Source organism: Trachurus trachurus (assembly GCF_905171665.1).
Source record: "Trachurus trachurus genome assembly, chromosome: 23".
NCBI lineage: Eukaryota > Metazoa > Chordata > Actinopteri > Carangiformes > Carangidae > Trachurus > Trachurus trachurus.
The window spans coordinates 14,465,722-14,609,900 of NC_139912.1; the positions used below are offsets into that span (position 1 = coordinate 14,465,722).

Below are 144,179 nucleotides of genomic sequence, written 5' to 3' on the forward strand. Positions count from 1 at the left end.
GGTGAAAGGACAATAAGTCACTTCTTTGCCCTCTGTGTTCTTTGATTCAACACAAACCACACATGACTTCATCCTGCACATACACCTGTCCCTCCATTAACTGAAGGTTGGTTTCATTCTGCAGCTCCTGTGTGTCCTTTTCTTAGACGGAGCAGGTTTTCAGTCACAGCGTTACTTTCTCCATCTGCATCAGCACCAATACAAAAGCGACTCCTCGGCTGTGGATTAGCGGTTCGTGGCACTTTGACTCTTCACTGCCACAGGATTCAAAACACAGCTGCTTTTTTATGATTGGTCAGCACAACCTGTATGTGGCCACACTCAGTCTTCCTGCAGCCCCCCCTTACTCCCTCTCTCCTTTTCAAAGACACTGTTTCTTCTGCACTGTAGTCTCTTTCTCTCGTGGTATTTGCTTTTGAATGTAAATCCTTAATCCTCCCATCACGTCTCTTCTCTCTGTCCACCCATCCTTCCATCTTTCCTCCCTGTGAACCTCTCCATCCCCTTGTTATTGCCAGCCATCCAAATTTCTCTGCACCCAGTGTCACCTGCTTTGTAATCTGATTACTTCAAGGTGGAATTAGTATGTATATTTAATGCAGTTTTTTCTTCTTTTCTCCTCTCTGTCTTTTATTCTTTTTAAATCTTGATGAGTGATGCAGGGAGGAATGGAGATGGGGTGGGGTTGCTCTTCTTGCATGTCTGGCGGATATGCCAGGGCCATGCTAATAAATGACAGCTGATTTATGCGTCTGTATTCTTTTATTTATAAAAAAATAGCAAGCGGGCTGATTTCTGATATTAATAATACAAGTGGATCCACTTTGATTAGGCTTCTGTGGAGAGCTGTGCATATTCAGCATTACAATTAAAGCCTCTGATGTGAAATAGGAATGACACGCTAATGAAGCGAGCTAGCGAGCCTGAACCGCGACTGTCCAACAGCATTACGGCCCATCTCGGATGAAGAGTAATTATACAAGGAACACTGAAATGTCATTAAAAATCTTCAGTAAGTGATTTAACCCACCATTCCTCACTAATGCTAGATTCTTCTTTTTTTCTTTACCACCCCCAACCCCCACACGATCAACTCCCAAGGTTTCCCTTTTCTTTATTATAATAATTTTTTTTCCCACAAGCTTGAGACCAAACTTCTCCTTCAGAAGTTCCACAAACAGAAAAGGGCAGAAGACTCCTTAAACACAAACATATTGAGATTTCAGACAAAGACATACAATTGCATTGTCCTAATTTAATTGCAGAAGTCGGTGGTGCCGGTGGTGCTAGGTAATTGAAATCATTCCATTATAAATTCCATTATGAATTGGTGATTAAGGCCAGATGTGATTACCATGGATTAAAGATGATAGTTGGGTTTTTTTTTTCTTTGGTGTAACCTCTCCAGCCACCTGCACGCTATCCACCTCAAACAGCTTGATTTATCACAACTAACATGTAAGGGAAGAAAGTAATACAAGAGAGAGAGATACGATGTGTGGAGGAGAGGGGAAATGTGCGTGATAAAGGCAAAGAGTGTGTTTGAGGGGAGTGTTGTTTCTAAGAGGATTTAGTTAATCTGATTCCACCCCTTCATTCTTCTTTGATGTGCTCATTTTCACGGGCAAAAGATTTACCAGCAGCCTAGAAGGGTTGTTGTTGTTGTCAAGGCGTCGAGCAAACAAATAATGAGCTATATCATGTTGCCATATCATATTCATTAGGGCTATTGTCAACTCTCTGTGTGCTTGTATGTGTATGTGTGAGACGGGGGGAGAGAGAACCTGATAGGATGAGTGTGTGTGAGTGTGTATATATGTGTGTGTATGTGGCAGATACTGCCACAGGCAAGAATTCATGAATATCAGCAGTTTCTCACCATTTTGTTGGGTTAATCCCTTGTTTCAGTTGGAGAAATAGGCATTTCTCTTGCATACATTACACCGGTGCCTGCACATCACATCCACACAAAGTGAAAAGTACCTTTACGTCAGGACCCTCTGATGTAATGATGAGTGAAGTTTTATGTATCGGGGTCACAGAGTTTTTTTTTTCTTTTTCTTTTTGTCGATCTCAGCAGCTCCTCCAACAGAGTGGAAACTCAGACGTGTGGCAGTGCAGAAGGTGAGTTTAGAGTCAGGTTTCATTTAAAATACAGTGACCAGTGCAAAACACAAAGCATTAAAGGACTCGGATCTCATTGGGACTTTTGTTTTTCACCACAAATTTGCTGGTTGTGACAAAAACATGACACGCGGCTCCTCTGATGGCATCTGATATGGAGTACATCACCCTGTGGCACCCATATCAGCTCGGTTACCACTGCTGGGTGGGGTGGGGACGGGGACACAAGCGTCCCCTTCGCCCACCACCAAACCAAGCGTCATGCCTCGGAGCTATGCAATTATTTTTGTACTGCGTCCAATATCAACTTGAGAGCAATGCAAATTATTTAAGACGCGCTTTTCAGGGCTCGCAATTATAATAATGATGATCTCAATTAGCGTTGCCATTGCCTCGGACTATTTAGCAGGCAATTTTGCAGCCTGGGGGCGAGGGTCTTCTAGGGAGTCGACATGCATGGTCAGGTCAGAAGAGATGGAGAGAGAAAGAAAGAGACAGAGAGAGGGAGAGAGAGAGAGTCTGGACTCTTAATCAATAAACCGCGAGACTGGAGATATTTACCACTCAATCCCGCAAGGGGACGGTTCATAAATTGACCTAATTGGTCAGTGTTGGCGATTAAATGAATGATGCCAGGATACACTGTCTAATTCAGAGGGGCAGGATGTGAGACGTTTCGCCTCTGAACATTGGACTCAGACGAACAAAGACGTTCATAAAAAAGTTTGTCTTGAACATTCTGAGACACTTTGTTTTCAAAAGTTAGACAAGAAGATTGCTACCACTCTCATGACTGTATGTTAAATATTATACAACTTGCAACCAGCTATCTCAGTTTGAGATACATAGGGAATGAGTTAACACTTCATGTCCCTTAATAAAACCACAACTTGTTGGTTTAACTTTTGAACTTAAAAAAAAAAAGATATAACATGTTAATTCATGATATTTCAGTGCTGGTAGATTCTGCTACACTTGGATAGAGCTTCCTGCTTCCTATTTGACCCATTTGCCGTCGTTATGCTAAGTGAAGCTAACTAAGCTAATCCCCTGGCTGTAGCTTCATATTTACCGCACTCACACTCCAGTGACATCAATCTTCTCAACTAACTCTCAACAAGAAAGTGAACACGCATATTTTCCAAAACGTCAAACATTGCTTTACAGCTTCAAAAAACACATTTTCTTTCAGAAATTAACTCCTCTTTTCGATGCATTCTCCCTCTCCCAGCCTCTAGTACACAGCACTGCCACTGTATATTAGAGGGACTTCTTTTACCCCACCGTTCATGTGGAAAAGACTTGCACCACCAGCTACCCTTTCTTTTATTCATCGCACTGTAAATAACTCCACTTTATGAAAAGCAGCCAGTGTGACTCACGGATACCTCTCTAACCACAACCCATTATTATTTCATGGCCTTTGAAAGAAGGGTCTCTAGCAGGCGCTCTCACACTTTAATGTCGGAGCTCCCTCTGATGTTGTGTAGTACACAGCGGCCCTTGTTGCACTCCGTATGCGATCCCTCACTTGAATTCACAAACACTTCCAAGTGCATAAATAGCACAGAAAGACGAGTGCCTTGCGAGCTAGCTAATGCTCTGGAACGCCATTGCTGAGGAGATAACAGGAGCCTGCCATGGCTGATGCCTGGGACTGTCATTGGGGGGAAGAGAAAGAGGAGTGTGTCTGTGTGCCTTTATGAAAAATGCTGTTGTTTTCTGACCTCTCATGGGACATCATATGGTAAGGAAAAAGAACATGCATCAGCGTTACGATTAAATGACCAGCGGACATGATTCAAAGGGTCCCACGATGTCCCTGAGCACCCTTTGGAACGTGTAGAAGGCTCTCGGCATACAGACGAGCTAATGGGCAACCTATTGGTCATGGTAGATTCAGTTTGAATCTCAATGAGGGTGTCAGTGTGAGGCTGCTCCATGACCGACAAGGTGTGGTGGGCCTGCTGGAGTTGATTTAGCCACATGGCCTGTCATAGCGCTTTACCAGTCAACATCCATCAATCCAAAAGCTAAAAGGCCTGTATTTTTTTTCCTTTGAAGTGTCAAGAGGAAACTGCTGTCTTGAAGACGGATGGAAAATGATGAAATTTCACATCTTTGTTTTCTCTACATGATGCAGAACCCTGATGGTAATAAGGCAGATATTTTTTTTAACATGAGCATGACAACAGACTTAATAATGTGGTTTGTGCCAAAACCACTTTTGCAGCATGTAGCTCAGAAATGAAGCCTAGCTGGGTAAGTCACTTCTTACAAAAGCCTTTCAAAGGTACACAGCAGTACTTCCGTGTATACTGGGACATGCTTGTGTTACATGAAAGCAGTGGGCTTGAATCATACAAAGGCTAAACCCATTACAGGTCCAGAGGGGTGGGCAATACAGTGCCTTGTCCCGCTCTTCTAAACAAGACTCTAGGTGCTGGAAGCTGGAACAAAGCCTTGTAACATATACATTAAACTTTAATTGTTTTTTTCCAACCCCTTCCATCACATCTCTGAAGTAGCAGCTCCTGAAACGTTAAAAGTGTAATGCCAGCTAGATTTTCATGGCTGTGCCTTTGTAGAATAAAAGATATATGTGTAACAGTGGAAGGAGAAAAAAAATGACTCTCTGATGCTGGAGGTAGACAGTTGTTTTTCAAATTCCAAGTTTTGGTCCTTTATTTTATTCAGCAGTGAAATGCCATGAATACAGAAAATAATAACGTTTGTTACAATTCTCAACCATGACCTTCTAATGTCAGAGAACCTTTAACGTATGGACACAGTACACAGTAATGAAAAGTATCAAAAAAAGTAGTTGAATCTCGATCAAAAGGAAATGAAACAAACAAAAAAGTTTTCACCAATTACATAAACATATGTTTGCTACAGTCCCAATTTACTGTATACATAGGGGGATCATATTCCCAATTATTAGAGAAGGATAGCAGTAGAAAGGATACATGACTCAACTGCCAGACATAATGCTTCATAAAGTATGCACAGAGGTACAAGCAATAAATACACACATTAGGTTAAGCCTTACAGCTACGCAAAGCAGATGCAGAAAAAGCAGGTTTGCTATTCTTAGCGAGCAATGAGAGAGAAACAGTAAAAATTCAGGTAAGTCAGAAAAGAAACACTGAGATTTTTTTTTCCTCTTAGAAAAAAGTCTGGTAAATTTATGGGTCCACCAACATTTTTTTTACATAAGTATGCACAGTTATCAAAATACAGACAAAATCAACCCAGAAAATCCAGACAATCCTAAAATCTAGTGGAGGAGCAGATCGCAGTTCTGGAGGTCTTTCTGGTATTATGTGCAAGCAACTATTTTAGACATTTTTTTTTACTTAATTTATACAAAACCCATGCAAATCTACAGGTAATATGCATTCTGTGGCTGACAGGTTTTATCCTTCCCAAAACAGTATATCTGAGGTAATGTACGTACATTTAGGCCATCGTCCCGATGATTTTTATTATATTCTTTTTATTAGTTCTTGTTTCCAGTCCACCAAATGATTTTTAGACATGCATTTTTTAAACACAATATTCCCTTACAGGTAATCTATACATTATCATTCTACAAATGTTTGAGGACAACCTATTACAATGCAAATCTTCCATATCTTGACGCAGGGAATGTAAACGTTGGTTTGAGCCACGTCCTATGAGACAAGCGTAGTAAAGTGTAACAGCTCTTGTGGCATTCTAATAACTCGTGCAATCTGTCATAATTGTTCTGAATTTGTTGTGCAGAGGTAGAAGCTTTTAGAAAGCCTTTTTGGGTAAGTGGGAGAACCCTTTTTTTTCTCTTTTTTTTTTTGAAAGACGCAGCGTCCTCTTTATTTGGTGTGATAAGATTATTAAGAACGTAGTCTTCAAGTCGTTTTGCTGACTCCAGCTAAGTATTGAAGGGATAAGCTTTGTTCCTGGGCCCAGTACCCTCTTGACGTGGAACTGGTATGCGTGTGTGTGTGTGTGGGTGTGTGCGCACTTTACATGCTGTGTGTTTGTACAGTACTGCACGTGTCTGCGTGTTAAGCTCTCACAGCCAATTTCTTGGCTTGGCTCAACACTTGAAAACAACATATGCACAGTGTGTTTCCATTTTGGTCAAAGCAGGCAAATGCGTTGTTCATTACAGCACGATACAAAGCCACTCGTCGGTTCTTTGACAGCGTACATTTTCTGCAGCTGGAGATTTAACCGAAACAAGAGAGTTGGCAGACCAAAAGCTTCGGGGGTCTGTGTGTGTTCACGCGCATGTATATTAGTCTCTGACAGGTTGTGTGTGGTTGTTTTAGCGTTTCTTTATCCCATACAAGAGGAGGCAGAATTTTGTGTAACTTTGGTTTACTGAAAACAGAAATGACCATTAAAGCAACAACACTTTTCTAGATGACATTGGCTGTGAGGGAAATGATGGGACGCAGTCTCCACAATAACTACTTCTCTTTAGTCTCTATAAATACCAAGTGTGTTACAAAAAGCTGGCTACCTATACAGAGTACATCCGTGCTTACACCAGTTGTATCTATATAGTTTAGAAGCTAGGAACCACACAATGAGTATTTGATGTTTGATGGAGTTAAAGCAAATATCACCTAGAAAAGTTTACCTTTCACCTTAGATATCCTCTTCTACAATGGCTATTATTATTTGCTTTTACATGGTAACCAAGCCACATCATTTCATATCAACTTGAAATTATGACTTATTTGGCTTCACTAGATATTTTTAATGTTTGGTTAGCGATGTTTTCAGTTTCGGTTTCGACGCGGCTCAGAACAAAACCGCCACGGAAATAAGACGTGACATTATTTTTGACAGTCCCACTTAGAACATTACATATTCACCAGGTTAGAAAACCAGAAGAAAAGAAAAGAAAAAACTATGACTTTTGATGTGGAAATATTGAACTAAAAAGCAAAGGAAAAAATAAAATAAACTTCACAATAACACAATGTTTCTGCACTTCCATTGAATACACAAATGTTTTGTTTTGGTCATGATCCACTTTTACAGTTAGCTGCTCTCTACCAGTCTGATCAAATGCCTGCAGTTCAAACTCCACATCACCCTTTACCTACAGCACGTCTGGCAGAAAGTCTCCAAAGTGGACACTCTTATGAGTTCTCAAATTACACATCAAAATCTGTATTTATTTCCCATCTCTCTTTCTCGTGATCATCTTTGTATAGGGCAAAATGAAACAATCCCAGAGGTTATTCGAAGGTAGTTTGCGGAACAAAAGCTTCTCTTTGTACTAGGTTAAAGTCACAGAAGGCGGACCAAGAGGAGTTTGGTGGCTTCTGTCTATAAGCTATTGGCCATTGCTAGTGTTGGCTTTGGTTTCTAGCTGTTGCCTGTGACTGTTTGCAGGTAGACAAAGCTTTAGAACAAGGAGGTAAGGAGAACAGCAAGAAGAAAATTATGCAGAAATGCATTTGTTTTGTAAATGGTGCTTTACACAAACTATTATTTTTTTCCCCAACTTAATTTCCAGTTGTTGTTTTTTTTGTTTTTTTTATTTTTATTTTTTTTTATCTTTTAATCACAAACAGATATTAGACGGGAAGCCAACTTTTTTCTTTTTTTTTTTTCTTTTTTTTTGGACAGCTGCAACAACAGTCTTGGTACCGCAGTTCCGTTACTGGTGTATTTCCGGGAATGGCATTTACAGTTGGTGGTGTCTAAACTCATATTTCGAAATTAATGATGGTTTAAAAAATAAAATAAAAAAGCTGAAAATAATATACTGGTTTTTATAATAGTAGCAACATACAGGCAGTGACACAAATTTCTGAGACTACTCCTGTGCAAATGATAACAGAGCAACAACTTGAATTGAACCAGCAATTGTTTCTAGACATTAACAACTACTGTGGGTTGGATTATTCACAAACATAAAATGTCTTCCTTTTTGGCAGTATATGAGGCCGCTAGCTTTCAACGGAACATGATTTGCTCATTTGTTTCATGTTTTTTTCCCCATCCATGAGTCCATCATCCTTGTACTGTATGTGGCCACTCCATCTCTAATGAAATAGGTCTCAAAGAGTTAATTTTTTTTTAATCAGACATCTCATGTCTGTCATGTTTGGGGATCCCAAAGGGCTGCAACAAAGAGTTCCTTTGGATCAGGTCTCCATCCGGATGCATGCTCAATAAATAGTCCCAGTGGTGAGAGAGACAAGGAGAGAGTCAGCTGTGGTTGCTTGGATTGTGGAGTGGTTTCTTGTCTTGCAGGAGGTCTGTGTGAGAGAAACAGTGCGGCTGGGTGAAGGGATACGTCGACCAAAAGCTGTATCCTAGTCACTCAAGGTCTTCTGATAAGTTCCCTTCCTCCAGCTCCCGGTCCTCCTCCAGTTCTGGACTGTGATTGGCTGTCGTCACCAGTGACATCGGACAGTCGTCGTCATCCATATTGAGTGGCTCCTCCTTTACATGAACGGGTGGCCTACAACACAGTCACATATGTGATAAATTTTAGGGTTGTATACGTTTAAGGAGAAATTTCTGCAGCCAAAAGCACTTTTTTGATCAAAAACTCACCACTTAAGTTTGTCATGTGAAAAATTTAAAGTAACTGGAAAACACCTAGAGTATAAAGACAGAAAGTGTAGTAATGCAAATTATTACCACTATTAAGTGATATACAGGAAGACAGTTTTTGCTCATAAATTTCCTTTACTGCACATAGAATACACAATGAGGTGTTCAGCTCACTGATAAATATTTCGTTGTATCATAGAAAAAAAAAAACAAGCATATAACAGCCATTACATGCATTATCTAGTGAAGGTAACAACCATGTTGTTTGTGAGACGCTAATTTGACATGATGCCTCACGTCTACTGTAAGTAAGCGCATGAAAATTGCATGAAAAACATGGCCCCTGTAAGGCCGATAAGCTGTGATGTTCCAGACATGTTTGGCATTTAAAAGTTTACTGATGACACCAGGTTGAAATACATGAAAAAGGAAAAAGGGGAAAAAAAACAGGCCACATGATAAATAATGGAGAATTTCTCATCCCTGAGCCCCCTGGAGCAAAGGCAGAGGAGAGGCTTTTTTATCTAGTTAATAGAAAGCGCAGCCACTCGTTAATATGCAGGGGCTGTGCATGTCGCTCCTCAAGAGGAAAAACCGGCAGCTAGGTTCTGCCATTAATCAACTTCAGCCCAGGCAGTTCGCTCGGACACCATGATACATGTTTTTAACTCTAAATGGATGAATATCTTTAGCCACTGTCAATAAGCGCTGGGCAGGAAGCAGCCGCAGCAGCAGCAGCAGCAGCAGCGCTCTGAGCAGGACACCTCTCCCTTCACAACAACAGAGGAGCTCTACACAAAAAGTGTTGGGCGACTAACAAGAATAATAATGCTGTCACACACAAACAAGGCAGAACATGATCTGGGGCCCTAGTCGGGGAGAGGGTTTTGTGCCACGATGATAAATCTGACAAAACCTAATTATTCCTGACACATCGGATGCATCAGAAAATCCCTCTAGACTTTAAAGAGGAGGGTGGGGAGGGAGGGGGTGTTGGGCGGGGAGGGGGGGGACTTATCAAGTAGTAGTACGTTAGGACGCGTCTCATAGCCTCTCTCCTGGGCTGCCTTCATCAGTGGAAGGGGGGAGGGCGGGGGGCTTTGAATTTGAAAAGAATTTTAAAAGGTACAGATGACTTTAATATTCAGAGCCAAATACTGTAAATTAATATTCTGATGTGGTGGGATAAAGAGACGCGGCTGATCTGAGCAGGATGCAAGCGGAGCAATGAATATTTCTGTTTCTGCCCCTCAGATTTACAGAGGCAGAAGAAAAGCACCTCAGCAGCTCTGCTCCCTCTGACCTGCAATGAACGCTCTGCTGAATGCAAAGACTTTGTAAGACAGGATATAAATTAAATAATGTTGTTGTTTTATATCAACTAGTGCGAAAATCACAGACTTTCTGTCTTTTTAGTTCTTGTTCCTGAGAGTTGAGGTGCTGCAAGATTCACTTTCAGATTATTTTAGACAATGTGATTTTAAATCTAACATCAGCATCAGTAATGAAGCATGAACACCAAACATTGTGTTTCCAGCTTCTCTTATTACTGAAAATTTTAGATTTTTAATAAAATCAAGACCTGAATGACAACAAATGTTTTATGCACAAACTATTGAGTTACATCGTTAAGGACACTTTTAGATGATTGTAATTTAAATTAAATAGTAATAAAATAGTTGATGTATGATTAAATAAGACAGGAGGTGTTGTGGTTGTTGTTGACAACTTATATTAATAAAAACCAAGATATCACAGAGTGTTGTAAACTGCGTCTTGAATGTTTATATACAGCTGATAAATGTGAAACGAGTGTTACCAGGTACATATTATGTGATTCAGTGGCTGCCCATTCACACATCGTCATTAAATTTGAGGATCTCTCTGACAAATAAAATTAAAACAAACAAACAACACCCGAAACAAACTCTCACTTTGTCTCAATTAGGGAAATATTATTGGACATTGTCACGTTTGGGTTTTTCCATAAAAATCATCTTTTAGTCATCATGACTTACAATGATAACCAGTGAATCATCACATTGATCAATTGACAGACCTGAATGTGAGCTGTATCACAAACCAGAGGTCTCCTGTGTTCTCATGTGCTTTTAATATGCAGCTCATTAGGTGTTTGTGTGGCTTTGAAGAAAAATATGCAGGACCATATTCACAGGCCTGAGCTTTCTGACACTTTATTAAAATATGTGGATGAGCCATTTAGTGCTTAATGGCTAGCTGCCATTACTGAGTCACTCAGGAGTAAACGCTGGACTTTGTGGTGTAATAAATACGTGATGCTCTGCGTGTGTGTGTGCGCTCTCGAGATGCCTACTCTCACATCAATTGGAGATTAGCACTAGCAATCATGCGGAGGTATGTCAGGGATGCAAATAAGGTCATTAGTCCACAGGCCTAATGGTGGGTTTGGAGGATGGAGGAGAGGTGGTGTGGTGAGGACGGGAGATGGGGTTGAAGCAGGGGGGAGAGGCAAAGGCTGGGGTGAGGACTGGGGGGTGGGGCCAATCAAAGAAACTGTGATTCATTAGCTAACCCTAGAGAGGGGTGGTCACCAGACAATTACACGTGACAGCAGGAAATGCCACTGATAAAAAAAAGAAAAAGTGCCATTAAATAAACTGTATGTGCTTTTATTTTGAAGTTGGTCACTGGGATAAATAATCTGAAATAAAGCTGTAAGGCCTAATTTCACAGTTGCAGGCGTTACAGTACTACTTCCTTTAAGCATACCCCTTAGGGTGTACATGAGTGTATTGCGCATGCATACACACATGGGCAAACACATGCACACACACACACATACACTCAGCATGGCCCCGGGCGATGTGGTTTGCGGTTAAGCAGATAGCATTAACCTTTACACTTTGAGGGGAAAGAGAGGTTTGTCTAATTGTTGGTCTGACTGGGGTTGTGCTGAGGAGGTCCTCTCCTGAGAAAGGCCTTCAAGGTGATGTACATTTTAGTTTAGTGCTACAAGCCACTTCATTATTTAAGCTCATCCTGGAAAAGCCAGTCATGAAAAACACATTTCTTCCATTTTGAGGTTGTCATGGCTGTGTAACGGCAGGCGGGGATGGGATGGAGGGAGGAAGGGAGGGAGGGATGGAGGGATGGATGGATGCATCTCATCTCTGTAGTCACTCATGTCAGTGTCAAGGCGGTGTGGCCAGAGAGAAGAGAGAGCGGGCAGGGGAGAGGAAGTCGATGCTGTCCAGTTAAAAGTTAAAAGGCCTAAGGGAGTGGTAATAGTGGGATTCTGTCTGGAGCGGGGCAGATTTGCTCTACTTAACACCCCATTTCAGAGAGGGGTAAACACGTCCAAACAGATTAACATATAGACGTCTGGTAGGGCAAACCAAACAGCCCTCTGTTCTCTCAGATGCACTCAGAGAGAGGCTTGGAGCTGGAGTGCATCCTTTATCCATTACAGGAGTGCCGGGCTAATGTTGGCTGCAACATGAGCTTTGATGGACAGTGGATAAGTATCATTAATGTGTAATGTCTGTGTGTTTCCCTCAGAATACAGTATGTGTGCGTGTGTGTCTCCTTGCATGTGGCCTTCACCATGGTGAGGGCTCACGCTCAACCTGTGTGACAGGACTGGCGCAGGTTGTTTCAGACATTCCTGAAATTCACATGAGATCAATTTTTAAAAACACTCACTTTCTCTCTCAGCTCCATTAAAACAGAGATGGGGAAGGGAGAGATTTTTAAAGTAATTAATGCTACACTTGCTAAATATTAATGGGAACAGTCTTGCATAAAATATAGCAGCTAAACCCCTATAATGCAGACACTGGTGTAATTAAAGACGAATGTGTAATAGAGCCTATTTATAGAACTAGAATTAGCTGTTATCCAAAATGTCAGGTGTAAGCACGGAGCCATTGAAATTACCACAGCGGAGGCTGGAGAAGAAAAGTCTGCTTATGATATGATACATGCTGGAAATTGAACCTTGCTCCCAGGTCATGGCAGAGTGAGGAAAATAGTGGTGCTGTGGGTTAAATATCAGGCAATTAAACTAACAAAAGGGCAGGAGGACAGCAAGTGAATTGAGTGTAGGAGGAGAGGTGAGGGGGGCGGGGGTGTTGAGGGAGGGGGCTCAGATAAGTAGTCATCACACATAAAAATGTGTGATGTGTGATTCAGTGTGTGCCCATTGCATTTAACCTTTCGAGGCTTTAAAGAGGCTTCATATACTAAACTGCAATGAGCGAGCAGAACCGTTCAGGTGTAATTAAGGCAGTGTTGTTGTTGCTGTATTTTACTGATACCAAAACTTTATTTTTCCTGAAGGAGCAGATCACTTGAAATGATTTGAAACCAAATGTTAGTCCTATTGGGAGAGGACACTGACATTTGCAGGTGCACATTTTATCACCACAATCAATTAGTAGGTAATAAATATATAAAGTGTTTGCCTGCAGATGATTTTAAATCTCATCTTTACTTGTTTTTTTAGATAACTAAAATACTAAATAAGTAAACAACAATGACTTCCTTTTTGAAAATAACAGCTGCCTTAATTACCGTGTGTATGATGTACATGCATGCCTGTGTGTAGCTGTGATGTGTTGCAGCACACACACGCGCATGCAGTGGGATCCAGCTGCAGGGCTCTTTTCGCTGCCTGCAGGAAACTTACATGTGTACAGGTGGGGAGTATCCCGGGCTGCTGTGTCCGTTGGTGTCCAGGTGGTCGAGCGAGCCGTTGAGCTCCTCGTGGGCGGACTGCAACAGGGTGGGGGGGCTACCGCTCAGCGTACCTGGGGGGCTGCCGCCCAGCAGTCCCGGCGGGCTCCCGCCCAACAGCCCGGGTGGACTCCCGCCCGTCAGTATGGACGGGTCTCCACCCAGGAGGCCGTGGCAGTTGCCTCCCATCCCGTGGCCCGTGGAGCCGCTGTTCATGAGGCCGGGGGTCCCCAGCAAAGGCAGGGAGGTCTCAGCCAGGGCAGCCTGCAGGAGAGGGAGACAGAGGATGAACACTGGGAGTTAGAGGCTGAACAGGATGGTTACAGGTGAGAGGGGAAAAAAATAAAGAGCATGACTACATTAAAAGACAAGAAGGTTTGTGCATGTAGGGAGAAGGGCTGGTGAAAGAGATGAGAGAACGATAGTCAGAATGGTAGCGTAGTAATTACTAGAACACATTCTCTCAGTCGCAGGTTTTCTGTTCTGTTGCAGGCTATTTTTCCCCCGGTGACACCGTGCTGACAACTGCCTCCCCCCAGCTGCCATTCATATGCCCTTGTGTAGAGTGGCTATTAAAAAAAAGTCCCCAAAAACTTTACCTCAAAATAATAAAAACTCCTGACATTTTCGCCTGCTGCGCATTAAAGTTATATACAGTGATTAAATTTTTAAAGTTTTTGCCATGAGCACCTCGCCGGCGTACACTATGAAGCCAAATCATTTATGACAGCTTAGATAAATATTAATGCACATGCCCTTGCATTTGCACACGCCGCTATCAATCTAGGGTGGCTGCCACGGCTGAAAGAAGGGAAGAAGAACAGAAAGAAAGAGGGAGAGTTGCTTCCTGAATCGACCACAGGGTGGCCTTCTGAGTCTGACGGAGCACAGGAAGGAGAGAGGGAGAGAGAGAGAAGGTGTGAGAGGAGAGATGGAGAAACACTCGACACTAGAAACCTGACTTAGAAACAAACAAACTTGCTTGTTGTTGTGAGTGTGATGACTAATAGTCCAATTGTGCACTCAGTGAGACAGTCAGACAGCCGCCTGGCCTGTCAGTCAAACAAAGAGGCAGACAGACGATGACTCAGATGTTCTGAGGCGCTCAGTTCATACCTGTAAGCTTGCGTTTAGTGCAGTTCCATAGCCAAGACTGGAGGGCAAGTTCTTGACAAGTGAGGGACTTCTGAGTACGTTGTAAAGACAAAAACAAACAGGAGACAGACAAAGAATTCATAGTGTTAGTTGATGTGGACAGAAAATATAAAATATTAGCATGGGAGCAGCTAACTACTGTAAGTAGCAGGGAGAATATAATGCCTATATAAACAAAGCAGTGGACAGAGGGAGGTGTCATTGACCTCCAGCTCTGGATCTTAAGAGAGAGAGGTGACGGAGCTCGTACCCTGTGATCTTCTGCGACCTGCGTTTCTGGTACTCCACCTCATCTACCGTCCACACCGCCCCCTTCACGTTCTCCACGCGCACAAAGCACTTGTGCAGACTGAGGTTGTGGCGCACAGCGTTCTGCAGAGAGACGTGACACACACAGGTCAGGGTGGACGAGGTTAAAAAAAAAAAAAAACAAAGAAAAAAATCACATTCATTCATTATCCATCAAGAAAAAAAGGAGGCTAGGAAATTGATTTTTTTTCTTGCATTTTGAAGAAATTCTTAACATTCACACACCATTGATTTAATTAGTAAAAATTGAGTGAGAGCGAATGCTCTTACAAGTCCTGCACACAGTACATATCAATCAGAGTAAGTAGGCTAAAAGGAGGTAATCAGCATAGCGAATGGCTTATGGTGGTGACAGAAGTGGTAATGCCGGCCTTGATAATGGTGATGTCAGTAACCCTTTCTGCTCCAGAAAAGCATTGCTCTTAATGGACACATCGCTTTAAAGATGACAGTATTGCAAGAAAAAAGACAGTCATCAGGAGGCCCTTGTGTCAGTGGGAGTGCGTGTGTGTGTGTGTGCGTGCGTGCGTGCATGAGTAAGGAGGATTACGCTGAACTGTATCTGACATCTATATGTCCAAATATTCTCAGTGATATGTCGAAGTCGTGTTCACAGGACATGTTGCCATTTAAATTCATTATCAAAGCTGCATTAAAATGAAAACATCTTTTATACAATAAAACCAGTAAGGTGTTTTCATTAATTACAAAATAAGAATATAAAATCCTATAGAAAAAAATCCCTCTTATATTATATGACCATCTGACCATAATTAAAACATGCATCAGACTCCACAAATAATAACCTTGGCTTTAATATCCCTGCCTCTCATATTTATCATCTCTTGGTGTGTACTGCTCTTTCTTCAAGAAAAGGGGATTCAGAAAAAAAAGAAAAAACTCATAAGCAGATCTCGCATCTGACCTGAAAATCCCAGGATTTGATTGATCTTAATGCCCATGGCTCTGAATATGATAATTTTAATATTAATGAGCAAATGAGCAGTTTTATTATGCATGCTATATAGTTAGAACTAATAAGCTTCTGGGTGAGAGAAAAAGAAAGAGAGGGAAGTGGGGTGGTGGTGGTGGTGGTGGAGGGGGTAGATCCCTCTGTGGAGCTGATGAGACCAAGCTGAGATATTAAACTACCTTTCATTTATTTCTTTCTTCTTTTTTTTCTCCTTTCTTAAAAACAAATTTTCTGCGTTAATCAAATGACAAGCCCATCGCTGATCATCCCACTAATGCTTACAAAGGGGATGGTGGAGCTGTAGATGTAAATAGATCACCTTGGTTATTGTGCGGAGGGGGAGACACTGAGACAAGATATTTCTAATGTCATTGTGATAACATTGCTATTGTATCATAGGAACGGAGCAACTTTTTTCAAGGAACCAAGACAGGAAAAGAACATTTAAAAAAAAGATACATATACATGTGGTTGTGTAGTTTTGTGAGCAAATATAACAGCTGCTACAAAACCTCTGAGAACATATCATGTCATAACATTATTACACAGCAAAACATGGCGCGTACTGTACCTAACAAACTGGAAAAGGGCACCGATCTTTTTCGCATGCCCTCCAGAATTGGTGATCACACGCCCATGTGCTCATTTGCATCCCAAATCCAAATTAATTCACTTTGCTAAATCTAGTGCTGCGCCATGTCTTGCATGCTGATGAGCGGCTGGTTTGAGTTTTCCCTCCAGTCCTCTGTGCAGCCACAAAGGCTAAAGGCGGCTAACGAATGACGTGCGGGGGCCACGGGATAAAACGCCGGCGACACTGACGCGCGGCGAGGCTTTCTTTATCAGCAGGCAGACACACTTCTGGTTTAAAACATGTGCTGCGGGAGAGCCATTTTTTACCATCTTTGTGCAGGCAGACGGGACAATAAAGTTGTAGGGACAGATATACAAATGGGTCCTTTTGTGTGGGTAAATAAAGAGAGCTCCCTCCATGACAGGCCAATTCTCGCTTTCCTGCCTGCTTTAGTTCCACATGAACACACCCTTAACCTCTCTCTTAGACACAGCTCATGTGTGTGTGTGTGTGTGTGTGCGTGTGTGCGTGAGCTCTGGTGTGCATGCATCTTTGGCCGACCCCGTTCACATGACTGAGAGCTGGTTAACAGGCAAACAGCCATCTTTCTTCCTAATTAACCAATGATATGCGAGGGAGAGGTGGTTTTTCGGGAGTAGGAGGAGGGGTGTCTCTCTTAACAAAAGGTGCTGATGATGGAGTGGCTGCTGTATAATTAGTGCGTCAGAGCCCTCTCCTCTCCAACGCCAAGCCTCCGCTATTAATTGCACCAAATTAGAAAACGATATCTGAGGCAGAATAATTCTTTCAGCTGTCATTTCCAAACAGAAAAGGCGGAATGGCGGAAAAAATAAATAAGAGACAGAATGGGCTCTATGCAGAAGAGAAAGGTTAGGAAGAATGGAAGAGGAGCGCTAATCGCTGGCTGCTGAGTAAATACACGCTTTCTTGAGGTTTTTGTTTTTGACTTTGACTTCGGGGAGAGGAAGGAGTGGTCTTTACTGTGCTGGGAGAGAAAGGGCGTAGCAGGTGGAGGTTTGCGTAAAAGGGGAGGGTGGGGTGAGGGGGGGGTGCATCAAAGTTACCTTCCAAGTTGCAGCATTGCGTCTGAAGTAGGCAAATGTGCGTGTGAACCAGCTGTAGATTTCATTAAGCGTTAACTGCATGTCGGCAGAGTCCATGATAGCCTGAAATGAGATGACATCAAATAATGGTTTACTAACGAGACCACGTAACTGACACACACACACACACACACACACACACACACACACACACACACACACACACACACACACACACACACACACACACACACACACACACACACACACACACACACACACACACACACACACACACACACACACACACACACACACACACACACCAGTGGATTGAGAGAGGGGAGAGAGAGGTGCCATGATTCATGCAGCAATTAATTTTAATCTAATCAGGCAAAGTTAATTTATTTCCCACTCACCTGTCTTATGAGGGTTGCATAAGTAAATGGCGGTCTGACATCTGCGTTCTTATAAAACTCGTAGTTTGGGGCAATCTCTGGAAAAATAAATACTGTGTCACCACCTGAAATAATTGGTAAATTTTTATTCCTTTAGGTATTGCATTTACTCAAGGTTTCATCAAATTAAATGGGGTGGGGTGGGGAGGTGGGGGGGTGGAAAGGGGGAGAGAGAAGAGAGGGTGAGGGTGGGGTGGGGGTGGGGGGGTTAAAGGGGGCACATCAAATCAGCATTTTCCATGTCTAACAAAATGCATTTTTAATTAATCTCTCTCGTGAGAGATCTTAAACACTAATGCATCCATAAAATGAGATCCGTGTAGTTAGTTAGGCTGAAGTTGAATAATTTATGTGTCTTCACACTAAACACAGAGAGAGTAAATATAAACATCAAAGACATACCGTTTAAAATGCAAAGCTTAATACATGGAATGTCTTAATGTAATAAATATTGTATTTTTTCTCCATTATTTGAACTTAATTAACATTCATGTAATATTTATGCACAAAGGAAGTTCTTGTCTATTTACATATAGAGTGATTAAACACAGGCTTGCTTTTATAAACCCACCAGACATCTCACATGGCTAAGACCAACACGTCTCTGTGTGTGTGTTTATGTCAGAGTACAGATGTGTCTGTGTGTGTGCACTTTCACGTCTCTGTGTGTGTTAGAAAACCTACAACCATTATGGGTTGAGGACTATTAATAGTGCAGTGCTCAGGGTTGAGGTATCAAATGTAATTTGCAATTTCAACATTATTTTTTCATTGAGTTTAAATATAAATTTGGTTAAAATGAAGAAAAAAGTCAGAGGTTTATTTTAATCTTAGTCAAATCTGTGGCATAATTCAGAAGCAAAGGGTGAGCTAAATTAACATTTAATACACCAACCTCCGAATGTATGTACAGTGTGTGTGTGTGTGTGTGTGTGTGTGTGTGTGTGTGTGTGTGTGTGTGTGTGTGTGTGTGTGTGTGTGTGTGTATGTATGTGTGTAAGGTCAGGCTCAATTCACATTTAATTCAAGTAATTTAGCTTTCCTCACAATCCAAATATGACTTGTTGTCTTTTTCTACATTTTCCCCTGGTTCAGATTTGTTTAAAGTGAACTGTGTGCACTGACTGAACACGTTTGTGTATTTGTGTTATGTGCAGTGCTGAGTAGTTGGTCCTACCTGACGACAGAGGCATGGAGTATTTGTCCGAGTGGCGTCTGCGCATGGCTCCCATGCTGGGGACGTTTGCTCCTCCCAGAACTGACGGCACCTGGGGCATGGCGGCCATGGGCGTGATGGGTGCTGTGGGTGTGGTGGGTGTCTGAGGTAAGTTGGGGGGCGATACTGAGGGCAGGTTCTTGGACATGGTGACGCTGGACACCAGGTTGAGCTGGGGGTGGAGGAAGACAGAGCGTGGGTGAAGAGCGGGAGGGAGAGGGAAGGAGGGAGAGAGAGATAGAGAGAGGGGAAGGCATTATTTTGTGGTTCCTCTGACAGAGCCGAGTGTCTGCTCTCCTCTTCTCTAACACAGCTGTGTTTCCACTAACAAGGCTCGTGGAGAGGAGCCAGCCCATCTCCACTAATTACAACCACCAAATTGTATCATAAGAATTCTAATTAGAGCATGCTGTTCAAGATTATCCAACGATCAGCCTCCGTGTTATCCCGGCCCCATCTCTCTTTATCTCTCTATTTATCACTCCCTCCCTCCTTCTCTATCTCCCCCACTACAACCACATGTAATTCTTCCTACTGAAGCACTGAGCACTGTGTGCTGTTGATATGAACTGGTGGATGTGGATTACACCACCGCCGTGGTCCAGAACCACAACCCTTCTCTTTGAAAGGGTGAACCTAGGTTACTATAGTGACTATAAGGGTTACTATAGTGACCCTGTTGAAATGGATACTGGCAGCATCTTAATGGAGCTGCTACTGTATAGTGTAGGTTAACATAACTACACTTTAACACTAAAGTAAACCCCGTAGTTTCTATAGAAACCCAGTTCAGGAGGTTTCGTCCTAGCCGTGTTTCACAGACGTTCACTCATTCACACCAACAGTCAGATTTCTGGGTCACTACTTCAGTGTGAAGAGTGTTCAGAGAGAAGACAGCCAGCTACGCAAAGATGATTATCAGTGCAAACTATTTTGTTCACACTAAAAGCCTCACTTTGTTGGTGGAGTTTGTAGATGTGACTGTAGCCGAGTGTAATGACTGTGGATGACACATCAAATCAACAGCACATTATTGCCCCTAATCCAGTGAGACTCTCAGTGCGAGAGGAAGTGTAGAGGTTGAAAAGACACTTCCAGTTAAAAAAAGAGAAAGTCTGCACATTCATTTACAGTGACTCCACACACACTCACTCGCATACTGTACACACACACACACACACACACACACACTCACTCTGTCTTCATCTCCTCTGCTCCTTCAACATTAGGGACCACTGAGTGTTAGTTACCTCTGGCACGAATGCCAACTGTGCCCGCTAATCGTCCGGCTTTTCCACCACTTTTGCGCCTGCTTCCCAAATCTCATGTGAGAGGCTCTAACCGACTGGAAAATTCTTAACTGACCTTTTAGTCTCTGCGCTAATTTAGTTGGAATGGTAATGACATCGTTACATATTCAAACCAAATTGCCTTAATTGTGAGTCTACAAGTGGAATGCATCCGTTGCGAGAGTTTGAATTAGAACCGACTTGAAAGATGGAAGGGAATGTGGGGCCGAAGGCGGCGAGAGATGGAGGAGCGAGGGGCGAGGAGGAGGTATCGGCGGTCATTTGTGGCATGTGTTGATAAATAGGATAAAATGTCAAGTTTGAGAGACTCCGGTGGATGCAGTGGTTCTCAGATGATAATTATATGCCCACTTAGCTATAATGAGCTGCTGCAGTTATGGGCTGGGATGAGTGCTGGTTGCATAGACAGTACAGAGACAGAGGATGAGACTTAGGGGGTTATTAAAAGTACATAACCTGCATATACAATATTAATAGGTCTTATTAGCTATATACCACTACTACCCAGTCCAATCTATCCAAAACAATCATTTAAATAAACACAAAGTAACATTTACTAATATTTTTGAACTTTATTAAGAGAAACACTATGAAATTAGAAGTATAAGATTATTTTTTACACCACTTGTGCAGATACAGGCAAATCTCCATTAATGGATCCTGCTACAAGGACACAAACCACACACTTTAACTGTGCATGACCAACTGACTTCCTGTAAGGCAGAGGACACCTCAAAATATGCTAATTCAATTCAAAAATAAATGCCTTCTTGTGTGTATATTTATGATGTTAAAACATAATTTCCTGTCCTTTTTGCTGCCTCTTCACCTACAAGACGCGGCAACAAGCGTGACATGTTTGCGGGCATGCAATCCCGTTTTGGCAAAATAGAGTTGATTACAGTCAAAACCGGACAGAGGGGTGGGGGTGGGGGGGCACTGGGCCATCTCTCACTCATCTGAATATATACTCAAGGTTAGAGAGAGAGAGAGAGGGAGAGAGAGAAAGATCTTATTATTCAGAACTTGCAGCCTGCTAACTTTGATTCTCATCCATCCATGGCATGGCCAAAAGGTAGCATTTAATGAAGTGCGATTCAGAGAATAAATGATGTCATATTGGAGACAGTGCCTTGTGTTCACCTGGTATTGGCGTTACGAGGGTTTCACCAATGAAAAAATATGAGACTCATTTTCAGCCCTGATAGGCTAACAGAATATTCATGTTTGTCACATGGCTGGGCTGCTGTGTCTGTGTGATTCTCCTGACTGTAAATTTGAAATCCACTAGAAATGTCTCTTTGTTACGTCTATTCACTTTGGCACGTACAGTAGGATACACAACCGTGCCCATTCTGCCCCCTGCTCCAAAATCTTCGTCCTGCCTCCCCAGAAAAACTGGGGGAGCCTTAAAACTGAAGACTTAACTGTTCATTTAAGAATTCTGTCTGAATTGCCCCCACCATCAAATGCAATTAGCTGCTCTTTCATGTGTGCTTTATGTAATGCAATACTTCATTAGCATCATTCATTCATATTCAGGCATGGATTATAGGCTGCAAATTCTTTATTGGACGAGATGGAACCAAGCTGCTGGAGTTTTGAAGATTAAAAAAAAAAGCTACAGAGAGAGTGAGAGAGAGGGAAGAGAGGAGGAGTGAGAGAGAGATTGAATAATAAAAAGGGAGTTTGATTCCTGATGGAATTATGGGATAATTATGCTATCTTGTGATTATCTACATTCTATGATGAGAGGTGATGAGGAAAATTATTCTATTGAAAGCAGGCACTTACTAAGCAGCAGAAACACGCTAACAGTGTTTTGCTCTCAAACATTTCAAAACGTCTGAAATTGGGAGAAAAATGTATCATCTTAGCATTAAATTCAAACACTGGTTGGGAGAGATGCGTTTATAATCATTCAATCTTAAAGAAGAAGGCAAGAGAAATAAGATGGAGAATGACATCATTTTCCCTCCTCAATGACACCTTTCACAATTTTGGATTCTCTTTTTTTCTGCAACCAATTTCAGCAGCACTGCGGGTATTTATGTCAACATTGCACCATCTTCACCACTCAGCTGTAATTTTCAGGTGTTTGTTGTTAAAATGACACATCTTCTCTTCTTTCATTCCACTTTTGAGTGCTGCTGCGGCCACCGTGCCAAACAGTCATCAGCAGCCAACAGGTTGTTTTGGCTATTATATCTATCACAAAGAAATGACCCTGCGCTTTAGCCAAGGACTCCACCGCTCTGCCATCTAATACACTCCCAAACTCTATTGTCCTCTCACGGCGCACAATAGCTGATAAGAAGCAGATGTAACTTGGTATTACAAATCCCATTCTCCCCTTTCATCTTCTCTCACTCACTCAAACAACTGCCTGGTGGTTAAACTGTTCATTTTCTGTGTGGGGGCCCCCGCATTCATAGCAGAGCCTGTTTACGGAGGCCGGAGCAATATGCACTCACTGGTTTGGGAGATGACTTAGGTTCCGAGGGCCGCATGTGCAAGTGGGCCATCATCGCCTGAAGACGCTCACGTTCTTTAGAAAGCTGTTAAGAGACAAGGAGAAGAGACTATGTTAGAGTAGATTAGAGGAGAGGAGAGGAGAAAAGGAGGAGAGGAGAGGAGAGGAGAGGAGAGGAGAGGAGAGGAGAGGAGAGGAGAGGAGAGGAGAGGAGAGTGAAAAGAAAGCAAAGGTTTCATATAAACCAAGTGAAAACGAGACAACAGTTCTGCTTGTGATGTAAGGAGACTATGAGAGGCTGTGGGGGGAGAGGGGAGAGGGTGCAGACAGGTCAGGCAAAACAAATAGCATTTCATCTTTTTGTCAATAGCAGAATTTAGGTCAGCGAGGCTCTGACAGTAACAAGCTACTTGGGCCATAAATTAGGTGGTCCTGAGTGTCTGCTCAAAGTCCTGTGGACACTGTTAGGGGGATGGAGCGCAGCCAGCAGCTGCTGAGAGGTGAAGGGGTCTTCCAAACAGGGTGCCAGGCGGCCCCGCCTCCCCGGTCCAGTTAGTGGCCCCAGCCATCGCCTATCATCAATCTAATTCACAGGGAGTGACAGGGACTGGACCATGTGAAAGGCTCAACCCCCCCGCCCGTGCCCTTAATACACACACACATGGACAAAACATACAGAGAAACAGACAAGCAAGTAGGCGTGCACACACACACATACACTCAGAGGTGCACACATACACAGAGCTGGGCCTCATTACGAGTGACGGCTCTCATGGAAAAAAAAAAGAGGATGGTGGGAGTAAGAAATGCAAGAAAGGGAGAGAAGAGAAGAGACAGGACCGACAACACAAGTGCACCACTGTAATTGGTCACACTGTAAAGAGCAAGCTCCAACAGTGTTGGGTTGCAGTAAAAAACAAAACACAAAAAATGAGATCAAATTGAATGAATTACTTGCATCCTTTTTTCTAATATGTTTTCTTTCCACATGTCTTCTGCTTTTATTTACTTTGAGACTTGTAAGAACTCCCCAGATGCTTAACAATTAAATTTAAACTGTTTATAGGACCAGAAAATAACTGTACGGAGGCACAAAGCCTGGCTTCATGCAGGTTTTTAGGACTGTGGTCATATGCCTTGTCAGGAGATGGTGAGAACACAGGTTACAGCTGAATCTCTTTATACTATGTACCACACTCCTGCCTCAGTATTAAACCCAATTTAATAATAATAACTTCCTACACTGAGAGGAGCCGGTCACCCCCGACCCAAAGTATGTTACTGGTGCAAAGCCTGAAGAAGCGGGGCTCCGGTTTGAGTTGGTGGACTGAATATTTCCAGCTGTCACTTTGTTTGAGCCTAATTTAAAACATACATATCTATTTGTTTCTAAAGGAAGAGGAGCGGTTGTCGGCAGTGCTGAGTAATAATGAGAGCGCTCAATCAGCGCTCTCATTATCTAGCCAGCATGACTCCTTAATAAGGTCACGCTCCACCTACTGAAAATAGTTCCCTCCTTTTGAGCTTTCTTCAGGTGCAAAGTGCAGTTAATTAACACAGCAGACCGGGAGAGATGCGCTCGCTATTAATTGGAAAGGAAAAAAAGAAAGCAGAGAAAATAAAGCATACGCTTAATTCAATTAAAACAGCCGTAATGGCTTTCGTTGTAAGGCCTGAGGATTCCTTTGTTTAGTGGCTTTGTTGAATTCAGCAGGTCCTGCTTGTCTAGAAATATTAAGCGGACCACAGTGTGGCCTTTCTCTCACTCACGCAACTTTCAAAAAATAAAGTTTTGACTAGATGATTGGTGACTTAAATGAGGAGGGAGTTCATTCAAGTAAAAACAGACAATGACAAAAAAAAAATGGAACAATTCGCAAAAAGCTTTGTTCCAACTATGTACTGAGGTGTTCTTTTTCTTTTTTTTGTTTAAAAAGAAAACGTACCTGTATTTCCAGCTGCTGTACGACTTGCATCTGGACTCTACACTGAGCTGTGCTCCGATCATCAAGGGCATGTTCACTGTTTAGATGCCTGCAGGGAAAGACAGAGAGAGAGAGGTTAGACCCTCCAGAAATCAATCAAATGTGTCACATCTAGCAGAGAACTAGTATTATTTTAACTACAATCAATATTGTGGGGGATAATAATTACAGTATCAACTTCACCACTGTTTTGTTTTTAGGATAATATTTCTATACTGGGATAATTATCTATAGGATCCTGTTAGGAGGTATTGTTCCTCTGTGAAATGAGGTAATTAGAAGTAACATGACGGTGTGTGGCGCCATGTTTAACATGACAATAGGCCTGTGCCAGTTTAGATGGCTAACTTCAGTGCCACCCCGAGCGCTGCTTTCTACAGAGAATAAAAGATGCTAGCCCAGCAGAACGGCTTTGTCTCCTTCGTTTACCGAAAACAATACACACAATTTAACACCAGCAACATTTGACACACAAAAGCAGCTCTTCAACTGAAGGTGCATTATCCTGCAGCAGACATATTAAATGTATCTGGTGTGTTCGCCTCATTAGAAGAAAAAGGCAGCCAGACAGCCATAACAGTCAATGAGGGTTTTTGTCTTGATTGGATTTTGTCTGTAGGACACAAAAGAGCTTCACCATTAAGATAGACCTTTATTCCAGAGCACACATACACAGACACACGGGCACACAGAAACATAGTACACAAATATGGGGCGAAAAGGGGTTTCTAAAGTGTTGTGATGCTGGGTAATGAGCCTCTATCTAAATGATCATTGGTGACAAACTCACAAAGCAAGCTTTGAGGAGGCATGCTTATGAAATGCCAGAGCTGCCACTTTATCTCCAGTAATTATAGGTTAGCTTGCAGACCCTTCAATGATCATTTACAGCGCTGCCTCCAGTGCATTAGAGGGAGTACAAAATCTCTCCCTCTCTCTCTGGCTTTCACTTTATCTAAGAACACACACACACTCACATTATCATGAACTTGCGCAAACACTGATTGGCACACAAAAAAGTGCTCCCACACACACATACAGATGCAACATACAGAAATACACACTCCCACCACATATTGCCCCCACATGCTCTTCCAAACCCCTCACTTCTTGTTTATCTGGGACGTGCAAAACAAGACAACTCATTGAGCCGGCTTCTCTTGGCCTGCCAATCAAAAGCTGAATAGAACGTTTTGTAATCACAATAGCTCTGTACCTTTCAATTACACCACACACATTTAAAAACCCTTTCCATCTCATCCCTGCTTATACTTTTGTAACCATTCCAGGTCTAATGCTCAGAAATGTTTCATTATAAATCAAGAATGAGGTAGCATTAAAAGAGGAGGGGTGGCGGGTGGGACGGATGAGGGATAGCGGCGGAGAGGGGAGGGACGAACTGGTGGATTTCTCCAGCCCTGTGCCTAATTGCTGTTTCAGAATGCGCATGCAAAAAGGGGGCATTTCATTAATCATTTAATCACGTCCCTCGCAGGATGAGGGAACTAATGTTGCAAATACCCTTTTCATTTCACTGCCCATAATGCTATCTTATGCACTTGATGTATGGCGTGTGTCATGAATTACAGCTGCTTCAAAAGCACAGAGCGGGCTGCTCGCTGTCCCTGAAGATACCTCATTACAAAAAAAAGGGAGGCGTAAAAAATCTTTATTAAGTTTGCCTCTCGTCGACAAGCGGCTTGTTTTTCTTCTATTTTGCCAACGTGTGTATGTGTGAGAGTGTGTTTGTGCGTGAAGGCCTCGCTACAGTCCTCCAGCCGGTTCTTCTCATACACACACGTTTCACTGCTGGCCAGTTAGCAAGGTGATTACAGGCAGATTACTACATGCATTTATGAAATATTCAAATGGCAGCATGTCCTACTGTGCATTAATAATGCCACAGAAAAAAGGAGGAGGGGGCTAGACACAGACAGGCAGACAATAATGAAAGAACACCTTATTTACTGAGATGTGGGCAAGAACACACCTCTCTGAACTACAAAACTGTCTTCTTTAATTACACAGAATCCCTTTACTCTCATTTTATTTCCTTCCAAGCCGTTTTTCTCTTGTGTTTTTTTCATCTATGTGAGAAAAATGTCACTACACTGCAGCTCTGATCTTTGTTTGCCTCTAATTATAACCAAACCTAAATAATGTGTACTGTAAGTGGAAATGTGAAGTGCTCTGAAGAAATGGAGCCAGAGAATCTGACTGTAGCATCAAGCTGTAACCATTTCAACTCAGAGGTGGAGGGCGCGTGCTTCACCGTCAGGCCTGTGTTTGTGTTTACTGTTCCAGCCTCGTTTTAGAGGCACATTGATTTCTACCCTGAAGAGGGAATTACCCACGTGATGAAGACCATGTGAGAACACGGAGAGAAAAGGATGGAGATGTGGATTTAGAGATGTAGCAAAGGTAGAGAAATCAAAGCAAATAAAGAGACTGATAAATGGAGATGGAGGAGGAGGAGAGGGGGGAACGTAGATGTTGTTTTTCAAGCTCTTGATATAGATTTGTTTTCACTGGATGCTGCAGTTCCTCTCCTTTTCTTGAAGGGAAGGGAACAAAACATCTCAGAGGTTTTTCCCCACAGCTGTGAATATGAATATGTATTGGCCATCAACGTCCACTAAGGGCCCAATAATAAATCTACTCAAGCCAGCATGTGTGGATGATGCATTTCTGCTAATTGTCTGTGTGTATTATCAGGGGCGACGAAGGCCCAGCAGAGAACAGCAAGTTAGACCCCCGAACTGTGTCCACGTGACACCAACACACACACACACACTGACACCAGCTCCTTCCGATAAGAAACAGAAGATAAATAAACACGGCTGTATGTAGCTACATGCGTACGTTACCTACTAGTGTGCACAAATAAGCGCATACACACTCAGATTCACGCACTCTTCCCATGGTGGTGGTGCATAAGTAATGCCCCGGCCTCCGTTTTAAAGGTCTTGTCACAGAGCAGCAGACATGTGGAGGTGTAGAGGGAAACTCTGCTATCCAGGGGCCAGGGGCCTGACTGCCTGCCTGCCTGCCTGCCTGCCTCCACACTGAGTGTGTGCATGTGTGTGTATGTGTGTGTGTGTGCATTTCATAGAGACAAAGACACTTGGCTGCTGCCTTGTGGGTTTAATTAGCAGCGGGTTACAGACACCAACGTTCAGGTTAGCGGCTGAGCTTGCCATTTTAACATGGAGTCTGCTTCCCTGCCAGTAATAAGGAGAGTGGAGTGGTGACAGAGAGTGGAAGAGTAAAGAGTGTGTGTGTGTGTGTGTGGGAGCAAGTATCTGTTTATGTGGAGATTGACTGTACGTTACTGAAGTGGGAGGACGTTCATTTAAAAGAGGGTATATGAGGGAAAAGGCCATACATGAAAAATGCTGCTGCAGAAACATCAACCCAGACAATCAAGTTTTTTTTTCTTTATCATTTTAAGCTGAGAGAAGCATAAAATCAAGGATGATTTAAATGAATCTAAGTGTAGCAGCAGTTGTGCAGGCAAATATGGCTTCATGAGGTTATGCAAATTATACATATGAAGAAGCATTTATTGCATTTTCTGTTTTTATATTCATCATAAAGGCTTGCTGCAAAAATAGCTCCAGCACATGCACTAATAGTGGTAATGTTTCTCCCTCTCATCTCTACACAAATACACACACACACACACACACACACACACACACACACACACAGACCCCCGACACCCACCACTCAAGAAACATTGCCAGCAATATTATTTCATTTTGAACTTCAGAGAGCTAATTCAGGGTGCCAGCCACCTCGCGGCTACCTTTTCCAGGTGAGAACACTTAAAAGCGCGCTGAAGAGCTATTAAATGCTGATCTTGACAAGTTTCTTCATGCAACAAAACAATAGGTGACTAAACGTGTCACCGCCGCTGAGCTGAGCTCCTACAGCGAGCTACGAGACGCCAGCTTGACTTGCGTCCCCCCCACCCCCCCTTGCCGCCGCCACAGCCGCCGCCGCCGCCTCTCCTCCTCCCCGCACACGTAACCCACACCCAACTACCAACATCTAAACTGTCATCTAAATCTGACACCCGCTTTATGTAACCCCGTTTAAACTGTGCCTGTGTGTGTGTGTGTGTGTGTGCGCGCGTCTGTGTGTGTGCAGTCGACTGGCATCTCCGGAAACATAAAAGGCCTCCCTCTGACACCGACAATCACTGCTCCAAGGCACGCCACAGAGCAGCCATCTTTGTTCTGATGACGAGTCTGCCTTCTTTGTTGGTGTCTGTTTTTCATGTGCTGGCTGGGTTACAGTATAGAGCCAGCCTTCTGACTTGCAGGGATGTGTTGCAGGGTGGGGTGGGGTAAAGTTGGAAGGAGAGGAGGAGGAGGAGGAGGAGGGGGTGAAGGGGGGGCTGAACCAAGACAGTGCTCTGTTTTGTAGCAGCCAATGTTCTGGCAAGTGTTCTTACAAAACCGTCTGCCAACCTGTGCTTTCGCTTTCAAGTTGTGAAATCTACCTGTTTTCTCTCCGTCTGTCTCCCTCGCTCTCTCAGTTTGTCTTTACAACCTTGCATCCTTTTACAGCGGTTTACCAGCTTAGCGCATTCACAGACACAGCGCTTTATACAGTGTATCTCTGCCCCTCACCTAAATAACCAGCTAAGCCACCAAGACACAGTATCCTGAGAGCACACAGACTTAGGTGTGTTTGTGTGTGAACAGAGCGTACAGTGCAGAGGGATAGACTGATGTCTTCTTTAAGTAAGTGTACCAAGGTGATAGGACAAGATATCAGAAAACCTGCTAATCCGATACAGGCTTGCCATCTCACACACACACATCTGTTCCCAAGCTGCAAGACAAACTCCTCTACCTGGACTGGTGTACATGTAGTCCAGCAGGCTGGACACTGGAGTGTATATAGCAAACTGGCTTTTCATAAAATTACACAAGCTGATACCTATGGATGTGCTATATCCCACTCCAGAAAATTGACTTTGACATTAACATGTATGTGGCACATTTTCCACAGGGGATGAGCAAACACACTTGTCAGGCGGGAGTTGTAATATACATTCACCTCGGATTCATTTAAATCCATCGCTGTCACTTATGATTCCACTGAGTGTATTGGATGTCTTGACAAGGGTGTGAAAATGCAGCCTAATGCTCCGTCTGACTGGTAAACACCAAATTTATTAGAGTCACTTCATTTTACACACACACCTTCTAGCTTTAATTCACAAGCTGCTGTAGAATTAGCGAACGCCTGACCTAAATCCTCCAGCGGATCCCCATGGGTGGACCAGTTTCTTGTATCAGTATAATTTTTTTTTTTTAAAGCTTTCTGCAACTTATTACAGTCACCACTGTAGAAAAATGCATAATTTGGAAAATACACCGGAACAATGTCCTGATTTCAAGAGTTTATGCGAATTCACATGGACATTTACAGCCCATGAAAAACACTCGCCAGATCGTTATTTCACAGTTAATTACAAATCTAATTAGAATATTCAAATTAAAGCTTTCCCTTTCTTTTCTTCTCTGTGTGAGAGCAGGGAGCCAGGGAAAGAGTGATAGTGAGAGAGGGGGAGAGAGAGAGAGAGAGAGAGACAGAGAGAGAGACTCTCAGTGAGTGGCAATGTGATAACCTGTAATCAGCAGTGCTGCAAACACCTTCTTCCTTTGATGTCCCCCCACTAACATCCTGGCAACAAAGCCGGCCAATTACAAATGAGCTAATTAACTAAATTGTTGATGGAGCATGAAGAGTTCATTCGCTCTGGCGCCTGCACCATGACAACAGTGAATGGGGGCCTTTGTTGTGGAGGTAAGTGTGCGGCCGTGCGAGTTGCCATTAGCTTTTGACGCTTTTTCACAAACCTATCAGGCCCCTCCACGCCAGGAAGGAGATTTGTTATGGATCAGAGTTGGTTTGAATCCTGCGCCGCTAGAGCTGAACCCTGTCAACCGGCTGTCTGGAAGGTCACAGTGTGCTCTTTGAAAAGGCAGTGATGTTTTCTTTGTTAGGCTCCTCTGAACCCAGAGAGGAGGTGTCGTACTGCAGGGGACAACTTCTGTGTGTTTTGCAGGTCAATATTATATTCACAATCCGACGTTGTGTTAAAAGAGTGGACATCATCTTCAGGAGAACATCTGTGCGTGCTCTTACTTCAAAAACTGTCCGAAGTCCTCGCAGATGTTCTCACAGCCGGGCCACTTGCACACGCCGTGACCGTACAGGGGGTGGGTGCCCCCACTTTCTTCATGTAGTGAACTGGAGGCGGTGGAAAAGAGAGAAACAGAAAGAGAAATTAACAAACAAAAGCAAAGAGGAGGAAGGAGGAGGGATGATGGGCGGGAAGAAGGTTTGTGTGAGGTCCCAATCAGATATGAAGAGATGAAATCAGGTCAGCCGAGGTGAACAATCAGTGATTAAGCTGTACTGCCATGTTGACAGCGGCTGGTTAAAATAGGAAAGAAAGAATTATTCCGACCATTCATTTCCAGTCCATCTAAATAAACACAATATGCAACCACATGACTACATCTCAGCTGAACATAAGTTCACGCTGACATCCCCAATGGAAATCTACAGTAGAGTGAACTGTAGCTTTGTCTCCACCGCAGCCACCATCCCATCTTGTAAAGCTATTATGGGGAGGAGGGGTGGAGGCTTTCAAGTAAACATTAAAAATCCAGACAGCCATATAATTTTCATCAGGAGATTAATACTGTGTGTAACTTATGTTCTTTGAGGACAAGGGGAGCAGGGGTGCTCAGGCGTTTTTCAAATGGCACCCAAATAAGTTACGACCCTGCCTAGACAGCACATCCTATTAAAGATGACAGTTTAACCTTTAGTCTTGGCACTGCTGCGCGCGTCTGTCTGTGTGTGAAAATGTGAATAAGAGCACGATGCATGGTCTGTGTGTGTGTTTGTCTGCTTATAGGTTATGTCTGCTGCGTGTTTGTGTGTGGTCGATGACTATGTGCATGCATGCCGGCGTGTGTGGTCCATGAATATGTGTATGTGTGTGTGTGTGTGTGTATGTGTGTGTGTTAGCACTGGCACAGCTCACACTATGTTTTACAGGGGAGGGGAGGGGGGTTTCCCATATCGATCTGTGACATGTTAGTAAGCAGTGCTCCTGACAATACTCCTTGTTCGATCATTATGAGACACCACACACCCCCCGGGACATAGGCAGATAAAAAGTCTTTTTCACCCCCCTCTTTCTTCCTCCTCTTCTCATTCCCTCCCTACCTCTCTCTTTCCTTCTGTCTTCCTTCTAAAGATATCTTTTTCAAGCCTCCTTTTAGTGGTACTGGAGAGATAGCATCTACTTTAAACCAATTACACAGCACTTCCACCTCCAGTGTGAGTCTCTACCGAGCATCCACACAGACACACACGCACACACACCGCTACCCTAAGTCCTTATTATAATATCGCCCAAGAAAAGCCTTTGAATAATGCATGGGCCAGATAGGCAGATATGTGAACACTCAGTGTTTTGGTGCTGGGTGCATTTATAAAAGACGCCATCACAAGGATAAACATCCTGGAAACGCCACTCAAGGCATCACGTATTCTGTTTACATGACAAGTAAGCAAGGAAGGTAATTTTCAAAAGAGGAAAAAAAAAGAAAGAGCAAAAGCACTAAATACTTAATGTACAAGCAGGTTACCTTGTCTTGCCTGCCAGAGAGGCTTGTTGTAAGTGTGCCTGCCTGCATGACTTCCTTTTCCTTGCTTTTGATATCTGTGTGCAAGCTAAGTGCGTTCAATGGCGCACGTGGTCCCCGGGGAGAACAAGGCTATATTTTTTTATACTATCAAGACACTAATAAACTATTGAACAAATAAACAAAACATCCTGTTTTCCCTGTAGTAGCGATGCTGTTATTTTAAACGAGGACAAACACTCTGGATGTTGGTGTGGTGTTCCAGTGTGTTTCTACATCAAATCAAGATGCAACAACAACAAACATGTGTGTCAACTTTTCATCTTCGCTGCTTTTTCTGTGGTACTGTAGTAAGGTGGGCGGGTGACATTTCAGTTATTTTACCTCTCTCGCTCCCTTTCCCGTTCCCTTTCCCTCTCTCTTCTGTGGTTGAGGGCTGGGGACTGTCCGTTGGCGATAGAATGGTGAGAGATGGGCGGCGACGCTTTGGCGGGATTGGAGGAGGAGGTAGTTGAAGAAGAGTTGTTGGTGGAGAGGTCTAAACCGCCGCCGCTCCCGCCGGTGCCGGTGCCACCACCGCTGCTGCTGTGTTTGATGCCGTTGTCCTCCATGCTGTGAGCGCCGGCTCCGGTCACGTCCTTCCATAACTGCTGGAGCTCTGCAGGGCTCAGGCCGGCTGGAGGAATCAAGATGGAGAGAAACTTTTATTTAAAAAAGAGACAGAGAGGACAGGTAGTATCAGGTGGTAACAGGTGTCGGTATCCAGTGTGAGCTAGGAAAGCTGTCTGCATGAAGGCTGCATGACTCCAGGCCTTGACCTCGCTAAGTGACTATCATCCTGTGCTACTTCACTGCCCACCTGAATTTGAACTCATACTCTGCGGATCAATAAAACCGCTCTGTACCGCTCTCCCTCTTCTCTGCCCGGTTAGATATTGATATTAACAGATCACTCATATTGTCCTCACACTCAGACATTCGTGTGCTTTATAGAAGGAACTTTAAAACATTGATTATAGCAAATGTGAGCGTGTTGCATCTGAGATAAACAAGCTTTGTCCATCGCTTATTTTCAGCTCGGCCTCTAATTAGGCAATATTCACTCTCCTTTGATTTCCCTCTCACATCTGCCTGGTTGTTGTTTTCTGTCCGCGCCATTTTGGTGGTAAACAACAAACATAGGTGTTTACTTGACTCAGGAAGAGAAAATGGAGCCTGCTTCACTCTCTTTCCTTCTCTCTCTCTCTCTGTCTGTGTCCCTTTATTCCTCTCTTTCTCCTCTCCTCTGGCTCTCAGTGAAGGCAGTAAACAACAACAACAACAACAACCGGGGGAAGAAAGGAGGGGGGGGGGGGTTGAGTAGCTGGGGAATAGAAACAGAGATGGAAAAACAACAAAAAACAAACACAGGCAGAGCTGTGAGAGAAACACAGGTAGACAAAGAAAAGCCATAATCAGACAAGAATAGAGAGAGACAGAGAGGACGAATGGAAGACTAAACAAAACGATCATGTGGAGAGTTAGGGGAAAAAGTGGATGGCAGAAGAGCATACAAATGAGGCAAAGGCAGACAGTCAAACATACTTTGTGACATACTTAGAGAGGATATAGGTGCATACTAATGAGAAATTGAAAAACGTGGAAGACAGAAAAGGAGAGTGACAGAAAGGGTCTGGAGTCACATGATGTGAAGCTGACAGCAGAAAGAGACAATGAAAGATGTCCAGACAGAGTCAAACACACCCGCAAACAAAACACAGGAAGCATGTGACCACTACTGCTGCGAGTCACGTGCTCAGGATCAACACGACCACATCCAACACTTCCCCTCTCCCTCTTAATCCCGCTGCTTCCCATCCCATGGTCCTCCCTCTCTTCCTCCTCCGCCTCCGCCTCCTCCTCCTCTTACCTGACGGGGGCAGGGTCTGTCCGGGCAGGGCGGCTTGGCCGGGAGCGGGCCCGGGCAGCGAGAGCAGGCCCTGCCGCTGCATGTTGAGCAGGTGCTGCTGCTGCTGGAGCTGCTGCATCTGCAGGAGCTGCTGCTGGAAGACGAGCTGCTGGGCGGCCAGCTGCTGCTGCTGCTGCTGTTGCTATAGAGAGGAGGAGGAGGAAGAGAGGAGCAAGAGAGGAGCGGAGAGGAGAGGAGGGAGGGAAAATTACAGGCGAATTAACAACTGCGAGAGAGGGAGAGGGAAGCGAGAAGATGGTGTTTGTACTGTGTGCGCTCGCAGCCTGCGCTCACTCGCCTCTGTCGTGACCTTAGCTATACCTCTCTTCCTCTGTGTCTCTGCACGCTCTCCCTCTCTGTCTGTCCTCACTTAGTCTTCCCTCCTGTTTTTTTGGGCTGTACCACACCGCTGTTGCCTTCTCATCTCTTTGTGTGTGTCCATGAGAACACAATCACAAACAAGCACAAAGCTGTGCTGATACACCAGCTTTCAAGCCTGTCAGTGTATGTGGCTTGTGATTGTGTATGATACTAAGCCTCTGGTATAATCCCCCATCCCACACCCCCCCACACCCCCCCTCCCCTCCACCCCTGATAGTTAATTGTCTCGCCTTCACTGATGGTCTGTTACAGCTTATGTGGCCAGAGGGAGCCAGCAGAATGAGAGATTTACAGCATCACGTGCGTGTGAATGCACGGACGCAAATATAAACACACACACATGCACACATGTGCACAGTGTCCCCCCCCCCCTCTCACCCCCTGTTCCGCTCTCCTCGCTGCCTCACAGAGTTGTTTATGGCTGGGCCAGACAGTCAATTGCGTAAGCTGGGTGCAAAACAACAACAACAACAACAAAACAGAAAAACATCGAGCTCAGTCACTGCAGCAAAACAAGTCAGAGAGGTAGTGAAGCTTTGGCTTGAAGCTGCGAGACAGTGCCATATCACAAATGTCTATTTTAAGTGATAAAACACACACAGAGAACTTAGGTAATAATTGGCGTCAGTCTGCACTCAGTCTTTTTTGTCATTCACATTAAAGAGGAGTCAATGAATAATATCTTGGCTGTAACTTTTGGTGTTTTTCCTCCCCTCTCCTCTCCATACACATGGATGTGGATGTGCATAAAGCATGTCGTGATCATATGTTTCTGTGTGTTTGTACCAGGGTGTACCCTGAAAAAAGCACGGAGGTGGAGGCACAGGGGGTGGGTAAAACTTGTGATGCGCTCACTGGAAAACAGGCTGCATAATGGAGTGATGGAGGGAGGCAGTTTGCCCTCGCTACACCTCCACCCTGCCTCAAGAGAAATAAGGGAGCAATTTCTATTCCATATTTGATGGCGGGGGCCCTGAAAAACTCTATTCACAAATCCAAACAGAAACAAAGCCGCCGGGAGGTCAGTTGCAGCTTCCTGTAGGGGCAGCATAATGGGCTGCTTGAGGAGACACTGAGAGGTGCAACACAGCGAGAAGAGAAAAAAAAAAAAAGAAAAAGAAAAAGGACAGAGTGTGCGTGTTTATATGATACCTTTTTTTCTGATCAATTTAACTGCTTCCACACGTACTGGTGTTGTCTGGATGAGTCTCGCGACTGACTCTCAGGGCTCAGCACCGACGCGGTTACGCAAATATGGCCTTGGCTGTCACGCTCGTCTCCTCTGATAGCCACAGAGAACGAGACAGAGCCATGTCTGTCCACCGTCTGCCTGTCACTGTGATTTATGAGCGTCGCCCGCTGTAACTTTAGCAGTGGTGCGTGGGCTTGCGTGTGTTTTTTTGTGCGCCCACGGAAACAGTTCATTAACGAGCTGGACCCGGGACCCTTTGTCTCCGGTGTCCTTTCAATAAATCAATGAGCGTGCGCGAGTATGTGCGTATGCGTGGTTGTTTGTGATCGTCACTTGGAACACTTCATTAATGGTGCCGTTCCCAGGAAACGCTGCGGCAGTGGAGCTGGCGTTGTGTTTTAGTGTTGGTGGACAAAGTTAAGAATTCAATTTAAACAGGCACGTATCCTACATTTGCAGACACTCCCCTGTTTCTACTAATGTACGACTCCAACTTTTGAGTCATTTACATCTTTGGTTGCGTGTGGAAACCAGACGTATGGAGCACCTACCTCTTTAGCCTGTTTGCCAGGGTGTTGCTGCTGGAGAAGCTGCAGATGAAGCTGCTCCTGTTGTTTCTTATAAAACTCCTGCAGGTGTTGCTGTGCACATACAGAGCAGAGAGAAAATACATACACATCAGACATATATCATGTACCATAGCAGTTTCTTTTCATTGCTGTAAATGATGTACCTCAGACTTCATTTAGCAGATGTAAAACTCGTTCTAATTGATTCATATGGAAAAGGCCTCAAAGTGGATCTGTGACAATTAACTAGATATCTTCACTTAATCGTACTCACAGCTCCAGCTGGACTTCACATGTTGCTCATGCAGAAACTGTTGCACATTATAAATAATATTTTCTACTGCTTTTGGCATTTGTATCTTTGCTGCCTTTCACAGTCTTTTCCATATGGACATTTAATAGTCCCCCAGTTCTGTAGGGGGCAACAATTCATCATATTAACTACGCATTTGGCTGCCAGAGCGCTCTGACTTCCTTTGGAGTGGCTGAAACAAACAGAATAAACCCTCGCAGGGACAGGTTCACTACACTGAACTGATTCCTTTAACACACAGGCTGTGACAGCTATTTAAAAGATGGTTTCAGTTTTATTTCATGTAAACTTCACATGGCTGTTTGGCCTGAAGGAGAAGTCTATGAAGCGGGCCACTGGAAAGTACGGTCCAGTTCTCTGCTAACTGCCATAGAAATATCCACAGGTTTTAACAGACCCTAATATTAAAAATGAATAGGAGCCCTAGGAGCAATTGAAGAATGTTTTGTGACGCTTGTGAAGTCAGTTTATCATCATCCACCGACCACAGAACTGTGCTCTGTGCTAACTGGTTTTAATCCAGTGATTCCCTAGTTCATGTTGATTGTTCCAAACATCTCATTCACTATGATAAACTTTGTTACACTGAGTATGATTCTGTTTTCAAGTGCCCTGAAGTTGAGAGCAAAGGCACGCCATTGTACTGAAATCAAATCTAGAGTCTGAGCAGTCTTAATGAAGTGGGCTAATCAGGATGACTGACATTCTTAATTAAACAATTCTCTTTCCCTTAATCAAATCTATGAATGAGAAATGTATTTCAACTCTGACACGAGACTGTGCCAAGTGTGTGCTTTCTCAAGCTGATTCCAAATATTACATCATCTATCACCTATCATTCGGCTTCTGGTGTTCAACCCAAGTGTGCCCTACTCTCTCGGTCCCTGATGGATGCTTGTCAGGGAATTGAACCAGCGACACACCAGAGACAGTTAATTAGAGGTGACATGAACAAGTGCGTCAATTTCAGACTCCTCTTGGTAAGCGTGTCAAGGACACTGGGCTGTGGTGAGTTGGCACGACTGACTGGTGGCTGAGATACACAGTGACTCAGGGATGTTGAAGGGTGGACGTGTGTGTATTAGTGTTTGTTTACACACAAACCAACGCTAATGCCAAATGACAGCGTTTTAAGGTCTAAATAAGAAGGTAATAATGTAAACGTGTGATTCTGGGTCTAGTCTTGGATGTGCAGTTACTGCTCTATAGGATTGTGCTGTTTGTGTTTGTGCATCTAGCTCACCCTGCGTTTGTCAACTTGCATCTAGGCATGTGTGCGTCTGCATTCGCCAGAGGGGTTTGTACCTGAATATTTGTCTTGGTGTGTGCGCATTAAGGTGTGAGCACTGGCATATGCATGTGTGTGTGTCCGTGTGTGTGTGTGTTTGTGTACCTGCTGTAGCATAACAGCCTGCTGCTGCTGGAGCAGGGCCTGGAGCTGCTGAGGGGAAAGCACCTGCTGCTGGAGGATCTGCTGCATCTGTTGCGGCGTGATCACCTGGGGACTCATCATGGCCACCGAAACTGGAACCTGGACGGGCAGAAAGAGAGAAGAAGAGGTGGTATGAGAGACAGAAAAGACAAAAGAAAGAAAGAAAGTGGTGGAAAGCAGGATGATGATCAGATTTTGGTACAGAGGAGAGAGGCAGAGGGGAGGAAAATTGAAGAAGGTCAAGAGAGGCGAGTAAAACGCAAGAGCAAGATGAGTGAAATGGATGGAGTGATAAGGAAAGAAAGTTAGAAAAATAGAGCATCAGACGTGCGTCAGGCCTACTGGCATGGATCTACTGGGAGTGTGGTAATTGGTGACTGAGAGGTAGGGAGAGCAGGCCTCCCATGGCCGTGACGCCTGGCAGCCTAGAGGAGATGCTGAAGGACAGATGGGTGCTGTGCCTTTGTGTTGCTCATCTTATTTTCCTGCCTCCATCCACTGGGAATAGTAAGGGATTTAAATAGACGTAGACCTTAATTAGCAGGACCCTTGAACTCCCCCACTTTAGCATGCCTATCAGTGCTGCCATTGTAAAACAGCGTGAAAATGCACAACTCCAAAGTTGATTAAAACTACACTGATGAAGTGGACACATGGCAGGCACAATCAGCGTGATGTGGCGGGTCGTGGCTGTGAGGTTGGGGGTTCATCCTCTGCAATATTTTTATGTTTGCAATGATGGAAATATGAAGAAAAAAAGATATCTCACTTCCTTATGTAGAAGTTTTTTTAAAACTAGGTTTCTCAAGTTTTACATTCTCACTCTTGTTCTTTTTTTCTTTCCTCTGACATGCCATTTTGAGAAATATACAGTACATGTCATATTTAACCAATCATCATTAAAATACAAGCTGTCAAAGTGCAGTAGAAGAACTTCACCAAAACAAAACAAAGACATATATCTTATATTTCCGCCAAATTCTTCTAAGACGGCAGCGAAAGTGACTTCTGAAGCATCAGATCAATAGAAAGAGATGTGTTTCTCTTCGGTCTTTGATTGTGAGCACACATTTTAACAGGGGAGAGTGGGCTAACAGACGTATTACACAGCTCCAGCTCCTTGTGGATGCTTAAAAATTGAACAACCTTTCCGGGAGAAAAGACAATACTTTTGAATTGTGTTTACTTCTGAGTCATAAAAAAATAAAATCACCCTGCAACAACACAATGGCTCCCCAGATGACTCTCTCTTCGACTGAGTGAGACGTATATACCAACACACTTCAGGCTGACTGAGTCCACTCACCTCTCCTCTCTCCTATACGACCTTTCAAATGTCATGTAAGCGGCTTAGACACAAAATAGTTTGATGTTGATGCACAGCAGCGTACTAATGAAACATTTTTTAGGGCTAAAATCGTCAACAAAAGATTCCTGACAGACAAGCTTCATGCTACCATGACACAATTAAAACGTCAACATGTAGCAACACCTTCACTGACACTAATTGCTGCAGTGTTTGGCATAGAGCTGCCATGACAGTAACTAGCCTATATGGTGTGTCAAGGGGCCAATAAGACATCCCTGTCCTCATCGCCAGCTAATCAAGCTGCCTTGATTACTTTCCATGCATGTCTCTTCTTCTCTCTCCCTCCTTCTCTCTCTCTCTCTCTCTCTCTCTCTCTCTCTCTCTCTCTCTCTCTCTCTCTCTCTCTCTCTCTCTGTCAGGCCTTGACACGTCCTTGTTTAGCTCTCCTCTCCTCTCCTCAACGCCTACCCCCCACCCCAGGTTTTCCCCCCTCTTTGATTAGCCGAGACATTTGCATGGTCACTACACATTTTTCATTTTAGAAGTCATTATGCATTAGTGGCTCCTGATCGCCCGCCTTGACTAATCCTGATGAACTGAAAATCACAGCTGAAGGTCAACTTCCAGCCGGCCCCGCTGCACATTCATATTCATATTCAAACAAATCCTGCCTCCATTGTTCATTAGGGTCTTAGAGAGAAGGGACTCCATCTAAGGTGGAAGAGGTGGAGGAGGAGGAGGATGTTGTGGTACATCTCTTTTCTTCTCTGGACTCCTCGATGCGAGAGCGCAAAAAAAAAGAAAAATGAGACTGCATTCACAATAAGCGAGGTGCTGAACAAAAGCCGTCAAAAGTTTCAAATTAAACAGTCTGTGTGTAATTATGCAAATGCTGTGCTTACACCTTCAATGTTATTAACCCTTGAAGGTACATTTGCTAGGTAAGTAATTACCCCTACAGTCACTCCTGGTTTTGTGTTGGATGCCGTGACAATGGGACGAGTGCAGCTGAGAAACAACACAAGAGATACACTCATTAAGACTATTAATTGGATGCTGGCTCAAAGATGTTTTGGTTCACAAAAGGGATGCAGGCTTAAGACATGTAGGCTTTAACACAAATGTATGCGCATCTATAGATAAAGCGGAATTAAATATAAATTCTACAAACAGTTTCTTCATTGTGCAAGTGGGGAAATATCACAGTCAGATGTCTGTGAATTAATAATGCGGGATTTCAACAACAATGAATAAAACCAAACAAGAAAAAAAAAAAAAATAGAATCAAAACAGCAAACAACTTGGCTATGAAATGGGGAACTTCCTCTTCCACTTTCATTAGCTTTTTAGAGACGTAATGGCTGATAATCATCTTCATTTCATGACTGCTCCAAACAAAAAGAGGCAAAGAAACAGGAAGAAAAGGCAGCAGGAAGAAAGAGAGGGGAGAAAAGGCACTGGCCCACGTCCATTGTGAAGTGCAGCATAATGTTAATTCCAGCATTTAACTGCATGCTTTTCTGCTTGACGTATCAGAGGGTCCAAGATGAAAGCAGATAAGTAATTGCTCTCCTGGTTCTTATTCTTCACTGACAACCCATAAATTTAATTTTACACACACGTTCATTTACATTTTCGAGTATATGACATGATAATTGCAGGAATATAACACCTCCATTCTGCAGGATACTGCAGAAGGGCTTGATTGACGTGTGCGGTGAATTGAAAGGAACAGGAGGCTGAATTGCCTCTCCTAGAAATGATTTTGCCACGAAGGGATAAAATTAATGAGCATTTACTAGACGATGGCAGTGGCATAAACATCCACACACCGTGAATAGACTCTCTTTCATAGGAGAGGAGCCATGATATCCAATTGGGCTATGCCTGTGTTTCTCTGTAATCCAAAAGGATATATTTCCTGTGCTGGTGCACAAAAAAATATTAATGGGATTTATTAAATCGTTTGAAATGAACTGCAGCTGATGTGGCCGCCGGGGACCTTAATAACGGGAAAGGTGCCTCTCTTGTTTTTAATAGCGCAAATTTGGACAGGAAAGAGTAGCTCCCAAATGAGTTTTGGACAAGTCATTTGAATATCTCGCCTTTCTTCACAAGCATTTGTGAGAAACGTGCTTGTTTTAAACAGTGCTCACCGTGTGAACCCCTGTTTGTTTATGTCTCTTGTCTTAAAGTGAACGATGAGCTGTATTGACATGAACTTTGAAGCAGTGTGGTTCGCCCTCAGAGTTGGAGAGCAAAACAAAAGACCTTTAAATTGGCTCCTGATGTGAAAACACTGGTGGGACCCCTCACCAGAACAAGCACATCATTACACCACTCCTGTCACACCCGCAGCCTGTAACCAGCCTCTCCAACGCCTTGTGGAAAGTCAAGCTCTTCTGCTGAGAGTTCAGGTATCTCTTCCAGGCAAAGCTGGCACCCAGGTCCCTTGTTATGTTTGATTTAACTGGGCAAACTGCAAAAGAACACCACATCTGTACTGCCTGGTGCTTACACAGCAGTCTGCCTCTAACTCTCCAGACCAATGGACAAGCGCACTTGCAGCAATTACACCCACTCCACTGTGTGGTGCTTTATCTTTACAGCAATGAGTTTTTATGAGTGAACTCAAATTACCTAAAGCAGGAGATAAGTGGTGCATCAGAGTTCAAACTTAAACAATTAAAGTCCGGCAGAGAGGAATTCCTTTTATTCGATTCCTTTCCATACAATTCACTTAGCAGTAATAAGCAGGGGGGGAAACTGGTGATTACACGTTGGCCATAAACATTGCAGGGGCAGCGAACACGGGACGGTTATCGATGTTAGACGTTGTTCCTGTAGCACTGGAGAGGGGGATAGAGCGGCGCTGAAGACATAGCTCAGATAAACGCAATGAAAAATGGAAGGGTCCTAGTCAGTAATTACTGTGGATCCTTGGCAGAGAGAGTCACTGCTAATTAAGCCACTAGCTTCATTTTACACATGGAAAGAAAGAGACAGAAATCAGGGGTTGGTTGGTTGGTGGGGGGGGGGCCTCCCCACCGCCACCCCCTCAATCCCTATTTCATCTCAATCTCCTGAGCATCCCAGGGGGGCGCAGGGCCCAAACTCAGACCCCCCTCGTAGCTTGTGGACTTCTGACCCCTCGGCTCCCTTTCAGCTGACACTGCTCATTTACTAGCCAATTACTGCCAAATGCGGCCATGCGATTATTGATAGCTGGGACTCTCCAGTCGAGGACCACCAAGGCTACAGGGCAGCTGGCCCTGGCAAGTGCCTCACTCTGAAGTTCAAGTGTGTGCTACATGTGTTTACCGAGTCAAAATCACGCACGCACGCATGAGAGCCACACTCACTCAAATGCATGTCGTGTTTTCAGCTTAGAGAGATCAATACTCTAGATTGTCAGGGCTGAAGCTAAGTAGATTACTAAATGTTTTCCTAAATCAATTTCCATAGCAGTGTGGCAGCAGTGCATGGGAAGTGCAATTTATCATAACATAAAGACCCATCATGTAAAAGCCTCTAATAAAAAGCCTGAGGAGATTGAGATGGGCTTAGCACAATTTCCATATTGATTTATCTCTACATGCAGATAGTCATTGATTAAGGCTCCGGAATGTAGTGTACACCAGTGTAGCGGTGAGACGTGGCTTTTGCACATTGTTTGTGTCATTATCGGTACAAATTGTCACACCTTTATCATTAAACCGGCACAATTCACTCCCAACCGATGCCTCCCTGCAGGTGTACATATTTCAAGAATAAATGGGGGCGACAGTTAGGGAGGGGCAGGGTGGGGTGTGTGTGTGTGTGTGAGAAAGAGAGAGAGTTAAAAAAGAAAGTGCAGAGAGAGAGGAGAGTGCTGAAATAGAAAGAAAGTGAGAGAGCACAAGTGAGTGGGGTGGCTTTGGTGGTGGTGGTGGGGGGAGGGGGGGGGGACACTTCCCTCTGATGTTGCAGGTAATATGGCCTCCACTGGATCAGCCTCTTCATCAGTGACACACAGTAAATTACAAGTGCTTCAAGCAGCTCAGTGAATTATAGTTCATCACTTGGAAAGGCTTTCTCCCTCACCACCGGGGCCCAGGCGTATCAGATCTGCCGGTTAGGATCCAATTAACACCCTGGCCAGAATCATCAGATTGCATGTGTAAGGGCTGGTATAACTCGTTTATTGCACCCATGTATCTTCTGTCACAAGGTAAATTTGTTGCTGCTACATCAAAGGTCTGAGCTACTTTTTTTTTTCTTTATCCCTCCCTCCCTCTCACTTTCTCTTGATCCCCCAAACTCAGCTACCTCGCCTTGGGGTTGCATTTCAACTTCTTTTGCATCACAATGATGAACCTGCTCTGTCCTCGCAATTTAGCAATCTTGTCCTGTAGGTGTTGTAAATGCAGGAAAAAAAGAGAGGTGGGGAGGGAGATGGGGAGTGAAAAAAAAATCTTGTTTTCTGGTTACAAAAGCAGTAACCAAGGGTGTTTGACTTAAAATGTGCTGACGTTTTTTTTTTTCCTCTTTCTCTCTCTCAGAGTCAACACAAGTTTTCCTCATGAATAACATAATATTTTCCCCCTCTCTTTTTTCCCTTCGCTGTGATAATTTTTCTCTATTTTCAGATCCAACCAGAGGGGATGCAGTGGAAAGATATATTCATAAATGTAAATGTGAACTACCATCCTTTAGCCACGTACGCTGGAGTCAGCTAAGCTATGCTCAAGCCTAGCGTTGCAGCCCTTTTCCCTGCATCTGTGTGTGGTGTGTGTGTGTGTGTTCCGGATGAAAGCCAATAAGCAGATGAGAGCTGCTATCTAGATAATATTGGCTCAGTGGTGAGACGTGTGGACCTGACCTTTAAAAGTGTGACACTTCCTGAGATGGCCCAGTGCCCACAGCCAATGTGACCGGCCTGGACAGGAAGCTGCACAGAAAACAGGGCTGAAGCTCTTCCCATCCATAAAGCAACCATAAAACCTTAAAATATTTTCATTCATACTTAGAGTGGAGCATTGCACAGATGGGATGGAGGTTATTAGTCTTGTAAAAAAAAAAAAAAAAGGTATTCACAGCTTGATAGTGTGAAAGGGGCAGAGCAGAAGCAGCAACACTAAGCTCTCAGGTTTTGTATGGTTAACAATTGGACATTAACTGCAGGGAGGAAGGGTCAGGGAGTACCTTCACACTGTCAAGCCCTTACCAGAGAGGGTTAGGGGGTCATTCTAGCTGCTTTATACATGCCCCCCCTGACATATGGAGGAGGTGTCTGTGTCACAAGCGAAGCAGGATAGTTGAGTGTGTTTGTGTCACCTGCTACACTTCATTCTCTAAGACTCTTGAGCTGCTCTTCCACTTCACCACGCGTTAAGCTGCCTGAAGTCCAGCTCTGCCCTGTTTCTTATCAATAATGATCAATACAGGCTCTGACAAGCCACTTGCAACAAAGTCACTTCCGGCGATGGGAGAACTTTAAACGAGTGTCACCGCGCCTGTGTTTGTGTATGAGCGGCAGGCTGTGTGTAGATGCATTATGCGTGTTGCGTGTGCGAGCGAAACAACTGTCAGATTCGTAGGCCTCTGTAATCCTCTCCGCCTCTCCTTGTCCGCGTTTCTTTATTTGTATTCCAAATGTCAGTGTATAAATGCCTTTCAGAGGGGGGATATTGCCACAGAGAAGAGGAGAGTGAGGGGAGAGAGGAGCAGAGGAGAATGGAGCAGAGAAGAGAGGGTGTTGTGTGCCTTGGGAGAGCCGTGTAAGCAGCATGGCGGAGGCAGGGGGATTTACAGGGAGAAATAGGTGTTTATTGAGTGCTCCCGTGGGCTTACTGTGTAATAATAGACCTGTCACATTACGCAAATGCGAAGAAGCAGCTTGCGTGTGTGTTTGTATGTGTGTTTGTGGGACTTTTTTTTTTTCTTTATACATGTGTGTGTGTGTGTGCATGTGGATGCCAGAGCTGCCTGCCTCCGCATCATCAACTCCTGAGGAGCAGCGATGAGCGAGCGGATAGAATTAGTCAGGCGAGAGCCTTTAGCCGCTAATACGCGTAATTAAAACTGCAAGCTGAGGCACTTAGATGCTTGTGTACTAAATAATTTACATGCCATGATCTATGGATCATTTCCTGCTCTTAAATACGAAAGATGGGAGAACAAGAGGGAAAAAGACTGGCAGAGGATTTATCGGTATCTCTGCCATAAGCAGGATGTCATGGTAATATTAATCCTTTTCCCCATTTTCTACTGTGCTAATCATACAAGGGGATCAATCCGCGTGATTCCTCCAGTGGAAAACAAGTAGCTTGATTGCTATTGACTCTTATCAAGCCACAAAGCTAATAAAATATTGCACTATAGCACCCATTATGGCCTCATAATCCAGGTAAATAATGCAGCTTTATTGGGTAAACTCCCTCAAGACAAGAATAAAAGAAAGAAAATATGGTGCTGACATCAAGGAAGAAATAGAACAATAAGAATAGAAAAACAAGGTTTTTTAATCAAGTAAGAGTTTCTCCTGCTTTACACTGATATTTGCACAATGGAGTATTACAGCTAAAATGTCATTTGAAATGAGTGGATTCAAGGGCATGCAGCTGCACATTCCCCACTGTAAAAATCATCTTGAGCCAGAATGCACCAAGCTCTGGCTGTGCTGGAGTCAGCAGTGCCTCCTGTGACGCTCTGCATGGAGACTTTTTGGAACAAAGAGGTGAGGATGTTAATAAAGGCTGGATCAACAGATGGATTAGCCGGTAGCTGAGGACAGGCCCATCGGAAGGCCCACCGATTCATACTGATTCATATCGCCCAGCACGAGGAAAGGATGCAGTAAGCAAATATAAATATTCAATATTTACCATCTGCTGGTGTTATTAGAGGCAGGGGCTTGGACATGGGCTGACGGTTATCATGCACCCACACTGCTCTCGTTCAATATTGTTCTTCCTGCCATGTATGTATTGTACTTGGCGACTATGGAGGCATTTGTAGATCAGCATCCCATTTATTTGAATGTATTCGCTCTGGCATACAGAACCTCAAACACAGGAAGCGCACTAAGCTGCAGAGAGTGTTTGTTTAACAAACAACTCCTTTTTTTCCCCACAGCTAAATAATAAAAAAAATATATATATACACTCAAATAAACAACCTTTAAAATATGTTTATAATCCTGGCGCCATTGTGTGTGAATACACTGATAATATTAATGCTCTTGATGAGGTGAAATTATTCAAATGCAAAAGCATAACTGAGTCTTGGCCAACCTTATCTCTTTGCCAGTGCGTAATTAGGTACACAGGGGTGTGACTCCAATTGAAGGTGTCGCCATTGTTAGACTGTGAAAATATCAACGGGTGAGGTTAACGCCAATTTCCCTGTCATTAATGAAATGCACAGAGCTTCTAATGAGGTAAACCATTGCTCCTTGATATTACTTATTAGCCGAGTGGAGGGCACAAACTCACACACTTCAATTTCAAATGGCTAAAAATAAATTAAATAAAGAAAATACCACTAATAAAAACATAGAGCAGATGTCAAGGGGCCTTACATAATGTGAGGCAGGAAACCAACCAACTGTCTTGTTGGCTTAAACAAGCACAATGAAGAGACTCGCTAGTGTGAAAAAAGTCTTAACACCAGAAAGAAGAGAGGATCTGAGGCAATGTGTTAATGTGTATATATGTGTGAGTGTGTAGTCGGCGTGTGGCTGTTTGTGTGTGTGTGCGTGTGGGTACAAGTGTGACCTTTTCCAAATCACTGACAACTGAAATAGACAGCTCTACGAATCAATAAGGTAAATTAGTGTCGAAGGGTGGAATTGACAGGCAGTTAAAATTAGCTGTCTGGGTAACCCACTAGTCAGGCTGACATGTCTTTGCAAATAATAACTAACCTCTGGATATTCCGTGTCAACAACACTATGGAGCTAGTTAGAAAAGCAAATGGATCAGAGATGGTTCTCAGACCATATAACCTCGAGATATACTTGGATTATTAATTATTGTCCACTTTGATGGATGTCAGGTGTTTTATAGCATAAGATGTTTTCTTGAAAATGGACAAATGGCCTGTGGATAAAACTTTGCTCTCTGCGATCTGTCTCTGTTGTGTTTTTCTTCTCAGCTTTCTGGGGACTAGCTCGTCCGGCTTTAGGATTCCAATGACAGGTCCACGGATTGCGTTGGCAAATCAAACACACTTGTGGAACAGAGGAAATCTTCTTTTCGGAGCAGCGTGTATTATGGATGGACTTAAGAGATTAGACGGGGAGCTGCTTTACCTGCAGTGGACGCTGCTTGTCCTGGCTCTTTGGAGATTTCAGGCCACTGCCTGGCTGCTGCAAGAGTAATTGCCTCGCTGCTTGTAGGGCCTGGGAAGAAAAGAACACAAGACAAAAGACAGTGTGAAAAAAGAGAGAACGAAAGAAAGAAAGAATGAAGGGGGAGAGGGAAGGGAGAAAAAGAGGCGCTGAAACTGACAGCAGAGATAATTCAAATTTTCAGGGACAAAACAGTCATATCTGACTGAGAACCCTGTCAAATAGCACCGGATATTTTCCGCAACACATCCTGATGTGGTTAACTCCACGCTGCTGGAGGTACGTTTTAGTAACAATTCACAGAGCTGTGATCAAGGATAAATACAGTTTGTCTAGAGCACCCCAGAAGAAGAGGGTGGAGGGGGTGGTGAGCTGAGAAAAAAGGCAGAGCGTCAGTAGAATTGACCTGTCTAGTGTGTGCTCAACTGAAATACCCACTTCTCTCTGCAAATTACTGCCACATTTGCATATTCATAATATCAATTTGAAGTAGAGGCAGCACCATGTGAAGTGTCTCTGGGAGCTGTAATTAAAGTTGACAAAATCAACATCAGATTACATTTAGAGTGAATTAACCAGCAGCCCAGGTTTTACACTATGCATTAAGGGTGCTTATGAGCAGAGGATGGGTGATAGATAGAAAGACGGGTAGGTAGGTAGATTGATAGAGAAGGAGAGACCTTTCCCTGCCTGATGAAATTAGTTCACAGCTGTTTACACATGGCATAAAGAATCAGAAAAAATCATATTTGTAAATTGTAAAATTTGTCATCAACACCCTTTGATGTGTTTGCCAGACACGGGGAGGATAGGAATCAGAGAGGCTGGAGATGTGGCGTAATTTATTTCTCCAGGGTTTGATGGGATTACAGATCTCCTCCCGCCCCGGCTGTGTGTGCTGAATGTGTGTGACGAGCGAGGATCCTGCTTCACAGGTACGGTGGCAGCTGGGCTAGCAGCTTCACTTCAATTCTTCAAGAGCAGACGGATGAAAGAGTCTGGCAGAAAAGAACATTGTGCACTACTGCTGCTGCTCCACACAGTCGTATACCTTGTATTCTTCAGGCCCACGAGCATCAAGTGGGAGAGGAGGGGAGGGGGGAACATGGATGCACACACACACACACACACATACACACCGAACACACGACAAGACAACACAACAACTTCACAGGTGTTTCTTTTTTTTGATGAAAAAAGAAGAGGACGAGTAGGAGGAGAAGCAAGAAATATGGGGGGGGAGAAAAACTAGATGGAGAGTGACACTTCCTTAGGAATCAGGGGTGCTCATTTTATTTTCTGGTGCTTGCCAGTATCCATGACAACAGCTGCCTTGACAGGGCGTGCATATGGCGCAGCTCTGCCAGCTGGTGGGAACAATGTTTGAACTAGTACATTGAGATCCTGAGCAAACAGGAGGAGAAGACAAGAGAGAGAGAGAGAGAGAGAGAGAGAGAGAGAGAGAGAGAGGGAGAGAGAGAGAGAGAGAGAGAGAGAGAGAGAGAGAGAGAGAGAGGGAGAGGGAAAAAAAGTTGCCACATCTTAACCCCTCAGGGGACGCAGCCACCCCCCTGATCAATTATGAAAAGACAGAGCATGGGGGGTTCTTGGGGAGGTGGTGGGTGATGCTGTGGGGGGGGGGGGGGGGGGGGGGGAGGGGGTCTGTCTGTCTGGCTGCTCAGGAGGAGCCAGGCTTTCTCTGAACTAAAGTAAACAAACATTACACTGGCACTGAGTCCTAACTGCATTGATCTGTCTCCTTGGTAAGAGGAGCCTAGTCGCCACTGCTTTATATATATGTGTGTGTGTGTGTGTGTGTGTGTGTGTGTGTGTGTGTGTAGTGTGGCATCTGTAAGCTGAGCCATGGCCTTTCTTCAGAACACACACACACAAGCACATACAAAAAGTTGCTTGCTGCATATGTACAGTACAGCAGCACATGCAGTAGGCAGACACACACACACGCACACACACACGTGGAGCTGAGGTGTTTGTGGACTTTTGGAAAATGGATGGCAAATCAAACATGGCTTGACTTTCGCTTCCTTTAACTCAACACAAAAGGCAAAACAAATTTCCTTAAATGCAGCCAATCATTTTGCTAATTAAAACACAGGGCCTAATTAATCTCCCCACGATTGGTGAATCAAAGTAATTATAAGGCTTATTGAGTCCTGCACACTGTAGTTAGAGGGAAGGCTGCTTGATGAGAGCGGCCCAGGGTAGCTGCCTGGAGGAAATGTTTATCCATGTGTGAATCAATAATGACTCGCTGTGTTATACCCAAAGTCAAAAGAGCCACTCAATATATTACACACGGTCAAGAGTACAAAGGAAGAGATGTTTTTAACTGCACTGCCAATATCCATGCCAGGTAAATATGGAGGGAGGCGGAGGTATGAGAGGTGACACACAGGGGTGAACGACGCCGAGCTTATTAGAAGAGATGTCTGCCCAGATTGTATAAAGAGTACTTCTCCAACAACAACACAGACCTTATCAACAGCGGCCAAACTTTTCCGGAGTGGTTTGTCAGGACTGAAACTGTCTGTCACCTCTTCTGTTGATGTGGGGTTAGCCATTTTTCTGAGAGTCTGTGACAGTGTGAAAGGTAAGGGAGAAAAAAAAGAAAAAAGTCCTGTCCCCTCACTTTCACAAGCTCTGAGTATTCAGCCATTACAGTAAAAAGCACCAATTTGTGCCACCCACTTCCCACTCCACATAGATGGCAAGCTGAAGCCCATCTCAAAGCACAAAAAGCACCAAATGCCAAGGAAAGTCATCAAAAGTTTGCTGAAGAGCTGCTGCAGCGGACAAAAACACAGACGAGTGCAGAAGCACCGTCTATTTAACCTGGGTTGCTATGCACGAAAAAATGACATCCCCAGTCTATTAATGCACACATTGTATAAACAGCACAATGTGACACATTCTTCAGAATGAGAGAGCGAGCCAGACAGAGAGAGGGAGAGAGAAAGAGAAAAAAGAGCCAGGCCCCGCTATATAAATAACAAGGCACTCAGAGGCATATTTGATGTTGATATCCATCACTGAGGTTGGAAAAGAGGAAAAAAAATAAGACGGGGGAAAATAACACACAGAGCGACCGAGACCACGACACGGGGATCCTTATGAAAATAAGATTCAGCCCAAATGGATCTGGTGTAATTGGTTTCAGATAGTGAGGTCAGGAGAAAGGCGATACAGGCAACTATTATGCGAAACGGACTGAGAAACAAGAATGTTTACACAGGCATTCCTCCGCTACATTAATAGGCATGCAGAGATCACTGGAGAGGGAGAAAAGGGAGAGAGTGAGAGGAGACTGACAGAGAGGGGACAAGAGAGGAAACTGAGGAAGAAAAAAAACAAACATCAGCCATCCATTCATCCCCCCTTCCCCTGTCTGTCCTCCACTCTCACATGTCCCAGTGTTAAGAGTCTATACAGAGCAGGGTAATAAGGAACACATATCACAATGCACCTTTTGTAAGGAGCATGCAAAGATCTTAAACAAGCATGAAATACATTAGCTGGCCCTGCAACACTGGGCCAAACCATTACAAATCTCCAGATTGCTTATTGTGTGTGCTGGAGGTGGGGGCGCGAGCGAGAGAAATAAGTCATCTGCCAAGAACACCGCTATTTGAAAATCCACCTGGAGACCGCACGATATGCAGCCATGACATTGGAATTGGATATATCGGAGGTGCTGTGACATTGTGTTTGGACAGCGCAGACCACTTCCTGGCTCAGGTCACGTTGGGAGTTGTTGTTATTAGAGGATATGGCAGATATTGGAATGATGACACACGTATGAAATAAGCCGCCTGCAACAGGTACCATCGTCGCAGCGCTGTGGCCTCTATACAAGATGACCCCACACCCTGCTCCAAAAAGCAGCCGCGAACATGGCATATCAGTTGTTGATCGATAAGGAACGGGTTGCGTCATCATGACACAAGTGTTTCCGTGGTGTGCGGAACAGATGTTTAGTGCGTATACGCGCGTGTGTGTTTGTTACAGGGAGTAAAAAAGGCTGCTGTTCAACACCAGGCTGTCGGCCAGAACAACTCCAGTCATGCTGACAGCTTTGACAACTCCTACACGCACGCACACACACGTAAGAACATACACACACATACACGGCACCAGGCTTATCTATCGTCGCTTCCAGGAAACACAGACAAAAGGAGGAGGAGGGGGCTAGGGGGGGGGGAAAAGAGGCAAAAAAAAGAAAAAGTGTGACACTTTATCAAGCTGGGGGTGAGTGGAGGGTGGGAGTCGCCAGCCACGAAAAAAACAAGGCACAAACAGTTTAAGCTGAACAAACAAACATGGCTGATTGGACTGAGGATGCTGGCCCGCTGGCGGGGGAGATATGCGCTGACACTCCACACCAAAATATTTACACCCTATCTTCTTATATAAGTGGATTCAGGGCAGATGGATGGATGGATACGGATTTGGAGGGGCTGGCTGGAGAGGATAGACAAATGAGAAGAGGAGGGGAGAAGGATAAGATGTCCCACACTATGTCTGAATACCAAAGCGGGGCCTGAATATGTGAAAACAAGCAAAGTGCAACCAGTGAAGAGAGGCCCTAAACAGGCGTCATGCATGGATAGAGGGGGATGTAGCCGGGTGGCGCTGCTGAGATCACAGAAGCTCAATGAAACACAAGTTTAATCACACAACTGATAACAGAGTGTGTGTCTGTTGGAGCTAAAATCTTACAGCGGTGTTGCTTGCTTTATAAACACTGCGATTCAGTGTTTTCTCTACTGTAAATGAGAGCAACAAACAAACAAAAGACATGGTGTTTGGAGAAGAAATCCTTTTTTTAGGTTCTTTGGAGGATCAGAGGTGAATTAAAGAACAGTTACTACAACTGTTTTGTGATCGGCCCGATGCTTGGTGTGTGTGGGCTCCTTTTGTTCCAATTGATTCCATTCAATTTAAGAAACTGGAGCAGAAAGACTTCTATCCTTTCATAAAGGTCAGCGCTGGCGTTGATGTGTGGGTGCCTCAACAATGGCTGCAGATTCACTTCCCCTCACTGCCTCGACAAAGCCAGAACAGAGCATAATACACATGTGGATTCAGTCACCTTTACTTGACTGCAGTTGGAGACACCGGTTTGAGGCAGGAACACAAACAAACACTGTAAAAGTTGTCAAAAAAATGTTGCCGCAACGTGACAAAAGTGGATTTATTTATTTTTTTACATAAAACTCCAGTGATATTTCTGAATGTTGACGCCAATGTGAAAAACGCCTCACGGTGCACTAAGAGGGTTACATTTCAGAGTTTATCTGCTCGACTGTATAAGGAAATCAAACATCATCCATGTTGTTTGTCTCAGCTCAGCCGACATTCCTTTTTTACAAACTCCCTATAGTAAATGTATGCCGTGACTATGTGATGGTGCTTTCATGAGAAACAAGAGAAACTAAAGAGAAAGAAAAAAAAGAGAATTTGGAAAGTATGTAGGAGTAATGAGTATTTTAATGTATGACTCAATAAATCAACAGTCTGCAGTGAACAGGGGAGGGAGGCAGAGGGAGGGGGAGGTCCTTGGAGAATCTGCTTGGACCTCAGGACGGAGGTAAAACTATCAAGCAGAACAATGGGCTTCTGTGTATCCCCCCCCCCATCTCTATCTCAATATGGCTCTACCTATGAGGAGCTTCATCCAAGAGATGGAAATACTCTCGATCTTGTGTTTGTGTGCCGATCACTTCGACTCCTTACCACCTTTTTGCTGCACTTTGAATGCAGCTCAACCTCTTCCTCTCTCCCCTCCCTCTCCCCTGCTCTCCACATGCTCATATCACATTATTCATTTCTTTCTGAACAGCCACCCCCCCCACACACACCCCCACCCCCCTCTCGCACGTCTCTCACCCCTTGTTTATTGATTCTCTAGATTAAAAATTCCTAGGGTGGAGGATTGTAACACACAAGCATCAAATTATTTTGGGGTGTGCTTATTTGCCTTTCCCTTGCATCTATTTGGCCTGTGTCTGTAGACAATTATGCCTACCCAGCCCCAGACTCAGGTGCTAATAATGAAGGACAAATAGAATCATATGTGTAAACTTCCCCCACTGATGAAAATTTATATTAACTTTCTGCCACAGTAAACAGAGCTGCATAGCTACACCCTCCCGGGAGGATTGACAAGATGAATTTGCTCGCTCCTTCCCCAGGAAGAAAGCTCGTATAGGGGAGAAGAGTGGTGGAAGTGGGAGGGGCTTGCGGGGCGTCTGGCTGTATTGTGTAACCTCGCGTTTCTTTTTTTCCACTAACGAAGATGAAACGCGGGTCTGTTTTGGCCATCACAAACAAAGTGTGTGTTTATTTCTGCGAGAGGGAGTTGAAGAGTGCATGTGCGCCGTGTCTGCGGAGGCGCTGGGAGGCCGTGCCAGCAATAACACAGAGCCTGGGCCTGCTGTCGTCCACTGCAACTGCTGACATTCGCTTACATCCGACCTCCTGCTGTCAACACCGTGAATACTCTGTGCGAATGCAGTGATATATCTGTTCTAGCAACAGGGACCAATCCTTTTTAGCTGCATTCATGTATTTTCACCATTTGTTATCGGGTTTTAAAAGTTGGACTGCAAAAAACGAAAGCTAAACTTCAGCTGTGTTCTTCTGTCCATTGTCTCAGAGCATCTCCTCCGTGCTTCATTACTTATGAAATTCAATTTACCCCAACAATGCACCTGCCTGCCTCGCTCTCCGTCTCTGCTGGTGGCTTCGGCAAGTCTTTACTTTGACCTGTGCTGCACTGCTACGTTTAGATAAGGTGACAGCAGGCCCATTCAGCGACGCTCTTTATCTACTGCTGCTCTTAGGGAAGTCCTTTAGAGCCGACAAACTGAGAAGCTCCACAATATACTATCACAAAGAGACAGAGAGGAGGAGAAAATAGAGACAGAGGAACAGAGGGAGAAACAGAGAGAGGGGAGAAGGTATTTGTGTGGGTGGAAGAAAAGAGGGAGAGAGAGGGAGAGAGAGAGAGAGGTGTGTGTGTGTGTGTTTTTGAGATGGACAGTGTGTGTGTGTGTGAGGTCAAGTGTTCTCTTTGCAGAAGCAAAACTGGCATGAGGTACGAGTGCTCAACTGTGCAGTCGGCCCCCAACCCTGCGGTCGCACAACAAAACTCCAACACACACATCCTGTCGGTATTCCACACACACACACACACACTGGCCCTCTCTCTCTACTGAAGCGCCTGATTTCCTCTTCAAGTGATTATGATCCCGCTCCTTTTCACAGTTCCAGGCGAGTGGAGGTCACACAGCTGGATGAATACCTGATATGAAATGTTGCATTGGAGCCAGCCATAGTTCATTTGGGGAAGAGGCTGAGTCCAGTGGAAAAACTGGAGTTGTGGGAGTGCAAACAGACTTTGATTGCTTAGACCTGGTTGCTTAGAAGAAGTACGCTCATTATCTCAACGCTAAAGTAACACGCTGAAACATGCAAACAATAAGACATCATGACACTGTGAGGATAAAAAATAGTGTGGCTACTCATTGAGCTTGAACACAGCTCTATGTCAGCACAAACTGGAGTTGTTTTTTTGTTTTTTTCATTCTTGTGTGAGGATCAGACGCAGAATGAAGCTGTTTTTTCCTGGAGCTCGTGTCTGTCTTTGTTGACAAGGCCTTATTAAGAGGCTCCCTCTCCAAAAACATGGCCAGAGGTGCTCAGTAAACTGACTGTGGCACCACAGAGCAAGCAGCTGCTGCCAGTTTGTGCACAACACCAATATCAATAGATGCTGCCGAGGAGATGGATGTGCTGCTGATACAAACATATGCGGTATGTGCGCTGTACATGACACACATGCACAAACAAAGACCGGCAAATAAAAGGGTGGGTAAACCCCAGCTCATCTCAGGCTGCTGCATCCTGAGTAGGTAAACTGCATTTAAGTGCATTTACCCTCCATTAAACCGCTGATAAGGACAAACATCAGAGGTAGGCAGCACCCAAAGCACGCAACACCTACAGAGGAACGCAAAACAATGATTAGGAACAACAGGAAAGCTAGTGAGGGCCACCGTCATCCATCTTTACGCCAGCCTTAATTGGTTTAAAAGGAGCTGATGTTACTTAAAATCCACAGTGTTTAGATCTGCCTGTGCATTGACACAAGCAACCCAAGCCTGCACGCCTGTTTCAGCGCGTGTGGATGAGACCCCCTGTCTTGGGAGCTCTGCAGTTGCAGGTCAATAGTATGAGTGTCTGCCTGTCTCATCCTGCAGAGCTGTGGTTAAGTGCTGAGTCTAAGTGCTACCCTGTTCTGGGGTCGATGAAAAGAGCACCCTGAAGACCTTTCGGCCTGCAGGGCACTGAACCTGGCCTACAGAGTTAACAGTTCATTTTTCAGACATTTTTTTATTATGATTTTTTTTTCCTTTTTCAATCTTTCTTTTACCAGGTGAGAGGAGAAAGGTGATCAATTCTTGTTTCCTGCCCCTGAAGACAGTCAGGGGAGACATTTAGCGGTCAATACATAGTTTATTCAAGTTTATGTGAATGCTCTGTCTCTGCCATTAGCCCCCCAGTCTCCTCAGTGAGATTGTGCTCCATTTTAGGGTGATGTATCTTTCAATGAATACCACACTCCCCCCCCCAAAAGATCAACTCAATAAATAGCCACTACATCTGCCTGTGGAGGGATCATGGATCACATTCACTCCCCCACACGTCTGTCATTCTCATTGCTTATGTAACACCTATCTTTCCCTCTGCTCCTCCTTCTCTCTTCCTCCCTGCATTGTACCTTCCGTGGTTGTCTTGTGAATATTCCAATTACAGCGATGTGTGTTTGACCTTTAAGTGAGCTGTAGAAGATATAGTTATCTACCTTCCACTCTGACACCCGGCGTCTATCAGTCAGTGTTCCACCCCACCACCACCACCACCACTACTACCTCCTCCTCCGCCCTCACCACCCTCACCAGAACAGGATGCTAGACCGAGCTGGGTCTTGGTGAGACGTGCTTGTGTGGAGAGAGGGAGCGATCACAGGCACAGACTGTGACTGTGGGGTTATGCAGGCAAAGAAGCTTGGAGGGTCCCTGTGATAAGAATGTAAAAATGCATACGGTTTGTGTGGGAATACATAAACATATACACACAAACACACGCTCAGAGAGGGAGGGAGGAGAGAGAGAGAGAGATGTTAAACATTTTTTTCTTTCATCTTCAACCAGCCTGACTGAGCCTCACTTCCATAAACAAAGCCTTTTCCAGCAGCATCCTATATCACGCTTCTGAGAACAAGCAAGCGGGAGCAGAGTCATACTTCTTTAGTTTCATTCTTATTCACCGGCTTTTCCAAAGGGCTAATCTACATCTTTCATTGAATCAAGAATGGAAATTCACAAGAAATGCTTCTTTTTCAATTTCATGCTGAAGTAGCTCAAGTTAGTGGATGTAATTTCTCCTAACAAGAAAATTTATCACTCTGTTGCACACTTAGTCCAGCTATGTGAGAAAAGGGGGCCTTCCTTTCCGCATTTTTTTTTTCTTGGGCTTTGATAAATGTGCCAAAAGCATGATCACTCCCTTCATAGCACTCCATACAAGGACAGAACAATTACAGTGGTTATTAAAAAAAGACCTCTAGTTGAAATTTGTATGAAAGATAAATGACATATCATTTAGGACTGTGGTGAAGGCATTACAAAATTAAGCACTAAGCCAAGGGGGGGTGGGGTTGTTTTACACATATTGTAGAGACCTCAACTTCCGAGTCGGAGAATTATGTCACTGTACAGACACAAGCGGGTAGACACACTGATAGCTGACACAAGAAATATGGAAGGAGCGAAAAAGAAAGGAAGAAAAAACAAGCAGTGATTTGGAGAGGGATTCTCTCCTCACACATTTCAAACTTCTGCCAACAAAGAAATATTTCCTCCCTGTGACAGAATTTCTGGGAAAGCCTAACCATGCGCAAAAACTCCAAATCCATTTGAAGTTTTGAGCAAAGTGTGATTATCAGGTTCACGCCGAATTGGATGATGAAGTCCAAACAGGTGAAAAAGGAATGCATGAAGAATAGCATCGCTGAAATAATACCACGCATGGTCAAGCCACCTGGCTAATGTATATTTATCTTGTAAACGTCTGATAAATGCATATGCAGAAACAATCAAATCTCTGGGTTTCCATTGGAAGATTCTGCGCCACGGACTCAAGCGTGAAACCAGTATCAGCTTAGTGTCTAGTCAAGCTTGAAGCGCCGCGCCTGTTCCACAAAGCATGTTCTGCATATGCTCATGGGCGTCACTTTTATCAGGGTGGAACAAGCAGCTTTCCAGTGCTATCACTGATCAGTTGGTGCGAGTTAAGTCCCAGAGTGTGGGGTAAATAAGCAGTGGTTAGGTCCTGATGAGGAATGGCAGGCTGTTTGAGCGGGGGACAAAGGCTGGAGAGAGGCCGCCCCGGTCTATCTCTGCTGCAATGCATTCCTAGTGTGACTTCCATCATTAACCTCAGACTGGAGTACATCTTATTCTCTGTACCTGCCCAAAACAAACACTCAGCTTACCTTCCCAAAACCACTTGACTGAGTGGGTTTTGTTTCAGAAACCACCTCTCCAGACTTATATGCCTAACTGTTGATTCTATTTATACACTGTTAAGAATATAGGAAATAACATGTCCGACGTCATCGTAAAGTTGCAAATAACACGCTGACAGCAAATGCAGGACCTGACCTTGGCTGATAAAAATCCAGCAGCTTCAGCTCTAAAGCCAGCAGTGAAGAGAGCCAAAGCCAGCACTAAGTGACATGTCAGTCAGTTCGTCTGTTTGGAGCCTTCAATTCCCCGCGGCCTGAGCTTATTTACTGCATTTGTATGAAAAGCTGTGAAGAGGAGAGGGCTGAGAGCCCGGCTGGCTCTCTTACATATGTATATAGTGTTTGGAGGCAATGCGTAAAGAGCATCTCCCCTTGCCGCCTGGTAGCGTTACCACTACAAACAACTTGGGAGAAGGATGGAGCCATTTATATATTCAAAAATGGGTCAGGGATGAAGGTAATCGGAGCCGCAGAGAGTGTTAACAAGTGCAACATAAAAAGATGATACCTGGAATCTGTTAGCAGAGATTCTGGGCGCGTATTAGGAAAAGAGAGCACCAGTGACATTAAGGATGCTACCATGTCTTGCTAGTCATCTTCTTAACCAGATTTGAAGTCATTTTAATATTAGTTAGAGAAGGGGAGGGGGGTATACACAACAAACCATCGGGCATGCGTTTCAGAGTCTGATTTGTTACTATTCATGGCTAAAGCGGAGAGGAACTGTAATACTAGACATGCTTGTTAAATTCACAACACTCCAAAGCTGCCTTCTAGCAAATCCTGTCTTTTGGTTGTCAGCTTAAGACACCCCGGCATATGCATATGTACGATTTTTAAGCTCTGTTAAATGGATAGCGGTGTCGTGGCCTATCAAATGACTATAAGCTACTTGCCTTTTTGGGGGGGAAGGGAGGCATTTACAGAAAAAAAAGCGGGCAGCAATGCGTTACCTTGTATGCATGGGGAAGCACCCCACCACACATGTTTTCTCCATCCTCCTGTTAACTCCACATTAGAGCCAAACAGAGCCATTTACATGTATGTATTCAGGCTGTGTGTGACAGTAACACTCCACCCAGCCATATTAATGACTGGTACTCTGTTTAAGCCAATGACAGGGGAGTGGCAACAAACAATGACAGAATGCCTGTTTTCGATTGTGAGGCCACGAAAGATGATACGCCATTCACCACCAAGGCAGTTTGCAAATAAATTATTGTGGAGGGTATTGAGCTGCAGCAATTGCTCAGTTCCTTCAGACTATGTGCTGAGTGTGTGTTTGTAGGAGTGTGCATGCATCCCTGTAGTGTGTTTGTGCTTGTGTGAGTGGACTTATAGATCCAGTGCCATTTATTTCCCAGAGCTGGAGCGGGGCAGTTAGGGAGGCGTAAAAGGAAATGAGTTGTGAAGTGGCCATTGATCCTGGCCTGCACAGGGTTGGCTAGAGGCTGCGGGACTATTGGCCACAGTGTGTGCTACTGAATGACTGCCTCTCATTTACACTGAGGTGGTTAACCCTGGCCCAGTTCCTTTATCACTGAGCTAATGTGTTACATGGGGGGAAAAAAAAGAGAGGAAGAAAATGTTTGAGGTCAAACAAAAGGCCTAATCCAGGTCGAATGTCAAGTGGCTTCCTTTTAATGCATTTAGCACCACCGTTAAAACATATGAAATGTTTATGTTAATGTGGCTCTGTAACACTTTACATTTGATTTCTTCACCTTGTAGCAGCAAGTGACCTCTGTGGATGACACACACAAGTATACACAGACACACACACAGTGTATACTGATACTGTGTGTATCGGTTTCTCCACCTGTGTCACCCTCGACCTGTCGACTCCTCTGCCTCCACCGCAGCTCCCGACTGCTTGAGCATAAAATACCCATAAGCATTTATTTCCAGCAGATTTCACTGTGTCTATCGCTCTTGTCCTCTCTTCTCTGCCTCTCTTTCCTCCCTCGCCCCGCTCTCCCCCTCTCTTACTGTCCCTTTCTCCTCGTCTCTCTTTCAAGCCTTGCAGCTTGACATTTCGCCATGCTCTCGGGGGACTCCTGCACGAAATGGAGTTACTGGGAGAGCGGCACTGTAAATTCCAGGAGGCCACATGTAATGTGTCTTAAACATAGATGGACAGCCCAGGTTTCAAGGAGCTGAAGAATGAGACAGAGGCAGAAAAAAGAGGGGGAGAAGGGGAGACAGAGGGACAGAAGGAGGAAGAGGTGGCGTCTAGATAGATAATAGAATAATACTGTGTTTTGTCTGGGGAAGGGTGAGCAAACAGTAGCCATGCTGTCATTCACACCCCTATATCTTTAGTGTCATCGCAAAGGGGGGAAATACAGGCCTATATGTCACAGGCCTGTATGTACTATTCTGTAGGGACTGTCTGCCGATAGCCAGGCCTGAAATAAAAAAGAAAGGATGGCTTTCATTGTAAATAAGTCAAGGATTGCAAGAAGAAGAGCTCTTTTCACTTGAAAAGAGGAAATAATTTCACAAAGACATACAGTACATGCCACAGCCCTAATGTTTCTCCAGCCTTTACAGAAAAAAACCTTATCTTCACACCGATGATGATGGTTAACAAAAGGCTCCTTTATGAAATTGTTCATATTTCAGCCGAGGTCTTTCTCCTGTCCTGAGAGGTGATTGATGCATCAGACCAGGACCAGTGTCTTATTTACACAGTTGAGTGGGGCAATCTCAGGCCTGAAAGATAAACCTAATGAGCTTCTTTGTGTAAGGGTGCAAATGAGAGACACCATCCCTCCTCCCCTCCTCCTCCCCTCCCTCCCTTCTTCCCTTTTCCATCCAAAGGGACAGTCTGGGTGATTAGGCCTTTAAATTATGCTCAAGGGCAAAGCAGAGATTTGCATCTTAGGTGTGTGTGTGTGTGTGTGTGTTCTCAAATCCAGTATTGAGAGACAGACAGAAGCAGGTGAAGGGCAGAGAGAGAAAGATGCTCGAGGCTTGTTGTTGGAGGTGATGGGAGGTGAACACCGCATGTCAGTATTTTACAGTGTGTGTATTTACCAACACGAAACAACAGACAACAAACTTGAGTTGTTATAAGAGGGAGGGAGCTCACATGTCTGTCAAGTGAGTGCACTGCACACACACGCGCACACACACCTCCTCACACACACACGCACTGTCATTTTGTCCTTTGTCTGTGGGGTAACTTTCTCCCTAATGACTTTCATTTTGGGGAAAATTTCATTTGCCCCTAAACCCTAAATATTACCCATCACTTGCTGTCAGATTTCTCATCCCTTATATTTCCTCCAGCTAAACAGCTAGGAAGGCAGGTTAATTGCTGTCACTCTCAAGTTGGACCACTGCCTAGCTCCCGTGTAGCGACAGGGGTAGCCTAGAAGAAAGATGGCACCTTGGCGCACTTATTGTAATTCCTGTCAAAATGCCGCAGTCATTTAAATGGGCTTCGATCGTTTGCATTTTGCTGCATCATGTGCATCTGGAAAACACTAAAATGCACCTACACACACAGACCTCTGTAATAGTTTTTTTTTTCTTTTTAATAAACTGCATCTCTGTGCAAAAGCAAGTAAATATTTATCCTCACAAACAAGGCAAGAACACACAGAGAAATAGATAAAATGCACTTTTTGTTGTTTTTGAGAATAATAGGAAGCCAGAATTGAATGAGTTAGTCATCTGGCTGTAGTAACGGATGGATGTCCCACAGCTATACAAAGGTCTTTGGATAAAACGACTAACCTGACCACAATACATGAGCCAAGGTCTCCATCTTGCTCTGAATATCAATACACTTCCTACAGTAGTGAGCCCATTTAGAGGGGGCAGTGGTCCTGAGTATTGGCTCATCAATCCCACTGATAACCCTGGCAGGATTAAGTCCACAGACCACTGTAATCAACTAACAGGCTCATTATGGACATTACGGTATAGATCCAAAGATCAATGTATGGCTTCCTTGTACATACATAGCAGCATACAATATTAAAAACACCGAACTGACTGTGCCCAATGATAAATTGATCGGTAATATAAGCTCAGCACATTTTCCTTCTTTTTTTTTTTCAACAAGGGAGCTTTTATAGTGATCATTTTAGCATAGTAATTAGGGTTGTGCAACATTCATCATTTGCTCTGATATCTGCAGCTGGCAAATTGCAATCAGATACAGTGGGTATCTAATCTGTGATCTCAAATCAAATTAGGTCTATTTAGACAACCTTGGGAACGGGGTGATGAAACCCTGACAGAAATTAGGGGCTGGAAATTCAATTGTGACACAAGGGTTATTATTCAGATACATGGATAACCGGGTGTGTGACTTTCACATTGGAATTAGTACAAATTATAAACAGGATATTGCAACCAAATAAAAAAACAAGTGGGTTTTTTTGTTTATTCAAACTATCAATATTTGAATATGGGGGGAGAAAAATGTGCTCCTGTGTAACTTAGTCTTGATCTGTGTCCTGAAAGCCTCTGGCCGAATCCAAGGCGAAGAGACCTTAAGATGCTGCTTTTCTAATTATAGCTGCAGGTGGTATTTTGGAGCTGCTAGGTAATGGCACAACCCACAGGGACAGTGGAGAATTCATCAGTGCTTATTATTAATCATCCCCCCAGCAGCATGATGAGAGACTGGAGCTTCTATACCCACCGGACCACTCAATGTCATTCCAAATATGGGTGGAAAATTAAACCCAACAGCCTTCCTTCAAAATGGACTCGAGCAGACACGGACTGGAAATCTTTACTGCACACAGGTGCAAAAAAAAAAAAAAAAAAAAAAAAAATTGTACAAGCAAAGATGGATGTATGTATATATGACCGCACCATATACACGCTTCATACACACGCATAAAAGCTGTCATTCACTTACACACACCTGCCAGCGGCGCTATCACCTCCTGCAGATGAACGCGCACGCAGCTGCAAAACAGTACCGCTCTGTGCTGACAAATGTATTTAAAGAGAGAGAGAGAGAGAAAAAAAAGAAGTCATCTTTCGTCTTCTTGCTCGGACCGCGCTCTTTCTGCAAAGAGATGCAGCGTGAGTGTATGCGCCACAGGAAGTGTGTGTGAAGTTAACAGCACAGGGCCCCTGTTTTAAAAAGCCTCCAGAGACCTGTTAGCTGGACTGCTCATTTCAATGTGTCTGTCTGTGGGTCGGGAGAAGGCTCGGGCTGGCCTCTTTACAAGGTGCACACTGTCATACACCCCACCCACCACCACCACGGGCTCTTAGCCATACGTCCATCTCAGAGACTTAACTAGACACTTTCCATCACTTTTCTCTCTCAGTGCTGTGGCTGTGTGTTTTTTTTTCTTTTTTACAACGCTGCTTTCATTGTTTTTCGATCACTTACTGAGTTCACACACACACACACTTACTTTTTAGTGCCACTTTTCTAATCTTAGTAATTTAGTCTCTTATGAAATCTCTAAATCTGTTACTCAGATCAGGGCAACTGTCAATATAAAAAAAAGTCACAAACATTTCCTCAGTTGTTAAGCTGTTTCTTATTTATATGAATTTATTTACAATTGATAAAATTGAATTGTGTTGAAAATTATTGAAATAACATCTATAATGGAAATAAAAGATTTATTGTGTGAGTGTTACAGCAACTGATAGCGAGGCTTAACTGTGTCTTTGTCTTGTTCTCTATCTCTGTCTATTTCACCCTCTATCTGCAGAGCATCAGTGTACACCCAGCACCTTCAAATGTAAAAGAATGATGACTGAGAGAGGGAGAGAATCGACCCCAATCAGGTGTGTGTGAGAGTGTGTGTGTGTGTGGCAGAGCGGTGATAAATGGGGGAGGGGGGGTTGAGGCCACAGTGCTATGATGCGGCTGCAGCCACCAGCAGGACACACTGGTGCTGTGCTGGGGGTGGAGGGGGGGTGTTGGGAGGGGATCAGGGGATGGGGGATGGAAGGAGGTGACGGTGAGGGAAGGGGGGGCTGCAGGACATGCTTCATTTTGCTACACTGAATACCCCCACCTCTGCACACACACACACATAGTTGCACACACACATCGGCATCTATTGTATTGCCCCGACCAAACTGACCAGAGGGCTTCAGCTGCTGCCAAAAATACGCACGGGCGCAAGCACACACAACTACACAACTACACTCTTGCATGAAAATTCCCCCACGTAGCCGAGAGGACAGCACGCATCATTACAAACCGGCGGCGTTGTCCCCCCGTCCAGCCCAAAGCGCGGCCCTCCGACCTCATCTCCCACTGCTCTTTTGGCAAACTGTCAAAGCCATCATTCACCGTGAAAAGACACGAGAGACACTTGACTCCTTTCCTCTGCTGGCGACTGACTTTCACAACTCCTGCCCCCCAGCTACCATCTCCCACACACACACACACACACACACACACCCTCCACTGTAGTTCTTTCACCCTCAACTTGCTCGGACTGAGTAGAAAAGAGTCGGTGCAATAAAACAAACACATTTGACTGAGGAAAAGTTAAAAGAGACTAAACACAGTGAGATATTTGAAATTGTTGGTGGTGACTCCAACCAGAGGAAATCACTAAAATCAATAGAATAAATACCCAACAGGGAGAGAACAAGATTATCAAGTCAGTCAGAAAAGAAATGATGTTAAAATAGAGTACAAAAAAAAGTCTAAATGATTTTCTAGATGGACAGAAAGTGAGATGAAGAGACTGAGAGAAAATGAGTCTTTCAAAAGTGAAACGGTCAAAGGTTCCTGTCGCTGGTGGGTCTGTGGTTAGAGCATCTGTGTCTGTGTGTGAGCCTCTAACTAGTGTCGAATTAGGAGGCCCTCTGGTGGATACAGCACTGCCATGACACACACACACACTCACACACACTACCCAAATGCGTCCGTACTATGCTCCAACACACACATTCTTTCCCTTTCTCTGTCTCTCTCTCTCTTTTGTACCAGACACACACACTTTCATGCATGCACGCACACACACAGACATACTTCCTAACTCTCTCACATGGCTGCAACAACCTCTCTACAAATATAAACTGAAGTGCCAATGCAAAAAAAACACAACAAAATCCATAACCATGTAAAAGTGTCACTGCAAAACATTTTCATCACTCTGCAGACAACAGCTTCAGGCAGAACACGCCGACAGCACAACAAACTAACCAAAAAATCCACCAACAACATAAACAGCCCATTACATAAACAATGTTTTTTTTCTATCTCCTAAACAACACTCCAAAAAAAAAAACAGCAACAAAAAAATAATATTTCATTGTGCCTCCTGCCTATGTAGAAAAGCCCAGCGCTGCCTGAGAAGAGAGCAGAGCAGAGCAGAGTGGGAGAGCGAGGGGAAAACAGAGTGAGTGGGAGAGAGAGAGGGAGAGGGAGAGTGAGAGAGAGAGCGAGCGGCAGAGAGACGAGACGGGGGAGAAACACAACTTACCTGCTGTTGTTGCAGATGCAGCAGCTCGACTGTGCTTACTTCGCTGCTCGTGTCACCAGCGCTTGATCTCCCATCTCTACTGCCAGCCTCTAATTGGCTGCTGCTTAGGGTGCTCATTCCATTTTGACTCATTGAACTGTTGCTTATTGTCTCTGTGGCCGACTCCTGCATCATCATGATTTAAAACCTAGAAGTGATTAAGAGGCACCGGTTAGGGCTCTTCTTGTTACAATTCCCCCCTTCTTCCCTCCTATTTTTTTTTTTTATGCTTCCATTATCAAGCCCTCAGTCCCCCTCTGCAAATTAAAGCATTTAAAGAAGAGGGAGGGGGGGAAGGAGAAAGGGGGGGATGCAGGAGGAGCAATTATGCATTCATTGTGTAAATGAAGCAATACAAAGAGATGCACGTCCTGGTGCTATTTGAAATGGGAGGGGTCCCTAAATATGGCAAATGTTTTTTTTATTTTGTTTTTTATCCACTAAAATTTGGGCACAAATCATTAAAGCATTAGCCTTTTACAAAATAAAGTTTTATTTTTGTTTTATTTATTTTTTCAAATATGTAAAAATACATGTGTAAGAAATGAAATAAATACGCTTGAACAAATATGTGATTCATGAAGGAGCATATGCTTTCTTAATATCTCCATTACACTTTCAGACATCCAGGCACCACAGACAGAGAAACAGAAGCGCGGGCACTCCTAAAATATCTGACGTCTTGAAGCTGTCAGAATTTTAGTGTCACATCTGTATGAAGTTGCCTAATGACGCAAAGCTAATCATGCAAAATTAAAAAAAATTTGGCGATGGGGGAGGAGGAGGAGGAGGAGGAGGGGGGGGAGAAGGGGGAGGAGGAAGGGGAGGCACCAAATCACATGGTGCAGGGCTTGTGATGAACACTATAATGGGTTTGTCATCTTTGCTGTGGCTAAATAAAACCTGCCTCGCAGGCTTCCATAGAGGCAGGACGCTCATGTGTCATTTATAGGCTCGATTCCTTTTTTCCCCCCCTCGTCTTAAATCAAACCTCAAATATTCATTCATTTTGTTACGTTTCAGAGAGAAAAAAAAATAGGGACACAATTAAACCAGATGCTGAGCTGCCATAAAGCTTTATGGTGGGAAATATTAAGAATCCAAGATTTAAAAAAATAAAAAATAACAGTAAATAAACGCACGATATGGGACTAATTCTGTTGTATTTATTAGATATGGAAAACTGGTGGAGATAGAGAAAAAAGGAAGAAGAAAAGGGGAAAAAAATCTATCACGAATATCACTAATGATTGTGCTAAAAACAGCATAAATTATGCATATTACCTCCTCTCTCTCCAGTAATAAATGTTTTATCATTTTCCCCTGCATTTAATGCTCTGTACCTTCACTGGGGCAGAGAGGAGCCCCACCAACATCAGTCGACACTCTCACAATAAATAAGACACTCAGACCCAACACACAGCAACTCAACAACGCACCACACAAGTCTGGGATTTGTGCTGTCTCCATTAGGATCACAATTATTTTTAATATGTCCAATAAAAATTTTGAGGCTATTAATATTCTAAATGATAAAAAATACTGATACCACCACAACCTTGTGGAGGAAGTTTGCTTTCTGAAGCTGTGAGGCACGATGTTATTTCTATCTCTATTTCTAAAGCACTTCTGCTACTTCTCATTTTAACAATGCAAAAAATTTCACTGCTTTTTTTTTAAACATATGAAAAAGCAATCTAATACAAGATAATCCACACACACGCAACAACAGAAGGGCAGATGATGATTGTGGCTATATGTGTGTGTGTGTTTGTCAAAGTGTGTTTTTGTGTACCCAGTCCACATGGGTATATCATGTGTATTCTTTGGCCAGTTTTAATAGAAGTGTGTACATGTCCTTCATTGTGTTTGTGTGCGTGCTCGGGTGTGTGTGTGTGTGTGTTTGTGTGTGTGTGTGTTTGACGAGGGGCAGATACAGGACAGGCCTTAAAGGATGTCTACAGCCAGGATAAACAGGATCCAGGCAGGGAGAACAAACAGGGCTGAGCAGTTACACAGAGCAGGGCGACAGCTGCCCGGGACACAAGTAAATAGGGAAGAGGCCAGGACAAGGCGTGCTTGTGAACAAACAGGCCCCTGTTTAACACCACACCGCTCACTACTGATGGAGAGAGACACAGAAAAAAGACAGAGAGAGAGAGAGAGAGAGGTTGGAGGGTGGAGAGAGACAGAGGAAGAGAATGCTGAGTGAAAGAGAGAGAAAAGGAGAGTAAGTGGGAGGGAGGAAGGTGGTGGTAGTGTGTGTGTGTGTGTGTGTGTGTGAGGCGGGGGGGTAGAGACTGGCACAATGTGACATCCAATCCGGTGATGAATCTCAGCATAAGAAACTCAAGGCTGCTGCCGAGATCAGCCGGCTAATAAGTATTCAAATTAGGCATAAATTTTACATGCCCAATGTTTAAAATATTCAGAGAAAGACTGTCTGATTGCCTTTACTACGATTTTATGAACATTCTAATGGAGCCTGGATCTCTCTCTCTTTTTTTTTGTGCTTTCTTTCTTGGACCGGCGATGGATGTTCAGAAAACTTGAAGATATATGAGAAAAGGAAATAAGGATTTTTTAATAAGATCTGAATCCAACGCAAACTACCGTGGAAGTCCAAGGAAAATTGCTACTTTGATATTAACAAACCAGTGAAATTTGCTTTTAATGTACTTATATGTGATTACCGGTGTATAAAACATTAATATCATATAAAAATAAAAAAAATCTGACAACATAGCTTAAGTTGAGAAAAAAAAGAGAAGTGTAATTTGAATTTCTTGCACAAATAATAAAAGCTCAGCGTCCAGCTTAATCTCACCGCTATAATCTTCCCTCCCTCCTCCAAAATAAAATCGGTGCAATATGTCTAACTGCAACATAATGATAATGCAGATATATGCAAAGTATATTCGCAGAGATCAGATGGTGCTTTAACCTTAATGACAGCGGTGAGATAAATTAATTAGCCATCTAAAGGCGGCATTCAAATCTGCCAATTAGAATGTCAATTAGAAACACAGCCAGGCTGCAATGATGAGCGGGCGACCGAGCTGTGGCTCCGACTGTGGGGGTGATGGAACTGTCACAGATCGAGACGCGCACATGTGTACACACACACACACACACACACACACACACACACACACACACACACACACACACACACACACACACACACACACACACACACACACACACACACACACACACACACACACACACACACACACACACACACACACACACACACACACACACACACACACACACAATACTCAAGAGAGACAGGCAGTGACAATATTCAGCACCTGAGGGTGTGACTGTATGCAAGTGTGTATCTGCATTTGTGTCTGAGTGTGTGAGTACTACAGGTTCTCCCTGCCCTGTACCCTCTCTCTCTCTCTCTCTCTCTCTGTCCCCCTCAGGGGTACCAGCCCTGACCCCGGATCAGCCTGTCCCTAAACCAACTAGGTCGGAAGGAGCCAACGCCACCTCCAGCTACAGTGTGGACTGGGGCCCTGCATGGCTGTGATCTGCGCCGGTGCAGGCAGCTTTTAATGCCGCATGAGTGAGGCTCGCCGGCTCGCATGCACGTGTGTTTGACATCCCATAAATTGCCAGTGTCCTGCATTTCAACACACCCGCTGTTTGATGCCATTTCCCCAAGCCACAATCTTCCAATGAGCCAGAACCTAGACTACTTAATATCACAATCGGAAACAGAGAGGAGGGCTGTCAGTGCCCTGGTAATACGCTGGTAATTCTCTAGATGTATAGCTGTGGGAAGGAAGATGATAGTGATACTAAAGTGTTTAGGTTGCGGGTTGGTGGAAAGATAGTGAGAGACGGGGAGAGATAACTCTACATTTACTGTCGTCGACAGTGGCTGATGGCTCCAACATCTCTGCTCAGGTGGAGCCTCGGTAAGACACACACAGACACTTTATTTGCAAAGCTTCAGACCAACTCCAGCTTTTGTCTCGTTCCTTGCGCAACCATAGCCTTGCTTGCTATTCCTCTTCAGCTTGAGCAAATGTTTACACTTGAATCTCACACTACGCAAATCTGTCTCTTCCATCAGGTATCGGGATCTGAGAAAAGGGTCCTGACGACGCATTTGGCCCAGAGATTGGGAGAATTTTCTCCTCTTTCTTCCGAGAAATGACACAACAAAGGTGTAAGGAGAATTGAGCCTTTCATTGCTCCAAACATACACACACAGATACGCACACTCTCTCTCTCTCTTTTTCTCACACACACGTACACACACCTATCATTAAAGGGGAAAGAAGCAGCCCTCCATCTTTGTTTGCGAGCTCTAAAAGCCCTTAATGTAGCCTCATTACCTGGCCTGTCTCCCGCTCTATCATGTGCAGTAAACACACACTATGACACTGGCCATCCATCTAGTGGGAATACACAGCTGTCTGCTGGTGCTCCAACACTGTCTAGGGAACACTGGGGAATTTAACACACACACTCACACTCGTGCACGATACGTTGTTAACACACAACAGGCTTGACACTGGTCTGGTTCAGAGTCTGTGGGCTATCCATTTTCACTGTGAGGATGTTCTCCGCTCTGCCTCCATCTACAACACTGATCCATTCCCTCATCTTATATGCATGAGTTGCAAAAAATATTTTCATTAGGGTGACAAAAAAAGAAAGGAGGACAGGAGGGGTGGGGGTAGCAAAAAAAAAAGAAAAAAAAAAGTGACCGGTAAATCTGTGATCCCAGAAGTCCATTCATTATCAGCTCACATTTCAGGTGGCTGGCTGGAATTCTTTGGATTTGTGAGATCAAAATAAAAAAATAATAATAATAGAAATTACATTTCACAGTCTGCTGACTCCTCACAGCTCTCTGATCAAGTTGAGATATGGTTACCATTTAAAATAATCACAGATTCTGTGCTTGAGTGAAATTAATTCATCATTGCCATAAGTTGCTATGCATACAAAATAAAGAAGTAACTGGGCAAGGGCAAGGGCTCCCATATTCAATACTTCAGATTGCTTAATAAATCAAAATGCCATGTATGTGCTGACTATAAAAATGGGGTTTAAAACCACCGGTTTTTAAAGTGATAATTTTATTCTAAGACCAAATAATGAAGGGCAAAAAACAGTTTAAAATAACTTCATCAGAAGCCTTGCAGACATTCATGCAAGGGAGACCGTAAATGTATGCCTTCCACAAATCTTTGATTATGATCATATGTTTGTTTGTACAAGGGTGTGTACTATAGTCTTTTTCTGGTAGCGAGTTGTCACAGCACAGGGACACCACAAGCAGTTTATTACAGCCTTCTGCTTCGAGCAGGGAGTTTGGAGTCGGAGATGGAAAAACGACCACTTGGAAAGCTATGTTCGACAAAACCCAGTCCCCCGGATTAACTAAGGAAAGCTAGGCTGTCGTGCCTTAGAATTAAAAGCTTCCCTTTTGGCACTAAAGGGCCACCATAAAAGAGCATTAATGACTACTTCTTATAAACCTGTGTATGGTAATGGTTTCTGCTCTCAGATACAGGAATTTCAAAAGTGCTTCACCGGTGAATAAAGATTGCTTTGGAAAAGAAGGGGGCTGGAGAAATCATATTTACAAAATCAGGAGTAGGTGCCAAATGAAAAGAGATGAATGTGAATAATGGACTTTGCATTTTTCAGGATTAACATTATTCAAAGCAACAGAATCAAATGTGGTTATCTCCTGTCCAATGAGCCCTACATTGACAAAACCTCAGTCATATTTCAATTCTTCATTTGAGCTGACAATAAATTGTAGTTCTGTGATAGGAGACATTCAGTCAAGAATGTTCAGAACTTAATTCTCTTATATTTACAATAAGGAGATGAGACAGAATAAGATAAAAGACAGACTATTTGCCACAGTGTGTAAGTGTCCCTGAATGGAGTGTGAGTGTGCGTCGAGAGTCAGTGTTTGTGGAGAAGAGAAAGGGGGAAAAAATGACGAAAAATGAAGAAAACCAGAGGAAAGAGTGTAAAGTGCATGTTCAATTGTGCGATCTGCACAATGTCTCCTTAGAATCAAATGCAAGAGGCACTCATGAATAGTGTGCATGATACCATGTTAATACAAATTCATTTTTTATATGAATACAACCAGCTCTGAAATATGACAATGGCAAAACAGTTATTGTACACGGAATATCCAATTACTGATAAAAAAATAAAAAAGAAACAGGGTGTGGGGGGTTAAAATATTAAATCAACATCAACAAAGAGTCATTCAGTGAAAATTGGAGAAAATATTTTAAAATGAAATGAAATATTTTTGCAATTTATCCAATCGCCTTTGCTCGACAAAATACCGTGCTTCAGCAGTAAATGCACACTTCTTAAATGTGATAGTGTGACAGAGCACGCCCCTCAGACAGAGAGAAAGAGGAGGAGAGAAACTACTTTTCTCCAGCATTTAGGCTCGTCCCATATCATTTACATGTTACCCATCAGGCACCTCACTCTGGTGAAGCAAGAGACAGCCCAGCCGCTGCGGGTGAGCGAGACAGTGACGAAAGCTGATCAGTCAGCTCTCATTTGCATATTTGCCAATTCCATTAATTAACTCGGCCCACCTAATCAAGGCTAATTGACCTATAAAGAGGGGAGGCCTCATTGTCTCATCCAATCATCTTTACCAAGTCTAGAGGAGGTGCGCCGGAGAATGCAGGGTACTTCCGACCTGACTGTATTTATAGACCTCATGCGTGGCCCTGTTCCACTTAGAAAAGGCGTTTATTCAGAGAGCGATCAGGACTGAGCCGCTTTGACATGGAGCACGAGCTGTAAAACAAAAAGAAGAAAATGGACAAATTCTTTACACTGCTCTGGTGCTCTTGTCGAGAGGAAAAGAAGAAGAGAAGAAGAGAAGAAGAAAAAAAATCAGAGGAGCTAATGACAGTTGCTGGCCTGACTCTCTGGTGCTCCTCCACAGCACGGCAGATCCAGCGGACAGGCGCAGGGAGCCAGCCGCGGCCGGCACATCTACAGAGACATAGCTCATTGTGACGTTTCCAGTTATTTCTGGTTGATTAGGGCCATTATGTCTCCAGCTCTGATTTATGTTGTCATTCCCTCTCAGCAGTCCTGCATCGATAGATCTTAATGAATTGGTAAATAAGGGTGAAGATTGCAGTTGACAACACCGCAACATTCCTCATTCATACCAGACAAGATTTATGTAACCAATTAGGAGCATAACAGGGGGAGACTGGTCAGGAGAAAAAATAATCTTTCCACAGGAAAATTACCAAAGTCTAACCCACGACAAAATAGATAATGGGCAGTCTTTACCACCGGCTTAGTCACACTTTCTCCATGCCCGGTTGGGGACTTTAAAAGTGTTGGGAAGAAAGGATCCCTCCTGCTCCTCGTAGGATTAAGAAATTGATTTAACAAAAATATACAGAGACTGGTTGACAGTGTGTAGTGCCTGACTGCTTGACTGCACCTTTCCATTTCAAAAACACACATGACTATTCAGCACACATCTGAATAATGTCCAAACCAAAGATGATGATGGAATCAACAGATTAAAAATTAAGCCCTCGCCAACAAAGCACCACTTTGATATGGAAATGTTAAATTCAAGAAGCCACTCTTCCCCCCACAACCATCCAAAACAGAACCAATAAAAATGAGAAGGGGCGTGCATCTGTGTGTAAGAGTGTGTGTGTGTGTGTGTGAGAGAGTGAGTGTGTGTGTGAAGGGGGCACACGTATCAACTGTTCACTTAATGTTTGATACATCGACTAAAAAAATAATCATTTGCATTTTTTAATAGTCTCGTATTTCCATTATTTAATTTCCCTACACTGCAGTTCTAGGAATCTGTTAGCAGACAAATAAAGGCCTCTTTGTCATTAAAAAAAATCTAGATAAAAGTGCTGATCATCAATAGCCAGCGACAGGCCAGGAAGACCCATAGGGCAGGAGTGAACAGAGGTGGAAAATTAAAGCAGAGTGATACGGGAGCCGGCTCCTTTCAGCCTCTCTCCCTTCAAGCACATGCAAATGAGGCCGTGCTGCTTAACTGCATCATTTATGTGGATAATAGCGGCATCATCATTACGGGAACTCAAATTAAATTACATCACAATTAGCATAACAAAGTGATTGGTTAAACTTTCAAAACAAATAACGCGGCTCTGCTAATGAACAGTGTTAATTGGCCAGTGTGCATTCTAAATAAAACATGTAGGTAAACATGTGTTTTAGTTAAACAATTTCAAAATTCATTTTCTCCTTTTTTTTAAAACAAAAACAAGGCAGATGTGGATAGAGGGGGGGGGGGGGAGACGAAGAAGACTCAAAACTGAATATTGCCAGGGGGATTTGTAAGCTGAAATATAAAATGTGTAGCATTTAATTTTATTGCGCTAAAGAACCTATTATATGCCAGACTCTGGAGAACAATGTAAATTATCTGCCTTCAAAATGGAGTTTGGCCAATTCTCCATGTGAACTAATCACATAGCTCATTATGCATTAGGGTATTAAATTATGAAGAGGAGTCCCTTTCGCATTCCTGCACAAAGCCCTATGAAATGTTAATAATATGCCCACAATAGCCCAATATCATGCCTTGCTCACCCTCATCAATATTTAAGTAAACAAATTATCCCACTTGCCTTTGATAAAGATAATTAGTGCTTCACCGATTATCAGTCTTGTGACCTCTCTCCTCTTCAAACTTAACATCTGCTCCAAAGAGACTTTTTTTTCCAACACCAAGAAATGGGAGAAAAACAAATAAGTCAAACTTCAAGTAAAAAGCTTTGCCCCCTAAAAACACATGTCTGCAGCTGATTAATGTTTGATTGTTATTAGCTTATGCAAGGTTATACAGTGGCTGTGCCCTTTTATTCTGTTTAACCATCGTGGTGAATGTCTGTCCTCTTGATTTTTAATGATCAATGATTAGCTTAGCAAGCAAGTAGCAACAACTACACAAAAAAGACACACACACACACACACACTCGGACCAACTACTAGAGGAGCAGAAATACCACAGTGAGTGAGTTCACACGCACACATGCACTCACTCATGCAGGCACACAAACACAAAGCAGCACCGGTGCACAGACGCACACACTCCGCTTGTACGCATGCACACACACACACACACACACACTCACACACTCTGAGCCATTCATCAGCACTAATTAAGCAGCAGATTAACAGAGCCCGCAGACCAAGGCTGCACGGTTACACAGTGGGACGACCAGCGGGGAAGGCAGGAGACACAGCCCGGCAATAAAACACAACCATTAAACACAGCCAAGAGCCTGGAGTCAACTACGGATGACAGAGGATTGATGGAAGGATGGATAGGTGGATGGATGGATAGATAGATGGATGGATGGACAGAGTCTGCCTGACTTTTTTTCTTTCTTTTTCTTTTTTTTTTTTTTACCTGAGAGTGAGGAGTGCCAGAGAGCTTGACCAGAGAACAGAGTGCTTGCCTCTGCCACTGCCGAGGGTGTCTCGCAGCAACGGCCACAAGTCGACTGGTGTCACCGCGTGGAGAGGCAACACTATCTGTGTCATCACTTCAGCCGTGTTTATGGGGGATGGCATCATAAACAAGCCAGCCCCCCCCCCCCCCCCCTTCCCCCGCTCGCCCACCCCCGCCACCCACCACCCAGCCCCCGCCCCGGCTCCCCCTCGCTCCCTCTCCTCTCTCCTCTTCTCCTCTTCTCTCCCTCTCTTGCCGCCTCACCACCACCACCACCACCGTGCCATTCATGCATACTTAAATCACCCTCGCCCCATTAAAAAAAAAAAAGAAAAAAAGAAAAAGAAAGAAAGAAAGAAAGCCCAGACGCCTCTCCTGACAATTATTCTATCATTTCCAGTTGTCACCGGGGCAATTACCGACCGGGGCCCCCTGTGTGGGTCGGACATGCAGGCCCGATAGGAGAGAGGTTTGGGTCGGGGGGGAAAGAGAGGGAAAAGAGTGGGAGAGGGTACAGTGGAGCATGTGCATTTGTGCGTGTGCACGAGTGTGAATGGAAGAGGGGTGGGGGGGGGGGGTGGGAGGGGGGTAATGTACAAAATGGAAATTTATGACAGAGACACGGCAGCTTCTTTCTCTCTCCACACTGGAAATAATTAGACAATCATTTCTTATGCCTGCCACTGATGAAATATATCACAATTACTGGAAAACACTACTTATCATTTCACTCCCCTCTTTATTGGAAATGAGACACACACACTGCAATTATTTGTTACATCTTAATTGTCACTGTCTTTTCACTTAGAGAATGACCTCTAAATCTGATTCAGTTTATTTGCGAGTTACTTTTTTAAAAGTAAGTAAAAAAAAAGAAAAATTTGTTTATTAATGTGTTTGGGTGCAAATGTGTGAGAGGGACTGTGTGTGTAAGTGCTCTGTGTATGTGTGTGTGTGTGGGTGGGTCCTGTGTGTGAATGAGCGAGTGTGTGTGTATGTGAGAGAGTGTGAGGGGACCTTCACACGGGGAGCACCGAGACTCCTCGCAGGATGCTCGCCGCCTCTCCCCCAGCACCTCGCCTGCATGCTCACCAGGCTGCTCTCGCTCTATTCACACATCTGCTCCTCTGAACGCTCTCTCTCTGTTCCTCTCCCCCTCTCTCTCTCTTTCCTATGCAAGTGCACACACACACACACACACTGAATGACACACACACACACACGACCCGCCGGACTGGCTCTCTGCTTTGCTCCATGCAGCCGGCGCGGCTGAGACGAGAGGGAAACGGAGACAGAAGCAGAGCTGGAGGACGCCGCTACGAGAGGTGCATTCGCCGCGGAGGTATGTGTGTCTGGCTTTATTTTAGCGCTTTTCTTTTCAGCTCTGATTGTGGTGCATGTCAAAGTGTGTGTGTGTGTGTGTGTGCGTGTGTGTTCGTGTAGATGTAAAGAGTCTGAATGGGATTAGTAAAGGGCTGACTGGAGTCGGTAGCCTCCACTGTGCTGTGGCAGAGAGTGTATAGGGCTCTTAAAAACAATTAGCCATATCACATCCATGCATTACCAAGTAACACGCTATCACAAAGCACTGCTACGATACCACAAGTACTGCAAAAGAGAGAAGGAGAGAGTGACAGATAAAATGACCTACCTTTTAAACAATGAGAGAGAAATCCAATCTCCCCGGTAAGAAGCATTTGAAGAAATATTCTCAGAAGACTGGAGGCATTAGTTGTGTTTCAAAAATGAAGAGAGGGGGGGAAATGCCACTAGTAGAAAAGAGCATCAAAAGTGGAAAAAAGGGGGAAAAGAAAAAAAAAAGTGGAGAGAAACTAGCTGACGCTTACTGTCAAAGACATCACCAGAGAAGTATTTACAGCGGTATTTACAGTAGTGAGCGGGGAGAGCACCTCTGCCTGGTCACGTCTGAGAGACAGTTGCCGTTTCAGTGCTGCCTAATTAAAACAAGTCAGGCAGCCCCGCTGGATTGTTTTGACGCCCGAGGACCAATAGTACACAAAAACCAGTGGCTTGATCAGTGGGGTAGGGGGGCTGGTCGTGGGGAGGGGAGCGGAGGGGGCGGAGGGTGGTGAGAGTTGGCAAAGGAATGGTGTGTGAAGGGGGGGGTGTTTCTGTGTGTGTGTGTGTGTGTGTGTGTGTGTATCAGGGGGGTTCAGAAGAGGCATTTTGTAGGGGAATCTGAGAGGGGAGGGGGACCACAAAGGTTCAGAACTGGGGAGACTTCAACAAGCCGAACGCTCCTTCACTTTCTCTCAGACAAAATACTAAAATGATGCTTTTAAATAACCTGTTTCAAGATGAAACAATAATGGCCAAACTCAAAACTACTCCTAAACACAGTGAGTCTGTGGGAATGGATCATATTAAAAAACAAAAAACATTTATATATTAAAAAAAGTGAAACATGAGCTGATTAACATTTCACAGCTTTTCACCCCCTCGGCCACAGCTTTTAAAAGCTTGGTTTGCCACTTGATAAAAGGCAGACGTGTCTGTACAGACGTCTTACATGAAGATTCAGATATCTGAACAAGTCTCTCCTAATGAATTACTTTACTATCTCCAACAGGAACCGCAGAAACCACCAGTCCCCACCGCCTGCTAAAGGAGCCGTAAAAGCTGAGCCGAGCCAAATGAAGCCGGGCAGGGCTCACATGTGCTGGATGTGATGCATTGACTTGTTTCTACTACTGTAAACAACACACAACAGGCAATGAGATGAAACATTTAGGGCTAATGGTGTTTGCCAATCCTTTTGTCATTTTTTTAATTACCTCCTCTCTCTCTCTCTCTCTTTATCCCTCTCTTTCTCTCTCTCTCCCTCTCCCCTTGCATGCCACAGATGTTTTTCTTAGTCGCTCCAACAGACAGGAATCTACTGGCAAGAAGAAAGGCTCGGTCTTCCCCAGGAGAGAGGAGTACAAAGCCCCCAGTCTGCACACAGCAGATGCAGAAAGCCAGTCCATCTGCCACCAACTCCATGTGCCACATGGGCCTGAGAGATTTAATGCAAGAAGGGACTTTTTTTTATGTTTTAATTTAATGCGCCTACATAAGTTTGTGCCATATACACAAAAACCAAATGCAAACACACAACGTCTAAATCTGGCAGAGATGCAACTCCAAAATTAAAGTCACTCTAAAAGACACACACATGTGCAGGCACACAGGCTCAGCCACAGCTTGAGGTTAAAGGGAGTGCAAGAACTTTTTATGTTTTAAAGAGAGGCACCCAGGGCAACTATGACAGATTTATTTAGGAAAAGATGTAGCCCCCAGCGCGGGGTAAAGACCACTTGAACTTGCAGCTCTGAGTGGTGCACTGGCATGATTTAACAGGCTCTGAATTGTACATTATCTCCCCGGCTCCGCTGGAGCATATTTCAGCCGTATGATATCATTATTAAGAGACCAACACAGACCGAGAGATGTAGCATTTTTTTGTCAACTGTCTGAGCTCTGAGGCAGAGAGGGTAAACACCAAACAATCATGGGAGAGGGAGAGAGACAGTGGGAGTTGAGGCAAGTGGGAGAAAAGGAGAGAGGAGGAGATGACAAGAGTGTAAAAGCAAGCAAGAGTGAAAAAACAGCGACAGAGAGGCAGAGGGGGCTAACATTAAACAACTGCTGTTAATTGCTCTAAGCGTCCACATTATGCCAGTAATTTCTCCCATTTCTCTTTCAGCGCTGAGGGCTTGAGACTAGAATGCTCCTTTAGCCCCTTTAATAAACTACTCAGAGCTCCTCACTGGAAAAGACAAACAAGAGGCCTCTGGCCTTAGAGACATTCGCCTCACTAGGGAGAATGCTATGCCTATTTCTACACATCTCTGACAATTGTGTGGCCCCCCCCTCACCCTCCTCCCTTCAGGTATTTATTCCCTATGTCTCTTCTTCCAGAGCTTTCTGCTGCCAAGGTCAACAGAGACAAACAGGCCCACCAGCGTCTTGATGTGGTGGCAGCGGAACAGTGAGAGGAGAAAAGGAGAGAAAGGGGGGAGTAAAAGGGGGAGGGGGTAGACATGTGTAGTGGGTACAGCGGGGAGGGGTGACGGTGGCAGCAGCTGGTTACCAACCCTGGCAGCAGCAGCAGGGGGGGGCAGTGATGTGAGATGCAGTGATGTGAGATGCAGTGCAACGCCGTGACAACGATGGTGACAGTTTCCCCATCTCCTGGTACTGCAGTTATTTCCTCAGTTTACTACAACTACTACTATTACTACTACCACTGCCCATTAATTTTCAATTAAAACCACCATGAAGTGGATTGCCCCTGGGGCGTTAGACAAAGTCAAGCAACCATCACAGTGGTTTCCCTCGTCAGCAGTGGCAGGCCACCACAAAGTACAAGCACCGCCGTAAGGTTTGTCAGTGAGTGGCAGCCCAGTCTTCAACAGTGTGAATCACACCTTATTAACCCTTCAGCAACCATTAGCTAAAGATTGCATGCTTATGATATGAATGAGTGGAACTTAGAAAAGAAAAACATTTTTTTGCATGCATTATTCAGAAAAAGCACAAACAGGAAGGTGCACCGAGGAAAAGATGTAGTGTTTTTCCTGTGATTGTGACTTGTATTTATTAGAGCCCGAGTACATCAGTGGTGTTCTCTGGAAGTTATCCATTTGACTTCGCTCCTCCTTCATCCATTCTCACATTTAAGTGCCAGTCAGAGAAAGAAAAAAAGAAAAGAAAAAGAAAAAAAACGATGAAGTGATTTCACCGTCTGCTCAAATATGCTCAACTGCCCCTAACAACTCCCACACAATGATAGCCAGTGTTTCTAAAGAGCAAAAAAAAACACCACACATGTGAAACAGAGCACACACATCAGCGCCATTCATTAGTTGTCACACAAGCACAATTCATGAGCCACTTAGTCCAGCCTACGAATAAATATAAATAAATAAATAAATAAATGAGAGACCCAAATAAGGCATAATGAGGGGGTAGGGCTCTTTTTAGTCCTGGGCAATGCTGATCAGACGATATGTTGCTTATGGCCAGAGAGCAGAGACCATTACGGACCGGTGATTATATAAGTGGTTGGAAGGCAGCACCATTTTAATATACTGTACTTAAGCACCAGGGTATCCATGGCAACTTGCCTTGCACCGTGCATTCAGAAAATCCCTAATGAAATGCCTATTAAGTGGCTGATAATGACAGTGTCCAAATATATTTGCATATGTATTTCACTGCCACAAAAAAGAGGAAAAACAGAGTAGTGAATGAAGGTACTGTAGAGTGGAGTCTGAATCACAATAATAAATCTGTTGATTCTGTTTTCTTTGTTGTTTGCAAAATTGTAGTTATTTCAGAAAATATCCACTATCTTAATGGGTGAATAACACATAAACATAAGACTTGGCACTTTGGACAACCAAATTATTAATATGTGTATAAGTGTTTCTTTTAATAAAACTTATACGAGGAAAAACTGTAGCTGTGATGGGTGTGAATTGAGGCCTCACTGCCTTCCTCTGGGAGTCTCCACATGTGACTTCCATTTGCGACTTTGGCTGAGTGCCCAACAGGACATCCCTGAGAGAGTGTTTGCTTGACTCAATATCAACAGCCCGAGTAAGCAGTGTGTTGTGAGGGGAGGGCGGCAGGCGGGCGGGGGCCTCGGAGCCCTCTCAGGCCAAGCCCGGCTTCGGGTTCCTATTGAAAATAAACTAGGCTGTACATTCACTGGGCCCAGAAACATCAACACGCACTGCGAGGAGCCACGTATAGCACTCAGCAGTGTTCCGCTGGTGCCTCTCCAAGGCTTAATGATACCTGCGCCTCCCCTCCAGCTGCTTCTGCCGACACCGCTGCTACATGCAGACGGCAGGCGGGCGGGAATTAAAGTATACATTACAGCAGAAAAATAAAAAGAGATCGAAATGACAGAAGTCAGACAGTTCAAGCTGACCGAGCCTCTTGAAACGAAGGAGCTTGTAGACTAGCGACAGACACTCCAGGTTAAATTGGCCCTCCTGTGCCGCCTCTTATTTTCCCACCACCGCAGCTGCCTCCAATGCCCAACCCCCCTTCCTAAAAAAAAAAGAAGAAGAAAAAAAAAGAAAAATAGCTTTTCTTCAAAAGCGTATTTGAATTAAACGAGTTGCTGAAATCAAAGGCTCGGCTGAGCTGGGTAAATTTAAACAAGCAAGTGCGGCTCACAGCAGTTTACCTGTTATACAGCAGATTGGAATTAGATGAAAGAGTAGAGCATGGCAGACAACTTCCATTTTTTCACAGTAGTAGATATTATCATATAGTAAAGGCAGCTGCACTTTAAATTAGATTCCTTTTTAGTGAAAAAGTACACGCTACTCGGTTGTTGTTTTTTAAGCTCCTGGCCATTGAGATGTCACTGAGATTAGGAAACGGCTCAAAAATCTGAGAAACAATAGTCTTTTCATGCATTCAGATTTCCTGTTAGGGATGAATCTGAAACCCATTTATGACAGTGATCTGTAGTGTCTGAGGATCCCACAGCTCCAGCTCTGCCAAAGAGATTATCATTCCCAGAACCATTGCTACACAGTTGAGTGGCAGCAAGAAAAGCTCCACTGACAGTCAAAAGAGCACAACACCTGTATATGCTATGCAACAACCAATATCTAAGGTCCAAGGAATCCTGTCAATGCTTTTGCAAGTAGCAATGAAAAATACCATTTGGAGTGAGAGGAATATTAAATACTGACCATGAATTAGATGACGTGGAAAGTTGGGGAATCATCTCCGGGAGCAATTGAGACGTAGAGCGTTCTGTTCTTAGCGCTGGAGAGTGGACTTCAGAGTCCTGTGATTACCCTGGCCTTCTGACTTACTGCTGACACAGTGGCTATCCATTCATGACTAAAACACCATTCAGCTAGACACCAATTACACCTAAAAAACCCTGATCAAATTAATTCAGGAAAATGGTATTCCAGCAAAGAATAATAAACTCATTATATGGAAATTTCAAACTCCTCTATTCTCCACACCGCGGCTAATTCAAAACTAATTTTTACTAGCCACTAATTTGAGGGCGAAGGGCGGGGGATAGGAATTACATCTGGAGGTAATTCATTGTGTGGAACTGAGCCCAGTGGAGGCTACGATTCCCCTCCATCCCCCGCTGAAAAAAAAACATAAAAAATAAATAGAGACAGACAGACAAGACATAGAGAAGGAGCTACTTAGGTGAGTGGGACTTCCGGAGCACTGAAACAACACCTTTCACCAAAATGTTTTCATAGTGCTGTCACCAGACACAGGCTGGAGAGGATATAGGTGCTGCAGGCACAGCGCAAGGCAGAGAGACAGACACTGAGAAATAAAAGAGAGAGGGAGAAAGATTTTCAGGAAATGTGGGACTTCTCATAAGGTTCGGGCTCCTGCAGACAGCTGCGCTGGTTCAGGATTTAGCAAATAGCCAGAGATGTGGACGTTAAGGAAGTGCGTGGGTGGGTGGGGGTAATTTTGACTCTACAGTTAGGTGTTGTGCCCGCTCTAAAGGCTCAGGGTTTATGAGGACGTCTCCCTCTCAAGTGACCAGCTACATCTGGGCTGCCTAAGTGGGCTGCCTAATAAATGGCACAGTTTCCCAATGATCTGCAGTTTCAAAGCACTGAGTAAAGGGTATCCAGCTGTATCGGTTTCACTGTATGGACGCAAACTTAACAGGTATTTGCACGGAAGTATTTGTAAAGCGAGCAGAGGAGACCAGACATGGACGTATTCGAGTGATTTTTCTTTGATTGCTCTGATCAAATTGTGGGAGAAATATGAAGTTTGGCTCCCCACAATCAGGCACAGTGCAAAAAAAAAAAGAATCCCTACAGAAGGACATTAACATGTGATAGAGAAACTTGCCTCAGTCCCTGCTTCCACACCAGAACCCCCTGCTCTCCACTTCCATCCTGTGCCACCCCTCCAACACTAAATGTGTTTTCCAAATGAAAATAAACGGAGTCCAACCAGTTTGAGGCAGTCATACTCTGGAATATGAGATCAAATAAAGGCTTCTGTGGAGGCTGAAAGGAGAAATGAAATAGCTTCTGAGGGGAGATGTACCGAGTAATAAAATTACTCCTTTATATCTTCCTAAACAGCAGATGTTCCCCTGGAGTGGGTGAGGGCTTCACTTTGGTCAAAGACAAGTATGCAAGTGGCAATTTTTCCTTCAGGGAAGATTCCCTGATACACTTCTTGAGACTTGGCGCACCGCAATTTTCTTGAAAACGAGAAACTATTTCAGCAACAAGTTAAGCGGAACTTTGGAAGTTTCACTTTGATGATGTGCTGCTAGACGCTGTCACTGAAAGGTATGTTCCATTAAATTGGAACAGCAAGATGATTCATAAGCCTATTGCTTTTCAATGAGTTCAAACTAGGCTGAAATGTTCGGCTGAACAGTTGTATTTTATACTAACACATACAGTTGACTTGGAACTGACCATGATGTACCACAAACACAGTGAATCATCTTTGGGATGAAAAATGTCACTACTTTGAAATTGGTTAGCTATTCCAGTTATACAAGCACCATTCCATTTGGCATTGGGGGGGAATTTACAACAAAAGTATGACTCTAACTACTTAAAATCATGCAATTGATTTGTATTCTTAAAAAGCTGGTCACAATAATATTCAGATGGACTTTTTTTGCAAAGGCAGAAGGACAATATTAGAGGAAATTTGCAATTGGAGAGAATACATTATAATTCATTATACAGTAGCTATTAAACCTCCAGTAAAAATGGTTTAGTACAAGGATTGAGCCACTTATCAGACGTACTCACTACCTTTAAAAGCTGTCCATGTTCAGTGCTCTGAGTGGCAAAAAAGCAATCGCTGATGACTTTGAAAATAGGACTAGATGTACAATTTATCAAAACAGACACGGCTGGCAGGGATTTCAGAGAATCAAGGGTTGTAACTGTTTGTTCAAAAATCGCAGGAGAAAGGAAGACCGCAATTTACAGAATTAAAAAAAAGAAAAGAAAAAAAGAGATGCAGCCAAACTACTTTTAAAGTTATCAATGGAGTGCTTTGGCTTATACTGTCCAAAAAGAAATTTAAATACAGGAAGTTTATTATTCACAAAGCTGATTTGTCTTGTTGAGATGTTCACTGTACTGTATGCTGCGCGGATGACAACGTTTTTTATCCAGAGAACGGTGCACCATTCCAACACTTTGTTTCAATGTGTTCTCTTAATGAGGTTAATTTAAGAAAATTATACAACAAATTAAATAAATTACTCGCAGATGCACACAAGTATCTGTGTTTCAGTTTGTTTTATGCGGTCTTGGCATGTAATTAAGTGGTTTACACCAGGTTGATGATGTTTGTGCTGTGACTATGAATTAGTTCTTGGCGTGAGCGTAACGTAAAACTTTATTCTCAGTGACAACCTGCAAGACTATTGTTTACAAACATACACAAGTAGAGAGCAGACTCATTAAAGAGCTCATAACACCAAACCCCAAAAATAGTGCATGGAGCGTACATCAGTGGCTAAAAACACTTGTCAAGCTATCATCATGGGTGACTCTTAATTTATACAAAGGCATCCAATTATACTCAGAGGCAACATTTTCAACACTTTGCGAACTTGGGAAACATCATTAACTTTCTCTGTGTATTGCCTTTTTCCTCCGTTGTAGCCAGTTGCCATCTCCTCAGGAAGACAAATGGCGAAGGGGATGTTTGTGACAGCTTAAAAGTGCCCATCAGCTGCCTTTGAGACATCTCCCTGCACATCCAGCCCTGAACCTCCCCAAACAAACAGCAGGCTCCACTTCAAATACATAGCAGGACTATTAGGTAATCTTCTCCTTTGTTCACTCTCCCTCAGCCTTGGTGACTAACCTCAATCTCTCCCTGTTCCACCTCCAGCCTTCAAGCTGACAACACAACACTTAATGCTGCCAGAACCATAGGAGAGGGCCGTGATGAATGGCTCCAGGAATTGTCTGGAAATATACACACACGCACTATCTTGCATATTCAGAGACGAGCTGCATTTGTTGTGTTATGATGACAGTACCAGTATGGTTTGAAAGTGAGAGGGAGAGAGAGGCGAGGAAGGCGGCAGCACAAGGGCTCTTTGTTTTTGGGACGGGACAAATCTGAGGTTTCCTTTTGGATATTCAATATCCTGTAAGGTACCAAACAGAGTTACAGTAGTCTAGTGTCTGGGCTTTTTTTTTTTTGCAGGGGAGGGTGAGGAGGAGCGGCTCGCTACGTGTGTCTGTGAATTGTTGCATGCTTCTTAGTCAATTGCTGTGTGGCTTGCGTGAGCCCCTTCCAACAAAGCCTGGGAAATCAATCAATCTGCAAAGAAATACCTCTTATGCCAGATGTGGCACTTGAAAAAAAAAAAAAAAAAGACTTAAAAGACTTGCTTGTATTAGGGACTGTAAAGGTCCAAACAAGCTTAAAATCATGTTGAAATGAAATATTTATTATAAATGAATCAAGCTGTCAAAATGCTACCTACTGCACTTTGAAATTGTGCTTGTTAGTTTAGGTGGCTTCACAAAGGCGCAACACGTCAAATCTGTTAAGTGTGTCAACATCTTACTCTGAAACGTATCTCTACTATTTACTTTACAAGTTACCAGGGAGAATGAAAGACAAATGTTTCATTAGCAGGTGACTTTTTTTTGTGTGTTGCTTTTACAAGTCTTCAGTAGTTCCGCTCTTTGACACTTATACACGCACTCTTGCATACGCTGAATATAATTATAAATGCAAGGCCTGCTATAGGGAGCTGAACTTTTCACACCTTTCAAAGCCACAAAATTGGATGGTTTTGTGGTTGTGCAGCTGCCGCTCCACGCTAATGCAAGGCGGTGTCATATGAAAAATATTCCTCTCCCCAAACCACAGGGCTGGTCATTAATGAAACACAGGCCGCGCAGTGAGGTCATACAGAGTCTAGATTTCAGCAGCCACACTTAAAAACCGCTCAGAGAGAATAGAGAAACATGAACACAAATCAGATTCCAGCTCCAAGGACGGGGAAAATAAATAAATAGAGAAAGGCACTGGCCCCTCTCACATTTTCCCCCAGCGCTCTGCAAACAACCGTCAACTGCAGCTCAGAAACAGCTCACAATGAGAGCAGACTAAACAATCTGGTCCCGGCCAAGGAAAATGCTAAGCAACTCTGCACACAGGATGTCTCACCCTAATTGCCAACTATCAAATCTCACAATGGAATCTATCCATTTGGCAAAATCTTCACAGCAAACTTGGCAATATACTTTTGCTTTTAAAAGTGTCAACTTCTGAGATGAAAAAAAGATGGAGAAACACAATTGTCAAGAATTTCATTTCTATCTCGGATTTGCTGAGGTTTATTGAGCTTACAGAAAAACTAGCAATAATGTGTGCTGAGAGGAAAAACCTTTTATTAGATAAAGGTGCTAGGGGTCTTGTAAACGAGTGATTAAAATCCTCAGCATTAAGATAAACAGACTAAATAGGTCCCCAAAGACGCGCCGACTGAGGAAGGAGAGAGAGAGAGAGGGCGAGCCCAACTGAGCACGAGACTGTGTACTGGAGGTGGGCATGGGAGCGTAACTGGAACCTTGGGACTGGTATATGAAACAGGGGTTACTCGCTGGGACCGGGCTCTAAACAGGAAACTAATGGGACAGTCTCCACCATCCACCATGTGGCATTGTATTTTCCAGCCAGTCAAAGCCGTGCTCGCTGAGACCCCATGACTTCAAACAGCCAAAATAGCAGCACATTCATGAAACAGAACAGAACTACTGGGAATTAACGAAGGCAGGGAGGGAAAAAAAAGAAAACACGCACGCACACACACACACTTACAAAAAAAGGTAGCAGGCCTCGACAGCAGATGGTAAAATTAACATTTCAACAGTTCCTTCCTTTCATGTAGGTCTCGGCAGAACTTTTTCTTTTTTGAAAAAAAGGAAAAAAGTAAGAGGGGCTTGGATTTTGGTAAGATACAGTGGTGTAGAAGGCATCTGGAAAAGGGGAAGAGGAATATTGGCTTATTGCTCCTGATGGTCCACCTCTATGAAAAATTAAATAGGTCTGTTTTGCAGGTTTCCCCTCTCTGGAGTGCCCTAAGCTGTGTTATGGAAACATCATCTCAGTAATTTATACGCCAAAGAACACCTGGTGATGAAAGAAAATAAACTATTCCTCCTTTTTTTTCTCCATTAAAACCCAACACTTTGACTTTGTGGTCTCTCCCTTTGATGTTTCTTTTTCCACCTTTCTAATGTCCATCCATTTGGCTTATTTTGCAAGAAGTTGGCATCTATTGTAGTGTTAAGTCGTTCACAAAATGCTTGTCAGATTTCATTTTGAAGTCTTGATATAAACTTCAAAAGGTACTGTAGAGATGTTATCATGGAGAGACTGGAAGACTGAGGCATCTCTAATAAAGACCCAAACAATGGACAGCCTCTCTCATTTCCAAGCCTGTCCAATGGAGCGTCTCAGTAGTACCCATTAATTTGGACACAGTTCTGGCTAAATTACATGTGTTCCACCTCTGTGACATTTTAAATGCAATTAAAAGCTGGTTATGGAAGTGTGCACGGACTTCCCTGTGATGAAGGGAAATCACTGACGTGATTAACATGCAAACGAGCTCATGCTGGCAGACTAGATTGGGGTTTGAAAACCTCAATTACTTTTGTGTGATTATCTATTTACCAGTACACAGATTTCCATTTCTCATCTCCAGCCGAGTTCCCCATGCACAAGCCTCAATTATACAAGGCACACCTTTATTTATGATGCGCACGATGCTGAAATACAAGCGCTGGTTATTTTTCACTGTGATGTATTGCGCCTTTACAGGCTGCTCATGAGGCAGGGCCACCAGAACAACACTTCCTAATGTTGAACCATTTGCTTTGTGAGCACTTAATATGATCTTGACCCCCACCGCCCCACACACCCCCAATCCATCCATCCAACCCCTATTTAAACCCAGTTTAATCCTGCGTCTCTGTCAGACAGCAGTGAGAGTAATGGACAGAGGGCAGCCATTTGTCCTTTTCAAATGGATTTTATGCTTTAATATATTTATTCTATTTATTTTATTCAACTCTAAACTATAACAAAACTAAATGAAAACCCTAAATGCATGCATGAATGAATGACTGTGTGTATGAATGCGAGTGTGTTGGGGAGAGAGATCCGCCTCATAGTTCAGAGGAAGGTGTGGATTTAAATCAACTTACAAAACCACTCCAGGCCTTCTAGTATGTATCATCTTGTTGATACAGTTATTAAAGTGATGCCTGGCAGCACAGGAGGAATACAGTTTCATTAATTTGAATGACTGAATAAGGCAGAATTCCTGTTTTTCCCTGTTTTTTTAGGTTAAATTTACATTAAAATACATACACATTATGTTTTCCACGCAGGCAAGATTTAATAAGAAACCCTCCAACTTTTTCAAAGAAAAGACACAGCAAGCCAAAAAAAAAGGAAAATACTCCAGAACACAGGGAAAATTAATGCACTATACAGTAACTGTGCCAATGTGTACTCGCTTTTCAACCACTTTATCTGAAGCATAATGATTTTTTAAAAATGGTATAGTGCATGATTTTATTGTTGTCAGTGTTCCTGACTGTTTCCCGGTGCCCAGGGACAGGAAGAGAAGGGAAAGGCACACGTATCTGTGGCACAGCCAGGCTTTTCACATTGTGCCCAGCATACATAAAACATGCCCTGTTGCTTCAGCTGGAGCAAAAAGGAAAACAGTGCCATCAAGTGAAATTTCTGAGGATTCCTCAAACACCTAAGCAGATAGATCTATCACCTGATCAAACTGAAGGCAGGAGAGGAAGAGAGTCTTCTTTGGTAAACTTTAATTAATCCTTTTTATTTACCCAAAATAAGAGAGATTTTTTTCCCTGTCGAAGGCATTACTCCTCACTGTTAGCCAACACTTATTAAAAACACTTTTCAAAAGGTGTAATTCATATGTTTTCTATATGTCTGCATGTTTTGTTTAAATAAATAATCCTCACTCTTTGCTCTGGATGGGAATATTAGACAGAAGAACCCCACCCACTCAAGCGGTCTGATGATAAGACAAGAAATGAACATGCTGCGTTGCTGGCTTCATGTTCACAATCCTGTTCGAGGTACCTCAGAACAAAGGGAATCATTATTACTATTTGAACTCAGTTGCCAGGACTTGGCTACAACACTGGTATAAAGCTGCGGGAGTGGGCAGAGAAAGAAAAAAAAAAGCAGTGGATACAGCATATTGAGTGAGTGAAACTGGTGGTGACGGCTGGAATCATGAGTGAGAGGGAATAAAAGAGAGAGAGGGGGAAAGCTTAGATAATAGTAGATAATGGACAATTAACTCAGGCTAGTAGTGCTGGATGCAGTGAAAAGCAGCTTGCGGTGCAGCAAGTCCCCGATCACCACTCAGCCCTATTCACATTTGGGAATACAGGCGATATCAAGCTGCGGGCTACAGGGCCTCAGAGGTGTACACGTTGCATTAGCAATCTCCACAATGCCTTCAAACAATGCTTGATACCAACAAAGTGTCCCAAAGTGCAAACGCAAGCACTCTGCCGACGGGAAGTCTGTGGTGCCATAACCTTGTTCATTGTTTCACGTCCTTTCACCATCAAAATAAACCCAGGAGCCGTAAATCCATTTAAAACACTGACATACTGCCATTCTGGGGTGTAGACATAGAAATTAGCATAATTAAACCTATATAAAAGCTAATTGCATAAATAATGAGCGAATGTCACCACTGTGCATCACAGAAACAATGCATGTGTTCATATCTGGGGCCTCAGAAGTGTTTTAACTGCCCACCCAGCCCCCCACCCCCTTCAAGCTCCATCTAAATCTATTGATCTGTGAAACACAGGGACCCAGGGGAGGCAATTCACTTAATATCATACATCTAATGATGAGATGAATAACGATTATACCATTTGGTAATTAAACGTCTTACAAACCATTTAACTGACTGTGCGTCAGGAGGGGTCGCTGGAGGTCGTAACGATTGTTTTTCATTTCTCGCTCGGCACGAAAGCAGGAGACACACGCAGGAGGTATTGGTGGGTGGGGTGGGGGGGGTGGGGGGTAGAAAACAGTGCATGACACAATAGTGAAAACACACTAATGACTGTTAGCAGCTATGGCGCTAATCCCTAACGCTGTCAAGACTTTGTCAGGAAAACAATTTGCTGGGGATGAAGGAATCTGAGGAAAATAAAACGAGACAAACATATTTTTCCTCTTTGCTTCCTTCTTTTCCACACTTACACTGTATAGTTTTCTACACAGATGATCTCATTAGCTCGCTTTTGCATCCTTTTACAATAAGAGACAAATTAGTGGGGAAAATAAACACATTAATTGGTGAACTGTAAATATATGACAAGGGCAATGTGAGAAAAATAAGAGAGGGGTGGGGCTGTAGGGTTTTGTGCAGATATCTTCGCTCTTTCCTAGAATGTGTCTGATCCACACAAAGGTGTGTTAAACACATGCTTTAAGAGCCACTTCACTGTCAACATCCACAACCATAATCCCTACTTACGTACAATAATTACATTTCCATGTCAGTGTGTTGTTTTATGGACAGGCTCGAAAGAAAATTCTTTTTTTCATTTGATATAATGTATACAGTAAGTACAGATGAAACGGTAAGTCAGGTGAAAAAGTTCTGAAAGGTTCAGCGGTTACGAAAAAGTACCCGCGAACGTCCAGTCACCTTTTCCATCCAATCCTCAGATGGCTAACAATACCTTCCCTTTGTAGCTGGATCTGTCACATTCATGCAGCATTTACTGACAGAGGGATGTGTGTCATGCTCCTGGCTCCTTATTGAAAGATAGCTAGTAAACATTGTCATTCCAAAAGAGAGACGGGATTAAAGCCTGCTTTGCCCATTGAGGGGAACAGTACGCGGAAAGAGAACGGGAACAATAGCCAAATGGAGGACGGTATCACAAGGGTCCAATGTCTGCCGTGATGAATATGTGGGAGATTATAACCCATTCCATCATTTCCATAATGTAAAACTCTCTTTCTTCTTCACCCGCCGACTATTCACTAAATAAATGAGAAAACTATCACCCGCGCAGAAATATTTGACAAAAGCCAGAAGGGAGGGAGAGCGAGTTTTGAATGACCCCCGTGCCTTTGACAATGCAGGCGCTGTCCGAACACATTCGGAAGCAGCGGAGTGAGTAAGACTTGGTAGAGTATTTATCACTGGGCACAATGCAAATGTATTACCATGTCACCTATACCACTTTACGGCGCAGAATGGAAGCACAGCAAATAAAAGGGAGTTTTATATAACGCCAGGTGGAAATATGAATGTGGGGCTCCTTCGGTGTGTGGCTTTGCTGCCTTGCTAGCACTCTCGGCTGAGAGATCATTCAGTGGACACTGGTTTAAAACTCAAAGAGTCAGCCCTCGCATTTAACCAATATGCTAACTAGCCCAATAATAAGTCTTACCTGCAAAAAAAAAAAAATCACCTGAATTAAACTGACTGACGATGGTTTGAAAGAACTTGTGAAAAGAAAAGTAGAATTACAGAGTTTAGGGTGAAGAGAGTGAGAATAAAAGAGCTTTAATTGATCGCAAATCGCTTTTTTTGGTTATTAACTTTTTGAAAATCTGTGGAAGCTATCTGGTTAAGTATGGTTTCTAGGAAATTTGTACAGAAAAGTACAGAAAATACATGTCTTTTGCATGATATGCTTTATTCAGAGTGTGGACTATGTACTGACAGGCCTTGACTCCAAGCTCTTGAGTGCAACTGTTACTTTTCTATGAAAGCTCCTCAAAAAACATTAAACTCGTGAAATTCCTGAGCCATAGAAAATATCTATTTCCCTGTGCTCTGCTCACACCTCAACATCACTGACACCTTTTCACCCATTCACTTGTGTGTGTGTCTGTTTATGTGCGTGTATGTGAAAGAGAAAGGCTACATTCACGTATGTGTGTGTGCGTATATATATACTGTATATATGTGTGTGTGTGTGTGTGTGTGTGTGTGTGTGTGTGTGTGTGTGTGTGTGTGTGTGTGTGTGTGTGTGTGTGTGTGTGTGTGTGTGTGTGTGTGTGTGTGTCATCTGCCCAATCACTGCAGTCTATTCCAGAGATTCCTCCCATGGCACCCTAGTTTATTTACTTTATCTACAATATAATGCTTCAGTGAACATTAGCAACTTTGAGACACAAGTTTCAATCAGTCGTCTAGCAGCGGTGGGTGCATGCTCGTGTGTGTGCTCAGCCAGGTGCAGAGAAGAGATGAACACCAAAGAGATGGCGCGGCTTTAAACTGAAGGACTTGACAAAGAGGTCCCAAAATAATACAAAATAAAAACGGACAGCGGGAGAGGAGGGAGAAGGGAAACAAAAGGATAGTAGAAAAAGAGAAGTAGGGAAGAAAGCCAGGAAAAATAAACTATACAGGACAGCGGGGAGAAGAACTTGGGGGGAAAAGGTAGTGGTGGATTCAAAAAAATAAAAGAGAAAAGCTAAATAAAAGACAATACTGTGTTGAGAGACAGGGAGAAGGAGCGAGCAAGACAGACAAAGAGAATGATAGAAACAGACAAAAACAAAGTGAAAGAGAAAGCATGGGAGAGGGAAGGAGAAGAGGAGAAAGGAAGGGAGACAAGGTGTTCTCCCTGGGTAGTGCGGAGCAGGTCTTGTCCAATAAACACAGGTGAGCAGCTCGACAGGCCAGGACCACCAGGCTGACTGACAGCTGAGAGCTCTCACTGACCTCCAGCTTTATGTTACATGACATGAGGAGTGCAACTCAACTGACAAAGAGAAACTGCCTGCACCTCTCAGAGTGTGGGAGGGAAGAGCACACACAGACACCCATACGCACTTGTGCACACGCGGCTTGTTTAAAGCGGCATCCACGCTCTGTGGTCACAAAGTTGCAAACACAAAAATATCCGCTGCGAATATACACACACACACGTGCACACACTCACGCACACATGGACAGGAGGAGAGACATGCCATTTCCCTTCACAGGTGAGCAGAAGAAGGAAACACCCCGGCGCTTCAGTTACTTAGTGGGAGAAAGTGAGGAGTTGTGGGCTGGGGTGGTGGGGTGGGGTGGGGGGGGGGGGGGGGTAGAATGTATGCTGTGTGCCGACTGAATCTTTTCCACATGACGGGCCTCGGGCTGTTTTTGTCAACTGCACTCTTGAGCAGCAAGGAGTCAGGTAGTGTGACCACATGATTGCCCAAGAGGCACTGTGGTGAGAGAGGGAGAAATGGGGAGAGAGAGGGAGTGAGAGGGAAGTAAATGGCAGAGAGAGGGGGAGAGAGAAAGAGAGAGACAGGGAGAGAGGGAACAGGACCGGTGCAGCACGCATGATGAGGTGTAATCACAAACCCCATTCAGAGTGCAGTGGAGTTTGTCAACATACACACATTCACATTCCACTGTCTGTCAGCTCTATGACCCAAATCGAGCATGCTGTGTGAATGTGTGTGTGCGTGTTTTTCCACACACACACACACGGATGCTCTCTGCCCATTTCGCCTCCAACCAGGTAGTAACAGTTGCACTGTCTAGGCTTGTGGTTTGTGATGAGGAAGTCAGATTCCAAGCGCTTGTCGGGTTTCACTGCCGCCTGTATCCCTTTTCAAGCCGCGATCAAATGATCATTATGAACAAAGGACTTGGCTTGTTGCCTCTGGAGTAAAAGCATTTCAGTGGCTGTGACTGTGTAGTTTGATTTGAAACTTTAACTTCAGGAGAAAAAAAAAAGAGAGAGAGAGAGAGAGAGAGAGAAAGAGTGCTAGGAAGGCAGCACCTCATGAACAATGTTAATACAAAAATAATACAATTGAGTCGTTTTCATAAAACTATTCAGTGAAAAAAAAGTGTAGTGTAGTTAAGACACACTTGTAATTAAAAGTTAATGTGTAAGTAATATGTTGAGTGAAATAATTTGAATGCTGTTGTCATTCCATTTAAATACACATGGAACAAAATCTCATTATATACATAACAAGGAAAAGAGCAAATAACTCATTTACATTTATACAAAACTGTATTGTATCTGATTAGTTAAACAATGTAAGTCTTATTTCATCCCATTGTTGTGAGTGTTGAATTTCTACTGATGTGATATTATTAATATAACTGAATGAAAAGAATGTTGCACTGATTTTAACACCGATGTGTCACATGATATGCTTTGTCTGAGATAAACACAAGTCACCTGTAGGTTAAAAACTGTGTAGATAGATTTACTTTAAGTCATAATGGCAATATCCCTATAAAGCACTGGACTGTGAAGGGCTAACATAAACGTAGGGCTATGTGTGCAGGCTGAAAAATCAGGCTGCATGACAGTTTGGTGATAAAAACACGAGTTCAGTCTGTCAAGACAACCAGCGTTTAGACCTTGGGAGAAGAATGAGCGACTGTGTGCGACTGATTCATTGGACACGATCACCTGCGAACGAAGCCACTCATAATTCTTCCCACCTGAAATGAGGAGTTCAAACCGATGTCAGGCGGCTCTGATGTCATGCCTGCCTCGGGTTGGGTTTCACAATAATCTCAGGCTCTTGGAGAGATGCCATGGAGTCCAGCTTCTGCACCCAAGATTTCTCCAATTAAATTGCGGGGAAAGAATAACATGTGAAACACTAGATCCCTGCTCGTTTATAGAAATTAAGTGGGTGCATGCAGTATTTGCAATCAGTCATTTCCAGAGTATCAGTCATCCCTAATATGAGGCGCGCCACGCACATAGACAGAAACACTGGAGCGGCCCCAAATATATACTGAGGCCACCTCTGCTGAGGGCAAATACTGTACACCTTTTTCTTTGATAAATAATTTCAAAAATCACACATTGTTCTGCAAAAATAGCATGAAGCTCTTGCATTTTAGAAACAACTGGATAACAGGCGGAGTGAGATAAAGAGATAGGGAGAGGGGGGATAGCAGAGACTGCCATGAGGATCAATAGGCTCATTGAGCCTCTTTATATTCTCCTTAAGGAATGATGGCAATACTCATTCTGAGCCTCCTCACCTCCCCTCTCTCTCCACCTCCATTCTCATGGCAACTGTGCGCTCTGGACAAACACTCCTCGTGCAATCTCTTTTCTCTCCTCCTCACCACCGACCCTGCATAACATACTCTCTTGCGTTTCTATATTCTGTCCCTCGGTCATCTCACTTTCACGACAGGCTCGTGCAAGATAAATACCTGACAGCTAAGAAAAGATACAGCACGGAGAAAAAGAAAGAGTCTGAAACGTTCATTCGAAACAGGAGATCTGGACTCAATTCAGCCTAGTTATGGTTTTCTTTTGGAGGTGTGATGGGTTTCATATGGGGTGTTCTCACCGGCAAAGAAGGACCAAAGGAAGAAAAAGCTGGGAATATACATATCAGGTGCGAAAAATATTTCCCCAGCGGAAATAATGTAAGTACAATTCCTGAGTCTATTTAAAAACAGGACAGCTCCTAATCCGAGAGATCAGCAAAGGGCAGGACGTCATTGGTTCATCCACTTTTGCTCCAATTTGCTCACAGCACGACACTATCAGACCCCAAACCAAACCTCATTAAACTGAAATATGGAAACTTGGGGAACTTCCAAAACTTCCAACTTGTCTCCCTCCCCCCTTTGCTTAAGTGTGAAGACAAAACAGTGGACCATTGAGAGAAGGGTGCATGAAGAACAGCAGCAGATCCTTGGGACTGAGAGCAAAAGGAAGGAAGAGAGGGAAAGAAGGAAAAGTAAACCTTTGATGAGTAAGACTTTTTTTGTTAAGCGAGGGAGCTTAACTTTAAAATATTCTGGGTGGCAGTGAATGGGGGATTGACCAATGGCCCTGATCTCAGCCACACACTGGGGCACTGGGGTTAATGGTGGATAAAGATTAGAAAAAAAGGGGGTTGCTTTGCCTGATCTCCATCCACCCCCACGTCCCCACCCTGCAGTTTTCACCTTCTCCACCAATCCCAAATCAGCTAGACAATGGAGGCTGCCAATGGGGAATGATCCAAGTCCCTTTGATTTCTGCCTCTACCCCCTCGACTGCTCTGAGTGCCCAGGGTAAAGACCCATTGAGGTTCCCCCTGTTTGCCCACTCACAGGGACGACAGTTAGCAGGCTCAGAGAAACCATTTGAGGATTGGAAATGGAATGACAAGAGGTCTCTGATTTATGACAAGAAATCAATTTCAAACTGGAAATGTGAGCAGAGGGCTGTTCAGTCTGAACTGCAGCTTCTTTAAAGCAGCCACAGATTCACTTAATTGCTGTAGATTTTTATATACGTCTGCACTGGAAGTACAACTTGCGGTGTTGGGGCAATTACACTTTTTCGTAATGATTAGAAGGACTTTTTTAGGCCAGCAGATATGCAGTAAGAGTTCATCTTTGAAGATTTAACTGAATACTAGACAAATTAAGAACTAATATTTAAATCTCTTTTAGGTGGAAAAGGAAATCTGGACTCTGCTTCACTCTGGAAAGATAGGACTCTAGGGGAAGTGGACCTGGTTCTACAGCCAAGCCACTCAGCATCTTTACTCCTGCCCACAAGCTTTAATCATATCTGTACCTCAAAGGCACTACTTCATGACATTGTAATAAAATGAATACATTTTCTCTGTTAGTTTGAGGGCAGATGATATAAATAAACCTATGGATTCATGACAAACGGATGGCAATTTTCATCTACAAACCCAAAATAACTCCACTTTTTACTATCCTTTTGAATATTTAAGCCAACCAATTTATATAGCTCTTATTGTACTGATTCATTATTTACTGACAGCACTGGAACATATGTATACGCAGCAAATCACTGAAACATTCACACACACACACACACACACACACACCACTCGATTGATGCCAAACTTTTACGAAGTTAATGAAAACTTTTCCTCTACTTTTCACCGTCACTCCCTGAAAGTGTTTGGAAATGTGTGTGCGGTCATGCAGCATGGATGCGTGATTATATATATGAGAGATCTAATCGATAGAATGGCCACATTAGTCATGCTGGAGATATAATTGGTGACTCCCGTTACGTGACCTGAGCTTCTTCACACTCATTTGCGGACTGACCTGGTGGCAAACAGCACCTTGTTTCATTAGTTTTAAATAGAGCTGTCTATGATCATGTCCAAGTTTTGCTGGACTACAAAAGGTGCATATTCAACCAAATAGTTCATACTTCTTAGATATTTACTAATTTGCTGTTGTTATTTGGTATCACTTCTAAATGTCCATTATTAAATATCAAGCTAAAACAACACTGATCATGAGAAAGGCGTAGAAATATACCCAACAACTGGAAGTGCACATTAAGGTCCTACATCTCAAATCAGTTTAATTGTAATGGATCAATATATATAAAAATTTCCTAACACAACCTAATTTGATAGGGATTTTAATGTCCCTGTCCCTGGCTCTGCTGATTCATCATTTCACGACCAGGTCTGTTTTCTTCCCAAACCAAACCCCACCAACCGTTATGACTGATTACTGTAATGAACTGATTGGCTCATTACAGTCAACACAGTAATCTGGGAGAAAACACAACACCAGACATGCATGGACAATAAAAAGTACTTTCACTTACCACTTTGGACTTTACAATGTGCGTCGTCTGCTTTGTTCTACGGGTGCAGAGTGTACATGTGCATATTTCATCCTAAAATGAAAAAAATGGACAATTGGACAAAGCACAACAGCGATACACTGAATAAAGCTGTAGGCTCTAACCAGTATACAGTAATACATAGTAGGTGCACTGACATCAGGTTAAAGCTAATAAAAACCCTGTACTCTTATCCCGCTCTGTTCCGCTACAAATCTCAATCAAGACATCAACAAAATAAATAAAAAGCCTGTTCTCCAAGCTTGCCCACATTTGTCGGCCATAATGCATATCATAACTTCTAAGGTGGAGTAGATTGAAAATCCTTGGGGTGTGAAAACCAAACAGGCACAACTGAGAGGTTGCCCAGTGGAGGGGGAATTCTATCAAGGTGGACAAGATGAAGATTTGTTACATTTGAGGGGGGATGGAGCCCCCTTGACCTCCACTAGATACTACAATCACCCAGACACAGTGGGGTTAACAATACAGTATTATCACAACCAAGACACATTTGGCAACTGGTTGGAATAAAAATTGTAAAAATGATTTTGTTTTTTATCCAAACAGACATTTCATATAAGAGTTTCACTTTGAAAGAATGAGCTTGAGACAATACACTGTGTAGACCACTGTTCATTTTAACACTGATCCTCGGAAAGACACTGTTAAAGCTGCTCTAATCTATCTCAAGGTTAAGGATTCTTTGACAGATGGACATGAAGGAACCATGTTCAAATACTCACCCTAAGGGAGAGAACTTGCTGTTGTTGTCCGTCACAGGAATGGAAGGAGTCCAGCGATGTCAGCTATCTGAGATAAGACAAAAAACAGAGCGTATACCATTAAGTCCAGATCCATCTCATGACATACTGATCTTTTTTTTTTTTCTTTTTAAATGTTTCCTACCCTCAGTTGGTGCTGGTGTGGACATGTGTGGGCTAGATTGTGTCTTGCATAACCATTTTCTGTATGGCTCGTAGGTGAAAGCAATAAACTTTGGAACAACAAAGTGCACCTGGATGTTGCCGTGAGTGTGTGTATGTGTGAGTGCATGCACAAACAGGCAATGCACAGTACAGCACAAGCTATAGTCCACCCACCCCAGCACCCCCACCTACCCACACACACACACACACACACACACACACACACACACACACACACACACACACAATCCCCACTCTCTCAAGTTAAAAAGGTGCAGTGCCTGGAGGGCTCAAGCTCTCAACGCCAAGTAAATCACACTGTTAACCTGACACAATTGATTTCTCATGTACTTCCACTGAGCTGTCTGCATCCAAGCACACATGCTATGGCATCTATGTAATTTAGTGACCATTAGTATTGATGATTTTTTGTGTTAATCACACGAGTGCAGCAGGAATGTACAATACCACAAATTTGACTACAGATTGCCCTGGACGTTTTTACTGCACATACATCACATTTAAAGTATTGGGAGAAAAAAAAAAAAACACTGAACTAGCCTTGTAGATGAGAGCATGGTGGAGGCAAATTTCTGCTGCCGGGGGCATGAGGGGCACGAAACGGCCTGGATGTTCCTCTCTGAGATTTTTTTTTCTTCTCCCTTTTATTCTCCCAGAATTCCAATGACCCCTACAGGCAACCAGTGACTGCTGAATCCTAAGGAATGTGCTCTCTGAACTGTACAAAAAGCCCTCAGCTCAAAGAGCACAGCTGAAAACAAAACATGCCAACTGCTATAATTTTTCACTGTTTTGAGTTTGTGGAAAATGTTGCACAGATTGCTGTGCAACATTTACTCAGAGTGGGGTGAGAGAGGTGGGGTGGGGGGTGGGGTGGTGGTGGGGCTGGCACCAAGCAATGAACTGTATGCTGGGAAAAACAGACATGAAAAGGTCTGACAAGTTTAGAATCAAATGGGGCTTTCTAAAATCATATGATTCATTTGTATTGTGTCTGTATACACACTGAAGATCGGAATATCTCTTTATGAAACAGGAGGAAAAAATGTGATAAGGTTTTGCAAAAAAGCCTGGCTGAATGAGATGGCAAAAGCTGTTCACCTTGAAGTAAAAAATAAATAGTGCAGTGTTAAACATAATTTAGATATAAAACATTATTTCAAGTTAATGCCCCTTAACTTCAAATTATTTGACGGTGAGTAGACTTCAATATCACAACAGCTCTGGGCTGTGCAGATGACATATTTTATTCACTGGAAAAGCATTAGGAATGCTATTAGTCTGTATGACCTCCAATTCGTGAGGATTTACAAATACCACACATACCTTTATGCCAAATATAAAACCATTGGTAAATTCTATCAACTTATAAATATGGCGGATGTATTCAAGTATTCATGAAGGCCTAATAATGCTATAGGCTGATATTTACATAAAGCGCTCGCGCACTAAGTCAAGATAAACTATTTAAGACCCGGACCACAAATACCTCCACACTGCAGAAAAAGGAGGGTCCTGCGATGAAAGAGGACATTATGCTAACAAGTCAGATTATTGTACACAATAACTTTATCTTAAAAGTAAATACCATCCTTGGTGTTGGAAGGGGTGGAGGGTGGGGGGGGGGCATTATGGAAAGTCACTGGCAATATTTCTGTAGGGACCAAATGCTCCTTATCAGTGTTAGTCGAGCAATTCAGGCCCGCCCGAAGAAAGATGAGTCTTCAAACTCATTCTATTCATGGTCAGACGTGTAATTACCCTCAGCTCACAGTCTAGACGTAACCGCTTTCACAGTATTTAAGACCCCCTATGCAACGCGCGGACGCTGGCTCCTACCACCAAGCCCTGCACGTTAAATCTGTGGGCAGATAAATTAGTGAAGAATGCAATAAAATAGACACAATGAGGGGAACTTTATCCTCCCCGCTGCTAAATGAGATTTCTTTGAAATGCAGATCAGTGGCTCTAGATTAGTGAATTTTAGCTGCTGTCAACATCATAACAAAATACAAATGCGATTGTTCGCTGGTGCCTTATCTCCTTGCTTCCATCTGCTGGCTGGTTATTTACTCCCCCCTGATTTACTATGCAGATCTAAATAAGTCGCATCAAAAGGAGGGCTTACTGCACAATGCCTTCTTAAGCTTCTACATCAAGGTATTTGAAAAACCGGTAGTCACATGAAAAGGCTGCCCATCAAAGGCACATCTCTAATGAACTCTCCTATATCAGAGGGGGCTTGTGGGGCCTGGCTTTAATGCCGTCTGTGTGGTGAGAGAGGAGCACAACTACAAATCAGACCCACCAAGCCACGGCAGAAAAGGGAGGAGGACAGAGAGGGGGAGAAAAGAAAGGAAAGACAGGAGGAGGAGGAGGAGGAGGAGGAGGAGGAGGAGGAGGAGGAGGAGGAGGAGGAGGAAGGCCTCAGTTATCAGATGAGATTAGCTCAGCACAGGGACTAGTCCTAGGTCTTCCCATTCATCCATCTATCTCCTAAGTCTGGGCCGAAGCACTCATCAAAAGATGACAATAGCACTAGATTTGAACAAGTTATAATAAATTAAACTGGATTCAGCCACAGGTTAGTTAGGCTGGAGAACTAGAAAGGAAACGGAGCAAAAAACTCAACTTCACAGAACATCTGGATGGCTGTTTATACTACTGTGTTGCAAGTGAATCAAAGAGTGATATTAAACACCGTAATAAGATGAAGAAGGAGAAGAAGGAGAAGATGATGATTCTGGGACTGTCAAATACAGAAAAAGATACATACTCTGCTGTCTCCCCTTCTCATTTTCCCCAGGTCTGGAAACAGCTTTGGTAATCTCAAACAGAGCTTTTGCATTACGCTCCTGCAATAACCTTTAATTTCATGGTGTATTTGTTGCATTCAGCGCACAGGCCGGATTACAACTGACAAGCTTTAGATTTATACGGGGAAAATAAACTGCATGGAGAGATCATGATCTGTATACCCCCCCCCCTCCTCCTCCTCCTCTACACACTCTCACCCCCACCCACCGCCACCACACTGCCACCATCCCTGCTTTGTAGCAGTGTGTCTGCATGAAGGGGAGACCCCCACCAACAAGCATGCAGTTTACCAGTGAACAATTAGCCCCGGAGCAAGAGCACGCCCGGCACTGGCACATGTGGTTAAGAGGCGTGCGCTGCGGGAGAGCACCAGATGATGAAGGGATGAGGAGGAGAAAGAGGAGGAGGAGGAGGTTGGGGGAGAGAGGAGAAGACAGTGAGGGAAGGAGGTGTGTGGCGTGTGCCAGACACGCGTGTGCCAGTTTTTTGGCTACCGGGCATGTCCTTTGTTATTCACTTGCAGACACTCTTTACAGAGAAGATAAAGACAGATAATGGGAGCGGTTACCACCTCAACAAATCCCAGACAACTCTGACTCAGAATTTTCGGAGCCCGTCCAGATTGAGCCGTAATGTGAAGGCATCCGATGGCTGAGTCGCTTTGCTACAAACACTTTCTCGTCCCTCCCCTAACCCCGCCTCGAGCATCTTTCTGCTGTGTGGCATGCCAACTGGGCCCAGTGCCAGTCGCATTTGCAACCACAAGGGACCCTTGTCTTTTTGCCTTGCCTAATGAAATGACAAAACAACAGATTTGCATATGCAGAAACAGGTGCTGTAACAGGTTTGACTCCTTTTGACCCGAGCCGCGTTAAAGAGAGAAAATGTGGAGAGAGAGAAAAAAAACATGCAGGAAAAGGAAAAAAGTTTATGACCAACAGCTGCCTGGAGGTATTTAGGCTCTGATGAGCACTCAAGACTGCACCATCTGCCCCGCTGCTCGCCAGAAGTGACAATCTAAATTAAAAACCACTCATCAATTATCATAAAAATAAACCATTGTTTTTCTGGGTCCATATGTTGTGGCCGTTTTTACTTTTGTTCTCAGAGAAAAAGCATTGCAGGCCGAGCTTCCAGGCCGATAGCTGTGATCCAGGGAAAATCCAGAGAGCCGCACAGTAGCCTGTAATTACCCTCCCACCGATCCGCTGTCTTCAGACCAGAGCCCTGCGTCATCCTACACATTATCCAAGTCCATCCTCTCCACATTACAGAGGAGAAAACCCAGTCGAGCCAATGTGGTGAAAACACGGCCATTGTTTGGAGTAGGATTAGGGGTTGCCATCCAAAGAGCACGAGTTAGGTGTTCAGATGGTGAATGAAAATAAAATCACTACACTATACTTGCGTGTAACTAGATAACTGCCATTATGATTTATGCAAATTTGTATTTCCAAACCAGAAACAAAAAAACTGCAGTGGAGAGTGTGTGTGGCTATGAAACAACACAAACACAAAAGTGATGCATTTCTGAAAATGTCAAATGTCTCCTCTCCACATTTTGACCAAATAATGTCCTGACCCACAGGGTCTAACTGGAAACCTTCCTCTTGTCCTTTACTGAAAGACAAAGCTACTGTACAACACCCTTTCCTCGCTGAGCCCACTCCACTCCACACCACCGCCACCGCCACCACCCAACCCCCCATTTCCATTTTTTCCTCCTGTTTTTATTTAGGTGAGTGAGACAGAAGGAACAAACCTGAGACAGTCGTGACCCTGCGCGAGTGTTGTAACTTGGTCTAGAGCTACGCCGGCAGAAGGCAGCACCATATGCCCTCAGCCCCGAGCTGGATGCTCTTTCTGCAGCCTAATGTGCCTGTCAAAAACTGTTACTGTCACAACCCCCCCTCCATGTTTTTTTCCCCCCCTCTCACAACATGTTAGAAATAAACATTTTTTCCCATTTTTTTTCTCCCTGTGTCTCCCTGGGTAAAGCGGAAAGGTCCTTGGAGATGTGAGGCAGAGGAAGTACTGACTGTTTGTGTGTGTTTCCTGCCAGCAATCAGCTCATCAATAAACAGTCTATGGCTGAAGCTCAGCCATGCATACATCAAAAACTAATAATTGTTCTGGCTCATTACACAGTGGGCATCAAATGAGAGACATCAATCAGGCTGGAATCACAACTTTCTCCACCTCTTCCCTCACTTGTATTGTTAAATGTGCAGCGTATCTATCTCATTACTCATCTCATTACTAAAAGATACAAGAGATGTCTTAATAAAAGGCCCTTTAAACATTTCAGTGGAGACGGCTACTGTTGTTTGCCTCAGCGCTGCCTCACATCAGGTTTGACTGTTTACAAGTGACGAGGCTGACGGCTGAATGCAGCCTGAGCGACGCTGACCTTGCCTTTTACCATGAGTGACCCTCTATCTTTAATTCAGGGCAAGACCCCAAAACCAACAAATTTTTTTCACACCAGGACACTGTCCATCTGACCGTGACTTGGATAAAAGCTGCCGTGCCTTCACACCACACTGGCCAGCAAGTAAACATGCAATTGTTAACTCAGCAAGGAAAGGGGAAAAAACACACACAAAAGAAAGAAGAAAAAAAAAGCAATGAAAGATCTGTGGCTGCTGCTGGTTGACTGTGATTCAAATGAGCACATAGTTTATTTGGATAAACAGATAGATAGGGTCAGCTAGTGTTACGGGCCAGGCTTGTGGCAGTGTGGAGTGTCAGCTCAAAGGCAGATGATGAAGAACAAGGCCATGGTCAAGACCACGGTGAACGCTGGACCTTATGAAAAGGCATGATTTATTTTGCATACCTAAAGAGAAACATTGCACACACAAACCAGAGAGTTTGTTTTATAACTCTCCATCGCTGTCCCTCTCCATTTCAGACTTAGACACGCTGTGAGGTTACATGCATCAGCCAAGAGCTACACTCTTTTGCCTTGTGAGAGTAGGGTCATTTGTTTGTGGCTTCAGAATCATCAGAGGGAGGTTAGACAACATAAAATCCAATATTTGCAAAACAATCTCTGCAGGATATTTTGACATGTGATTGTTTTGGTCTAGCTAAAGATAAAACCAAGTTTTTTTTTACTTGGCTAAGCAAACATGAAACCCACAAAGATGAACTGCAACAAATTCTACACGTGGCTATGAGCTGAGATGAGACAAATGGCCAGTGTGAAGAAGTGACTGACTGACTCTTTTCTCAGATGGGTCTTACAGTAACTTACCATTGTGTGGGCAGCCTGCAATCTCCTTTCTAATCCTCATCCCCTGACCCCACCCTGCACAGCCTTTCTCCGGCCAAACAGTCACAGCGTTCCTTGCTGACAACAGTGTCGAGTCGGGCTTAAGAAGTGACCCAGAGCGTAACTAAAAAAGTCTGAGCTGTCTCAAGACTCTTAGTAACTGGGGCACACAAAACATCATTACTGTGATGTGGATAATTACAGTGCAAAAGGGTGGCCTCTTAAGCATGTAATACACCCTTTTATCTTGAGAAGTCAATCTTTCCAAGGCTGACAGCTTGCAGCATATGATCCTGGTAAACAAATACTTTTGCGCGGCACAAAAGTGCCATTAAAGGCCAAAACTGTCAACACAAATTCCATTCTTACTAGGGGGAGGGAACTGAAGTGGGAGGGAGTAGGGGGAAGAGAAGGGGAGGAGGGGGAAAAAAGGACTTGATCACTTCTGGTTGCTTTAACTTGCATGGAGGTTGTCATGGAAACATTTCTATGAAGTTAACGGGGGTAAAACCTGAACACGGGCCATCTAATTGCCTTGAGCTTAGTAACAGGGCCAAGATAGCCGTATATGAAAACACACTGTGTAGGTAATGTGGACGGGCTCAGTGAGATGTTTAGAAAAGTGACGCTGGTGTACCACTCCCCTGGTTTTCTTACCCCCCCACTCAAACGCAGCAACACCTCAAGGGTTGAGCGAGCAGTCTGTTTCATTACAGAGGTGTTGGGGGATGGGTGATGGTGCAATTCAAAAGCTAATCCAAAAGTGAGCAAGTGTTTCATTGCCTTGGAAGTAGCGTGATTCCAAACAGGATTGATGCGATCAGTGCATGAAACTCACCTTCTGGACTCTCTCTAAACTGCACTCAGTCATTTAAAACACGGTCTGCATTGTCAGTTTGAGTGGTTTTCTGCATTCGCAGCAAATACACACAAAGTTTTCATGGGGGCTGTGAGAATTACAAACACAAAGCGTTTTCTACTTCAGCTCCGCTGGAAGCAACAATTTCCACATCTTAGATAAAATCATGCATCAACCAGTGTTCACTGAGCTGAAAGCTGAATGTTAATTTTGATAAATGATTGAAACGTATGACAGGGTATACACATTAATCCTGTGGAGGACATTCATTTTCCTATTACCATAATGTAGAGCACGACCGCCCGATGATAAATGCAGCAATCAAAAAATGGACGCAGAGTGGGGAGAGTCGGGGTAATAAGTGCACTGCTCCCAACAACGGTCAGTCTTGGAGGGAGACTAATGGCGAGTCTCTCTCCATTGCTCTCATTGCCTTAGGAAAAAAATACATCCTGTTTTACAAAAGTGACCTTACTTACCGCACACACCACCCTGACAACAAGTAAACAAGGGAGCACGGGCTGTTTTAAATGTGCTTTAAGAAATGATTACTGGGGCACTTCAACAGAGGGGCTGATTGTGCACTGTCGCTGACATATTTCACTAGGGGCATTTATTGCCGCCTGGCCTTTGAAGAGTGAGAGCTGCTGAGTGAGGGGGGAACTGGCCCACACCTGCATAACTGAGGAGGGAACACCTGTGCACCCTGCGGCTTGAACAAGGAGGGTCGATCCAGCTAATCCAGGGATGAAAGCTGATCAGAGGACAGGCCCGAAGAGTTCAGCAGCTCCCACTACCTTGTTAGCCTTTCTTTATAAAAAAAAAAAAAAAAAAGTTACAACTATTGATTTTTGGGGGCCACAGTGATTGCATGAGAACAGTGGCCAGACACAGAGAGTAATATAGAGGAACTCAGCAGAAGCTTCTATGAGCTTTTGGTGTTAAGATTAATTAGTCAGAATTTTATCATGAAAACCGATAGTCTTCCAGCAACTCTTGTTTCTGGACAACGAAAAGAGATGGGATATAAAAATGGAGCAAGCAAGCACGGTAAGGTGTTGACATGCTGATAATCATAGATACTGATCATGCAGACATTGTGATCGTGACGAAAAAGCATTAAGTCAAAATTATAAACAACTACATTTTATGCTTTAAAATCTAATTGCATTTTTTTATTCTATAAACATAAACCTACATTACTGACACAATGTACTTTAGAAATATTTGCATTAACATAACAAGGTATTCAACCCCTATGTGTCAATGGTGATAACACCATGACTACAACACCAAAGGAATTTCCAAAAATATAAATGATAATTGTCTATTTCATAAAAAATAAGATGATGCAGATGACAGGGTTTTATTATAAAATATATATGAACTACACTTTTAACTATCTGCAACACATATAATTAATCAACTATTTACCTGTTATTTCTGCAATTATATAAATCACCAATAACAGTAAACAATAAACATGTTGTCAAATACCTTTCAGTGCCATGCAGACTGATAATCTGACGTTATATGTTGTTAAAGATGCGTAGAGATCAAATCAAATCTAACAACGATATTATCAATAATTTGACTAATTTGTCACAATTGTGAACAGTGCACGTTTTAAATTTTAGTTTTCAGATACGTCATTTTGGGCTGGGTGGTAAATAAATTGTTTGTGGGCTTCAAACTGACAGTCGCATTTGTAACTTGAGTTAAGGAATACGAGCCAGGAAACAATAAGTCGGATTTTCAAAAGTCAGTGTTGAGCGTCCAGACCGAGGCAAAGCCCGGTCAGTGCTGTCTGTGGGTCCTGCCACGAGAGAGCCGACCACGATGCTAGGTAGTAGGTGAAATATGTGAACAGCTGCTCGGTAATTAAAAAAAAAAAAAAAAGGCACAGGAAGTCAACACGCAAGGTCTAAATAATAATGTTGCATGTCACAAGTTGCAACGCGCTGGATAAACACAGGGCAAACTTGTGTTGGCCGGCGTGTCCACTTCCCTAATTCAAGAGCAGTGGACAGCAGAAGTAAAAAAGTCAGAAGAGTGCGGAGAGAAATAAGCTCATGGGCTGAAAAACTTACCACAAAAAATGGCAGGTATATTTCCCTCACGGTAAAGTCAAAGGGACACACCAGGTGAGAAGTCGTCGTCCTCTATACTCGCAGATATCTTCACACGTGACTGCCCAAGTTCACCATAACGCAGAGAAAATGAACAACAAGCTGCAGAGTAAATAAAACCTCAAATATTCCTCCGCTGGGCACCGCTGTCGGAGACACACACACTCTCTCTCTCCTGCTGTCTCCCGTCAACGCCGCTGTTATTACTAATGCAACAGAGGGAAAAGCAGTACACTTAGCCCTGTTTGAATGACGCGCAATGCGAGGAAGAAGCGGCTTGTTTTTTTTTCTCTTCGTTACGATTCAAACACACATCAAGCTGTATCCCAGCAAGCAAGTATATTTGGGACTAGAAACCCCCCCAGGGGAGGCACTTGCTTGTGCGCTGAGGTTGTTATTTTTGGGCGTGCTGCGACCCCGTGTGACGTCAGGGCCACCTGCTGTAAACAAAAAGTATTCTTTTTCAAAAGAAAAAAAAAAGGAAGGAAAAAAGTTTGTTTCCTCTTTCTCTTCCAAATCTTTCACGGTTTAGTGCTACTCCATTAGCGACCGCTCACACCGGAGTCCTTCACTACGTGTAGCCTAGTTATGAAGACGCTTCGGAGACTGTAGGTTGCTATTGTCCGGGATTGAACCGGTAACCGTCCAGTAACGGGACGGTCCTTCCGACCCAGAGAAGTACGCCCGGTGCTGCAGCTGGGAAACATGATGGGTTCACATGATGGAAGTCGCTTTATTGAAAATACATCCGCAAGTGGGGACTATATTGGGGGAAAATCAATAGGCTATGAATTCCCATTATGTGTAATATTTCAACAAGAACTTCTGCTTTTTCTGTGGTAACCTTCTCTATAGCGACCACACAGTGACCGACATCAAATCTTATGTTTCCCTGTTAATATTCCTCTTAGATATAGGAAGTTGTTTGCTTTTTTTTTGTCATATTTGCGTGGACAACTACACTCAAATATTCTTCCACTTCCATAATCCTCCATAAGGACAGTATATTCAACAATCAATGTTGTGGAAATTAAAGCAGAATTGTATCGATGCGAAATTATGATCAAATGTGATCAAATCTGTGTAAAACAAAACACACCCTTAAACTTCAGCATCCTCCAAATTAGAATGTCCACTGTACGTCCAGTGGCATTTTTGGTCACACATTTGAATTAACCTTAATTCAAAATCCATTTTACATGCACATTATTAATTAGAATTGCACAGAAAAATATACTTATTAATAGACGTCTGGACGTGTCTGCATACAGAAAAATGAGTAACGTAGGCTACGACTGTAAATATCTTATCCTATATATCATTAGCCTGCGAATAATGTTATTAAAATTCGGTATTACATATTTTCATGTAAACACATTTCACCTATTTTAAAATACATTTGCTGCTAAATAAAGACTTTGAGATAAAGTAGATTTGACAAGATGCACTGGTTGAAGATTTTTTTTTTTTTTTTTACCCATTCTATCATAGACCCTCACAAGGTAATTTAACCTATTTATTCATTTAATATTAGATCCGAAGCCAGTCACACACTGAGCAGTAGTTAAAATTGGTTACTTTCATTTACCTCGTCTTTCTTTTCTCCTTTTTTTTCCCAAACCGCTGAGACGTTCACGGTCAAGAAATGAATGACCAGATTATTATCAGTTGAAGAAAAGAAAGGGTGGGGGGGCAAGATTTTCAAAATGTAAGAAACGCGAGAAGTCTATCTCGTCTCATTCTCTCTGCTGTCAACATTATAAAACGTCACTTTTGATGTGTTATTTGTGTTATGAGTATTAGTGAAAAATGTGATTGATACGTGGAAAAGAGGTGTATAACGTGATTCTTGTGGCTTACACAGCCGGTGTGTATAAAGAAAGGATTTGATACACTGTTACTAAGGCCAAATATTTTCTAAAGCTTAGCCAATAAAAGCAGGAAACCCTTCACATCTTCTTATGAGTTATTACTGTTAGCCTAATATTAAAGGCAAATCATTCCCCATACATGTTCCAATTCTACCACACGGGTGATGGGTAGCCTGGATATTTTGAACCATTACTTAATTTCCAAAATGTATTAAAACTGGCCTTGTTTTGTAGAAAATTTGTCATTCAAATTCATACTAGATGAGATGGATGGGAAACAAAGCATTTCCCCATTTGAAATAAGGGAGGGATAAATCAGATAGATCAGATTCCCTATTATCTTTGTTGTTAGCTTCCTTGTTTTTCTTGTTTTTGTGTGTGTTTTTGTTATAAATCGTAATTGCTATTAAAAATTCCATCAAGGAGGAACCAACATCTGGGAAACGATGAGGATGGGAAGGGAACTGTGGTCGTTTGCTGCCACCTACTGATCAAGACTGGTATTGAAGTCTGTCCAGGGTTACAGCTAAGACAAAGGACTGTAAATAACACTTGGGAAGTTTCCCAATTCATGGTCACTACATTGAAGGGTTTTCTCTCACAGTATCTGCAGACTTGGAGCTCATTGTCACACAAAAAGTGCAAACAGAAGATGCAAATTAATTTGCCTGAGATGTAGGAAACTCTAATGTATTTTAGTCTGATCACATAGTGCCATCTACTGATACACATCAGACATACAAGTTGTGCTTTTGATGAATTCAGTAGGTCAACAATATAACACAGACATTTTTGTTCAGTCTGTTTAAAAGGTGTTGACTCAGCTGTTTGATTTTTTAAAATCAATTTATTGTATACTTTCTTTCTGATACAGTATATTTATCCACCTCTTCTAAATGTGAATACAATCCCGTACACACTGTATGCATTATAGATGACTGTATTTAACTATTAAGATTTAGAATTTTTAACACTGTTTGATTTGCCAAAGTTGCAAATGAGATACTATTTAAAGACCAAAGCTGCAATTAAAAGTTAAACAAAGACTGTCTTTGCCTTCAGGATGTAAAACAAAGGGTCTTTTGAGGACAAAAACCCACTCACCTACCTGTGACGGATTGTATAACAAGCACAAAAATCTATTTAAGATATACTGGATTCGCAAGGGTAGAGTTACACTGCATATCATGGATTAGTTGAAAAGTTCCGGTCTGAGACACACACTCACGGAAAGTCCAGAACACAACAATGTTCAGTCTTCTGCTCCAAGATCCAGTAAACTTGCAAAACTGAAAGCTATATCTTTGATGGCACTGATAGGAGAAAATCCGTAGATACTCAAACCAAATGCCAACACAGGATAATTTAGTATACAGGTAATACTCAGAAAATTAGAATATCGTGAAAAAGTTCATTCACTTCCCCATGATTGCGAACTGTACTGAACCAGACAGAGAGCTTTTAAAGGCTCAGGAACCCTTTGCAGGTGTTTTGGATTAATTGGCTGACAATTTGAGCTACAACATTGAACTTTTTCACGATATTCAAATTTTTTGAGATTCTGATTTTGGGGTTTTCATAAGCTGTAAGCCATAATAATCAAAATTCTAACAAATAAAAGCTTGAAATATCTTGCAATGCCTGTTATGAGTCTAAATAATATATTCATTTCACCTTTTAAGTTGAATTACTTAAATGAATGAACGTTTTCACGATATTCTAATTTTCTGAGTATTACCTGTATTATTGATTTCAATTGTATTTTTTTTTCTTGTACTATGGAGGCCAGATGTCAGAGGTCATTGTCAGCTCCATTGCAGAACACTGTACCACTGTGCACCTTAGCACAGCAGGTACTGACCAACACAGGTGGTTAACCTGCAGTCCTCTGAAGGCAAACCTCCATCCATTCAAGGCTAATGAGCTAATGATGCAAGAATGTGATATTTCAGTGCATGTTTCTGCTAAATGCAGAAGTTTTATCTCCATGAAGCTTCAGGCTATATACGTAGCTATAGATATATTAACACAGATAAAATGTATCTTTTTTTTTTAATTATGTAAAACACACAATCACAGTGCCATATATAAGAGGTGTGAATAGTTAACAAGCAGGTGCTTTCTGCTGATAGACATATTAATAAATGTCCTGTGTGACCTATGATTCTTAACTTTTGAAACAGCTCAGATACTATGTGACACCATTTCACTCAGATCAACATTTACATCCCATCATAAAAGATGGAGACTGTTAGTTTGGATTTTTTTTCACTTTGAAGTAGCATAATAAAAAGTCAACTAGGCAATATACAGTACTTAACACACTAGTTTTGCTTTGAAGTCCCTTGTAAAAGCTACATTTTCACATATTCATTTTGTAACTAGCAAACATATTGTGAGAGGATAACTGAGGGGATAACTGGGCTGCCGTGGTCTAGTTATATGTGGCCTATTAATAGGCCTGGCTCAGACTCACAATGTTCAGCTGTAACCGAACTCCATCTGTCAAGTCACGTCCTCTCCCTGCTCTCCCTTCTACAGTATCACTGCAACCAGGCTAGGGGCACTCTGGTCTGTGCCACCCTCCAAGCCAGACAGACGGCAGAACAGGCCTCTCAGACCTCTCGCACATTATGGAGGCTTTGTATATCCAACCCTTGGAAGAGGATGGGCTGAGGATGGAGGAGGGGGAGCGGGAAAAAAGCGGGGAACAGGAAAAGGGAGGAAATGAGGCCTCGTCTCCCACAGGCTCCACTACAGATGAGGAAACAGATGAGGACTCAGAACCAGAGCCCCCACCAGTCGTCCGAAGGAAGGTGTCATTCGCTGATGCATTTGGCCTCAACTTGGTATCAGTTAAAGAGTTTGATGATGTTGATGTTGAGGTTGAGTCTGAGGTCAGCCAGCCACCTGAGTTGGAAGCAAGCCATCCTTCAGAGGAATTCTACATGTCCTGTCTGTTTACAGTCCCGTCATCCCCGGAAGAGCTGGACCAGAGGCTTGAGGAGCAGATGATCGAACTGGAGAGCATCGAGCTTCTCCGAGGAACCACCACGCTCCGTGGCACCATCAGGGTGGTCAACCTCTGTTACAGTAAGTCTGTTTATGCCCGGATCACCATGGATTCCTGGAACAGCTACTTTGACTTGTTGGCGGAGTATGTGCCCGGATCCAGTGACATGAAAACAGACCGCTTTACGTTCAAGTACACTCTGATTCCTCCCTTTGAGAGAGAGGGGACCAGAGTGGATTTCTGCCTGCGTTATGAAACATCAGTGGGCACCTTCTGGGCTAACAACAAGGACATTAACTTTGTGCTGTTCTGCCACCAGAAAGGACAGGGGAAAGAGCAGGGGCCTCAAGGGCTAGAGGAGAGCCCTAGCTACAAGAGCAAGAGGGGCTGTCTGAGAGCCAACAGGTGAGAGAATCTGAGGCTGAATCTTTTTTTAAACATGCCCCCGCTGAAGGAAGTCACGTCTGCCTCATACATCAACAATAGATGTCATTACACGATGATCAATATTCAAATGAAATGTAGGCTGCTTGAATCCACCAGTGCTAACTGTTCATAGAAGGACATAAAAGATTATGCTCTCACTACCAGGAAGGTATCAAATTTTCAATGTTGAAATTCAACACAGCATGAGTCTCTCTATAAAGTGTGCTGGTCTCCTCATTAGGGGTAAGCACGAGCTAATACTGCTCACTGGCTGGGCCTTTTGTATGTTTACAGTAAGCTGTTATGTAACTTTTTAGCAATGGATGTTTGGACTGCAGAGAACATATTGCCCATTTAAGGTCAGTTGTCTGTCCAGGTTTCCATGACGTCTCAGCGTGGCAAGGAGAGACAGATATTTATACTTCATCCTCTTTGACACCAGTCTCCGCATTTTTTCTGCACTAGGATTAAATGGTCCTTCTGTATGGGTGTTCTGGTGCGAGTTGTTTCAGTATAAAAGTTGTGGAAATGTGAGCACAAATTCAAAGGGCTGGTGCTGATGAAGGTATAGGATGAAAAGCATGAAGAAAAACATCAATATAAAAAAGTATTAAGGGTGTCTCTTTGATAAAATACACAAACTAGGTGAAAGTCCCTTTCCCCTCTTTGTTCTACTTCACTAAACTCATGAAGAGGAGATGAAGTATAGATAAAGGGGAACCAGGTTAGAGAAACAGTTACATATCTTAAGACACTATGGGACACAGTGGCTGGTGGAAATAGGGTGTCAATGAGTTTACATCTTTTAATCTGAAAATCTGATGTCGTTTCACACTACCACTTTGTTTTTTAACCTTTCAGAAGAAAATATATCCAAACCATAAAATAGAAACACTTCATTCTCTTCTGAGATGGTATTTTTTCATTTTTTTAGTAATTCTTGAAATATTTGCATTTTGGAATGAGCCCTCAAAGCCAAATATTTAAAGCTTGTTGAGAAACACTGAGACATGAGAAAACGTAACACTGTAGTTGTGTAGTGTCTGTAACACGTATTTGTGAGCCTATGTAACATTATTACCATCTAATTCTGCACCACAGGAGGGGAAGTGCAGAGGAACAGACCAAGGAGACCATTAACACAACAACAGTTTCTGCAAGTGTGTACACTTAATTTTTCTATGTGTGTGTGTGGGTTAGTGTGGGTCTGTGTAAGTGTGTGTGTGTGTGTGTGTGTGTGTGTGTGTGTGTGTGTGTGTGTGTGTGTGTGTGTGTGTGTGTGTGTGTGTGTGTGTGTGTGTGTGTGTGTGTGTGTGTGTGTGTGTGTTTAGGTGTGTGTGAGCATGCAAGCAAACTTTGACCCCGATGTATGTCACTTTCTTTGCAGAAGCACAGGCCAGTCATAAAGCAGAGGAGGCTGCCAGGAGGACATTGGACAACAATGCAGAGATACAATCACTGCTGTACAATGAAGAACAAAAACATTTGGTGAGGTTCATTTACCATCTTCAAGTCAGTTGTTGACCAGGTGTTAGGCAGATGCGCCATGTTAACACCACTCTTATTTCTCTGTAACCATAGAAGTAATCTGTTGAGAGAAAGTGAGTGTGTTCTTTCCAAGTATAAATGGTATGTCGACCAGAGATGCAAGTCATACTGGTTAGTGCTGAGTGGGTCCCTGAAGGATGTGGAACATCAGCTTGCCTGACACATGAGAACATGTCTGGAATCACGCGTGCAAGCTATTAATAATAAATGCAACCTGCATGCAGACCTGTGTAAACTTTCTGAAAAGTTGATGATGTAAACAAAAGTAGGCTTCTGTGCTGAGGCTGCAGTGTTGCAGTTCATTGCATCATCACAGGAATGTTACATATAAAAGAAAAAGTCATTCAGTGGGCCATTATACAAATGCATTGTCATGAGATTGGTATTACGATTTAAAGCAACATATGACCTTAAAGACAAACAACAAAATTGTGCTAGTAGCCTCTGGTTGCAGTTCAAGTAGCTTGAGCATAAATACTTGGCTTGACCTTTGGCCTTTCTGACAGGTGGATAGTGTAAAAAGGCGGCACAGAGCAACACGTTTGGCATGTGTGCAGGACTTCTTCTCCAAGAGGAGACAGCCAGTACCAAAGGCTTCTTCACATGACTCAGAGAGTGGCCAGAAGTTTTCTCAGCCTATGCCAGCTCCATGGAGTGACTCTGCCAGCTGCCTCTATAGCCGCCAGAAGAAACAACCCAATGAGAGTCCACAAGTCCTCACCTACCATCAGATTCCTCTGCTTACACTGGACTGGAACAATGCTACGCCGCAGTCATGGGGGGCTGCTGACGTGGATAGCTGGGCTGGAAGTGCTAAGCTGACCTTGTCAAAAGCGTCAGAGAAGAAAATAGAAGATCCACCTTCTGTTAGTGATATGTGGGAGACATTTCTTAATAGCACAGATGACACCACTGATAAAGAAGTCTCAGTGTGTGATGTATGGCAGGAATTTCTTAATGGGCCAAGCAGTAAGGACCATTCTAGTGTTCCAGAGTCAGAATGGCTGCAGACAGCGGCGTCAGTGTCTCCCTCAAATGACAAGGAGCCCCAAATCCAGTATGTAGCACCAAGTAAATACTTTAAAGAATTTCAGGTGGGCACGGACACGTCCGCCACCTTACAAGCACACACCGCGGCTGCATGTCAGCCGCTGTCAGACGAACTCGAAACACCATTGGAGGGGCTCGTCTTGAACACTGAAGACGTGCAGCCAGCAGAGGCATGTGCTGGCAGTCCAACAGATGACAACACAGCGACACGAGATGCATCCCAAAGGTCACAGACAAACTCCGTAACAGACACTTCCCAGGAATTTAGCCTCGCGGGGGCAACGCCTGTGTCCGAGGGCTCTGTTGACAGTTCAGCTGAGTGTCATGAGCATGCAATCTGGGAGCTAGAAAGAAAAGGAATAATGGGAGAAGCAGAAGGAATAAGAGAAGATGAGCCCTTCCCGCCGCATATGGCTGACTTAGTAACAAGCTCAGGGGAGTCGAGGACAACAGACATGACAGTAGTGCCAGAGTCTCAGAATGCCAGCACTGTTGATAGGATCTCAGAGGGAGCGAGGCTGGATGAGGGTCTTTCTTCCAGAGGGGAAGGCGAGGTTACAGGTACAGCACACAATGCAATGGATGACACGATGGCATTTAGGGAGACAATCAGACAGGGGACAAAGGATGAGGAAAGGTTTGTCTTTTCCACGTCCAGACAAAGAGCAGAGGAAGGGATCGTGACAAATTGTATGAAAAATAAAGTATCTAGAGAAGAGGAGATATTTAGGCCACATAAAACAGAGGAGAGTGAAATCTCCCAGAGGTATGCAGATGAAAAGCAATGTGAGGAATTCAGGCTGAACCAAAAGAGCAATAATCTATTACAAGAGAACAAGAGAGATGAAAATGAAATAAGACCTGCACAGTCACATGCTCATGAATTCAATCCAAATCAAACATGTGAAGAGGAATTCAGTCTGAGCCTTGTAAAGGAAAGCAAATTCAATTTGGGTGAATTAGAAAACAAAAATATGGCATCAAATAACAAAGAGGGATTTGGGCAGATTCAGATGGGGAATTCACTTAGTGAAAAACACGACGAAGTAAAGGGACTAATTGGTGCAGAAGCTGAAATTAGCTGTGATTTAGATGCGGAGGCATGGCAACATGAAGAAGCTCTACAACAGAATTCATCAGAATTCACCATGGGAAACGCATCAATAATATCAGAAATACACAATGAGCAGAAGATTGAACAAGGGGAAGAAGTATATGAGGACTCCACACTGACACAAGTCGAGGAAAATGTACTGAAACCTGAAACAGGTGAACATGTATTAGTCTCAAATCAGACAGAAGGACAAAGCTTGAGTTGTTGTGGACTAAGTGTGGAGCAACAGGAAATAAATCCATCATCACAGAGCACACACACTGTAGAATCAGGGGACAGGATAGAGCCATTCCCAAGAGACCATGATACACTCAGACCTTTTCTAACAGATGAATCTAACCCAAACCCCAAAGAGGCGGTAGAGATGAGATGGACATCATCACAGGACGGTATGAAGGGTCAGAGAGAGAATGTAGGCAGGGAAATAAGCCCAGGAAAAGTTATTGCAGAGGAGAACATGGCAAAGAAAGACAATTCAACAGAACTTCAGACACAACCTGAGACAATAGAAAGAACAGAGGAAGATATGAGTCAGAGAGACAAAGATGAGAGAGTGAGCGCCGAAGAGCTGAAAACAGGAGCAATGGGGGAGTTGATGGGTAATGTGGAGGACCCTCAGGGGGAGAGGGAGAACGCACCAGACGAATTGAAAGAACGAGAGTTGTCAGCAGAAGGTGAGAGCTTTGCACGTGTTGAATGTAAAAAACTGTCTTGGGGAACAAAAGAACCTATTACAGCAGAAAATACGCCGGCACTTGAAGCGATGGGGTTGGGAGTGGAGATGTTCGTGGAAAGGTTTGGAGAAGATTTGGTCCAGAGCATTTGGGAAGATGTGTTCAGTCAGAGTGGGCAGGCCTCTAAAGGAGACACAAATACTGTTGATACGGGGCTGGCAGCCAGACCCGATATTACATGTGATCTTCATTTTCAGACAGACGTCAGCGATGCTTTCGATTCAGGTGTATTTTCCTTGACAGAATTACCAACAGATCCAAATTTCAGCCTCTGTCAAAGTCTTGAGGAAACCATAGCGACTAATAGCAGTGAATCCTCCCCGAAAGAAAGTCATTCACTCACCACAATAGAGCAAGCTCCCTTTCTCTCTGAATTACAGACAGATTTGAATTTAAGTGCTCATTTCAGTCAAGATATCACAGCCACTTTAGCTGCTCTGAGTACACAGCCATTGACTAAATCAGCCCAAACTCTCAGCCCCCTCAAGGATCAGGAAAACTACTCTCAAATAAAAAGCAGATCAGTCACTCGTCAAGAGACAGGTAGACAAATAGAGGACTGCGTGGTCACCCACAAGGAGAATTTCAATCGATCGGCCCACCCATCTCACCAACATCTGAGCCCCTCCTCTGAGAAATTGCAGGAGTCTGATGGTCTCGTATGGTGGAGTGTATTATACCTCCTCAGTCACATCACTAGACTTCTCATATGCGCCACTCTAGTTGCTGGATTCTTTGTCATCATTTTCCTCTACGATTTCCCAGCATTCTTTGCTCTCTATGTTTTTTCATTGAGCTGGTGGTTCTATAAGTGGAAGAGCCATCGGGTGGCCATTAACAAGGGGATAGGGCGTGAGTTTGCAGAGAGAAGGGGCGTTAAAGAGTGCAGCATGTAGGATTTTTACAACAACAATTGGCAAAATCTTCCATATTTTCATACTTCCAAACTATATATTCATACTGGTGAGACCATTGTTGAATTGTGACCCATTTAAAAAAAAAGCTACATTCTCTTGCGATCCACTGTTGCCCGTTGCAGTTCTGTATCTAAAATAATAAAGTGGTTTAGAAAAAATATGAAATACAGCAACTGGATGAGGTGTATACCTTTTTTATCTCTCACACACACACATATACTAATGTAATATAACAATACAAATGCAGAGTAAATGTGATTTTGTCAGAGAAAGGAAAAAGGGGAAATATTATTGTAATATTAAAATAGTAATTTACACTAGTCACACATAATAAGTGTGGTAGATAGCAAGGGGGGAGGGAAATAGGAAAAATGGAGAAAATAGAGAAAGATGAGAGGGAAAAAAGGTGTTTGTCAGTTGTGAGTTTATGTTTGTGTGCCTGTACGCGTGGTTGGGTGTGTAGTGATATTTGGGACCTGTGGTCATGTGCGTGGCTTTGGTCTGTTTCTCGTTTAGATGAGATCAGAATGAATTCCATGTTGATCTTTCTGTGAGCTGCTATAGCTGCTATAGAGTGTTATATAACTACAGTGGGATCTAAAAGTCTGAGACTGGGGGATGTACAGTCAAAGTGGTCTCAGACTTTTAAACTCCACTGTAGGTTGGTCCAGTGAATGAAAGGACAAGGTTTTCTAGATGTTTTTATCCTCAGTTGGGAGGGCAACTTGTGCAATGCCTCCCAGTGGGCAGAGTGACAGGGGCAATGGGATTCTGCACCTCAAGACCGTGCTGTCTAAAGGGGGTTAACTGGTTGGCAGGAAAATAATCGTCAGTGCTACCCAAAGTGCAGGCTGTCTATGTCAGGCAATCCCATTTTCTGCAATTTACCTTGGCTGATCTGGGTTTGGTGGATAGGTACATGTTGTATAAGCTGCAGTTTTGTGTTAGTAGTCATAGAGAAGATTTTTTCTACAGATTTGTATCCAGAGCTCAGGGTTGGGACGGAGAGCCAAGTCATTTACCCATTTTAGAGTTGGGAGCGTCATGATGCTATCTGAGATGGAAAGAAGTTTTTTGTTTTTGTTTTTTTCTTTTGAGTTTTTGGAGGTGGTGTGTTGTAGCTTATTTTAATTTTGGATTAAGTTATGGATTTTAGTTGTTGGTAGTGGAGGATCTGGTCTATCCCAATCTCATACTTCTGGATTAGTGTCTAATCTAAACTGGTTGTTTTGGTTTAGGTGACGGAGACAAGGGATTGTATTTTGTCTTTGTTATAGAAAATTAACAGGTCGGTTGTGCTGCCGAAGACGGAATTGTGCCAAACTGGTGTGAACCCACATGGTGCTAGTGATGATGCTGTGGTTTTATTGGTTTTCCACCAGGCTGTCAGAGTTGAGGAGATTAGATTGTTCCTACACTAATTCAGTGTCTTTATTGATCGTGGAAGGGAGGGAAGGTCAGCAACCGAGGTGGTTTTACATTGATTTTGCTCTCATTCTAAACATGGGTTATTGTGGTGCGTTTGGGTACATTTGAATAAACATTGTAGTTGATTTGTAGAGGAAGTGGAGGTTCGGTGCTTTTAGCACACCTTGTGATTTTCCTTTGTGTAATGCTTAAAAGTCAAATTCTGGGATTTGTGGGGGTTTTTTCCATTAAAATTGAGCAGTTAATGAGTCGAGTGCTTTCAGCTATTATGGTAGGAAACATTGAAAACAAATAATTAAGTGGAGGCAAGGTTTTTCATTTCAACAGTAGTGATTCGCCTGATGAGACTGAGGAGCTCCGACAGCCTCCAAGAAATGTTAATGCCCAAATAGTTTAACTTGTCAGTGTAAAGTGGGACGAGGGAATCTGCAGAATACCAGGCATCTTCAGATCGTGGTAGGGAAGATGATTTGTCCCACTTTATTGTGTAGAGTGAGATTTCTTTTCTTTTTTTTTGGTTGCTGGTTCATTTAAATGATTACAGGGAAATATGGAAAATAAACAATTGGTGCATCAGATTTATTTTTAATTTAATTCCTGCCCTGGCCCTCTCAATTAGTCATGCTTTGTTGTGGTTGTCATGTGCCCCTGGTTGGGAATCACTGACTTCCTAAATCAGGACAGGTTTTGTTCTTATTAATCATATCAACGGAGTCATCTTCTCAAACAAGTCAGTTTTAAAACATAAAATGCACATGAAATACAAGAATTTTCTATTTTTTATTCATATGAAAATTCACCTGTTGTTCAGTGTCTTTAGATGTAGATTTATGTGTATGCTGTGTGTGTATATTTGCTGTGTTTTATGGGCCCAATATTACTTTACAATGTACCTAATGGAACAAAGTGATTTACTTTGTTTTTCTTGAATAAAAGAAATTCATGACTGAATTAAAGATTTTCAGTTTTCTTTTCGTCACAAAACAAAACAGACTCTTTATGCTCAAAATGTAATTGTTTTGATAGTTGTTTATTTTTTTTTATTTTTTATTTTTTTTACATGTAATGTTTTATGTTTTATATTTTACACATTTTTGGCTGCACTCATGAGAAATAATACAAGCAGGTAAGTGTTATTCACACAAAAATGTCAGTTGATGAATGCAAAATGGTTTTGCCCAATATGTATCCATGTAAGCCTTGGTTTTGTCTGTTATCCCTACATTATAGCATAATATCCATTAGTAACCATTCCAACAAAGTATATTAATCATTTTGCAAGCAAAGTATTCTCTTTTAGAAACCCCTTGCAGATATTGTCAAATTCCTTTTGTTCAATTATTTTATTTGGCATGCATTTTCACACAGCATGTGCATTTTTTTCCACCTCAGTTTGTCTGTACAAGGTTTTTATTACCCATACAGAACTAACACTGGGTTATCCAACCATATGTATTAATGACTATAATGTTTTTTTTATCTGCAAAAGAAGAAACTCAAAAGAAGATAGTCATGATGGATTTGTGAAGTTACATCTCATTACTTCACAACAATGGAGTCGGTCTTAAGACTTGTGTGACAAATTCACATTAAGTGTCAGTAACCATCTACACTCAACTCTGTTGTGATGTGATTGAAAAAAGTTATAATAAATATTGGCAGGTGTCCTCTGATAAACTGTGTTTTAACTGCAATGACCTCCTTCAGTATTATTTATGATGACTCACTGACCCAGACATGGCGCCCTTCACAGACCTGAGGATCAGTCAGCAGTTCATTGTTCCTGGACTTCAAGAGTTCTATAAAGGTAATGTAGTGATTCAGAGGAACCTGTAATGTTAAGAGAAAGATCAGATTTATGACCATGTTCACTGAAACAATCTTTGGAGGTAAAAATCAAACAACTCTGTGGTTCTCTGTGCCGTTATATTTTTTATCAGCAGGATCACATGTTGGGCATCAAATGAATAAACCCTTTGAACCCCAGCGGGGTATTTAAAGTGAACGTGCAGACGTCTTTGCCTCTGTCTCTAAGGAGTCATTCATCGTTTCAGTTTTTAGTGCCCGCTGACAGGAGCTGGACTCAGGTCAAATTCATATAGCAAATAGTCCCTTTTCATTCCTGCTGCTCATGTGACTTATCAAAGGCACTTTACCACAAGGTCAGTAATGCAACAGGTTAAAATTCAGCCTTTTGACATGGTAACATCCACTTCAAATGAATACACACACCATTTAGGAAACTCTTTGCAGAACCATTTTGACATGAACCCCAGTGAATCATGACTGACCACATATATCATGCAAGTTCAACAAGTATGCACAGGTAAAAATAAAGTGTAAGTGTGATTTGTTTGTGTGATGTAATCGTGAATTAATGCATTTACTGCACAAAAATAAAAGTATTTATTCAAATGTAAAAACAAAACACATTTACAATGATGATAATTTCGAACTCCGATGCACACAGAGTGCTAATTTATCATAATTCCAATCAATTATACCTTGGACTGTTGGACAAATTGACAGACATTGGTGTGGGTGGATATACAGTAGTACTGGATGATATCAAATGTCCATTGGTGTTTTGACACATCTGTCAGCTGTGTGTATACTCACATCTGTCTTCCATCTCCATCCAAGTACTGAAAACCCAATCAATGGGCATGTGATACATGACAAATGAGCCTCATGCAGCCACTCCCAAACCTAAGGAAATATGGAAAAAAAAACATATATAGTTATTATGAACAATTAGATTAAGAAATATTTTTGCACAGTGACAACAAAACACAGTTTCAAATTTCAGCCTCATTGTTGTTCAGGCTGGTGTATCACTCTACATATTATCTGCTGCGGCACCACAAGCAGAGAGGTCTCACTCTGTGACACCGTGTGCGATAAAGTGGCGGTTTGAGTGACACTGCACTTCAGCTGAAGTCACTTGATCCCGTCTGGGGTATGTTGACCTTTTGTAAGCTGGCTCCAGTCCCATGCTGGCACCTTTAACAAACTGGCCAAAAGCCAGTGTTGGCACAGCAGAAGGCCACTCTTCACTGGGCACTACACTGAGGAGGCACAGCTATTGTAGTGTGTACAGACAAAAAGCAGCAGTGACAGGAAGAAAGTCAGGAACAAGGGCAGAGGTGCGAGGTACGTACTTCATTAAGCCTTACACCACTAACTGAAACAAATGCCAACGTGTACAGGTTACTTTACACATTCCTCTTTGCTGCACGTTGGCGAGGGATGGGGTTACACTTTTTATACATCAGATGACATCAAGAGGTACAGTATCTGCTGGGAATCTCTTACACCCATCACAAATCATGTGATGGGTGTAAGAGTCATTCGTCATTAATCTATCTTTATTTTTTCTCTGACAGGCAATTCTAAAAATTCAAAGAGATAAAAGGTATATAAAAGTGCAGTTTCATGAAACAAATGGAAATGCCGTACCTTAAAAAGGCCAGACTTACTTCACTGTCACTGTGTGAACTCTGAATATGAATCTTGTGAATTTTGAGGTGCTTCATTCAGTGAAAGTTGGTCACTCACATTTAGAAATCTACTACTACTTACACTAACGCTAGTTTTTCAGAAACATTTTAAGAATAAAATGTGTTCTTTGACTCTATGACCTGATTTGAATGTGAGGGGGAAATCTGCTTCTTCGTCAGAGAAAAGTTGGCATAAATTCTGGGGTTATATCAGGTCCTGGGGAGCCTGACGTGACAGAGGGAGACAACTTAACTAACCCTTTATTTGGATTGAATCCCAAACCTATGTCTTGGCAGACAGTGGGAGCCTGTCATAACACTACATTGGTGCTATCCTCATTAGCCCTTCGCTCATGTTGCAGTGTGTAGGTGTGCATTTCTACATATCTGAGGACTGAGATACAAGCTATAAAAGGAACACTGCAGGATCACGTGAGACATGATGTTCCTGTTTTCATATTGGTCACAAGCTTCCTCTTCTCCAATATCAGTCATAAAAGCCCTGAGAGATTAAAGTGTGTGTTCTTTGTCCCTGTAGTTGTCTGATGATAACATGGGGGAGTCAGTTACATAGCAGAGAAAATGAGGAAATAAGGATACATGATGGCTTTGAGGTAGCTCACTCAGTACTACTGCTGCTGCTGCTGCTGAGGCTATCCATGATAAAAATAAACACTTTGGATATAAGTGCATGCCAAAAGGTTTAGCAGAAGGACTTGGGTGCAATGCTACATTTCTTCCAGCAGATGACAATGCAGCTCCACGTTTCAAAGAATCGGCTCTATGCTCAGTGGGTCTGAAACAAAAAATATTGGCAAATCATTTTTGCTTGATTCTAAAGAATCATGCAATCGTCTCGAGCAATCATTTAATACCGTGTGCATAATCCTAAAGTTCAGATGTAATTTTGCATGATAAGTAGTTTGAACCAGAGTGACAAACACAAAACAATCTTCTTCTGTTTTTTCATCCCTATGGCAAAATCACTTGTGCAGTGAAGTGCAATGCTGGGGACAAGAGGGTGCATGAGGACATGGTATGTGAGTGGATGAGAGTGCAAAATGAGGCAGGGCCGTGTTATGCGGCCTGAGGGGACCGGAGGCACTCTGCTGACAGATTGGAGACCTGACAGAATGCATCGTCCACACTCTCCCCAGTCTGGGGAACCACTTTTTATTCATCCGTCTCTCCATTCCGCCTTCGCAGCCTCCCTGTCGGCGCCCTGTGCTCGACTGCCTCAACCCTCAACCTTGCCAGCTTCATCTCTCCTAGACCTCCTCCCCTCGCCCCGTCGCGGCCTCTCTCTATCTCACCAAACCCAAGATGCCTGCATTCCCCTACCCGCCCGCCCACCCCCCCCCACCCCCCCACCCCCCCCCCCTCTTGCCTCAGCCTCCCTCGCCTCCTCCTGTGACTACCCTTCGCGACTCGACATTCCCAGATGTCCGCTGGCTCTTGCATCACTGAGACAGGCTTTTGCCACTTGGCATTTGAAAGCTGTGTGTGCATGGGACACAGTCACCTCCCATTTGACGCTAATTGCAGTATACTTACAGCTAGAGGATTCATTTGAGATTAAAGCAGTGGAGTGCTACCATCAAGGCTGCAGGTTTTTCTTAACATTTTTATGTTTTTTTGTTGTTGTTTTTTTTGGTTTAGTTTTTTTTGTCAGAATGAAGACAGGAGGTGCAGTTGATTTATGGTAACCACATATCATCAACCAGTGCAACAATGCAGCTTCTGTGTTTCACCTCATTTCCCAAACTACATCAACACAATACTTTTTCTGCCTAGCGAAATAAGGCACCTCTTAAAACAGAAGCAAACTGTAACTTTTCTCAAACTGACATCTAATTTTAAAATCAGTTCCAGTTTTCTGCATTTTAAACACATATATTCCTCCATTATAAAACACACCACACAATATATTTTACACTTTTATCGTGCTCATTACAATACCCCTACTTCCTATGCTTTCATTTGCACCATTACCGTGAGATGACAGAGTTGTTTGTCATCTTTAGTGCTGTCGGCTGGGTTTCTTTCATCACGACGAGGAGGTGTGAGAAAAGCATGGGGAGAAAGATGAGTGGAGGGGGGAGGAGGAGGAGGAGGAGGAGGAGGAGGAGGGGCAGATATTTTACTCATAAGGAATGCTGTACTGTATTCACACGAGCCTCAGGTTTAGTCACGGCTTTGGCACCAAAATATGACAAGGAGGGAGTGCATGGGTGAGAGGGTTTTGGTACCCTTAAAATACTAAGGAGTCAAGATGAAAGTGAATCATCTAATATTAAACACTGTTTATGTAACACTTTTGAAAACAAAGTTACAAAGCACCCCACCGGGAGATAAAAAGGTGTGTGCTCTCCATGTCCTCCACAAGGTTCTGGATGGCAGCAGAGGATGACGAATACTCGGGGTTAACCGTTTTATTCTTTTTTCTTGATAAATTCAGCTTTGTTTTACTTGGAAAATAGCTCAAGCGCTGAGTGAGGAGGCTTTCTCGATGGACACTTTTTGCAGTGCAGAGTGAATCACAATGAGCTATTTCTCTTTGGTGTCCTGCAACTCAGTCAACTAATACAAGGAGACATGTCATTCCTGAGAAAATTTCCCTCTGGCAGCCCTTTCTGAACCTTGTAGAGAAACCATGGTGTCAGGCAGTTCTTTGTTCTCTGCAAGTATGCAAGCATCCCTGCCCCTAGCCGTTGTTCAGTAATATTTTAAAGGCCAGAAAATCCACTTGTGTACTTTATTTTTCTATACACACAGTATGAGATTATTCGCCTGCTTCAGGTACAAATATTCCTGTTGCAATCCTAAATTGCATCACTGACATCTTACTTTAAATTAAAACATTATAATGTGAAAACACTAATGTGGATGGCATTGCCCATAGTGAAAATCTTTCACCGTCTCCTAGTTTTGGCTTCAATTTGTAGCTGTTCATCTTAAACAGAAGACAGCTACAGTTAGCAATAAACTAGTAAAAAAAATATGCAGCATTTCATGTGAGCGGCATTGAGCAACAGTTGTACAAATTCACAGAGCTAACAGAGCTAAAAGGGAATGAATAATTGACTTACAATTGAGGTAGATCAGACTTGTGGCCATTAAAATCAGATATTTCAGGTTTGAATGATTCTCTATTTAGATATACTGTACTATAATACTAGCCTAATGCTTTCAACGCCAAAGCAGCTTAATGCTTGGTGCCAGTCTGGACTAAATCTCAAAGGCTATGTGGGATTTGGAACCATTTTAAGTTTGTCAAGTCTAACCCTTTTTTTTTTTCTAATGTCATTTCGATGAATTATGATTGATAAAACACGGAGATAGTAATGTAGTATAGTTATGATACTGGGAACCTGTAAGTTAACCAAAGCAACCATCGTTAGCTTATTATTTACACCTGTGATTTTCTGACTGTGACATGTCAAAATGGCCTCCATGAAAAGGGCTTGGAACAAATGTTCTTCTTTGTATACTTGACTGTTGTTGTGACACCCAGACACTAACTCTTCTAGAAGTTTTCTTTCTTGTACAAATTTAACATTTGGTTTGAAAATACTTTCAAGAAATCATATGTCTTACCTTGAAGTCATGTGGCTGCCCTGACAAGCTTTTTGGGAATGGGCACTGTAGGGCTCACAGAAAGATTTTCTCAAGCTAATAACAAAAACATTTTTCGAAAACTAGGTGAACATTTCTGCTTATTTCTACTTTAAATGGACAAACAGATATCTCCTGTAGGTTTAACACATGGATGTGAGCCTTGTGCACAGGTATAGCAAAGAAGTCTACAAACAACCCACAATGCAACACCATCTTAAAGCAACAGTCTCATTGTAATCCTAAAAGTAATGAAGTTCCAAGGGGCAAATTGCTATCTGGCATTTTTTTATTTTTTTTTAATTGAAAAAAATGTAGGCTACCTGACATCATCATTTATTCTCTGTTGCTCTTGGAGTCCACCAGTCCACCTGAAACATTATGAATGAGTCTTTCTTTATTCTCCAGTTGCTGTTTCCATAGCAATGCATTTCCAACCAAAAACGCCTGCAGTCACCGTTTTGACTGATGACTTAACATTAATGTAGTTTCTGATAAACTGTTTCTGATAAAGTCAAGGGCAGATTTCTCTGTTTGAAATGTTGACTGTATTCTGAGTTAAACTAGTGAAAACATTAAACTCAATTGACGCAACTGCACTTACAACCCTTTAGCTAAAAGTTACTGCATCTCAGGCAAGTAAACGTCCATGTAGCTCGGCTTATGTTTTAGCGCCGCTGCTTCAGAACACAGTATTTCACAACTTAAGAGCAACTATACAAATTATTAACTGGACAATCTAGACAACCCTGCTCATCCATCAAAAAAAAAAAGGTTAATTCCAAGATTTTGTTTTGTTTTGTTTACAACAAAATCACTTCAAAAGCTGTGGAGTAAATAAATACAAAGAATCAATACTTCAATACTGAAACAAGCACTTTAAAGCATCATCTCTAAAGATTTGACTTTGCTACCTTGGAAGCAAAGGGTTAAAAAAAGCTTTAATGATGACCAGGCAGGGTCTGAGTGTGTGACAGTCAGAAGACAAGCAGTTGGCCTCTCTGAAAGCCCTCAGTAAATCTGTCTGCATGCCATTTAGAGCGTTGGCCTGACCTAAATGTCAGAGCAACATTTGACAGAACCATATAACTCTCTTTCACTCTCGCTCTCTCTCTCCCTCCCTCTCTGAATCCTTTTTTTCATTCCCTCTGTGATGTTGCTCTAACAAAAGGGTTAAATCACTCAGACACAGCTCACGGTGTCTGTTCATTTTCGATGGCCCTGAGGCTCCCAGAAGACTAGTAAAATGGGAACTGAATGGAGGAGCGCCTGCAAAAGGTGTTAACATTCTTTTGCACGTTGCTCAACCTTGTTGCGGAGGGTTTCAAAACACCACCAACACGATTCATTTTGGTTCATATTTCACTGTAAATAATAGGGTTCTGATGGCTAAACTGGCACAATGCATTTGTCCTTTTTTCCCAATTGTTGTATAACACCTGCGTCCTTTTGTGTGACAAGTCGCAGAGACATAAAGCAACATTATCCACAGTCTTGTGTTGCCTGTGCTTTACAGCGGAATGGGATTTTGAAGCTAAGAGTTTTGGACAGAAGGGACAGATTTCTGGGTGATTCACTCAGTGAGTCTGAGCCAAGGTAAACTGTGTCATGTTTCGTGCCTGTGCACCGTATGCGTGTGTGTTTTTGTGCATCTCTTTGTGTATATATATAAATATATATATGTGTGTGTGTGTGTGTGTGTGTCTGAGTCTAACCATGGCTTTGGATGTGTAGGCGTGTGGTGGTATGGGCGTGTGAAATGCTGCACAATGTGTACAATATGTGTCTCTTATACATAAGAGTGTGTGCTTGTGTTAGTGTATATATTATACGGCCATGTGTGGGCAGTTAGGATTACACAAAGACTGCACCATATTGAGAACCAACATATTGTTGGCAGCCACGCTCACACAAATGGGTTTCATCAGGGAGCCTTCTCTCTCTTTCTCTTTCTCTCTCTCTTTATTTCTCTCTTTTTGAGGAAAAGGTCACACATAGAGCAGGATCTGTCTTTCTGTTTGATTTTCTCTTCCTCATTTCAACTTGTGTTTTTTCTCTCTCTCTCTGTTTCTCTGTTGCTTTCTTCTTTTTTTTCTTACACTCAATTTTACCCTTGCATCTCACCCCGCAATGATCTTCACAGCTTTTTTTTTTTCCTGTAGTGGCTGAGCTACATTATTATATTGACATGATAAAAAAAAATCAAAATGCATTTCGTCTGGCTTTTCAGCAATTCGCTTTTTTCACCGTGAGGCCTGTTCAATTACCTAATATCGAGAGCTTTTTCACCCATTCCCATTTGCTTTCCTAACAACCATCCTTTCTTTAATGCTCTTGTTGCCAGCCACTTCCTCTCTCTTTCATCCTGTCTCTGTCCCTACCTCACCTCCCTTTTGCCTCTCTCTCTCCCTTCAACTACACTATTTCTCCCTCCAACCTTTTTTTCCCCTATTCCTCCCACTGATATGCTCAGGAGTAATCCTCTTGACTTGCCACACAAGATACCTACTGTAAACACACACACTCGAACACAAACAAATGCAATGGGAGGTTAATGACATACAATGGATGAGAGTGAGACACAGATGGAGCGGACTGCCAGGGGTTGAGGAGAAGGATTAAGAGGGCAGCAGATAGAGGATTATGACAGAAGGAGGCAAGAAAAAGACATAATTTATGAGGAGCTGCAAAGCCATGTGGAAACATGAGGGAAAGAACAGACAGGTATTGGAAAACACATGAGGGAAAGAAGGATGAGGGAGAAGATGGAGGGATGAAAGAAGAAGAAAAATGCTATATGTGGGGTGTTGGACATGTGGATGACGGGAAGAAAGGGATTTTAAAGGATGTAGGGAAAGGAGTTGAAGACGGATCGAGGGATGTGATGTGTACATTGCTGCTGTGCATGAGGTGACCCTGAGTGCGATCGATTTTTACTACTCCTCTACCGTAAATCATCAGTGTAAGGCTCTGCCAGTTGCTTTGTGTGAGTGTGTATCTGTAAGGTAGCATGCTGGGTGTGTGTGTGTGTGTGTGTGTGACTTAAATCACCTAGGCAGAGTTAAAAGTCTTGTGAGCTTTATCTGTTCACGTACGTTCACGCATTTTATTTATTTATTTATTTATTTAAAAAGGACAATGTACATTAATAACATCAGATCTTTTCTCTTTTTAAGGAAGAGAAAAGAGGAAGTCCAACGTAAATGTACCGGGATTAGCAAGTAGCTAATTTTCACCCGCAGTCCTCTGGCAGTTTACATAGAGAAGATTTCATTACAATTAGACAAGACACAGGTTGTAATAATAACAAGACAGACATAGAATCAGACACAATATTGACAGATGAAGTAAAACAGACAGTAGGGGAGAGTGGGGTAAAGTGAGACACTTTTTACATTTGCTCCCCTCTAAGCGAGCTAAAATGATTTATCAGTAAAATGTACACATTTCCCATTAATTCAGGATGTTTCCTAGCAATGGAAATTCTCAGAATGTATTTAGAAAGAAGGACAGTGAAAATATGATAGTTTAAAAAAAAAAGTGGTCTTGTGTCTCACTTTACCCCAGGTCAGGGGTAAACTGAGACAAACCAGATAAATCAAGGGGGTAAACTGATCCACTTACTTTTTCCACTCTGAAACTACCATAACAACACACGCTGTAACAGTTAGAGTCCTGACAGCTAGCTTGACAACCACACTTCCCAAAACTAATGTCGGACTAGTAACAGAATCATGGCGATTGGTCAATTAAGCACTTTTTTTTCTAAACACAAAGTAACTCAAGAACAAAATCAAATACAACACAGAATGTTTTAATTAACATTCAAATGACAGATAGACCCAGTTAGATAGTCTGGGGGTCAGATTGTAGGACCCGACAATCGTGACCATTTCGATCAAAAGTCCTCTTGTGTGTGGGGGGAGCCGACAAACTGGAATGTGACTAAAATTGAATGTAACCAATAAAGAAGTGAGCTGACTGAAGAGCACATCATAACAAAGCAGTGTGGCTACAGATCATGTTTGATCACGCGAGATTTCTGGCTTGGGGGACGAAATTCTAGTGTAAATCTTTGTGTGTGGTATGCTCACAGTGTCTCACTCTTGGATTTATTATAATACATCCATGGTCTCACTTTACCCCGCAGCATTTGTCTCACTTTACCCCAACACCCCCATTTTAGAAAAAACGACCTCTCTTAGAAATTCAGGCTAATTTTCAGCCAGCATCATCACATGGTTTTATGTGTTGGTAGTTCATCATCATGTATCCTATACGTTTTTTTACATGAATCAATTTGCTTTGGCACAACAGTTGATTAAGTTGACAGCAAGAAAATTTACTTTTACATGCAAAATTAAAAAATATTTTTGTGAAAAAAACATGCTTTCCACAGCATCACGAGGTCCTCTCCTCCATGACCATGGGGAAATGGAAGGGGCTTGAAAACATAATGGTCAGATGACCATAAATGTGTTCCGTTTTCTAGATATAGGGGGTGTATCACATTACCCGGTGTCTCACATTACCCCACTCTCCCCTAAAATAAGAACTCGACAGAGCAGAGGGATCAGAGGTACAAAGAAGTGTTCTAACAAACATTCAAAACAGGCAACAAAACAAAAACCTGACATGCAAAACAAAACACAGAGACAAGAGGTAGAATAAAGTGTAAAAGTGGCAATGCTTTAGACTGTAAAGTACATTAAGTGCAGTAAATCAATTAAAATTAGAAGTGAGTGCAATTTTGACTGCTTTTTGTGTTTTGAATGCTATATGTATGACATTCTCGCATTAAACGCATTAAAAGTAGGCTACACAATAAGATGCTGTCCTTACAGTATATAACTGTATTGGTATCCAGTAGTCTCACACACACACACACACACACACACACACACACACACACACACACAGCAAGGAAAGCAGGAACAGTGTATGTCTCCCTCTCACTGTCTTTCTGTCAAAAGTAGTCATTTGAACACTGCCCCCCCAACCCGCGTCACACACACACAAGCATAACACACACGTCTTGTAGAAGGCCCCGTCTGAACCCAGGGGTCCCGTGGGTCTGATTAATGCTCTCTCTGCAGGGCTCCCAGTGGGAGATCACTCACACAGCACACACTCATGCATGCGCTGCTACGCTTTGGTTCATGCACACACACACACATACACACACACTCCCATACTCACACACACACAAGCTGCTACATACTGAGGATACAGCATGGGCGCTGCTAACAATGTATTTGCCTCTAGTGCTAACAAGGCAATAGGAGAGGACATTTGCTAGATAGTAATATGTTACCCCATCAGTGTGTGTGCGTGTGTGCGTGTGTGTACCATACTTCCACAGCACATAAAAAATAATACAGTGTCCTGTACCAGACCGACCGGTAATAAAGTTACTGTTTTTCTCAATATTATATTTTTCAAAAAGCAATTTCTCTGCTTCTACTTGCACCGCAGTTCATCACAGTTCACTGGATGGTGTGGAAGGAAGTTTGTGTTTCGGTTTGGAGAAAGTGATTTAGTGTACAGCTGCACACAGCCACCGTAGCCGTAGCCTGTTTTCCAAAGTGCTGTTCAGAGCAGGAGCCAGAGTCCTCATCATCATTTACACTTTTTTTAAGCTCATCTAAGAATCGCTGTCTCACAAAGTGAGGTGTAATTATCTCACCCAGGAACAATCCAAGTCAAAATGAGATTTTCTCTTTGTCAGGGTAATGACAGGGGTTCCACATGAGATTTACTTAGCAATTTATCTGGATGTTATGAATAAATTTGGAGACCTGTTTTCCTCAAAAGCAAATATTTGCCTCTCTGGTGTTTTATGTCTCAGATTGTTGATTATGTCACATTTAGTGCAATTAAATGTCTCCCATAATGGGCCCACATACATTATTCTCATTACTCTCTATCTGAAAGTACTGGTCACAGTAAGCAAAGTATTGATGATATTCCTAGATATACATAAGAGTAATAGACCGATGGGAGCTAGGAACCAGCTGCAAATGTAAATGCTCAATATAAGGGCAACTTCTTCCATGGAAGACTGTACATGAAATCTGTGCACAGATTTCATGTACAGTCATGTCGGACAGCTCATGTTGATAGGTTGTAATTTGGTCAAAGAGAAGCTAATGAATTGTCAACGATGCATCATGCAGGAGATGTGGGATGGCTGGTCCAGAACAGAGACATCAACAAATGTAAATGTACGTAATGCTTTTGTGATGTCAAGATACCATCTTCATGGACCAGAAGGTTGGTCAGGATGAAATGTAACCGGAGATCATTATCTGGATAATATGAATATAAAAAACCAAAGGCCTGAAGTTGTCAAGATGACAGACTGGCACCACTGTTTGCAGGACAAAAATATATGATACACAATTCAATTACTGCTACAATAGGCCTAATATTGTTCAACATGCACTTGACCCATTCAGATAGGCCACATGTTTGCATGTTACTGTAATAGCACAACACAACCAATTACTGCTCACAGTGGTGTCACTGAAGAGAACGCTGTGGAAGTCATTATAATATCATAGACTGTCATTAATCATCATTTCTTGATGAAACAAGTATTTAGCAGAAAAGGCTGACGGGATCTGTATGATGGGAACCCTAAAGTTACCATGGCAACACATGTTCCGTCTGACCCGTAAAGTGCATGTTGCAGGGTTGTAAAGTCTTGTAAGGAAAGAGAAGAAGAGACTATGTCTAAATTGCAGCAGGCTTTTATGAAAAAGGGAAAGAACTGTGATTTCTGTGATCGCCTTATTTATTTGACTTTATTTTCTTAAGTGCATCAAGCCTCTCTTCGCTGAGCTGGAATTATGTCTAAGGGAAATGGCAATTATCTCTCCACTTGAAGTGCATGAACTCGACATGCACACACAAGCGCATCCTCTTCTTCTTCTCTTTCTAAAACCACGCAGCGGTTATTTCTTTCTCTCTTCTTTCTCTCTTGGACTCACTCCCTTTCTCTCTTTTGCTGCTAACAAGGAGGGAGCAAGGAGAGACAGGCCTGTTCTGGTTCAGTGGCTGCAAGACCAGTGAAATGTGAGTGCAGGCGTGCATGTGTGTGTGTGTGTGTGTGTGTGTGTGTGTGTGGTATACTGTATGCGGGTGTGTGAGTGTAAGAGTGTACAGTAAAAGAAAGGAAGATCGGAGAGAGAGAGAGAAAGTTGGAAGGGAGAGGCGTGTTGTGTGTGCAGTGGCGAGAGAGGGAGAGAGAGAGCAGGCTGCCTAAGTCCAGTTTCCCTCATTGCTTTTTACACCAATTGATTATAGTTTGAGTGACAGGCGAGAGGAAACAGCACCTCAGCCTGCTGCTGTCAGCTTATGTGAATAACTGCCTCTCCACTCCTTCTCTCTCTACCTCTCTTTCTGACATGCCCTCCTTTCCTTTCCTACACCTCCACACACACACACACACACACACACACACACACACACACACACACACACACACACACTGAGTCTCCTTCCCTGACATAAAAACACACAACTGGTCCTCTGTCCTACTTCACTTCTTCATAACATTTGGTGATCCTTGTCTCCTGTTGTCCCACCAGGCATCAGGTCGGTCGACCAAGAGGACACTTTAATAAGAAGACGAGCCGACGGTAAGGCAGCGGTATATTAAAGGCTGCATTATATTAGATGCTGCATCAGACTGGGAAGTTAGATGAATGAATGGGGAGCTGTGGTGCCGCCTGTCAACACTCCATCAGAGAAAAACATATCATAATCGCTCTGTGTGTCGGCGGGCGCCTGTATATATACCTTGTCGGTGAGAAGAGCAAGAGGGGGGCGGAGAGTGGAAAGCGCTTACAATGGGACTGCTGTGTTGCCATGGCGACTGTCTTTGCATTGAATCGATAAAAGAAGAGATGCTTGGATTTCACACTTCCCAGTATTTATTTCTCCCGGTCCTGCTTTATTTCTTTCCTCCTCTGTTCCTTCGTTGCCCTCCATCTTCCTGCCAATGACACACACACACAACGTATTTTAAAGATCAACAGCACACACAACAAGCACACACACATGGACATAAAAAAAACAGACAACCTTCACCCCTATCATCATCCAGTTTAATCCAGCTGATGCAGGGGAAATAGCGATGTAGGAACGTCAAGGTGGCAGCGACCTTTGACACAGCTTGAGGTCATCTTTGAGTATTGACAGCTCTACATCACAACCAAACAAAGATCAGGCTCCCTATCATCCACTGTCCGAAAAACACAAACCTTTTTTTTTCTCCCCCTCCATCCTTTCTTGATGAGTAGATAATGATAAAGTATAAGGTCTCGAATGATGTGTCGTTCCAATTATCCTTTGATCAAATATGCCTTTGATGCAAAATAAGACAGACTGTGAGAGATTAGCAGGGTTCATATCATAGAATTAGAATGGATTGAAAGGATGCTGGGTGCAGGATCATGGTGATTATTCTGCAGCAGATGCTTGATCGGTGGGAATGAGTGTGTTTTATGTGTGAACAGCGCTATGAGACATACATTTCAGAGCGCTTCATGATTAACAACAACAACTGCGACTGGAACGCCGGGCTAAATGAAGCCTTTGCCATGGTAACAGATCAGTTTTAGAGTCTCACACACTGTACCTATGCCTATTTCCATGACAACGTTGTGTAACATTTCTACAGTCGCTACCTCAAGGGTGCCAGCTAAGTGACCATTTTAGTCTCTGCTATTTTTTTAAAACTCTACAGTATTATCAGCTCTGAGCCTTTTAAGTTACAGCAACTTGAAATACTGCATGTTCTTATGTTTTTGCTTTATGAATGCAGATGGAGGCGGGGATGATGCAACAGTAGATTGTTTTTGTATTTAAATCCCAATGACAGAAAGACACAAAACATTTGCGCACATGCACAAAGGGCCCTGTCATATTTGTCGACCAAAAAGCTGGCCCAGCTAGAACACACACACACACACACAAGCGCACACACAAAATCACAGACACACACACACAACGATTCACAGACAGTCATTACAAAAGGGTTCAACTCAGTCCAAGCTTGCCAGGCAGCATCTGTGACACTGGAGATGAGGGAGACTGATCACAAGCCTGGCAGGCTGCGAGCACTGTATGTAAACACAGGGGGAAATGAGATGTGACCACTGCGGTCGTGACACTAACAGAGCACTCGTTTACCTCCACAACCGGCCCACAAACACACCGCGTGATTGGCAAGTGAGGCAGTCGCAAATAAATGTTGTCAAATCTGTCTTTCTCTCTCTCTCTCTGTCTCTCTTGTCCTCTCTTTCTCTCTGCCCTCATTTTAGAAACAGAGGAGGGGGGGAGGGGGATTCCATTTGAACAAGCAAGCCTCTACATTGCTCGTGGGAGAAAGCTTGAGTAAGAGAGCCAAAAAAAAAAGACAGAGGGAGAGAGAGAGAGAAAGAGAGAAAGGAGGGAGAGAACGTGAGAGGTGTCTTCCATGCATCAGACGATGCATCTTCGGCAGGAGCACGGCGAACGTTCCTCCAATGGCAGCTCACGCATGGGCCGACGCATGGAGGGTTTCCACGGCTACCCCAACCTTCCTTCCCATCAGTCCTTCCCATCTCCCTCCCTCCCTCCCTTTTCCTCTCCTCTCCTCTCCTCTCCTCTCCTCTCCTCTCCTCTCCTCTCCTCTATCCTCTCCTCTCCTCGGAATAAATGTCAAATGGCATAATAAACACAGCAGCGTGCGAGGCTGTTCCAAATCACCGCCATAGATGGTCAATTTGTCTGGATTTGCCCACGCAGCTGCGGACGTGAGGAAAACACATGAACAAAAACACACAGACCTGCAGATTACACACCATCCATGATTGATGTCGGATCTGTGCAGTATTTTTGGTTTAGTTTTGTTCACATTGGAGAACAATAACCTCCTAGCTCCCACATCCTAAACCTCTTATATACTGTAAATAACATTCTATAAACTGAATTTGATCTTTTAAAATATGCATTTGAAGGTACTGTGTGGCTCTATTTGTCCTAAATATCCTTCATATCAAATGATTATGTTTAAAAATTGATGTACAACATGCACAGTGTGTCTGATAAAATAGATTTTCAGTTGACATAGTAAAGTAAATGTGGCAAAAAAAAAAAAGATCCTTTAAATGTCATTCTACTCAGTTACGCTGTGTCATGGCACACTGGTCCAGTGCACTGTTGGACAGTCGCCACCCCCCCACTCTCCAGCTGCATCCACTCTCTATGCCAAGCATCCTGAATCAAAGAGATTTAATGCTCTGTGAGATTGTTTTTTATGAAATGACATGTAAGGCTACAGGCTTCTGTCAAGTGTACAACATGCTCTCCTGCAGTGTACTTGATGTTGTGTTGATGTTATGTGTTGCCCCTCGCTGTGAGTATACGATACTACTTTACTAATTACGTAATGCCACCAGGACAGATTTATGTGCCATTCCTGTTTCAAAAAAAGCTTGTACTGTACCATCTATCACGTCTGGGTTTAATTGCTGCAATCGTTAGAGGTAAGGTGAGCTGTACTTTGAGCAATGGTATCTTTGAAAAGGTTCTGTGATCATATTTAAAATGAGATGTGATGGCCTGAGGCAGCACTCTCTGCAGGTGGGTGTGTATTCATTCACATAGAAAGTGTTGGTACTTGCATCAACTACAGTACAGCGGTGTGTGCATTTATATTAATGCATTATGAGAGTGAGTTCATGCGTAATTGCACATGATCATACAAAATGCATACACACCTTTATGTGTCACAAGTATTCGATTTTGCATGTGTATAGGCGAGTATATGGCGTGTAGGCAGGCGTATGTTTCTGTTTTAGCAAATGAAATTCTAAATTCCTGCCTGCATTTGGATGTTTGATGTGAGCGCAGGCGGGCGGCCTGCTCGGCTGCTGCGAGAAGTGGCACACTCGGATCATTAATCAGACTCGACGGCACAGCGGGTAGCAGGCAAGCCACGGGAGAGCGCTAATGCATGCAAATGTATACTCGTTTTGGGGGCAGGTTGAGCCAAGGACAGAACCTAGCCAACAACATACTGTAGAGGGAGAAAGAGTAGAAAGAGAGAGAGAGAGAGGGAGGGAGAGAGAGAGAACATATCACAGAATGAGTGCCGAGTCATTCTGCTGTGGTCCAGTACAACTGAGGCGTGAATGTGCTCTAAATCAACATGACAATGGAGAGAAGGTAAAACAGGAACATGATGCAGGAAATCCTAAAGCTAACAGAGGCAAATCCAGTATATGATCCTCCATTACTTTAAAGGCTTACAGTAGATATGATACATTATGTGATATGAAATCACAGTACCATTTAACTGTCCAGATCTCATATCAGCGGCTCTATTATCTCCCTCCAATTTTTATCAAACATGCCTCTTAAGCAAGTCATCACTTAACATGGCAAATGTAGGAGTAAGAGCTGATTTTCTGCCAACTGAGGGCACAGCTTAGATTCCCACCCCTTATTCTTGCTCGGTGCTTGAGCCTCATTATGGCTGGGATTGTACCTTGGTGAAGATAACCTTACACGACTTTTTAAGATGAAACCTTACAAAGGAGCTTAGAAGAGTGAATGGAGAGATGATATAGATGCGTGTGGGCATTAGCATCACCTAGTAACAGAGACCCCATATAATAGGCTACACTTCATACAGGTTTTCTCCTTGGTTGGGTTTTCCATCATGGCTTAATAAAACAGAATGTGGGATGCAGTTGTATTGAAAAGCCTTTACAATACTTAAGAAAACACTCTTGCTTGCTAGTTGCTTTTATATATATTTTATTTATTTATATAGCCACTGTAAGCTGTAATTGTAAACTGTACCCCAAATTAGAATGTCTGTACAGCCTTCTTATTGCTACCCATATGATGCTAATGGTGTAGGCTGCAGTGCAGAGCTAGATTCACTAGTTAGCTCGCTTGTATTACGGTATTTCAACAAAATATTCTAATGTAGCCTAGTTGGACATTTGGGAGCTTAGAAAATTACACTTTGATTAGCAACATAGTGGTGAGACTTACACTTGGATGTCCACATTATCAAATAAAGAGAAAAAGTACATTTGAGGTTGAGTGTAGCATGATTTAGCTCTTCCCAACAAATGTTGGCCAGTGTATTAACTTTATCAAACAATACCAAGAAAGTCCAATAGGAATAGATTGCCAACCTTAACCACCATTATTTTTGGAAATAATGCTAGGTTTCTAATTTAGATAGCCAGTTAGCCAGACTTGCTAACATTTGCAGCTTAATTTTGACACTGTTTCCTCACAATTTAGCTCTTGAATGCCTGCTGATCAAACTCAAACCCTCGAAATACACCAAATGCCAAGCAATCACTTCTATACTTGTTGGCATTTGGAGAAAACAAACGTTTGACAGGGCTGCTGACAGGATTTCTTTAATTGAGAATAGTCAATTGGCAGTGTTCATAAATGGGAAGCCAGTAAGAGATCATACAGCCTAGTATTCTGTGTAATAGCCTAGCCTAGATGTAGCCTATTGGTTGGTTTGGTATGGTGTGGGGTAGAATCTGGAAAATGAACAAGAATGTCCATGCATAACCTCCCAGTGCACTGATGCTAAAATATATATACATATCCTGCATTTTGGTATAGTTAATATTCATTTGAAGATTAGGCGATAGACTAATTTGTTCCTTCATGGCTTCCGGACTATTTTGTTTGTCAAATATTACATGTCCCAATGTCCCTTTGAAGTGTCCCAGGAAAACATCTGTCACAGAGCTCATGGCTCATGAATCAAGGTTTCACTCTTTCTTTTCCCTAGATGGATGGAAGGATGGAGGAAGGGATGAAAAGATGGAGTGAATGAGCAATTGTTCTGCTCTTGCAAACAGGCCATTCAGGGAAATACCCTCGGGAGCAGAGCTTTTTCAAGGTTGCGTCCTACTCTGCAAGCTACCTCTCTATGTGTGTGTGTGTGCCTGACTGCATGTAGTCCTCTGGGTCTCAATAACGTTCAGTCAGGCTGATATCTCTCCCCACATGGAAAAAAAAAAGTGTAACCCATGGACGTGTGCATGTGTGTATGAGTGTGCGCTGACTCGGCCAAGTGCCAGAGGTTCCCACAAGTCTCCCAGGTCAGATTGAGGGTCAACAGCTGTTGGCTAAGAATGTTCTGTGTTCATTTTTCCCTGGCACGCGAGCAACGTCCAGACATGTGAGAAGAATGGAAAGCATGAGAGCGTTATTGTCCTGAGCGAAATAGATGACTCCTAGAAGGAAAATATCGCTCTGCAAATGCACACCCTGCTTAGGGATTTTACAGAATACAAACACTTTGCAGGAACTCAGGCTGTATAATGACTTTTGTGATAAGACTGTGTTTGTCTGCATAACACACCAAACCTCAACAACATTAAATAAGATTCGCTTTCATATTTAATCCAATTTTAAAGCTCGCAAAGTACCTCTGTGTTATTTGATAGAAAAGTCATTGCAGAATTTTTTTCTGTTGTATAGTCATACACTTTTCAGGAACAGTGAAACTGCAGCAACTTTCTATGGCCTTTAATTTTAGAAGAGGTTAACACAGTAAATTTCATTTTTCTCCACAAACTGTTTCCTCCCTGCTTGACATTGTTAAAATATATTATTCCACTCCCCACTCCTTTTTTTATTGTTTGTTATTCGAGCAAGAAGTATATGGAAATTGGCCTGAAGGATTTCACAGGTTGGCAATTTGCATCTCCAATCAATGCCAGGACTCTACTAAATCTATGTAAGCCTTGTGTGCAAAATCATGTTTTTATAGATTGTAGCAAAAGAGCTTACAAAGAAACCAGACAAAGCAAAGTAAGAGCCATTATTTCCTTGCATTGTAAATATTTCTTCCAGGCAAAAGTGGCAACACCATACAAATGAAGGCACAGCAGCAGCAGGGGGAAATTAATTAACACAAGAAAGTGGGGAAAAGAACAGTGTGGCTTCATTTTTGTGTTGTTTTTAAATTAGACTCCAAAGACGTCTCCCCTGCTGTTGTGATGAGGTTGTAGGGATTATGTTATTAAGTCCCTGACATTGCTTCTCTCTCTCTGTGTTCCTGGCACCATCTTAGGGAACCTTGCGTAGCCTCGTCGGACACACAGGCATACACACACACATACACCACATGCACATGAGCGTAATGCAAAAATGCAGACACAAGACAGCTGGGCAGCCCTGGCCTGTCCAATGTGAAGCAGAGGATAGAGAGGGAATTAATTATGTAAATCTTTGCCCCTGGATGAAAGGTTTAAGATAAACTGAAGCAGTGACCCTCAGCCAGCGGGTCTTTTTTTCCAAGAAAGTCACCACTGTTTGGTTTACTAGTCTTGAAAAATGATTCTGCTGGAAACACTTTCTCTCTCTCTCTCTTTTTTTTAACCTTTTTTTCCCAGTCATTGATAACCAAAACTAATACTGTTCGAAAGCTGCATGTGCCAAAGTTCAATATCAATATCATCCAGAACTTCTCGGACAATAAATGACAAGGAATCAGCAGGAGAAAAAAGCCTGAAGCAAGCATGCCAAAAAAATGCAATGTTTTGATCAAATAACTCATTATGGGTAATAGGAAAAGTTGTGCTGATTAGTGATGCTTTCAAAAGCTATTTCAGTGGCTTGGAGTTTGATTGGATGACAACAATACCACTTCTCAATTATCATAGCTTAGAAATAAATTAGGTTTATTTTATTTGCTGTATCCTGTTGTTAATGTTTCTTCTGCAGCAGTCCCTCCCAGTCTGTAAACTGTGTTTTCTTCCACACAATTATTTCTAGTCTGACTGTGGGAATCCTGTCGCTGCCATTTACTTACTGTAGCTATATTGTTTTGTCAGACATTTGGACCCAGAATTAATCTCTCTCTAAATGAATAGGCTACACTTGCAATCAAGCACAAACTGTGCACACACTGTGTTTAAACATTTCTTTTTCGATGCTAGCACAACATCAAGGATATAAAACCCCATCCCATAAACCAAAATCCCAAATTCCCAGGATTCATTAAGGTAATCTATAAAGAACAACATTCTCAGAATTTCTCTTTATACACCAACAAAAGACAAGAAGCACTGGGGCGCTTTACCAAATGATTTTTGTTTCTCTATAACGTTGTTTACTTAGCCTTGACCAGAGGCTTAGTAAACAGCATGGGAGATTTACTTGGTCTTTGTTTAAAGGAAATATGCTTATTCACTTTTTTTGCCAAGAGTTAGATGAGAAAATCACCACCACTCTCATGTTTGGTGCCAGACTATTTCTTGGCCAAGCAGAGTCACTTCCCGTGTGCATGTTTGTGTGTGTGTGTGTGTGTGTGTGTGTGTGTGTGTGTGTGTGTGTGTGTGTGTGTGTGTGTGTGTGTGTGTGTGTGTGTGTCCCCTCGAAGCGATAACAAGTCTCCAGGAAATAGGCTATCTCATCTAACTCTCAACAATAAAGGTAATAAGTGCTTTTCCCAAATGGCAAACTATTCCTTTGGAAACGTCAGCATCAGGTAAAAAAAATAAAAAATAAAAAGTAAATGTACAGCAGAAGAGCAGGTGTAAAATGAGTAAATATTTTCTACTTTAAAAAAAAAAATTTCATTATGAATCAAGTTTGTACGGAGCCCGTGATATATCATGGAATAAAAAAAATATAACTTGTGGCCACGAAATAGCAAGTCGTTCCCACGAAATAGCAAGTCGTTCCCACGAAATAGTAAGTCGTTCCCACGAAATAGCAAGTCGTTCCCACGAAATAGCAAGTCGTTCCCACGAAATAGCAAGTCGTTCCCACGAAATAGTAAGTCATTCCCACGAAATAGCAAGTCGTTCCCACAAAATAGCAAGTCGTTCCCACGAAATAGTAAGTCGTTCCCACGAAATAGCAAGTCGTTCCCACGAAATAGTAAGTCGTTCCCACGAAATACCTAATTCGTGGGAACGAATTACTATTTCGTTCCCACGAAATAGATATAACGTGAGCACGAAATACTAATCCTACTCCTGGACACATATGCGCCGATTCCGTGGGCGCTCAGGTGCACGAGCAGCCACCCACTGACCAGGTTGAGCACCCACTGAGGGGGCACGCCACCAGATGTGCATTTCTCCGTGCCTCGGCCCCTCAGCTGTGTGTCTGTGGGTAGCTCGTGTGTGCGTAGCCTGTGTCAATGTGTGTATTAACACTAGAACCGCCAACATTCTAATCCCCCTTAAAACGCCACAGCGGTCTCGTCATGTGTAATTACATTGTTTCCAGTAGAGTTTAATCATAAAATATATATAAGCGCCGCTGTTTCATTATTTTAACCTATTTACAGCTGCGTCACCTTTACTTTGAAAGTCCAGTGGAGCTGAGCGTCAGGAGCTTATTATATATTAGGCTATAGCCTATATGTTTCATTTTATACAGTCAGTCACCGCTGAAAGAAGTTGTGCGCTCGCAGCAGGACAGACAATCAGATGGATAATTGGTAAAGTTAATAGTTTCACTTAATGTGGCCATTAATAAATTAATTCTAATGTTTCGCCTTATATGTCAGTTTTTCAAAGGAGGTTAAATCGAAAGCAACTG

At 43.0% G+C, this 144,179-nt stretch overlaps 2 protein-coding genes across 6 annotated transcripts; one reads left to right on the plus strand and one right to left on the minus strand.

The window, feature by feature from the left end:
• Positions 1-4,889: 4,889 nt before the first annotated feature.
• foxp2 (forkhead box P2) lies at positions 4,890-108,512 on the minus strand. 4 transcript variants are annotated; one of them, XM_083999737.1, is made up of 20 exons: positions 108,329-108,512; positions 99,082-99,148; positions 98,318-98,389; positions 66,128-66,314; positions 48,044-48,133; positions 38,403-38,540; positions 36,679-36,768; positions 34,516-34,696; positions 32,991-33,282; positions 31,090-31,194; positions 24,886-24,973; positions 22,941-23,024; positions 19,118-19,328; positions 17,902-18,005; positions 17,504-17,605; positions 14,813-14,934; positions 14,524-14,593; positions 13,361-13,671; positions 8,692-8,736; positions 4,890-8,596 (listed from the first exon to the last, which is right to left on the minus strand). In XM_083999737.1, the coding sequence occupies exons 4-20, from the start codon at positions 66,302-66,304 to the stop codon at positions 8,452-8,454; spliced, it is 2,355 nt and encodes a 784-aa protein (XP_083855863.1). In that variant the 5' UTR covers positions 66,305-66,314; positions 98,318-98,389; positions 99,082-99,148; positions 108,329-108,512; the 3' UTR covers positions 4,890-8,451. The 4 variants fall into 4 exon arrangements, 3 of the variants coding, with proteins under 3 accessions (XP_083855863.1, XP_083855865.1, XP_083855864.1); XM_083999739.1 differs by lacking the exon at positions 66,128-66,314; XM_083999738.1 differs by lacking the exon at positions 8,692-8,736.
• Positions 108,513-112,782: 4,270 nt separating this feature from the next.
• Positions 112,783-119,429, plus strand: ppp1r3aa (protein phosphatase 1, regulatory subunit 3Aa). Of its 2 annotated transcripts, XR_014596395.1 has the most exons (5): positions 112,783-113,331; positions 113,571-113,656; positions 114,779-114,837; positions 115,065-115,165; positions 115,732-115,856. XR_014596395.1 is itself a non-coding variant. In XM_083999740.1 (4 exons), the coding sequence occupies exons 1-4, from the start codon at positions 112,872-112,874 to the stop codon at positions 119,017-119,019; spliced, it is 4,233 nt and encodes a 1,410-aa protein (XP_083855866.1). In that variant the 5' UTR covers positions 112,783-112,871; the 3' UTR covers positions 119,020-119,429. The 2 variants fall into 2 exon arrangements, 1 of the variants encoding a protein (XP_083855866.1); XM_083999740.1 differs by having other exon boundaries at positions 112,783-113,656; positions 115,732-119,429.
• Positions 119,430-144,179: the final 24,750 nt, after the last annotated feature.

Coding starts and splice junctions, on each gene's coding strand:
- foxp2 (XM_083999737.1), bottom strand. CDS start 66,304: ATGATGATGCAGGAGTCGGCCACAGAGACAATAAGCAACAGTTCAATG. Junction 33,283..34,515: donor ACAGACCCTGCCCCCGTCAG/GTAAGAGGAGGA, acceptor TGATTCCTCCAG/CCGGCCTGAGCCCTGCAGAG. Junction 8,597..8,691: donor TCACATGACAAACTTAAGTG/GTGAGTTTTTGA, acceptor ACTGTGTTGTAG/GCCACCCGTTCATGTAAAGG.
- ppp1r3aa (XM_083999740.1), top strand. CDS start 112,872: ATGGAGGCTTTGTATATCCAACCCTTGGAAGAGGATGGGCTGAGGATG. Junction 114,838..115,064: donor CACAACAACAGTTTCTGCAA/GTGTGTACACTT, acceptor CTTTCTTTGCAG/AAGCACAGGCCAGTCATAAA. Junction 115,166..115,731: donor ATGAAGAACAAAAACATTTG/GTGAGGTTCATT, acceptor CCTTTCTGACAG/GTGGATAGTGTAAAAAGGCG.